The following is a 144,179-nucleotide window of genomic DNA, read 5'->3' as shown; positions in this document are numbered from 1 at the left end:
ACGGTCCCGAAAGGGCCTGGGTCACGGTCCCGAAAGGGCTTGGGTCACGGTCCCGAAAGGGCCTGGGTCACGTGGTAACCGGGTCACGTGGCCTAGGCATGAGTTCCAAAAGGGCCTGGGTCACGGTCCCGAAAGGGCCTCGGTCAGGGTCCCAAAAGGGCCTGGGTCACGTGGTAACTGGGTCACGTGGCCTAGGTATGAGTTCCAAAAGGGCCTGGGTCAGGGTCCCGAAAGGGCCTGAGTCACGGTCCTAAAAGGGCCCGACTTTTAAAGACTTTTTGGTTTTTACACTCGAAAATCTTAACGCGAAAATTTAAAAATTATGCGAAATTACGCGGGAAATGCTAGATTATGCGGAAATATGCAGAAAATTACAAAATGTGCGGAAAACAATAAATTATGTGGAAATGTGCGGAAAACGGTAAATTGTGCGATCCCGCACCCATCGCACCTAATATGTGCCTCTGGGTCACGCCCTGCAAAGTTTCAGATCTCTAACTCAATTTTAACATGATTTTAAGGCACCTGAATATGGCGATTTTGGGTTTTTTACCGAATTTCGTAAAACATGCTGCAGGCGCGTATTTTGCGCAAATTTCTTAAAAACCTTCACATAACTATTTCTTATTCCTGTCATCTTAAACATTGAATTAGAATGTTTTGAACTTAAATATACCTGCTGAACTACTTTCTATGAGTCTTAATGCCTGAAAAACAATAAAGAGGTATAATTATAGTAAAGGGGTATACTAGTAAAGGGGGTATATTAAAAGTACAGGTGGTAAATAGTTAAGGGGGTAAATAATAAAGGGGGTAAAAAGTAAAGGTGGTAAATAGTAAAGGGGGTAAATAGTAAAGGTGGTAAATAGTAAAGGGGGTAAATAGTAAAGGGGGTAAATAGTAAAGGTGGTAAATAGTAAAGGGGGTAAATAGTATTGTGAATATAACTGTTAAGAGGCGCGGTCATGCTTGCCAGCATTGTGATTTTTGTTTAACTGAATACAATAACCCTGCAATACTTAAAACACCTGATCGTCAAAATGCTTAGTCCGATGTAATTTGATATTATAAATTGAATTTAACACTTAAATCAAATTCTTCAGCTTCGAATTTAGCTTCGACAATATGGAGAATTTTGAGATTGAGAACGTGTCAATTCTTCTAAAGCAATGCGTGCCTCACTCGATAACATGTTCTGACGTGCAGGCTGTGTATGACAGCCAGAAGGGAGACGTGGTTATAAAACTGCTGGACGCGGACGACCATTGTGAGTTTTTAATTACTAACAATAGTTCAAATGTCAGTGATAACTATTCTGGGTTGGCCGGTCTGATGGGATCACCAAAAGTAAGAGAACTGTGGTAGATTTTATAATTGTTTCTGAACCATTCTGTAATATAGTAAAACCCCGATTTACTGCAAACCCCGATTTACCGCAAACCCCGAATTACCGCTGCTTTTTCCTTTCTCCCAAACTGTAGTAGTTAGTGCTCCTCAATATTATTATTTCTCAATTTATAACTCTTTCAGGTGATATCAAGTTTGAGTCTGACACTGACACTGACACTGACACTGACACTGACACTGACACTGACACTGACACTGACACTGACACTGAGTCTGACGCTGTCTCGTTCTCCCTTTCACTGGCTGCAGCTCTACCTCTACTCGTCCTACTACTTTAGAGACTATTAGCTAGTCACCGAGTTTTTACCGAGTAACCAGTGACCTAGTAACCAGTAGCATATTTACCAGTAACTAATCTCGTTTAAGATTCGGGATTTTAATTTCGATCTTATTTATATATTATATAGAATAATTTTATAAAATAATTTTATAGAATAATCATATAAAATAACCAAGTTGCGTTGAATGTTTGGGCGATTGTTAACTAGTCGCATAGAATACATTGAATGTTTATTAATTAATTTATCAGCTTGACAGTGTAGTGGGCTGTTAACCGAGTTATTTTCTCGATATTTTGGATGTTACTTCTTATCTGGAGAAGCTGTGGTTACAAAAAATCAGTCAAATTTGTAATATATTATTCCTTTTAATTAATTTTAAGTCGTTGTGTTTATATTTGCCCAGCAAACCCTACCGGCTGGGGTATATCTCCAAAAGTAAAATAAATAGAACCTTCCGGTTTTCAACAAAATTTGCGTCTCGTAAATTTAAAGTTAGCTCCCCAGGAGCAAAATTTGGGACAACTTAGATTCTGAATTAAACCGAAAGTTTGATTTTGGGCTAAATGAAAGATCGCAGCTTTTAAACTTTGCAAAGTAATGTCGTTGTCATGATTACTATGCTGTATGCTAAATGCAGCGTGCGAAAGCTGGTGAACTTGATGTGACGCGCGAGGACAAACGTGCTGTTGAAAATCGATCACCTCTAGCGAGCCCGGCAGGCGGTAAGGTTTTCTGGGTGGGCGAAAAAGCTGAGAGTTCATAGTTCAGCTGCAGAAGAAAGCATAAGGAAGGGGGAAAGGGGGGGAGGTGCAGGGAGGTAGGGGGATGTTTTGCGATATAAGACTTATAATTTCGGCGGAAAGTTTTAAAAGTCGATTTTGAGAGTGAAGATCGCGTTTTTATTACCCCATCCAGGGATCCCCTTTCGTGTTGGCAAAATTCTTTACTTTCTTTTGGTATTTTAAAATTGAAAATTGACTTACTGGGCCGCGCTCAGCCTGTCATTCCGCCGAATCTCTATTCGGCGTATGTTTATGAACATAATAGCCTGAGGTCTCCAGGTAAAAATTGACTTGATTGGTGGAGAGTTATGGTTTGTCAAAGTGAACGTTTTAAAATGAAAGTGCAAATTCTTTTAAACGCGCGTAGGTTAGGCCCAGCAAACCCTACCGGCTGGGGTATATCTCCAAAAGTAAAATAAATAGAACCTTCCGGTTTTCAACAAAATTTACGTTTCGTAAATTTAAAGTTAGCTCCCCAGGAGGCAAATTTGGGACAACTTAGATTTTGAATTATCGCGAAAGGTTTAATTTTGGGCTAAATAAAAGATCGCAGCTCTAGCTTTTAAACTTTGCAAAGTAATGTCGTTGTCATGACTACTTTGCTAAATGCAGCGTGCGAAACTGGTGAATACAATAACTCAATGTATTAACTCCAACGGGGTCCGCGCCGGACTCTCAAGAAAACAACAATTTCAAGAAAACAACAATTTTATTTAGTATCAGTTAAAGCAGACAAAAACATATTTTATATATATAACTAGTGCAAACTTTAGACCATATATCTTAGGGGACTTGGAGTAGCAAGAGAGTGACCAGAAAGTATATGTATACTTTTACCAAAAATACGTCGAAATGAATCCAGGGTGATACAGGATCTGAGAGTGCAGACCATAAAGTTTACGCACCCACCCTTGCCTCCTGAATTCGTGGTTGGAAAGACAATTATGCAAAATTGGTCGTTTATACTCCAAGTCCCTTTGTTAATAGAAGTAGTATTATTTATGTCTGGAATTAGCTTCATTCAATAATAACAATATCAATATAATCAATATTAATATCAATATCAGACTAAACTATCAAATAAATAAATTATCAAATCTCAATTATTAATTCACTCTGATTAAAAAGTTATAAATTAGGATATCTAATATTTAAGAATTACAACTACAAGTTGTTAAAAACGCCCAAAATAGATCTGAGATATTTTCAGTCTGTAGTACAATAATGATAGAAATAGTTTAAATTATGTTATGTGCTGCTGCAATTAGATTAAATTACTGTAACTTAAAATTGTTTGGAGTCCAAGTCTCTTTTAAGTCAGCAGCCTGTGATTGTATTAATAGTGCTTTCGTTCTCAATTTTATCAAGTTAATGGAAGTTTCTAGACAATTGCTTGAAGTTAAAATTTTTTTATGAACAGTGTTCCAAAGCTTGGCTGCATTAAACAAAAAGGTATTTGATTTATTTAGAAGAATAACTGTTAGACTCGTTGCACGGTTTGAAATGTTGATAGCCTCATAAAGGGAGTATGGGCAGTGGTACTTGATAATCTTAGAGAATTCTAAAATACAGTGATATTTGTACAAGTTTTGAGCCGTAAGAATTTTTAACCTATTAAAAATGGGTTTCGTATGCTCCTTTTCAAAATGTTTATGGCCTAGTATTTGCATGCCATATGGTCTAGTTCTTGTACGGTGGCGGGCCGGGCCGGGTGAGGGAATTAGGGTTGACCATTGTTAATGATCTGGCCCAGCGCGCGCTACTTCGCGCGTGGTACTTACCATCGGGCCAACATTTCGAGAAGCAAGCGGCGCACGCTACTTCGAAAAAATTTAGAAGAGTAACATCCGTCAAGGGTTAGGGTAATAGGGTAATAAGGGTTTAGAGTCTTACGCCGTACTATGTAACAAAAGAAACTCGTACTTCCGGACCGGCCAATTGCAACCTAACATGAACAGTAACAAACTACAAACAGAATATTAACCGCAAAATAATTTAAAAACCCTTGCTCTATCCAGAGCCCTTACGCTTGCAGTAGCGCGCCCGAAGTGGCGCGAAAGCACATGGTTAGGTGAATAAAAACCCCTGGTAGAGTATTAATAATATTTGTAGCGCGATGCACTATTGTCTATTGGGCCGTGCCGCGCATCAAATAAGTTTTCTCGCAACCATGATCGACATCGGTAGATCGGCAAAATGCACCAATGGGTTTTGCCTTTTATCACGTCATGACCTCCATTGTCGTTTTATATTAATTTCACTATAGTGGACACGACCACCCCGGCCCTGTAGAGTTTCTACGATACAGGGAAGTTTCTACGATACAGGGGGAGCCGCACACTCGTGCGCGGCGGGTCATACAACGTATGACAAACCTTGCCGAGCAGCGAATGATTGACATCGTTAATCAATTATAATATTACTGTTAGTAATATTGAATATTAAGTAATATTCGCAGTAATATTCAGTAATATTAGTGAAATTAGTTGTCGTGCAATGCGTTAACCATTAATAATGAACCAGGCCATATTTGTTAAAATTTCGTTGTAGGTTTACAACCTACCAGGACGCGCGCCGAGTTGGACTCGTCGACGGTCCAATATATGGGACAGATATTTTACAGATATTTTACGAGTATCACCCGTTAAAAATTTCGGCAAGATGCGCTATAATATTACTGGGCTGTGGGCCTCACCGAGCTGCGAAGAATTGACATCGTCAATTAATGTAGTTACATTATTTATATAAGGGGCCATCTATTTAGGACGTCCGCCAAAATCACAAATTTTCAGACCCCCCTACTCCCCGGGTGTGTCCTAATTTTCAAAACCATGCCTCTCTCCTGGACGTTTGGATTTCCAGCAACTTTTAATATAATACAAATGAAACCAACTCAAATTCATTGTTAATAAAATTCAAAGAGTCCCAGTAAACCTTATATTACTGGCTGGGCGTATTACTATTAATACAGGCGATTTCCTCAATGAACCTGAAGGAGGACTGTCTGTCCTGCATAGGTGCAGATTTCGTTTTGAGGTGAACTTTTAAGTTCCCGAGAAATCTTCTTAAGTTTGCTTTTTTTCTCCTCGGCACATTCGTAACCTACGGGCCAGGTAAACCTAAACTAAATATTGACCGTTATGTACGTCGGTATCTGTTGAGGAGCCAAATCATCTGAAAAGCCCTTAACCTATATTTTGCTCAGGCACGTAGCAAGGATTTTTCTTTGGGGGGGGGGGGCTGTCGGCGAGCGAAGCTGCAAGTTGTGGCAGGGGTCTGGGGGCGCAGCCCCCAGCGGGGTCCAGGGGCGGACCCCATTGGGGGGGCACAGCCCCCCGGAAAATTTTTGCGAAACAGGGTGTTTTAGGCTAAATTGAAAGTTTAATGAATTTACAAAAATGTATGGTTTGGCATAATCATTGCCTACAATCCTGACCTGAGTAATTTCCCCTTTTGAGACTTTATTTTGGGTTGAAAATTGAGTTTATCGAGAGGAAGTGAAAAATCTCTGGTTCAAATTTGGATTGGAAGCCATGTTTAATTTTGTCTGTTGAGGTCAATTTTTTGCGCAGAAAGCGCTCGATTTTAAGGGAAAAAATTTAAGTTTGCTTTTAATTTTTAAGGTCCTGTCGGCACCTGAAATCGACGAAATCTGCAGGGGTGCTGTCCTGTATTGTTACCATGTAACATCGAGCTAACAAATTGAATCCAAAGTTTGTATGTTAAAAGTTGTATGTCCTATTTGCATCCCCGAAGCATTGAATTGTTGTTTATTCCTGGTCCGGTTAGCTTTGCGTCTCAGAACTAAAGAGGTCCGCTATGCTTTAGTGAGCTATGCTGTCCACCAGGGTACTGTAGATCTAAAGGTTCCCTGTGTAATGGGACAGGCTGTGATAAAGCATCTCTGCAGGATGTCCGAGATGAACTGTTTTCGAGCGTTGAGATCTTCAGCTGTAGAAACTGATTAGAACCAGTAAGGGTGCCCGTCAAACTCTGCTGCTACTAGATGATTGTAGAGCGTCAAGTCACATTTTAATGAAGAGTGTGGCAAAGCTAACCCCGTCCCCTAATCCTAAGTTAAATGTGATGGCCTCAAGATGAGCCCTTAGCTGTCTAGCTGAGAAGACCTGAAAAGTGGTTACTGGAGGAAGAAGTGCCAGGAAAATCAGTGTGTCCTCAAAGTCGGAGTGAGAGAGTTGAAATCCCTAACTCACGAGCCTGTGTCAAGCGTGTGTCAGACCTTATGAATTAGCTGTTGTAACTGAAAATACCTGAAAAGACCTGAAAAGTGGTTACTGGAGGGAGAAGTACCAAGACTACTCATTATCAGTGTGTCAGAATGAGCGAATTGGAATCCCTAGCTCTGTGGTGGGTGACTTCGATGGGACCTGAAAGCTGAAAGAGAATTTCCTGGTGATTTAATAGCTCTTAGAGCTAGGTATCTGTGTCTAACGTGCCGTCATTTGTGCGTGTACTATCTTTTAACCTGATATCTGAAAGAGAAATTTCCTGGTGCTTGGTAGCTGTTAGTGTTAACTTCCTGGTTGTGCCCCAAGTGTGCTCCAGCTGGTCCCCAGCTGTATCTGCCCCAAGTGTGCCCCAAGTGTGCCCCAAGTGTGTTTAGTTTACAAAAACTGTGCTTCAGGTCACTTTTTTGCCTCAACTGTGCCCCAAGTGTGCCCCAGCTGTGCCCCAACTGCTTCTGCCCCAAGTGTGCCCCAAGTGTGCCCCAAGTAACTTTGTGCCCCAAGTGTGTTTAGTTTACAATGAAACGAAAAGTTTTCAATGAAACGAAAAGTTTTATTTTACATTCCTTTAATCATAAATAAAATAAGAGCTTAAACCACGAATTAGTTAGCTAGAAGTAACCTTGAGGAAATATTTGATTGTATATAATTATTTAAAAAACTTTATTTGGTTGTTAGTATTTTTATTATGGTAAGTGGTTGAATTTAGTGAGACAAGGTCAGTTTCTCTATTATCTTAGAAAAATTTCTACTTTACAGTAGGCAATGCTGAGTGGCAGGAATGAGGGACCAAAACGCTTGGGGCTAACAATGGCCCATTTACAAACCACTTCAGACATGGCAATGATGTCATTTATGCTTAATTCGTCTGAAACTGACCCTACTGCACTTGTAACATTCTATAAAAATCTCTTCTAAAATAGGTATAAAAATGCATAACACAAAACACACAAACAAAATGTTTATAATCCTTATATAATAATAAATTTCTATAGAACTTTTAAATTTCTATAAAACTAATAAACCTATATATATATTCATTTTGCACCCAGAGAAAGATGTGATCATAGAGGTAGTTTCGATATTATGTTCATGACAAGGTATGGGGCTGCTGCAAGTTATATTTTTACAAAAACTGTGCTTCAAGTCACTTTTTTGCCTCAACTGTGCCCCAAGTGTGCCCCAGCTGTGCCCCAGCTGTGCCCCAACTGCTTCTGCCCCAAGTGTGCCCCAAGTGTGTCCCAAGTAACTTTGTGCCCCAAACTTAAATTCTAACATTTATTACACGCTTCGACATTAAAATATACCCAACAAAGATGTACATTTAAGTCATTCAAGCGAGACTTAATGTTGAAATACCAAGATTATGCACTTTCATATCATGATCAGTTCAGACTTTATGGACAAATATTAGAAATATTATCAAAAGCTAGGTGGAAATAAAACGTCTTGAGCGCATTTTTAAAACATTCTACAGATGATAATGATCTCACTGAGTAGGGTAGTTCATTCCAAATTTTTGGTCCACAAAACATAAATCCAGCATCCGTTCGTCTGAAATGAGGAGCAGGAGATATCCAGTCTTTTTTATTTCCACACTAATTCACACTCAACATTTCTTATCAAACACACTCTCAAGTTGTAAATATATAAAAATATGTACAGTATAGTACGGTGCAGCCGTTATATCGAAATTATGTAATAGATCACAAATAAACTTTCTTTTCGACTAAAATTGTATTATTCTGTCCAACTAACATCTAAAGCATCAGATTGATTTCATTAATCTTTTTCGTAAACCTCAAAAATGCGTAGCTATTTGAGATGATGCTTTTGATTAATTTTAAGAAATTATGTTATTTGAGTCACCCTAATTTGTTATAATAATGTTTTTATAGAAGGCTTGTGATGTATTAAATAGCTGAACGCTGGAAGGAAAAGATAAACATGCTAATCACGTTCAAGAGGAGAAAAAAGTGAAAAGTTCTCCTTTCTATCTTCATACGTCACCAGCAGGTACCTAAAAGCATTATCATTATTGCATAATACATACAGCTTGCATTATTTAAGTATCTCAGTTATAAGTAAAAACATATTTTTAGATTTATTTACTTGCTGTATTTTACATAATGTACCATTATTCAAATTCTTACATTCAATTTTTGCAAATATTTCAGAGTTACCTCAAGTAATGTAAATATTACAGAGTTACCTCAAGTAATGTAAATATTTCAGAGTTACCTCAAGTAATGTAAATATTTCAGAGTTACCTCAAGTAATGTAAATATTTCAGAGTTACCTCAAGTAATGTAAATATTTCAGACTTACCTCAAGTAATGTAAATATTTCAGAGTTACCTCAAGTAATGTAGATATTTCAGAGTTACCTCAAGTAATGTAAATATTTCAGAGTTACCTCAAGTAATGTAAATATTTCAGAGTTACCTCAAGTAATGTAAATATTTCAGAGTTACCCCAAGTAATGTAAATATTTCAGAGTTACCTCAAGTAATGTAAATATTTCAGAGTTACCTCAAGTAATGTAAATATTTCAGAGTTACCCCAAGTAATGTAAATATTTCAGAGTTACCTCAAGTAATGTAAATATTTCAGAGTTACCTCAAGTAATGTAAATATTTCAGAGTTACCTCAAGTAATGTAAATATTTCAGAGTTACCTCAAGTAATGTAAATATTTCAGAGTTACCTCAAGTAATGTAAATATTTCAGAGTTACCTCAAGTAATGTAAATATTTCAGAGTTACCTAAAGTAATGTAAATATTTCAGAGTTACCTCAAGTAATGTAAATATTTCAGAGTTACCTCAATTAATGTAAATATTTCAGAGTTACCTCAAGTAATGTAAATATTTCAGAGTTACCTCAAGTAATGTAAATATTTCAGAGTTACCTCAAGTAATGTAAATATTTCAGAGTTACCTCAAGTAATGTAAATATTCCAGAGTTACCTCAAGTAATGTAAATATTTCAGAGTTACCTCAAGTAATGTAAATATTTCAGAGTTACCTCAAGTAATGTAAATATTTCAGAGTTACCTCAAGTAATGTAAATATTCCAGAGTTACCTCAAGTAATGTAAATATTTCAGAGTTACCTCAAGTAATGTAAATATTTCAGAGTTACCTCAAGTAATGTAAATATTTCAGAGTTACCTCAAGTAATGTAAATATTTCAGAGTTACCTCAAGTAATGTAAATATTTCAGAGTTACCTCAAGTAATGTAAATATTTCAGAGTTACCTCAAGTAATGTAAATATTTCAGAGTTACCTCAAGTAATGTAAATATTTCAGAGTTACCTCAAGTAATGTAAATATTTCAGAGTTACCTCAAGTAATGTAAATATTTCAGAGTTACCTCAAGTAATGTAAATATTTCAGAGTTACCTCAAGTAATGTAAATATTTCAGAGTTACCTCAAGTAATGTAAATATTTCAGAGTTACCTCAAGTAATGTAAATATTTCAGAGTTACCTCAAGGACATCTAACTGCACAAGGTGATCTCCTTAACCAGACTGGACTCATGCCGGACTACAACAAACTATGCAAAGGGAAAATGAAAGAAAACCTCAGCGATTTCTTGACTTCAGTGGAAGGTTTATTTAGGAGCTAACTGTAATATTCAATAATATATATATATATTTTTTTTTGAAAATTCAATTAATTATTATATATATAAATCAAGCGTTACATTTCAGCCATGCAAAATTACCATGACATATTTTGATATACTAATTGATAAATGGTACTGCAATATAAGTTGCTTAATGTTTGGCCGGATGACAACTAACTAAAAGAGAAAAATAAACTTGATTACATAATAATTAATTCGGCTGAACCAACACATAGCAAGAGCCACATTAACGTTGGGGCCGTCAAAGATATAACGCTAACAAACTAATTGATCATCCCTGAGCTGATGCAAGTTTCATTGTTGCTCAGTTAGCTGTCGATAGTAATAGTTAATCATTTTGAGATAGAATTGGTAATACATTTGTTTATCCTTGCCCCCCCTATCAAGATTCTAAAAAAAGTGCGATGATATTGGATTTTGACACTAAAAGTGCGATTTTCACGTGTCACGTGCAGTGGCGAAATGTACTCCCCACCCCCCCCCCCCCCCCCCCCCCCCAGCCTGCAAGATTTCTTGCCCCACAAATTATTTTCTATTTAAAAAGATTTCGCGAGTCCCTTTGTAAGCGAAATTGTAAGTATGTCGCTTTATGTCGCTCGATGTTTATTTCTCAGAATTGTAAGTATGTCACTGTAATTGGATCCATAAATAACGAAAAATTTACGTGCGTATTTTTATGAATTATATAATGTTACATATTGTAATCATGGTAAGCCTGTCGTAGCACGATGGTTTAGGGCGCGATCGTCAAGCAGTAGACTCAGGTTCGAGTCTCGTCAGCGGTCATTCTTTTGGCAATTATTAATTATTTTACTAAAATTATCATTAGAGCACCTTGTAATATACGTTATCCGATAGATTATACTGTTCGTACTTCATCTAGAGAAGACTGGCATTTAAGGATTTGTCCGGGGAAGGCCTCGTTCACACTGGAACATGTCAAATTATTGTAAACGGAGTTATCTGGTAATGTTTGTTTTGTTTATGGCTAGAATTTAGAATGGAATCAATGTGATGAGGATCCAGAGTCAATTACCTGCTAGGATTAATAAGTCAGTTCTCCAGTTGAAGAGACCCTTTCTCAAACTTTTAACGAAGAAATATTCACTATGCCTATGGCAGTATCAAGTATATTCTGAGAAAGATGGAGTAGACTGTAGCCAGGAATAGTAACTTGAGATTTAGACCGTTACCGGACCTCCTTTAATGGTAACCATGGTAACTATAGTAACCACTGTGAATCTTGATCTTATAACAACGTTAGTATCCTTTAAGACTTAGACAGTACAGTGAATAAACACGCTGAAAAGCGATGAAAATGCAAGCGCGCGACCGAATATGTAGTGCTGAAAGAGGGAGCCGAAATCTCGCGGAAAATCTCACGATATCGTGAGCCTAGCTATGAGATTTAAACGAAACTCGCAAAAATCTGGCAAAAATCTCGCGCGCGTTACGTCGAAGTTTTCACGATATAAACAAGTGATAAAATACACGTTAAGACTATAAAATACATGTTAAGTTCCTAATTCCCTCAACTTTTAAGTTAAACTTTTTCTGTTTCCTCATTTATTTACAAATTTTGTGCGATGAGTCTGGCTCGCAATCTCGCATAAATCTTGACCTGGGCCTTGCCCTCTTTGAAAAGATAATAAATGTTCCGAGTCAGTGAGTGAGAATGTTATATATTATATCGTTCTATCGTTGGTAGCTTACCTGATGGGTCCTGATAGTTGAGAACTGAGAAACTTTAACAAATTTTGTCATTTTTCAGGTAAGATCGATGTAAAAACCATAAGCGATGCTGAGGGACTAACTGGATTGTTAAGGAAGCCTCCCTCCATGCAGCGAGACCTGAACCCGCTTTCCTACGAACAGATCTCAGCTTTCAAGTTGCAACCAGGGAGGCTGGGAGATGTAAAAAATTCACTTTCATCCAGTCACCGCAAGAAGAAGAAGAGGAGGGATCATGAAGACGGTGAAGGTTAGTTCAACTAATTATTTTCAGTAAACTTGGTTAAATAATAGTGGGGAGGTACAGGTGTATGTAACTACAGGGTGTACCATAGAAAGTGTGACTTTTTTAAGAAATGATACAAGATATTATGAAGGAGCAGTTGCTAAAAACTATCAAAAAATTTTGTTCCTAGCCGAAGTTATCGCTGGTCAAAGGTCAGCGCTCATAAGTAATTGTATTGTGCGAGCGATTTTCTATCACACGTAGTGAAAATCGAGTTTATCTGGCGTAGTGAAAATCGAGTCTAAAAATATTTTTTCTCCGACTGTTTTCGATTAATCACCCTGAAACTTTCAAAATATGTGTTAGGGATCATTTAGAAGAGATTGTCCAGGCAGAATTTTGAGGAAGGTCTTTAAAACGTTTTTATTATATTTTGAAAATCTTGGACCTCAGCCATGAATAATGTCCATTTCAGACTAAATTATTTAATTTTTGGGAAGGGTGGCTTTTTTTGGAAGGTGCTTCACTATTAACCATATTTTTTATTATTTTTATCAATTCAACTATGTTTCTGACAAAATTTAGTTAAAATTAACCGTGAAGTTAAATTCTGTCAAAAACTATTAAAGTGGAAAAAAGTCACACTTTATACGGTACACCCTGTATATAATATTGCCATGTTTGTTCCTGACAAGTCTGTACCGTATCCAGTAGCTACAATTAAATTCACGAATAAATTCCATTTTAATTATTAATTATTAGTAATTAATTAACCTCTCGATCCCCTCTTTTAAATAATTACGGTATAACTTACTTATTCCATCGTGTTTTTATGATGATTTGTTGTTAGTTGTTAACTGATTGAAGCTTGTAATAAATAGTTCAACTTCAGCAAAGTTTTGATAACATTGCATATTTCCGTATATCTCGCGTTTATTTAAACTGTGTGTAAAAGTACTATATATTGCCTTAAAACGCAATACTATCATATGATTATAATATGTATCAAATGTATTGTATAATAATACATATTCAATACGAATCTTTTTTTGCAGGTAAGAAGCACAGGCGGAAGAAGAAAAAGCGGGAAAATCACGATGTCACCTGAAACGTTACTCCTGAAGCGTTACTCCTGTAGCGCTGGGAGAGAACGCTGATCTGCGTTAAAGCAGTATTGAAATAATTAATAACGAATTTCTAAAGTGAGGTCGGGTCTAATTGCTGTATTATTGCACAGCTTACCTCAAACAATGACATATCGGGTATTTTTGTATTTCAGATGAAAATCCACCTTTTTTTGTTGCAAAATGTCCACATTTATTTTGGCCTAAATGGAGTATTTGGTACTCAGAGTACATCATAATGTTGAGAATGTCATAATCTGACCCATCAGAATGTAATCTTAAATCTTATTGTATTTCAGTATTCAAAGATTTACTGTATCAATAATGTATGGTCAAATTCCTTTTGGCAAAATGCCAAATATATTCTGATTAATTGTAATCCTCTACCAGATTCATCATGAGTCCTTGTTTTGCTGATTAATTGTAATCCTCTACCAGATTCATCATGAGTCCTTGTTTTGCAATATGAGCCAATAATAAACGGGTGTTTGACTGTACAAATTTTATTTATTCCATTATTACACCATTAGTAATTATTACACCATTAGTAATTATTACACCATTAGTAGTGGTCCTCTACACATTGTAATTGATTACATATCGATCTACGGTCGCAGGAAAGAATACCAATGTATTATGTTCTAAGTGTGCTCCTTTATAATCCATACCAATGTGCTGAGCTAAATACATGCACTACTTCCCTGCCCTCTACTAAACTAAAGTGAGGTAACCAACAACAACAACAACATGGCGAACCTAGCAAGCTAGGAACGAGGAGCCGATTTCCTTTTCGTGTATCGCTCGGTCCTTTCGGTACAGATTTCCCTGCAGCATAGTCGGGATGCCGGCCCAGGCATATGATGCACTCTGTTATTTTCGCAGCTCTAACGAAAGCCACTACCATTTACACCATGGTTTGGTGAGTGACGGCTGCCCTTCAGTTTTTGAGATTTTAGCCCAACTGGGATTCAAACTTGCAACCTCCAGGTCAGTAGACAAGCGGATTAACCGACTAAGCCACTGAGCCATGAGGTAACCACTTACCATATAACGTAGGGGGTACCTTAATTAAGTTGGGATCTGGGAGTCTGTAGTTTGGGAAACAGCTGAGGCTACAGTATTCTTTCTTGCGACAATTATTAGACCATTAAAACCTTGTGTTTATTGTCTCGGAACATTACAAACTTCACTATGTTTTTATTGAATATGATAATATAATCCTGCCAGCAATTCTGAGTGATTGTTTTTAAATATTCTGTAATGTTCCACTAACCTGTACAACTCGCAGAATGATAAAAGTAAGGAATGAAGAAGGTGAATACCCGTGCTACATATGCCCTGAAATACTCAACTCGAAGAAAGATCTCCGACAACACACCATTAACGTGCACAAGAAGAATAAAGTGTGTCCCACTTGCAGCGCCTCCTTCAAAGACATCTCTTCCGTTCGACGCCACATTAAAAGTGTTCATGTCAAAGAGAAACAGTTTGTGTGTTCACTGTGCGAACGGCGCTACATGCACAAATATGATCTCGAGAATCATTTCACCAAAAAACACAGTTCAACTTTCAACTGTAACGACAGAAAGGTCTGCCCTGATTGTCAGGCATTTTTCACATCTACCACTCAGCTTATGGAGCACATGCAGAAAACACACAAGAAAACTATTAACTACAGTAAATGTCCGTTTTGCATCAAAACTTTCTTCGACCCGATCTATCTTAAACAGCATTTTAAGCGTGTCCATGGCAACGACCCTTGCTCCCTGTTAATCTGCAAGTTTTGTCCAGTTGTGTCGGATGTTCTAGAAACGTTCACATCTCACATGAGTAGCTGTCACTCCTGGGAGAGCACCCTGATCTGCACTAGAAAGGGGTGTAACAAGTACTTTCAAACAGAGGACGAGCTCCTCTCCCACCTTAAAACCCACCCCAAACAAACGTGGACCCGCAAGAAATCAGAAGCGAGCTCGTTTAAGTGCTGGGAGTGTGGCAGCCAGTGTGAAACACGGGAGATGATGGTCACCCACTTTACAGATCTCCACTCCTGTCTGCCCAGGTTCGAGTGTAAAGCCTGCTCTACCTTCTTCAGAGACAAGGACGATCTCTCCATGCATATTCCCTGTACTAACCAGTCGTACACTGACTTTGTAGAGCTTACAATCCACCAAAACACAGAGTCTTGCTCTTCTTATAATGGAGAGGGCTCTCAGCAACTCTCCAAAAAGAGGAAGATCACGCCTCTTGTCACTGGAATTGTGGATTTTCAGACTTGACTAAATCAAGATCACCCCTCTTGTCACTGGGATTGTGGATTTTCAGACTTGACTAAATCAAGATCACCCCTCTTGTAACTGGAATTGTAGATTTTCAGACTTGACTAAATCAAGATCACGCCTCTTGTCACTGGAATTGTAGATTTTCAGACTTGACTAAATCAAGATCACCCCTCTTGTCACTGGAATTGTAGATTTTCAGACTTGACTAAATCAAGATCACGCCTCTTGTCACTGGTATTGTGGATTTCAGACTTGACTAAATCAAGATCACGCCTCTTGTCACTGGAATTGTAGATTTTCAGACTTGACTAAATCAAGATCACCCCTCTTGTCACTGGAATTGTGGATTTTCAGACTTGACTAAATCAAGATCACGCCTCTTGTCACTGGAATTGTGGATTTTCAGACTTGACTAAATCAAGATCACCCCTCTTGTCACTGGAATTGTAGATTTTCAGACTTGACTAAATCAAGATCACCCCTCTTGTCACTGGAATTGTAGATTTTCAGACTTGACTAAATCAAGATCACGCCTCTTGTCACTAGAATTGTGGATTTTCAGACTTGACTAAATCAAGATCACGCCTTTTGTCACTGGAATTGTAGATTTTCAAACTTGACTAAATCAAGATCACCCCTCTTGTCACTGGAATTGTAGATTTTCAGACTTGACTAAATCAAGATCACGCCTCTTGTCACTGGAATTGTGGATTTTCAGACTTGACTAAATCAAGATCACGCCTCTTGTCACTGGAATTGTGGATTTTCAGACTTGACTAAATCAAGATCACGCCTCTTGTCACAGGAATTGTGGATTTTCAGACTTGACTAAATCAAGATCACGCCTCTTGTCACTGGTATTGTAGATTTTCAGACTTGACTAAATCAAGATCACCCCTCTTGTCACTGGAATTGTAGATTTTCAGACTTGACTAAATCAAGATCACCCCTCTTGTCACAGGAATTGTGGATTTTCAGACTTGACTAAATCAAGATCACGCCTCTTGTCACTGGTATTGTAGATTTTCAGACTTGACTAAATCAAGATCACCCCTCTTGTCACTGGAATTGTAGATTTTCAGACTTGACTAAATCAAGATCACCCCTCTTGTCACAGGAATTGTGGATTTTCAGACTTGACTAAATCAAGATCACCCCTCTTGTCACTGGAATTGTGGATTTTCAGACTTGACTAAATCAAGATCACGCCTCTTGTCACTGGAATTGTAGATTTTCAGACTTGACTAAATCAAGATCACCCCTCAGCTCTTGTCACTGGAATTGTAGATTTTCAGACTTGACTAAATCAAGATCTTGGATTGACGAATTATGGCGAGGGTGGTTAAGGGGGCATACACCAAAAATTTCCAGCCCAAATGAACTCATAGGAAGTTCAGTGCTCATCTAGCGCACCGTTTCCACACCAACAAATGGTTCTTTGAGAATACCGATTTCTGTAATCGAGCATTTCCTGGTTAAAGTGCATTTTTCGGAAAAAGCACAATTTGTTTTGTTTAGAGGCTTTAAGTCAATAATTTGTTGTGATATTGAGCTGAAATTTTGCACGAAGTTTATTCATATCTTGTTCAAGATGTGTGTAAAATCTTGATATCGCATCTGAAAAGGCTGTGTTTTTATACATTTTGAAAGTCAAAAATTGGTAATTTTTCTTTTCAGGATTGTTTTGACCAAAAAGTCCGTCAATGAACAATGGATTGTTTTGTTAGAAAAAATCACATTTTCTACCATAAATTTAAAAGGAAGCATTTTCGGGTGTTTTTTTATTCATAACTCATATAATATAAATATGCTAGTTGCGGTTATTTTCCACTTCCATTTTAATATGAAAAACGAAAAATATGCCTAAATTCGTTGTTTGACTTTGAGGTCCAAAAGGTCAACTTTCCAGTTGAATAAACACATTTTTGAGGTCATTTGGGTTGGCCGACACAAACCTTAATGCTGTCTTATGATTTCAGATTATTTTTAATTGAATGTTTGATATTATTGACAATATAATATCTTTCTTTCGGAACCACTAGGTACCAATATAGGTACCACTAATTGAACCACTAGGTACCAATTATCATTTGAACAATAATTGTTTCAACCTTGTGGCCTAAACTTGAACTGTAGGATTCAGTTGTTATCAGTCATGATCAATATTGCAAGCTTCCCGGTGTATAATTCTTAAGTTTTCAAATTGTTTTTTGTTCGGGCACGAGTCGTTAATTGAGTATGATATTCATTTTTTGTGAAATGAATTTTAAATTATTCACAGAAAAGCTAATCATAATTTGCTTCTTTACAATACAACGGTGGGTTTCAGGAATTTTTTATCTTTTGTCATTGAATAAAATGCTAAACAAAATAAACTTACAACAAAAAATTTATATACAATATATAATATTTGTATTATCAAGCAACTCTGAAATTTAATTTACTGTTCTCTGTTCTCTTGTGACGAATTGTTGTTATAATTTTGTATTAACAAACAGACCTAATTTGGCCAAATACCCTGAACATGTCAAAAACCCAGGTTTTAGGTGCTCTAATTGTAGCTAGTGGTCTCCTGAACTCGTATATGAAATTTCATCAAGATTGGACAACAAATTACTGAGTTATGAGCCAAAAACCATATGCCCATATTTGGGCATACGCAACAAATTTGATAGATTTCGGCCCATAAATTGGTCAAATATCAATATTTTTTATATGAAAGGTAAGCCTAAACTACATATTCTCTGTAAGTTATAGCTTTATATCTGTTTAAATGTGGATACTAAGGCGAAAAGACCGCAAAAAATAAACAAAAGTGCCTGTATCTTGGTTTTCGATATTCGCGGAATTGATCTCATTAAAATTGTAACAACTCAATCAGTTTTTAAAATTTTTGCATGAAATTTTCGGAATCGACTCTTAATCGCATTTCCACCTTATTTTAGGAACGAATTTTTGATTTAGACCTCAAAAAAATTTGGCTGCCAAATTCTGAATTTTGCATGGCAAAATATATCCTAGTTTGTTGGTCAAACTGCTATCTCGAAATCAAGTTTTGCAAAAAAATACCAATTGTCCCCCCCGAATAATTTAATTAAGCAAAACAAAAAAGTTCTAGTAGCTCGGGGTAAGTTCGACAACATGAACATATTACAGCTCAGTCAACTACGATAATGATTGTATGCGAACTAGGAATCTGCCGGGCAATAATCAGGATTACGAAGTAGCGGAAATTGTTGCGGTCTTTAAAACCGCATATTTTTCTGGGTTATTTTCGTGGCACTGATTCTATTAACTATGACGTCAGAACATTTAAATGAGTCATAACTGAACCGAATTCTCACATTACCTCGCATAATTTATCTCTTGTTTCCTTTCCTACCCCTCGGGTATTTCATCTCGTGCCAGTATAAAGTTTATATATCTGTTTTTAACTTGTTAACACTTGTTTTGTGTTTTGTGTTTCTGTAGAAAGTAGAGGGGCCGGGGGGGGGGGGCCGGGGGGGGGGCAAACTATACCTTGTAATGGTGTGGGTGGGGGCCGGGGGGGGGGGGCCGGGGGGGGCCAAAATATAAAATGAAATGAAGACACAGGTAGGAAGTTTTACAATTAACTTAAACGAATATACTATTACTACGTCAAATTGGCGTTATACTCTAATTGTGTATCCCTTCAATATGCCAATTTTCTTAATAACCATCATCAAAAACTGCAACCGTATTTCATTTAAAATTTCATTTAAACTTACCACAGTTGCGTTTCCAAGGTAGGAGGATTAACAGAGGATGAACTGGGCCCGGCAAACTCCGCGAGGCTCACCCCCCGACAAGGGCAGCTTCCCTCTCGATCACTTTGGAGAGTGCAAGGCCCTTATGCAGACCTTCATGTCCTGTTTAAAGGAACATGAGTACAATCAGAGGAAGTGCAGGGTAGAGAGCAGAGAGTATTTGCAGTGTAGAATGGACAATGATCTGATGGTTAGTGAAGATTTAGATGATTTGGGGTTCAATGATAACATTACTAAATCAGATCAGCCCGGGTTCAATGATAACATTACTAAATCAGATCAGCCCGGGTTCAATGATAACATTACTAAATCAGATCAGCCTGATAAAAAAGAAGAAGTTGTATCTTGAGGAAGGTTACTGCACAATAAAGACAGTAGACATCAGGGTGGTGTTTCCTCAGATATCCTGGGAATGTTTGCTTTGCCAGCCTCGTGCAGTGACCCTTGTAATTTTGTTAATAGGTTTTGAATTAATTGGTCTGAAATACTTTTTTGATCACTTTGATTGTTTATCACTGTTTTTTATTCAAAAGTATGAAAAAGTTCCAGGAAAAACATTTCTGAACTTTTGAATATTGATGTCCTTATTTGAAAAGATGAGCAGATTTTGTCCCATAACTTTTATATAACATTTCTGATTATCAAAGTTCCTTGATCAGTGATATCTCCTAGTTAATCATGTCCGAAGTAGAAGAAGCAAAACAAGCAGAAGAGATGAGGTTACAGCGAATAGCCGGACTGGCGGACTCTTTGAAAAACGAGAAGCAGAGGTTAACTTGTGATGAGACACAGAGCTTGGTGAATGTACTAGAGTCCGGGGACTGTTCTAAGTTTAAGATGCAGTTTAGAGAATGCGTGATAGATAAAGGAGATAAAGATAAGTGTCAACACGAGTTCTTGTTGTATGCTATGTGTACTATGAAGCAAGAAAGTGAGTTAGTAACACCCTAGTAACACCTAGTATCACCTTAGTAACACCCTAGTAACACCTAGGTATTTAGAGAATGTGTACTATGAAGCAAGAAAGTGAGGCTGGTAGCAAGGGATGAATATTTTCATAATAACTCTCTCATTTCTGAATCTATACGTGAAAGTTAACGCAGGAGTTAGTGTTTTTAAGTGTGCTTGAAGGCAGATAAGATGAAGTTTTGGCTTTGCTATTTGGTGTCGTGACCCGTTCTGTTCTCATTGATTACGTTTCAGTTTTTAGTTTTTACTTTTGAGTATCATTATATAAACTAAAATATAAACTTCTTTAATTTATTGAAATAATATGGGTATTTTATTATTTGTCAATTATGTTTTCCGGCCAAACTCTTTATACAATTTGGTAATTGCTGAAAGAGTTTTATACTCGAATTGTTAATTCTGGACATACTCTTATTACACTCCGTGGTAATTATATCCCAGAAATCGATTATTTCTAAATTTGGGACAGTTTCTTATGGTAATCCGTGTTACTGTATACATTTTTTATAACGTTTCTTATTCAAACTTTATTTTAACACTAAAATTCCCTTAGTCAATGTTATTGAATCCTGTTCTCAACACAGAAACATTGCAATGCAGTGAAGATATCAAGGTTCTAATTGAGGAGAGTTTAGGTTTCATCACCGAAGCTATCAATAAATATGGACTGGAAAACATCGCTCTGGCGTTCAACGGAGGAAAAGATTGCACCGTCCTTCTCCACCTGTTACATATGACACTCCAGAGACTCAACTTACACAACACTAATGTTATAACCGTTAATATCGAAACTGAGGAGGTTTTTCCTGAACTCAATAACTTTATAGCCCAATCTGCAGATTTGTACAGACTAACGATAGTAAAGAAGAATGGTAAAATAAAAGACGCGCTGTTCGAACTGAAGGCTGACATGCCTCACTTGTCGGCTGTACTAATGGGTACCAGATCCACAGACCCCTACTCAGCCTCTCTTCGCTCCTTCACTCCCTGTGATCCGGGCTGGCCCAGTCTGATGAGGGTTAGCCCCATCTTATCCTGGTCCTATAAACATGTGTGGTGCTTTATTAGGGAGATGAATGTACCTTACTGTACTTTATACAATGAGGGGTACACTTCCTTAGGTAATATCCACAACACTCAGAGGAACCCGGCCTTGCTTTGCGAGGATGGTACAACCTACAAACCCGCATATTGTCTGACAGATGGTGCGAAGGAGCGCGCTGGCAGAACTAAGTGAAGTTTGTGCTCTGTTTTATCTAGCGCGCTGGCAGAACTAAGTGAAGTTTGTGCTCTGTTTTATTTAGCGTGCTGGCAGAACTAAGTGAAGTTTGTGCTCTGTTTTATCTAGCGCGCTGGCAGAACTAAGTGAAGTTTCAAGTGCTCTGTTTTATTTAGTATTTTATGCGTTTTTAAATTTTGGCAACTTCTGTTTCAAACGTCATTTGCATTTGGGCTTCAGTGACATAACTGGCTTTTAAAGATTTGGTAAAATGTGATGTTTTGTTTTATCTCTTAATTATAGTCGTGATATCATTATAGTCATTCAAGTTAACATTCCACCCTCAGTGATTCAAATGATTTTGTTTATATATTGTTTTCATTAATCGATTTCAGTTTTGGTATATGTTTTGATTGTTATTAATAAATACCAAAGTTTAAACCTTGTTTTCCTATATTATGTAGTGTAGCACCTAACGAGTCTCACTCTTGTCTCATACCAAAGAAATTTACAACTAATTTAGGATAATCTTTGTGTAACTATAGTAACTAGTAGTGTTACTATGGTAATCTTTGTGTAAAGTGTACCCAAGAAATTGAGGAAACCTCTTAATCAAGATGGATTTTTAAAGGTAGACGGTTTAGCAGCACCATGGAAACCGAATGAATTGCACAGCTCCTGGACGACATATCAAAGGTAATAATTCATCTGTTTCGTAGATTTTTGCTGACAACATCGATAATGTTTCGTGCATCAAGCAGAAAAGAAATGTGAGGGTCACCGGTCAATGCAATATTTTTTTTTCCAAAATTTCAAATCTCGTCGAATTGTTGCCACTTGCGGTCCTTGCAGGAAAATTAATGTTTGCGTACGGCGCGAAAACATTCGCATGATGAATCTTGCTTTCACGTACGTCACTTCTGAGCATTTTGTAGAATTTAGAATCTTCGCACGCACGATGAAAATTCAGCTGAAACGATAAATTGACAGCTCCCTCCCCCAGTATTTGGTAAAGCTATACTATGTCTCGCGAAGGTTGGAGAGGAGATATACTTTGAGGGTGAAGCTAGTGGGGTAAGTGCTCTCTGTTTCAGAATTTCACAAATCGGGAACTTCCCAACTCCTCTAAACCACTGATTAACTGTTTCATATAATTCAGTATTGATAGTTGATTATATTTCCTACATTTTCAGCTCGCTGTACGTACAGTTAATCTATCCCGCTCTGCCTATGGATCCTTTCTTTTTCAAACTTCCTTTTTCTCAAAATTCTCCCTCCAAAGCCAAAATTCGGGTGAACTTCGCTGCAAAGTCTCAGCAAGGGTAAGGACTTTCTTACTGCTAATTACATGTTGCTTGCATAATTGTTTGGTCATTTAAACCGTAGATAAAACCAATTTTCATGATTTAGGAGCATACTTAAATTATAAGTTTAGAGGTTTTAAAACATTAAAAATAACAGTAAACCCTTTAACGTAGTCACTATTGTGACGGTACCTACATTAGAACTAGACAGAAACAAAGTGAGAAGGGCCTGTATATTTAAGTCACTATTGTGACGGTACCTACATTAGAACTAGACAGAAACAAAGTGAGAAGGGCCTGTATATTAAAGTCACTATTGTGACGGTACCTACATTAGAACTAGACAGAAACAAAGTGAGAAGGGCCTGTATATTAAAGTCACTATTGTGACGGTACCTACATTATAACTAGACAGAAACAAAGTGAGAAGGGCCTGTATATTAAAGTCACTATTGTGACGGTACCTACATTAGAACTAGACAGAAACAAAGTGTGAAGGGCCTGTATATTAAAGTCACTATTGTGACGGTACCTACATTAGAACTAGACAGAAACAAAGTGAGAAGGGTCTGAACGGAACCCCTCGGTTTCAGTTCCTTGTTTAACACTGCCGTACAGCAAGGACATCCACCGGGTTCTCCAAGGATGGGCACTTAGCTCACTCCGCACTATGCTTTGTCAAATGTTGCTTATATACCAAGGATCTACAGGAAATATTTCCTTGTAAGTTTAGAGGGCGATCTGTAAACAGACAACTACCTCATTCCCAACTATAGGAACTGGAATTCCTATACTATCCCAACGAGCTACACCAAGCATAGTATATGAACGATCACTTAATTAATTAGTGGGTAATTAATTAATTGATTAGTGGGTAATAAGAACTTATATATTACACATTCATAGGTTTTAAAACATTGCTGACTACTTTTAACCTTTCTGTGATCTTATAAATGTTTTTCATTTCAGTCGTGCCTGTCCATTTTCAAGAACTTGGCTTCTCTGGAGAAATCGGTGGACACTTTTACCATAGAATTAAAGTTCGTGGAAGGAGAACTTGTCTTCAGTCTCAATCACAGACACGGTTATTATTATTCTGGTGTTATACATTATCTAAATACATTATATACATTTTATACATTTTATACATTATATTCATTATATTCATTATATTCATTATATTCATTATATTCATTATTCATTATATTCATTATATTCATTATATTCATTATATTCATTATATTCATTATATTCATTATATTCATTATATTCATTATATTCATTATATTCATTATATTCATTATATTCATTATATTCATTATATTCATTATATTCATTATATTCATTATATTCATTATATTCATTATATTCATTATATTCATTATATTCATTATATTCATTATATTCATTATATTCATTATATACATTATACACATTATACACATTTTATACATTATATACATTACATACAATATATACATTATATACACTAGCAGGAACCCGTATAATATAACTCTAAACGGTGTCAAGACTCAACAGACCAAAATAATTATTACCTGTTTAATTCGCGTTTTAGACACCACTTGGGGGTCCAAATTTTGGGCTCTAAAATCACTAATTCTTGGCCAATTTTTTATTTTTTCATGCTGAATTGGAGGCCATTAAAGCATTTGACCCAGTCAAAAAAGTTTCAGTTGTATATCTTTTACGGTTTTTGCGGAAATTCGCTTTAAAGTTGATGCCGTGGTGTCAGTAAAATGGCACGGATAAATATATATATATCGTCTCGCTTTATATATAGTAAGATTATATACATTATATTATATATTATATAAATACACGCACCATACAGCTTCTTCTAAACTATAACCTCTTTCCTTTTTAGGTATTAAAATATTCTGTTTCGCTGTTTCACTTTCTATAATGTGATCAGTAATTTTGCGGCGAAAATATGCAAGTCGCTCATCTTTCGTTTGAAATCTAATCGTAGCTAAGTTTGCTGGTCGGGAGATAAGCACTAGTATTACCATCGGTGGGCAGTGGGCTCGCCCTCTACCTAGCAACAGTAACCTAGCAACAGTAACCTAGCAACAGTAACCTAGCAACAGTAACCCAGCAACTGTACCTAGCAACAGTAACCCAGCAACAGTAACCTAGCAACAGTAACCTAGCAACAGTAACCTAACAACAGTAACCCAGCGACAGTAACCTAGCAACAGTAACCTAGCAACAGTAACCTAGCAACTGTAACCTAGCAACAGTAACCCAGCAACAGTACCTAGCAACAGTAACCTAGCAACTGTAACCTAGCAACAGTAACCTAGCAACAGTAACCTAGCAATAGTAACGTAGCAACAGTAATCCAGCAACTGTACCTAGCAACAGTAACCCAGCAACAGTAACCTAGCAACAGTAACCTAGCAACAGTAACCTAGCAACTGTAACCTAGCAACAGTAACCTAGCAACAGTAACCTAGCAACAGTACCTAGCAACAGTAACCTAGCAACAGTAACCCAGCAACAGTAACCCAGCAACAGTAACCTAGCAACAGTAACCTAGCAACAGTAACCCAGCAACTGTAACCTAGCAACAGTAACCTAGCAACAATAACCTAGCAACAGTAACCCAGCAACAGTAACCTAGCAACAGTAACCTAGCAACTGTAACCTAGCAACTGCAACCTAGCAACAGTAACCCAGCAACAGTAACCTAGCAACAGTAACCTAGCAACAATAACCTAGCAACAGTACCTAGCAACAGTAACCCAGCAACAGTAACCTAGCAACAGTAACCTAGCAACAGCAACCCAGCAACAGTACCTAGCAACAATAACCCAGCAACAGTAACCTAGCAACAGTAACCTAGCAACAGTAACCCAGCAATAGTAACCTAGCAACAGTAACCTAGCAACAGTAACCTAGCAACAGTAACCTAGCAACAGTAACCTAGCAACAGTAACCTAGCAACAGTACCTAGCAACAGTAACCCAGCAACAGTAACCTAGCAACAGTAACCTAGCAACAGTAACCTAGCAACAGTAACCTAGCAACAGTAACCTAGCAACAGCAACCCAGCAACAGTACCTAGCAACAGTAACCCAGCAACAGTAACCTAGCAACAGTAACCTAGCAACAGTAACCTAGCAACAGTAACCTAGCAACAGTAACCCAGCAATAGTAACCTAGCAACAGTAACCCAGCAACAGTAACCTAGCAACAGTAACCTAGCAACAGTAACCTAGCAACAGTAACCTAGCAACAGTAACCTAGCAACAGTAACCCAGCAATAGTAACCTAGCAACAGTAACCTAGCAACAGTACCTAGCAACAGTAACCTAGCAACAGTAACCTAGCAACAGTAACCTAGCAACAGTACCTAGCAACAGTAACCTAGCAACAGTAACCTAGCAACAGTAACCTAGCAACAGTACCCAGCAACAGTAACCTATCAACAGTAACCTAGCAACAGTACTATGACTGTTCACTGTAATGTTACAACTCTTCTGATTTCAGGAATAAAGAAGCAGTTCAACTTAACGTTCCAGGAATGCGAGGGACTCAGTGCTATCTTCAATAAAAACTCTTCTGTCATTCACATCGTCTCAGACCAAAAGTAAGTGTTCACATTGAAACTTTCCGTCTATGTTTTTGTAAAAACTCTTGTTTTTATTCTGACAGCAACGTCATTTCTTTAGTTCAGTTTGTTGTGACTAAGGTTCAGTGTTTATGTGACTTGAGTTAACTTGTAATTTATATAAAGACCAATACTGTACTAGCATATACAATACCATTATGCTAGTACCAATACTGTACTAGCATATAATACCATTATGCTAGTACCAATACTGTACTAGCATACAATACTATTATGCTAGTACTAATACTGTACTAGCATATAATACCATTATGCTAGTACCAATACTGTACTAGCATATAATACCATTATGCTAGTACCAATACTGTACTAGCATACAATACCATTATGCTAGTACCAATACTGTACTAGCATATAATACCATTATGCTAGTACCAATACTGTGCTAGCATATACAATACCATTATGCTAGTACCAATACTGTACTAGCATACAATACCATTATGCTAGTACCAATACTGTACACATAATACCATTATGCTAGTACCAATACTGTACACATAATACCGTTCTAATCCCGTTTGTCCCAGGTTTCTAGGAGACTGCGTCGTACATTTCCCTACTAATGTGGCGGAGATAACCCTAAACGCTAAACATGACCACACGATGCTCAGTAACTATGTAGAGGAGGAGAGTCAGTACGGCAAGGTACTGTTACAGAACATAACAGAGCATTACAGAGCGTTACAGAACATTACAGAGCATTACAGAACATTACAGAACATTACAGAGCGTTACAGAGCATTACAGAGCATTACAGAACATTACAGAACATTACAGAACATTACAGAGCGTTACAGAGCATTACAGAGCATTACAGAGCATTACAGAACATAACAGAGCATTACAGAGCATAACAGAACATTACAGAACATTACAGAACATTACAGAATATTACAGAACATTACAGAACATTACAGAACATTACAGAACATTACAGAGCATTACAGAGCGTTACAGAGCATTACAGAGCATTACAGAGCATTACAGAACATTACAGAATATTACAGAACATTACAGAACATTACAGAACATTACAGAGCATAACAGAGCATTACAGAACATTACAGAGCATAACAGAGCATTACAGAACATTACAGAACATTACAGAACATTACAGAGCATTACAGAGCGTTACAGAGCATTACAGAACATTACAGAACATTACAGAGCATAACAGAGCATTACGGAGTATTACAGAGCATTACAGAGCATTACAGAGCATAACAGAACATTACAGAACATTACAGAGCATAACAGAGCATTACAGAACATTACAGAACATTACAGTCACAGAGCATTACAGAACATTACAGAGCGTTACAGAGCATTACAGAACATTACAGAACATTACGGAGTATTACAGAGCATTACAGAGCATTACAGAGCATAACAGAACATTACAGAGCATTACAGCGCATTACGGAGTATTACAGAGCATTACAGAACATTACAGAACATTACAGAGCATTACAGAGCATTACAGAACATTACAGAGCATTACAGAACATTACAGAACATTACAGAGCATTACAGAACATTACAGAACATTACAGAACATTACAGAGCATTACAGAGTATTACAGAGCATTACAGATCATTACAGAGCATTACAGAGCATTACAGAACATTACAGAGCGTTACAGAGCATTACAGAGCATTACAGAGCATTACAGAACATTACAGAGCGTTACAGAACATTACAGATCATTACAGAGCATTACAGAGCATTACAGAGCATTACAGAACATTACAGAGCGTTACAGAACATTACAGAACATTACAGAACATTACAGAACATTACAGAACATTACAGAACATTACAGAACATTACAGAACATTACAGAACATTACAGGACATTACAGAGCATTACGGAGCATTACAGAGCATTACAGGACATTACAGGACATTACAGGACATTACAGGACATTACAGAGCATTACAGGACATTACAGAACATTACAGAACATTACAGAACATTACAGAACATTACAGAACATTGCAGAACATTACAGAACATTACATAACATCAAAGAATAGTATAGAATATTCTGGAATATTCTAGAATTGTTGCCGGAATCACTATCGGGATATTTGTCGGAATTAAAAGAACGTCCCGATTCTTATTAATTGTACTGTGTCTGGAGACTTATAATTGTAGATCATAAATTCTTTGAAATCACGTGTTGATTGCGAAATTGTCTCCCAGACTACAGATCAGTCCATTATTATACAGTGTTTTAACTTGGCACTGTTCCAACTTGGCACTGTTCCAACTTGGTACTGTTCCAACCTGGCACTGTTCCAACTTGGCACTGTTCCAACTTGGCACTGTTCCAACCTGGCACTGTTCCAACTTGGCACTGTTCCAACTTGGTACTGTTCCAACCTGGCACTGTTCCAACCTGGCACTGTTCCAACTTGGCACTGTTCCAACTTGGCACTGTTCCAACTTGGCACTGTTCCAACTTGGCACTGTTCCAACCTGGCACTGTTCCAACCTGGCACTGTTCCAACTTGGCACTGTTCCAACTTGGCACTGTTCCAACCAGGGGTGTAGGAATGATTTTCTTCATGAGGGGGCCAAAATCTTAGAGTTTTTCAAATTTAGCACGCGCTTTGGCCACAGCCTGAAAACGTGTAAAAGGCCTAGCTGAGCAATTTGGCAATAGAGATCATTTTCAAACACAGTTTCAAGAATGATTAAAATAATACGATTTTAAATGCATATTAATTATTAGGGCCTGCAAGCAGCTCTTGCGAAATAAGTGTAGTTCGAAAAAGGGGTGCATATTGCATTCTCTGGAAAAGAATTTCAGGAAATTTGCTTCCAGAATTGAAATCTAGCAATGTGAAATGATAAATCCAGAAAGATTTTGTTGTGCCCATTTAATTAAGGGTCAAAGGAAATGTCCTGCAAATTTTGAAAAATATTCTTACAGTTATAGGTCTCACTCTCAAAGAGGGTACAACATGCAAGGAAGGAGAAACTGGAACAATTCTTGGAAAATTTGTTTTAAGGAACGAATTCTAGCAATGAGGTAATGTAAATTTGGACTACAAGGGGCAAACTGTGTCTTACTAATTTACTCCCACGGCATAAAAAAGTAATCAGTAATGTTATCTGAATTTTATACTCGCTAGGCTTCTGAACTTCTGATGAATCCTGACATGTAATATGTTTTGTTTTAAAGACCTTTAATTCACACACCAAAACTTTAAATTTTATCAAATTACAAATGTCCTAATATATACATTATACGTCTCTTGTTAAGTTAAAAAGTCAGGGGTGCAGCCGTTGTACTTCAATTAAAATAATTGATCACGCCGGATCACGATGTTATTTTATCAAAATCAGCTACCCGTTTAATATCAGAATATGTAATATAAATTAACAGATTTCTGGTTCATTGAAAGATTCTGGTATTGAAAATACTGAACACGGCATAGAAGAGTAACCAGCAATGTTATCTGAATTTTATAATCGCTAGGTTCCTGAACTTCTGATGAATCCTGACATGTAATATCGGAATATGTAATATAAATTATCAGATTTCATGTTCATGCCAGCTCACAGCTGGATTGTATCCTGCTAATTTACTTGAAAAAGTTGGCCCCTTTTCGCCCCTTTTCCAGATTTTATGGGGGGGGGGGGCGGTCGCCCCCCCTGCCCCCACTCTTCCTACACCCCTGGTTCCAACTTGGTACTGTTCCAACCTGGCACTGTTCCAACTTGGCACTGTTCCAACTTGGCACTGTTCCAACCTGGCACTGTTCCAACTTGGCACTGTTCCAACTTGGTACTGTTCCAACCTGGCACTGTTCCAACTTGGCACTGTTCCAACTTGGCACTGTTCCAACTTGGCACTGTTCCAACTTGGCACTGTTCCAACTTGGCACTGTTCCAACTTGGCACTGTTCCAACTTGGCACTGTTCCAACTTGGCACTGTTCCAACTTGGCACTGTTCCAACTTGGTACTGTTCCAGGTGCTGCAGACTGAAATGCGGTTAGCTAGCACTGAGTTCTCCTGCTACGATGTATCAGTAGACAGAGAGATTACCTTTTGTTTGAAGGAGTGGAGAGCTATTCTTCAGTTCCAAGACTCTGTTGCTCAGCAACTACATTTATACTTCGATGATCCTGGCAGGTAAATACTTACATAATACTTACATAATACTTACATAATACTTTCTAGTATTATCTATCAATAATAATAATCTCAAGATGTGTCTGTCTGTCTGTCTGTCTGTCTGTCTGTCTGTCTGTCTGTCTGTCTGTCTGTCTGTCTGTCTGTCTGTCTGTCTGTCTGTCTGTCTGACTGTCTGTCTGTCTGTCTGTCTGTCTGTCTGTCTGTCTGTCTGTCTGTCTGTCTGTAATTTCTGAACGGCTCAATCAAGAAAACGGTAAGTTACGGGGGCTGGAAAACCAAATGATAAAAGGATAAAGGTTTCCTAAATTGGTCGGTGGTAAGTGGTTTAATTGATCATTTTGTGACCCAAATGTGATTAGATACTAAAGTTTGTGTGTACTCCCACACTCTCGCTCCCTCCCTCATAATAGATTTACTTTCGCACCGTTTTAACTACGAAAATGTAAGGCTGGTTTATACTTTTGCATTTCAACTGCGACAGTGAAGTCCCGGCCATAGGGTTACACTAATAACCATGGTAACTAGTGCAACTCTTATTGACAAACTGTTAGCAGCACGTGATGCGTGACATGCAGTGGCGTTACGTTGCCTGGTTACGCCACTGGTCACGTACCGTGGTGTTACGTTGCCTGGTTACGCCACTGGTCACGTACCGTGGCGTTACGTTGCCTGGTTACGCCACTGGTCACTTACCGTGGCGTTACGTTGCCTGGTTACGCCACTGGTCACTTACCGTGGCGTTACGTTGCCTGGTTACGCCACTGGTCACTTACCGTGGCGTTACGTTGCCTGGTTACGCCACTGGTCACGTACCGTCTAGCTTCAGCTCTCCTCGATACTTCACAAATCCTTCTCCATTCAGTCTATTTTGATTTGTCTTTTAATTTTGCAACAATTTGTCTAACATTAACTGACACGCATTAAGTGACACATTGTTCCACTGTCAATACTCTAGTAGCAGTACACTAATTTGGTACAGCAATACTCTAGTAGCAGTACACTAATTTGGTATGCAATACTCTAGTAGCAGTACACTAATTTGGTACAGCAGTACTCTAGTAGCAGTACACTAATTTGGTACAGCAATACTCTAGTAGCAGTACACTAATTTGGTACAGCAATACTCTAGTAGCAGTACACTAATTTGGTACAGCAATACTCTAGTAGCAGTACACTAATTTGGTACAGCAATACTCTAGTAGCAGTACACTAATTTGGTACAGCAATACTCTAGTAGCAGTACACTAATTTGGTATGCAATACTCTAGTAGCAGTACACTAATTTGGTACAGCAATACTCTAGTAGCAGTACACTAATTTGGTACAGCAATACTCTAGTAGCAGTACACTAATTTGGTACAGCAATACTCTAGTAGCAGTACACTAATTTGGTACAGCAATACTCTAGTAGCAGTACACTAATTTGGTATGCAATACTCTAGTAGCAGTACACTAATTTGGTATGCAATACTCTAGTAGCAGTACACTAATTTGGTATGCAATACTCTAGTAGCAGTACACTAATTTGGTACAGCAATACTCTAGTAGCAGTACACTAATTTGGTACAGCAATACTCTAGTAGCAGTACACTAATTTGGTACAGCAATACTCTAGTAGCAGTACACTAATTTGGTACAGCAATACTCTAGTAGCAGTACACTAATTTGGTACAGCAATACTCTAGTAGCAGTACACTAATTTGGTACAGCAATACTCTAGTAGCAGTACACTAATTTGGTACAGCAATACTCTAGTAGCAGTACACTAATTTGGTACAGCAATACTCTAGTAGCAGTACACTAATTTGGTACAGCAATACTCTAGTAGCAGTACACTAATTTGGTACAGCAATACTCTAGTAGCAGTACACTAATTTGGTACAGCAATACTCTAGTAGCAGTACACTAATTTGGTACAGCAATACTCTAGTAGCAGTACACTAATTTGGTACAGCAATACTCTAGTAGCAGTACACTAATTTGGTACAGCAATACTCTAGTAGCAGTACACTAATTTGGTACAGCAATACTCTAGTAGCAGTACACTAATTTGGTACAGCAATACTCTAGTAGCAGTACACTAATTTGGTACAGCAATACTCTAGTAGCAGTACACTAATTTGGTACAGCAATACTCTAGTAGCAGTACACTAATTTGGTACAGCAATACTCTAGTAGCAGTACACTAATTTGGTACAGCAATACTCTAGTAGCAGTACACTAATTTGGTACAGCAATACTCTAGTAGCAGTACACTAATTTGGTATGCAATACTCTAGTAGCAGTACACTAATTTGGTACAGCAATACTCTAGTAGCAGTACACTAATTTGGTATGCAATACTCTAGTAGCAGTACACTAATTTGGTACAGCAATACTCTAGTAGCAGTACACTAATTTGGTACAGCAATACTCTAGTAGCAGTACACTAATTTGGTACAGCAATACTCTAGTAGCAGTACACTAATTTGGTACAGCAATACTCTAGTAGCAGTACACTAATTTGGTACAGCAATACTCTAGTAGCAGTACACTAATTTGGTACTGCAATACTCTAGTAGCAGTACACTAATTTGGTACAGCAATACTCTAGTAGCAGTACACTAATTTGGTACAGCAATACTCTAGTAGCAGTACACTAATTTGGTACAGCAATACTCTAGTAGCAGTACACTAATTTGGTACAGCAATACTCTAGTAGCAGTACACTAATTTGGTACAGCAATACTCTAGTAGCAGTACACTAATTTGGTACAGCAATACTCTAGTAGCAGTACACTAATTTGGTACAGCAATACTCTAGTAGCAGTACACTAATTTGGTACAGCAATACTCTAGTAGCAGTACACTAATTTGGTACAGCAATACTCTAGTAGCAGTACACTAATTTGGTACTGCAATACTCTAGTAGCAGTACACTAATTTGGTACAGCAATACTCTAGTAGCAGTACACTAATTTGGTACAGCAATACTCTAGTAGCAGTACACTAATTTGGTACAGCAATACTCTAGTAGCAGTACACTAATTTGGTACAGCAATACTCTAGTAGCAGTACACTAATTTGGTACAGCAATACTCTAGTAGCAGTACACTAATTTGGTACAGCAATACTCTAGTAGCAGTACACTAATTTGGTACAGCAATACTCTAGTAGCAGTACACTAATTTGGTACAGCAATACTCTAGTAGCAGTACACTAATTTTGGTAATGATGTTGGTGGGGCGTTTATTACTTAACTAAATTCAATTTGAAGTCAATAGATTATTAGTCACAACAAAATTATAGTTTAAGAACATCCATTTTGCATTGTGTTCCATTATTAGAATTTATGATGGTATTGATTGAATTATTGGTAATAATTTAAATTTTGTGTTTATTAAACTTTTGTTAATCTAATTCAGATGTTGTTCAATGAGTTGCCACTAAAATGTTCTAAATTATGTAGGAGGTTAAGGACACAATTGCTAGTAGTGCTTCTTGTGCCCGTTGACTTGACTACAATGAAATTTTGCCGGAGTTTTTCTGTCGGCTTTTATCGGATGTGCGTTGTCTATTTACTTGGTTTTGCCAAAGCAGGCAAATAATTTTGTTTTTGTGGTTAGCCGTGATAACTGGTTTGCAGAGTATTTAAACACTAAACAATGATACACTATACAAATTGCTTATACATTTATCAGGCAGAGTCGATTGGCTGCAAACGTCAGACACCACAGTTCAGCGCCAAAGTAACGTTTTAGGACACCGAACACGTAGGTTATAGGTGTCATTTTGTAAATCACTTTATGGATGGGACTCCTAAAGTCAGTATTTGTTGAAGCATATTAGTGTCAACTGCCATCCTTATAGCGTTATGGTAATGGTCTGATTAACGGCCAAGAATAACGTACGTGCGCGGCTTAAGGAAACCCGAGCAAATGTTTGAGATAGGTGTAGCTGCGGCGCGCTTTTAAACATATATACGTATAAGCGCCGTACGGATGAAACGCAATATTTAAAGTAATTAAGCTAATTTGTTTACTTATATTCACGTTTTTAATCATAATATAGCATGGTCAATATACTGTTAAAGTTGTCATTATGATCTCATTATCGAACCTGCTTTTTTTTGGGCTATAGAAGAGATCGGTTTAGCCTTGATTTGGATTGAGTTACAGGTGTGTTTTCCACAAAGGCAGGTTTATTCTGGGATGGTAAGCTCCTTGAGTTGTTTCCAAAGCCGAGAAGATTTTTTAAATAAAAGTTATGGCTTCGCTTTCGGTGGTATTAGACGGTAATCCCTCTGTTCAGTCCTGTTAAGTAACGAAGTAGTGAGATATGGGTACCCTATATTTCAACTATTTTAAAAGTTCAGTTATAGTACGAAAGTTTGTAAAGATTATACACAGTAAGGAGTTTTTGACTGTTAAATAATGTTTGTTGATTCCTGAGTAGAATTCAGCTCTAGTTTTTGACAAATATGGGCTCTACAAGTTTATTTATGGAACTACCGATTTAGACTCCCTAACTTGGAGGCACGTAAACACGTACTGCTGTGCACGCTTTTCCATGGAATCTGACACCACTATGTGGGATCCACGGAAATTGGTAAGGCATCGGCTATTAGATACGATCGAATCTATACGATGAAAGTGTAAATAGATGCTTTTTTATTCGGCAAATTCTACACCAGCAACCATTAAAGCATGTCGGGAACTTTTGATGCTGCAGTTGATTTCATCAACAATCGAGATTGACTAGATGAAGCTAGACTTTCAGTTCTTGAACCAGAAGTCGCAATCTTCAACAGCAGGAATCAAGTGGGAACAGCTCCCGCCAACTTTGGGACAGCTGAACAACATTCTAATCTTGGTTTACCATCAGCTGCAGGTTAAGTAAATAATAACCTAGATCCGATAAGATGAGGATGAAAGCAAGAATAATGGGGCGCATTGTACCAGTGAACAACTCTTATGGCATTACAGCTCGAAAAGCTCATTTTAAACATCAGTTGCAACTGTGTAAAGTCAGGTTGTGGCAATGCTTGTTCATGCAGAAAAGGCATGAAATACATTGTGGATCAACAGCCTTAACTGTAGGACAATTTGCACAAATGCTTGCAAGCTGAGGACTTCATAAGTAAGATCTTTATATAGTATATAATATGGTATATATAAAGTACTGCTTAGATTTCACGATTTATTTTAGTGAAAAGTTGTTTTATTTTATGTTACGTAATTTTAAAATATTTTTTGATCGAAAAGAATGTTTTATATTTTGAATATTTGTTTATAATTGATTAAATACATTAAGTAATTATCTAATCAAATGGTTGTCAGTTAAAAAGGTTGTTCTTTTCCTGTTTGTGAACACATCAGGTTTAATCTAGAAACTTTCTAAGAATCAGAAGTCGTTTTTTTTGCACTATCCGTCGACGGAGTAGAAGTAAGCGGCGGAGACGCGGACTCGAGCGGACTCCGCGGTTGCTCCGCTAAAATGTATTTTAAATGGACTCGAGGACTTTTTGGCGGACTCCGAGCGGAAAAGCCGAGCGGACTCCGAGCGGTACTCCGTGCGGACTTTAATGTCCGCGCGGATCCGTGCGGCTCGCGGAGGCTCGGCTGAGTGTCCGCGAAGAGTAAGCCTATAGGCGGACTCGGGTCCGCTGCGGACTCCGGCGGATGTCGCAAGGGTAGGCGGGACTCCGACTGACTCTCCGCCCAGACTTGAATCAGCCGAGTCCGCCTGGCTCGGCGGGACTCGCTCGGGTACGGCCGGGACTCCAACAGAGTCCACTGAACTTCACGACCTCGACTTCCGACCCTCGGCTAACTTGTCAGTGACATTAAAAACATAGCATTTTGCAATATTGTGGTCAGATGAAAGGTCGCTAGTGATAATCTTAACCATTACCCCTCACAATGCTTCAATAGTGTACCAACTCGAGTCCTAACTTTGACACATAATGTATTAACGTTGACCTTACCCTCTCACCAACCGTCCGCAGCGAAATATCATTGTCTATTGATATTCTCAGGCTTTACAGTTTCTTCAGTCGCCAAGGATTTATATATGAAAATCATATGGCTTCAGAGAAATCATTCGACAAGCCATGCACTTAATTCTTCTGTCGGACTACATTAAAAACCAACTTAAGAGATAAAAATCATGTACTAGGCATCTTCATTGGATTTAAGTAAAGCTTTTGATACAATATGTTCTGATAACTGCTAAAAAAACTGAATGATTATCGGTATTCGAGGGACTGCCAAATAAATAATAGGCCAGATTACCTCTCTATTAGGCAGAAATAAGTTTCAGTACTTGGAGAAGAATTCGACAAAACTGTCGTATTTTTGGTGTGTGCATCAGGGTCAGTATTTAGGTCCATTGCTTTTCATTATCTACATTCAATGAAATATATAGTGTATCAGACCTAGGTAAGTTTATTACTTTTTGACGATGACTCAACACATATTTGTTGTAGTTAAATGTATAACAAACACTTTACTGCCAAGCTAACAAAATTCTTTAAACTTGTTCATCATATTTGAAAGAGTAACTTGCTGCTATCAACACAAAGAAATGTTGTTATATCCACTTTAGCCGAACTGTTAGAAATGACACAAGTTCAAACACTAATGAATTGAACTAGACACTGAATAATATAATATTTAAAAAAGGTAGAGGAATTAAGTTTCTTGAGTATTTATTGACCAAAAACTGAACTGGGATGCTCACTTGAGGAGCGTTAAATCGTAAATTGAAATGTGAGAATGGTCTAGAATATGTGGTATCTGACGCTGTGTAACCTAAAAAACACTCTATAAGGACCTGTACCACACCCTTTTGAATCACCCTATGTTTTATGGAATATCTGTTTGGGGACGGTGAAACAAATAATAAACTAGAAGCCTATTTAAAACACAAAAGAAATGCATAAGAATTCTCACTTTGGGTGATAATGATGCGTACTTCAATAAGTTCAAAACATGTGCCAGGAGTAAGGCCTATCACTAGGGGATAAGACGGGTAAAGTTATCAAGCAGGATGTTGGCAAAGATTTCTTTGAACTAGAACACCAGTAAACCAATTCTGTAACGAGGTATAACTTCCTGACTGTTCCACAATCTTAATAAGTTGCACTGTTTCAACTGGTAATGTTTAAAATTAATAAGTTCCAATCACCAGTCTCAATGTTCTCTTTATTCACAGGTCACACAAGAACGGACAACTTACCTCATCCCACCCACTCGTCCTCACTATTCATCTACAATCAACCAGTATTTGGAATCACTGCCGTTTAAGTCAACGAGTGAAAATAGAACTTCTCACTCACTATCAGTATATTCAAGTATAATCTTAAGAAAGCTTTGTTGAACTACAATCTAAATATGAAAGACAAACTATGGTGCTGCAGTTACACTTTTGAGCAATTGAATTATCATTGAAATTAGGAAAATTAACTAAACTATAATCATATGAGTAAAATAAAAACCCCCCCCCCACGGTGTTATTGCAAAGAACCATGACAAGGGTATCAAGACCATATATTATCTAAGAGACGAAACAAAACGAATCATCATACAAACAAATTTAAATTCTGCGCAAGGATTCCTGTTGTTTTCTTCTATGCCTCTCCAAAAACCCATTCTCATTCCTTTCTTCAGGTTATTCTTCAATTTTCTTAATTTAGTATAGCAGATATATTTTTACTTTCGAATTAGTTATGGCATTATAATTTTTGGTATCGTTTGTATGTTGTGTTTAGTGTTTGCTAACTAGGTATGTGCTGTATATTTTGAAGAATTTGAGGGCTCACGACGTCTCGTCCCATGGGTTGAGTTGTTAAGCTGGTATATGTTCAATCGCCTTTCTTCGTTATGGTTGAAAAATCGACAGGTTTGCCTTGACCTTTCGACGAGTGTTTGCCCACAGGGGATCAAAAAAATATGAATCACCTTGAAACATAACTTTGACACGTGAACTTATCAAACGACTGTAATGATTCCATTTAATTTTATTAGTATATTAGCTAGTTTATAGTAGTTACACACGATCAAAGAATTGAATAGCACAATTGGGCTCATTTGTTATGCGACCGTGTTTTCCCTCGGTGGGCCAGAAGGTTTTTGTTTGTGTAGTAGTGAGGGGGCGGAAAAACACGCTTTAATATAAATGAATGTTAAATATTGTAATTGACATTAGTGTGCCACAAGTTGATGTGGTTAAAACAAAATTTATGTCTAAACTTTTATCGTAGAAGGGCACTGATTTACCCACATCACTAAGGCATATGGAGGATAATTAGCACAAAAGGATAAAAGCCTTTAAAACATGGACCTCCTGCTATTCAACGTACGTAATCCTAGCTCCAAAATAAATAATTGCTCTAATTAGAAATCATCTGGCTGATACTTTTCAAAATTGTGGTCCCCTTGGGGCTTCGGTTAAAGCCCTTACAGGCAACAGGTCCTTATACAGCTCCCCAATTAATCTTTGTCATGCCCAGCCAGTACTTGTCATAAACCTGTACCAACTATTTTAAAATAAGTATACTTTTGCTAGAATTTTACATTTTAAGCCATAGAGCAATATTCTCAATTTTAAATTTAAAAAACATTTTACCCTAACTATGATGTGGTGGCATTTTCATACTTAACTAAAATTAAACTTTGGCAAAGTCAATAGATTATTAGTCACAACATTAATTATAGTTTAAGGGAATCCATTTTGCAATTGTGTTTCCATTGATTAGAATTTATGATATGTATTGAGTGAATAATTGGTAAATAAATTAACTTTGTTTTATTACTTTTGTTTTATTAATTCAGATGTTGTTCAATGAGTTCGCCACAAATGTTCAAATTATGTAGGTGGGTTAAAGGGACAACAATTGCTAGTAGTGATTTCTTTATTTGGCCGTTGACTACATTGGAAACATTTTGCAGGAGTTTTCCAGACGGCTTTTATCGTGAGTGGTGTTATTTACTTTGTTATGCACAAGCCATGCCAAACATTTTTGTTTTTGTGTTAGCCGTGCTACCAGGTGCAGAGTTTTATATAACACTAAACACTTATTCACTATACAAATTTGCTAATACAATATCAAGCAGTGTCCGATCTTGCTGCAACGTCAGACACACAGTTCAGCCGCCAGTAACGTTAAGTGAACACCGAAACACGAGGTTAGTGTTCATTTTGTAAAATCACTTTATGGATGGATAATTCAGTAATTGTGGAAGAAAATTACAGTCATGCCACCTATAGCGTCTATGTCATGGGTCTGATTAACGGCCAAGAATAAAAAACGTTGTGCGAGCATAAGAAAACACCGAGCTATATGTTGAGGTAGGGAGTAGCTGCGCGCGCGCTTTTAACATTATTACGTTATAGCGCCGTACGGAAACGCAATATTTATAGTATTAACGTATTTGTTTTCATATATTTCCACGTTTTATCAATATCTTAGCATGGTCCAAAACTTGTTTAAAGTTGTCATTATTGCCCACTCATTATAGAACCTGCTTTGGGAATCTAGAAGAGATCGGTTTAGCCTTTGATTTGATTGAGTTTACAGATGTGTTCACAAAGGAGGTTTATTCTGTGGATTGGAGGTCCTTGATTGATTCCAATGCCAGAGTTTTATAATAAGTTATGGCTTGGCTTTGGTGGTATTAGACGGTCATCCCTCAGTTCCAGACATGTTTAAGTAAAGAGTAGAGAGGATATTGGGTACCTTATAATTTTCACTATTTTAAAAAGTTCAGTTATAGTTACGAAGTTTGTAAAAGATTCATGAACAGTAAGGAGTTTTATGGACGTTAATAATGGTTGGTTGATTCCTTGGAATGGATATTCAGCTCCTAGTTTTTGACAACCATAAGGGTCTAACAAAGTTTATTATGATTTTCCGATTTGTCTCCCACCTAACTTTGGAGGCACGTAAAACACGATACTGCTGGTGCCACGCTTTCAATGGATCGACACAACCAGTTGGATACAACCGCGATTTAGGTTAGGATCCGGCTTTTCAGACGATCGGCATCTATGATTGAATGTGTAATAGTGCTTTTTATTCGGCAAATTCTTACACCCAGCAACCATAAAGCATGTCGGAGAACTTTTGATTGATGAAGTGATTTCATAACAATCGAGAATGACTAGATGAAGCTAGACTTTCAGTTCTTGACAGAAGTCGCAATCTTCAACTGCAGGACATTCAAGTTGGGGACAGCTCCCGCCACAATCTGCGGACAGCCTGAACAACATTCTAATCTTGTTTAACCATCAGCTGCAGCGTAAGATAATAATAACCTAGATCGATAAGCTGAGGATGAAAATGAATAATGGGGGATGTACAGTGACCACTCTTATGAATAAAGCTCCGAAAAAGCTCATTAAAACATCAGTTTGCAACTGTTTTAAGTAGTTGGGAATGCTTGTTCATGCAGAAAGCAGGAATACAATTGTGGATCAACCTGCCTTAAATGTCAGGACAATTGCACAATGTGCTGCTGAGGAATTATAAGTAAGGACTCTTATCTAGTATTTAATATGGTCATATCTAAATTACTGCTTCGATTTCACGATAATTTGAGTGAAAGTTGTTTATTATCATGTTACGTAATTTTAAAATATTTTGATCGAAAATAATTTTATAATTTTGAATATTTGTTTTATAATTGATTAAACTAATTATATTAATTATCTAATCAAATGGTTGTCAGATAAAAGTTGTTTATCTTTCCTGTTTGAACACATCTTTTAATCTAGAACTTTCTATGACATCAGAAGTCGTTTTTATTGGCCTATCCGTCGCGGGTGTTAGAGTTCCGAGGCGGAGCCGACGGACCTCCGAGCGGATTCGGCACGGTGCTCCGCTAAAATGTATGTACACTGGACTCGAAGTACATTTTGGCGGAATCCAGCGGAGCACACGAGCGAATCCGAGCGGACTCCGTGCGGACTTTTAATTCCGCCCGCGGACTCCGAGCGGCCTCCGCGGCGGCTCGGCAGAGTGCCGTCCGGCAGAGGCTAAGCCACTGGCGGACTTCCGGACGCTGCGGACTCGGCGGAGTGCTTGCGGGACTACGCCCGGAACCTCTCCGCAAAGAATTGAAATCCGCCGGAGTCCGCCCCAGCTCGGCGGACTCCGCTCGGAGTCCGCCCGGACTCCAACAGAGTCATGACCTTCTAGACCTCCGACTTCGACCCTCGGACTAAATTTTTCACGTGAATTCAACATAGCATTTTGCAATATTGTGGTCAGATAAAGGTCGCGAAGTGTATAACTTAACCATTACCATAACAAATGTCAATTGTGTACAACTCTAGTCCTAACTTTGAACCCTACTAATGTCATAAACGTTGACCCTAACCCTCCACCAAACCGTACCGCAGCGAATTATCATGGCATTGATATTCTCCAGGCTTTACAGTTTCTTTCCCCTGTCGCAAGGAATTATTTTATGATTATCTATAATGGCTTCAGGAAAAATCATTCGACAAGCCATTGCACTTAAACTTCTTCTGTCGATCTAACATTGAAAAATAACTAAGGATAAAAAATCATTGTTCTAGGGGCATATTTCATTGATTTAAGTTAAAGCTTTTGATACAATCTGTAATATAAACTGCTTAAAAAACTGAATGATTATGGATTCGTGGGACTGCAAATAAATGAATAGCCAGTTACCTCATATAATAGGCAGCAATATGTTTTCAGTACTTGGTGACAGAATCCGAAATAAACTGTCTGTAATATTTGGTGTGCCCAGGGTCTGTATTCAGGTCCCGTGCTTTTATTATCTACATCAATGAAAATATATAGAGTATAAGAACCTATGTAAGTTTATTACTTTTGCCGATGCAAATAACATATTTGTTGTCTGATAAAATGTATAAAACACTTTACTGCAAGCTTTACAAAATCTTAAAACTTGTCTCATCAATATATGATAGAGTTTCTTCTGCTGCATATCAACACAAAGAAATGTTGTTATATCCACTTTAAGCCGAACTGTAGAAATGAACAGATTCAATCACTAATGACATTAGAATAACTGACAATGGAATAATATAATAATTAAAAAGGTTAGAGGAAACTAAGTTTCTTGAGTCATTATGGACAAAAAACTGAACAGGGATGCTCATTGGGAGCGTTAAGTCGTAACATTGAAATTGTGATGGTAGACTCTGTGGAATCAGTCGCTGTGTACCTAAAACACTTAATTAAGGACCTGTACCACACCCTTTTTGAATCTCATCTATGTTATGGAATATATGTTTGGGGAGGTGTATCATAATAGTTAAACTAGAAGAAGCCATATTTAAAACACAAAAGAAATGCATAAGAATTCTCTTTGGTGATATTGATGCGTACTGCAATAAGATCAAAACATGTGCCAGAGTAAGGCCTATCATAGGGATAAGACGGTAAAGTTATCAAGCAGATGTTAGGGCAAAGATTTCTTTGAACCTAGAAACACTGTAAACAATACTGTACGAGTATAATTCCTGACTGTACACAATTCTTCATAAGTAGTTGCACTGTTTACTTGAAATGTTTTTAAAATTATAAGTTCCATCACCAGTCTAATGTTCTCTTTATTAATCAGGTCACCAGACGTGCAATCTACCTCATCACACCACTCCGTCAGACTATTCATCTACAATCAAACCAGTATTTGGAATCACTGCCGTAAGTCAACGAGTGAAAATAGTCTTCTCCCACTACTATCAGTATATTCTCAAGTATAATCTAAGAAAGCTGTCGTTAGAACTACAATCTAAATAGACAGACAATACTATGTGCAGTCTACAACTTTGGATGCAAAGTATTATCCATTGAAAATAGGTTAACTAACTAAACTTAATCATATGAGTAAACCACGGTGTTATTGACAAAGTACCATGACAAGGGTTATCAGACCTATATATTAATCTAAGAGACGAAACAATACGGATCCTATAAACAATTTTAAAATCCTGCGGCACAGGATCTGTTGTTTTCCTACTCTGCTCTCCCAAACCCCTTCCTTCCCCTTTTCTTCAGGTTTATTTTCAATTTTTTTCAAATTAGATAGCAGATATATTTTCTTTCGAATTCAGTAATGGCATTATACATATTTGGTATGGTGTGTATGTTGTGTTTAGTGTTTGCAACTAGGTATGTGCTGTATATGTTTGAAGAATTGAGGCTCACGACGTATCGTCCCATGGGTTGAGTTGTAAGCTGTGTATATGTTCAATCGCCTTACTTCGTATGGTGAAAACATCGACAGGTTTGCCTTGGACCTTTCGGACGGAGTGTGTTGCACAACCGGGGATCATAAAAATATGATCACCATGAACATTACTTTGACCGGAACTTATCAAACGACTGTAATCGATTCCATTTAAATGTTTGTCAGTCATTAGTAATATAATTAGCTGTATTAGTAGATACACCACGATCACAGAATTAGAAGAGCACAATTGGGCTATTTGTATCTGCGACCGTGTTTCCTCGTGGGCGACAGGTTTTGTTGTGTAGTAGTGCTGGGAAATAACACGCTTTAAATAACAGAATGAATGCTAAATATTGTTAATTGACATTGTTTTTTTGGCCACAGTTTATGTGTAAAACAAAATTTATGGTCAAACATTATATATCGTAGAAGGCATGATTTACCAACATCACTAAGCATCTGGATGGATAGTTTGCACACAAGGCATAAACTGACCATTTAAAAATGACCACCAGCTATACAAGTAAATATAGCTACAAAAATATATAATTGCTCTACATAGAAACATCTAGGCCTGATCTTATCACATTGTGGTCCCTGGGTTCAGGTATAAGACCATTCACAGGCAACTGGGTCTTTTACCAGCCTCAATAAAACTAGTCATGCCAGTTCTGTCATAACTGTAACCAACATATTTAAAAATATGATATCTTTGCTAGAATTTTCACATTTTGAGCATTGAGCAATTCTTATCAATTTTAAAATTTTAAAATACTAATTTTACCCATAACTATGATGTGTGCATTTCATTATTAAACTAAAATTCATCTTTGAAGTCGATAGATTATTAGTCACACTAAAATTATAGTTTACAGACATCCTTTTTGCTTTGTGTTTCCTTTATTAGAATTTATGATTGTATTGATTGAATAAATTGGTAATTAATTTAATTTTGTTTTATTAACTTTTGTTTTATTATTCAGAAGCAGTAGTTGTTCAATGATTCGCCACAAAAATGTTCAAATTATGTAGGAGGTTAAAGGACCACAATTGCTCGTAGTGCTTCTTTGTGCCCGTTGACTACAATGAACAATTTTGCAGGAGTCTTCTCCAGACGGGCTTTTATCGGAAGTGCGTGTTATTTACTTGGTTTTGCACAAGCCAGGCCAACATTTTTGTTTTTTGTGTTAGCCGTGCTACCAGGTTGCAGAGTATTATAAAAACTAAACAATTTATGCACTATACAAATTTGCTAATACAATATCATGCAGAGTACGATCTAGCTGCAAACGTCAGACACCACAGTTCAGACGAAGTTACGATTTACGTGAAACACCGAAATATAGAGGTTTAGGTGTCATTTTTGTAAATCACTTTTAGGATGGATAATTCAGTAATTGTTGAAGAAAATTACAGTCACTGCCACCTTTAGCGTTATGTCATGCGGTATGATTTAAGGCCTAAGCATAACGTTACGTGGCGCATAAGAAACCAGCGCTATGTTGAAGGAGAGTAGCTGCACGGCGCGCTTTTTAACATATATTACGTAATAGCGCCGTACGGAAACGGCAATATTTAAGTAATTATGTATTTGTTTACATAAATTCCACGTTTTTATCAAATAATCTTGCATGGTCCAAAACTGTTTTAGTTGTCATTATGCCTCTCATATCGAACATGCTTTGGGCATCTAGAGAGATCGGTTTAGCCTTGATTTGATGAGTTACTGGATGTGTTCTCAAAGTCTGGTTTATTTGTGGATTGGAGTCCTTGAATTGATTCCAAAGCACCAAGAAGATTTATAAATATAGTTATGGCTTGGGACTTTGGTGGTATTAGACGGTCATCCTCAGTTCAGACATGTTAAGTAATGAGTAGAGAGATATGGGTTACCATATATTTCCTATTTAAAAAGTTCAGTTATCAGTACGAGTTCGTAATGATTATGAACAGTAGGAGTTTATGGACTGTTTAAAATAATGGGTTTGGTTGATTCATTGGAATAGAATTCAGCTCCTAGTTTTTGACAACATAAGGTCTAACAACGGTTATTATGAACTACCGATTTAGACTCCCCCTAAACTTGGAGGCACGTAAACACGATACTGCTGTCCCCCTGCTGTGCCACGCTTTCCCAGTTCAGACTCCACAGTTGGATCACGGAATTGTAAGGATGGCTATTAAGACCGATCGCACTCTATCGTTGTAAGTAGTAATAGTTGCTTTTTTTTCGGCAAATTCTACAACAGCAACCATTATGAATGTCGGAGAACTTTTGATGCTGAAGTTGATTTAATCTCATAATCGAGATGACTTGATGAAGCTAGACTTTCAGTCTTGAACAGAAGTCGCACAACTTCAACAGCAGGCATCAGTGGGAACAGCTCCCGCCAACCATCTGGGCAGCTGAACACACATTCTAATCTTGTTTACCATAGCTGAGGCGTTAAGATTATAATAACATAGATACGATAAGCTGAGGATGAAAGAAGAATAATGGGGCGCATGTTCCAGTGACCACTCTTATGGAATACAGCTCCGAAAAAGCTCTTTAAAACAAATCCAGTTGCAACTGTTTAAAGTCAGGTTGTGGCAATGCCTTTGTCTACATGCAGAAAGCAGGAATACATTGTGGATAAACCTGCCTTAAATGTCAGGACAATTGCACCAATGTGCCAGCTGAGGACTTTCATATTGTAAGACTCTTATTTAGTATATAATATGGTTAAATATAAAGTACTGCTTCGATTTCCCGATTAATTTAGTTGAAAAAGTTGTTTATTAGTCCTGTCTACGTATTTAATATATTTTGATCAGAAAATAATGTTATAATTTTTGAATGTATGTTTTATAATTGATTAATAATTTATAAATTATCTAATCAAATGGTTGTCAGATAAAAGTTGTTCTCTTTCCTGTTTGAACACATCAGTTTAATCTAGAACTTTCTATGTCATTAGAGAAAGTCGTTTTTATTGGAACTACGTAGCGGAGTAGAGTCCAGCGGCGGAGCCGCCCGGCACTCCGAGAGGACTCCGGCGGTTGCTCCGATAAAATGTATTAACACTGGACTCGAGTACATTTTGGCGGGACTCACGAGCGGAGCCGAGCGGACTCCGAGCGGACTCCGAGCGGACCTTTAAAGTCCGCCGCGGACTAGAGGCGGCTCGCGGCGGCTCGAAGAGGTCCGCGCGCAGAGTAAAGCCACTAGGCGGACTCCGGTCCGCTGAGGACTCCGGCGGAGTGCTTGGCGGACTCCGCGGACCTCTCAGCCAGACTTGAATCCGCCGGAGTCCGCAGTCGGCGGACTCCGCGCGGAGTAAGCCGACTCCAAACAGCGTCCACTGACTTCCGACCTCCGACTTCCGACCCTCGGCTAAAATTTGTCACGTGACATACAACATAGCATTTTGCCAATTATTTGGTCAGATGAAAAAGGTCGCTAGTGATAAACATTAACATTACTCACAGTCAATAGGGTTACAACTCTAGTCCTAACTTTGACCCTTAATTTTATAACTTTGACCTTAACCCTCACCAAAACCGTCCGCAGCGAAATATTCATTGTCATTGATATTCTCCTGGCTTTACAGTTTCTTCAGTCGCAAGGTTATATATGAAAATCATATGGCTTCAGAAAAAATCATTCGACAAGCCATGCACTTACTTCTCTGTCGACTACATGAAAATCATAGAGATAAAAATTCATGTACTAGCTTCTGCATTGATATAATGTAAAAGTTTTTTGATACAATCTGTCATGATAAAATGCTTAAAAAACTGAATGATTATGGAATTCGAGGGAATGAAATAAATTTATAGCCAAGTTACCTTCTATTAGGCAGCATATGTTTTCAGTACTTGGAGAAGATCCGAAAAACTGTCTGTAATATTTGCGTGTTGCCTCAGGAGTCAGTATTAGGTCCCTTGCGTTTCATTATCTACATCAATGAAATATATAGGAGTATTCAGGAAATACGGTAAGTTTTACTTTTTGCCGATGACACCCAACATATTTTGTTTGTTGATAAATGTATAAAAAACAACTTTACTGCAAAGCTAACAAAATTCTTTAAACTTGTTCTTCATATATGAAGTGTAACTTGCTGCATATCAACACATAAGAATGTTGTTATATACACTTTAAGCCGAACTGTAGAGATGAACCAGATTCAAACACTATTGAATTTGAACTGTCAATGGTTATTTATAATATTTAAAAAGTGAGGATTAAGTTTCTTGGAGTCATTATGACCAAAAACCTGAACTTGGGATGCTCACTGAGAGCGTTAAAATAGTTATAATTGAAAAGGTGAGATGGTAGATATGTTGGAATAGACGATGTGTACCTAAAACACTCTATTAAGGACCTGTACCACACCCTTTGAGAATTCACAACCTATGTTATGAATATCGTTTGGGGATGGTGTATCAAATAATAAACTAGAAGCCATATTTTAAATACACAAAAGAAAATGCATAAGGAATTCTCTTTGCGTGATAATGATGCGTACTTCAATATGTTCAAAACATGTGCAGAGTAAGGACTAGCACTAGGGTAAGACGGTATGTTATCAAGCAGTTGTTAGGCAATTGCTTTCTTTGTTCTAGAACACAGTAACCAATCTGTAACGAGTTTAAACTTCCTGACTGTCCCATCAATCTTCATAAGTTGCCCTACTGTTTACTGGAAATGTTTAAAATAATAAGTTCCCAATCCACCAGTCTCAATGTTTCATTTATTCAACAGGTCACCAAGACGAGACAACTACTCATCCCACCACTCCGTTCCTCTTATTCATCTACCTAATCAAACAGTATTTGAATCACTGCCGTAAGTCAACGAATAGTGAATTAGACTTCTCCACTCCTATACAGTATTTCAAAGATAATCTTAGAAAGCTTGTTAGAACTACATTCTAAATATGACAGACAACTATGGTGCAGTTACAACTTTGATGCAAATGATTTCATTGAAATAGGGTAATTAACTAAACTTAATCATATGAGTAAACCACGGTGTATTGCAAAGAACATGACAAGGGTATCAGGGACCTATATATTAATCTAAGGACGAACAAAACGAATCTTCATACAAAAATTTTAAAATCCTGCGGGCACAGATCCTGTTGTTTTCCTACTCTGCCTCTCCCCAAACCCCTCTCCTTCCCTTTCTTTCAGGGTTATTCTTCAATTTTTTTAATTAAGATAGCAGATTATTTTCTTTCGAATTAGTAATGGAATTATACATTATTTGGTATCGTATGTATGTTGTGTTAGTGTTAGTAACTAGTATGTGCTTGAATATTTTGAAGAATTTGGAGGATCACGACGTCTCGTCCCTTGGGTTGAGTTGTAAGTGAGTATATGTTCAAATAGCCTTACTTCGTATGGTGAAACATCGAAAGTTTGCCTTGACCTTTAGGTGGAGTGGTTTGCCCTCGGGGATCAAAAAATATGACTTATCCATGAACACTTACTTTGACACGTGAACCTTATAAAAAACGTCTGTAATGATCCATTAAATTTTCTTAGTATATTTAGCTAGTTTATAGTAGATACACATCGATTCTCAAGAATAGAAAGCACAATTGGGCTCTTTGTCTGCGACCGTGTTTCCTCGGTGGGCCGGACAGGTTTTTGTTGTGTAGTAGTGCTGGGGAAAAATACCACGCTTTAAATATCAATGAATGTAATATTGTTAATTGACATTAGCATGCAAACAGATTTATGTGGTAAATACCAAATTTATGTCAAACATTATTTTCGTAGAAGGCATGATTCTACCAACATCACTAAGCTTATGGCATGGATAATTAGCACACAAGGATAAACTGACCTTTTAATCAAGACCACGAGCTTTACCACGTAATCATAGCTCCCGAATAAAATAAATTGCTCTACATAGAAACATCTGGCCTGATCTTAATCACATTGTGGTCCCCTGGGGTTCGGGTAAAGGCCCTTTACAGGCAACTGGGTCCTTTTACAAGCCACAGAAAATCTAGTCATGACCTGTACTGTCTCATAACTGTAACCAACTATTTAAAAAATAGATATCTTTTGCTAGAAATTTTACATTTTAAAGCCATAGAGCATCTTCTCAATTTTAAAATTTAAAAATAACATTTTTCCCTAACTTGATGTGGTGGGCATTTCATACTTAATAAAATTAAACTTTGAAAGTTCATTAGATTATTAGTCACAACAAAAATTATAGTTTAAGACATACATTTTGCTATTGTAGTTTCCATTTTAGAATTTATGATATGTAATGTTTGAACTAATTGGTAATATATTTATTTTTGTGTTTATTAACTTTTCCTGTTTTATTAATTCAATGTTGTTCAATGAGTTCGCCAAAAAATGTTAAAATAATGTAGTGAGGGTTAAGGACACAATTGCTAGTAGTGCATCTTTGTGCCGTTGACTACAATGAACATTTTGCCGGGAGTTTCTCCAGACGGCTTTTTTATCGGGAGTGCGTGTTATTTACTTGGTTTTGCAAAAGCCAGGCCAACATTTTGTTTTTGTGTTAGCCGTGCTTCCAGGTTGCAGAGTATTCTAAACATAAAAACAATTATAAACTATTCATATTGCTTATACAATATCATCAGAGTCCGATCTAGCTGCAAAAACGTCAGACAACCACAGTTTCAGCCGCAAGTAAACGTTTAAGTGAAACACCGAACACACGAGTTTAGGTGTTCATTTTGTAAATAAATTTTTTTTTTTTATGGGTGGCTAATTCAGTAAATTGTTGAGAAATATTACAGGTCACTGCCACCTTTAGCTGTTTATTGTCAGGGTTCTGATATTAACGGCAAGAATAAACGTATAGTGCGCGCATAAGATACCCGCGCAAATGTTGAGGTAGGGAGTAGATGCGGCGCGGTTCTTAACATATATTACGTTTAGCGCGTACGGAACAGGCAATATTTAAGTAATTAAAGTATTTGTTTACATAAATTCAACGTTTTTATCAATATATAGCATGGTCAACAAAAAACTGTTAAAGTTGGTCATTATGCCCATCCCATTATCGAACACTGCATTTGGGAATCTAGAGAGATACGGTTTAGCCTTGTTTTGATTGAGTAAGGAGGTGTTCACAAGTGTCAGGTTTATTCTGTGGATTGGGAGTCCTTGAATTGTTTCAAAGCCAAGAAGATTTAAAATAAAGTTATGGGCTGGCTTTGGTGGTTTTTGACGGTCTACCCTAAGTTCAGACATGTTCTAAGTAGAGAGTAATAGAGAGATAATGGTGCCCTAATACTTTCACTATTTAAAATGTTCAGTTATAGTACGAAGGTTTGTAAAGATTATGACAGTAAGGTGTTTATGACTGTTAAATAATGGTTTGGTGTTTCCCTTGGAATAGAATTCTGCTCCTAGTTTTTGACAACCTAAGGGTCTAACAAGTTTATTATGAATACCCCGTTTAGGACTACTCCCTTAAACTTGGAGGCACGTAAACACGATACCTGCCTGTGCCTCGCCTTGCAATGCGATCAGACCCACCAGTTGGGACCACGGAATGGTAAGGATAGGCTATTCAGAAACGATCGCATCATCGATGAAAGTGTAATAGATGCTTTTTATTCGGCAAATTATACACAGCAACATAAAGCATGCGGAGAACTTTTGATGCAGCAGTTGATTTCATCACAATCGAGATGAATAGATGAAGATAGACTTTCAGTTCTTGACAGAAGTCGCAATCTTCAACAGCAGACATCATGTGGAACAGATCACGCCAACATATGGGACAGCTGTACAACATTCTAATCTTGATTACCTAGCTGGCAGGGCGTAAGTTAATAATAACTAGATCGATAAGCTGAGGATGTAAGAAGAATAATGGGGCGAACCTGTACCAGTGACCAATCTTATGAATACAGCTCCGAAAAAGCTCATCTTTAAAAAATCAGTTGCAACTGTTCTAAAGTTCAGGTTGTGGCATTGTTGTTCATAGCCAGAAAAGCAGGAATACATTGTGGATCAAACCTGCCTTAAATGTCAGGGACAATTGCACCATTGTGCCAGTGAGGACTTCATAAGTAGACTCTTATCTAGTATATAATATGGTCATATATGAAAGTACTGCTTCTCGAATTTCACGATTATTTAGTGAAAAGTTGTTTTATTTATTCATGTTTACGTATTTTTAAATATTTTGGATCGGAAAATAATTGTATAATTTTGAATATTTGTTTAATAATTGATTACTAATTAATTATTATCCAATAAATGGTTGTCGATAAAAAGCTTGTTCTCTATCCTGTTTTCGAAAACATCAGTTTATTCTAGAACTTCTCTTAAGACATTCAGAAGTCGTTTTTATTGCACTATCCGTCGCGGAGTAGAGTCGCGGCGGAGCCGCCGGACTCCGAGCGGACTCCGGCGGTGTGCTCCGCTAATAAATTGTATTTACACTGGAATCAGAGTACATTTTGGCGGACTTTCCGAGGGAGCGGAGGCGGACTCCGAGCGGACTCGAGCCGGACTTTTAAAGTCCGCCGCGGACTCGAGCGCTCCGAGGCGGGCTAGGCAGAGTCGTCCGCCGCAGAGTAAGGCCACTAGGCGGGACACCGGTTCCGCTCGCGGTCTCCGGCGGAGGGGTGCTTTGGCGGACTCGCCGGACCTCTTCCGCCAAGACTTGAAATCCGCGGAGTCCGCCAGATCGGCGGACTCCGATCGGAGTCGCCGGAACTCCACAGAGTCCACTGACTTCGACCTCAAGACTTCCGACCTCGGCTAAATTTGTCAGTGACATACCAACATAGCATTTTGGGCTAATATCTGTGGTCAGTGAAAAGGTCGCTAGTGATTAAACTTAACCATTACCCTCACAAGTCAATTGTGTACAATATAGTCCTATACTTTGGACCTTAATGTATAAACGTTGACCATAAACCTACCAAACCAGTTTCCGGACAGAGCAATATCAATGTCATGATATTCTACAGGCTTTACAGTTTCTGCAGTGCAAGGATTATTTTATGAAAATCAATATGGGCTTCAGAATAAATCATTCGAAAGCCATGCACTTAACTTTTGTACGAATACTGAAAAATCACTAGAGCTAAAAATAATGTACTAGCATCTCATTGATTTTAAGTAAAGTTTTATACAATTGTCTGATAAACTGCTTAAAAATCTGAATGATTATGGAATTCGTGGGACTGCTAAATAAATAATAGCCAGTTACCTCTCATAATAGGCAGCAATATGGTCAGTATTGGCGGAAGAATCCGAAAAACTGTTCTGTAATATTTGGTGGGCCTTCAGGGGTCAGTTTTAGGTCCCTTGCTTTTTTTATATACATCATATGAAAATATACTGAGTATCAGGACCTAGGTAAGTTTATACTTTTTGCGTGACACAAACATATTTGTTGTAGATAAATGTATAAAAACACTTACTGCAAAGCTAACAAATTCTTAAACTTGTCATCATATATGAGAGTAACTTGATGCATATCAACAACAAAGACATGTTTGTTTTATCCCACTTTTAAGGCCGAACTGTAGAAATGAACCAGATTCAAACCACTAATGAATTAGACTGAAATGAATAATATAATAATTAAAAAGGTAGTGGAAACTAAGTCTTCTTGGGAGTCAATTATTGACAAAAACTGAACTGGGGATGCTCACTTGAGAGCGTTAAATCGTAAAATTGAAATGTGCGATTGGTGACTATGTGATCAGACGCTGAGTCATAAAACACTCTATTAGTGACCTGTACCACACCCTTTTTGAATTAACACCTATGTTATGGACTATTGTTTGGGGGAGGTGTATCAAATAATTAAATAGAGCCATATTTAAAACACAAAAATAATGCATAAGAATTATCTTTGGGTGTAATGAGTGTACTTCCAATAAGTTCAAAACATGTGCCAGAGTAAGGCCTATCACTAGGGATAAGCCGGTAAAGTTATTCAAGCAGATGTTAGGCAAAGATTTCTTTGAACTAGAACACTGTTAACCATTCCTGTAACGAGTATAACTTCCTGGACTGTCCACACATCTTCATATGTTGCACTGTTTACTGGAAATGTTTAAAATTAATAAGTTCCAATCACCAGTCTAATGTTCTTTTATTAACTGGTCACCAAGACGAGACAAATACCTCATCCCAACCACTCCGTCCTCACTATTCATCTCCAATCAAACAGTATTTTGAATACTGCCGTAAGTCAACGAGCTGAAATAGACTTCTCCACTCTATCAGTAATTCAAGAATAATTTAGGAAAGCTTTGTTAGAACTACATTATATTTATGTCAGCCAACTATGGGCAGTTACAACTTTGATGCAAATGAAGTATCATTGATATAGGTTAATTAAACTAAAATTAATCATATGAGTAAACAACGGTGTTATTGCAAAGAACTGACAAGGGTATCAGAAACTATATATTAATCTAAGAGACGAAACAAAACGAATCATCATACACAAATTTTATAAATACTGCGGCACAGGTATCCTGTTGCTTTCCTTCTCTGCCTCTCAAACCCCTCCGCCTTTCCCTTTCTTCAGGTTTATTCTTCAATTTTTTAAATTAGATGCTGATATATTTTCTTTCGAATAGTAAATGGCATTATACATTATTTGGTAATCGTTATGTAGGTTGTGTTTAGTGTTTTGCTAACTAGTTATGTGCCTGTATATTTGAAGAATTTTGAGGCTCACGAGTCTCTCGTACCATGGGTTGTGTTATTGTAAGCTGGTATATGTTCAAATAGCCTTACTTCGTATGGTGAACTTCGACAGGTTTGCCTTGACATTTCGGACGAGTGTTTTGCCCACCGGGGATCAAAAAATATGATCACCATGAACATTACTTTGGACACGTGAAACTTATCAAACGAACTGTAATGATTCCATTAAATTTTCTTGTATATTTAGCTAGTTGTATAGTTTGATACACCTCCGATCACAGAATAGAAGAGCACAATTGGCTCTTTGTTTCTTGAAGACCGTGGTTTCCTCGGTGGCCCGACTAGTTTTTGTTGTGTAGTAGTGCTGGGGAAATAACGCTTTTAAATATCAATGAATGTAAATATTGTTTAATGAACATTAGTGCACAGTTTATGTGTAATAAACAAATTTATGGTCAAACATTATATATCGTAGAAGAGGCATGATTTACCAACATCACTAAGCATCTGGATGGATAATTAGCACACAAGGATAAACTGACCTTTAAAACATGACCACCGCTATACCACGTGAATCATAGGCTCCAAAATAAATTAAATTGCACTTAATTTGAAACATCTGGCCTGATTTATTCAAATTGTGGTCCCCTGGGGTTCGGTAAAGCCCTTACAGGGCAACAGGGTCCTTTTACCAGCCTCAATAAAACTAGTAATGCCAAGTACTGTCATAAATGTAAACCAAACTATTTAAAAAAATAAGATATCTTTGCTAGAATTTTAAATTTTAAGCCATAGAGCAATATTCTCAATATTTTAAAATTTAAAATAACTTTTTACCCTAACTATGAGGTGGTGCATTTAATACTTGAACTAAAATTCAACTTTGAAAGTCAATAGGGTATTACGTCACAACAAAATTATAGTTTAAGACATCCATTTTGCATTGTGTTTCCTTATTAGAATTCTATGATATGTTTTGATTGAATAATTGTAAATAAATTTAACTTTTGTTTTATTATACTTTTGTTTATTAATTCAGATCGTTGTTAATGAGTTCGCCCACAAAAATGTTCTAATTATGTAGGAGGGTAAAGGACAAAATGCTAGTTAGTGCTTCTTTGTGCACCGTTGACTACAAGAACATGTTTTGCGGGTTTCTCAGAAGCTTGTATCGGAGTGCGTGTTATTTACTTGGTATGCACATAGCCAGGCCAACATTTTGTTTTTGTGTTACGACCGTTGACTACACAGGTTGCAGGAGTATTATAAACACTAAAAAATTATACACTATACAAATTTGCTAATACAATATCATGCAGAGTCCGATCTAGCTGCCAAACGTCAGACCACCACAGTTCAGCAGCAAAGTTAAGTTTAAGTGACACCGTAACACGAGGTTTAGGTGTCATTTTGTAAATCACTTTATGGATGGATTAATTCAGTAATTGTTGAATGACAATTACAGTCACTTTGCCATACTTAGCGTTAGGTAATCAGGCTCTGATTACGGCCCAAGAATTAAAAGTACGTCTGAGCGACTAAGAAACACGCGCAAATGTTGAGGACGGAGTAGCTGCGGCGCGATTTTTAACATATATTACGTTATAGCGCCGTAAGGGAAAACGGCAATATTTAAGTATTTAAGTATTTGTTTACATAAATTACACGTTTTTATCAATAAATCTCGCATGGTCCAAAACTGTATAAAGTTGTCTTTATGCCACTCATTATCGAACCTGCATTTGGGAATCTAGAAGAGATCGGTGTTAGCCTTTGTTTTGATGAGTTTACACGGTTGTGTTCACAAAGTCAGGTTTATTCTGTGGATTGGAAGTAATTGATTTGATTCACCCAAAGCACAAGAAGTTTATAATAAAGTTATGGCTTGGCTTTGGTGGTATTTGACGGTCATCTCAGTTCAGGACATCGTTTAAGTAAAGAGTAGAAGAGTTATGGGTAACTATATTTAACTATTTATTAAGTTCAGTTTATAGTAGAATGTTTGTTAAGATTATGAAAAGTAGGAGTTTATGAATGGTAAATAATGGTTTTGTTGATTCCTTGGATTAGTTTCCAGCTCACATGTTTTATTCCATATTATGGGGTTATTACAAGTTTATTATGAATCTACAGATTTAGTATCCCTAAACTTGGAGGCTCGTAAAACGATACTTGCTGTGCCAACGCTTTCACTGGATTCAGACACCACCAGTTGGATCACGGAAATTGGTAAGGTTCGGCTATTAGAACGATCGATCTATCGATGAAAGTGTAATAGATGCTTTTTTATTCGGAAAAATTCTACACCAGCTAACCTTAATGCATGTCGGAGAACTTTTGATGCTGCATGTTTGCATTTCATCACAATCGAGTTGACTAGATGACTGCTAGACTTTCAGTTCTTGAACAGAAGTCGCAATCTTCCAACAGGCAGACATCAATTGGGAACAGCTCCCGCCAAAATTCAGGGTCAGCTGAACAACATTCTTCTCGTGTTTACCATCAGATGCAGGCGTAAGATAATAATACCTAGATCCGATAAGCTGAGGATGAAAGAAGATAATGGGGCGCATGTTACCAGTGAACCACTTTATGGAATAAGCTCCGAAAAAAGATCATTTAAAACATCAGTTGCACTGTTTAGAGTCAAGGTTGTGCAATGCTTGTTCATGCAGAAAACAGGAAAACATTGTGGATCACACACCCCTGCCTTAAATGTCAGGACAATTGCACCATGTGCCAGCTGAGACTTCATAAGTAAGATCTTTCTAGTATATAATATGGTCATATATAAAGTACTGCTTCGATTTCCGTATTAATTTAGTGAAAAGTTGTAAATATTCATGTTACGTAATTTTTATATTATTTTGATCGAAAATAATTTTATTAATTTTTTGAATATTTGTCTTAATAATTGATTAACTAATTAATTAATTTCTAATAAAATGGTTGTCAGATATAAACGTTGTTCTTCTTCCTGTTTTGAACACATCAGTTTAATCTAGAACTTTCTAAGAACTTCAGATGCGTTTTTATTGAACTATCCGTAGCGGAGTAGAGTCCGCGGCGGATGACCGCCGGAATACGAGCGGACTCAGGGCGGTGGCTACGACTACAAATGTATGTACAATGGACTCAGTAATTTTTGGGCGGTTACGAGCGAGCCGTGCGGACTCCGAGCGGACTCGGAGGAAGTAAGTCCGCGCGAATCCGAGCGGCTCCGCGGCGGCTAGGCAGAGTGTCCGCCAGCAGAGTATGCACTAGGCGGACTACGGTACGCATGCGGACTAAGGCGGAGTGCATTGGCGGAATCCGCCGGACATCTACGACCAGACTTGAATCGCCAGGAGTCCGACAGCTCGGCGGACTCCGCTCGGTTTCCGCCGGACTCCAAGCAGAGGTCCACGTACTTACGACTCAACTCTCCGACATCGGCTAAATTTTTGTCACGTGAAATACAAATAGCATTTGCTATTTTGTGGGTCAGATGAAAAGGTCGCTAGTGATTAAACTTAAACATTACCCTACTTCTGTCATAGTGTACAACTCTAGTCCTAACTTTGACCCTTTTATGTTAAAACGTTGACCCTTAACACCTCCACCAAAACGTACCGCAGCGAAATATCATATGTCATTGATATTCGACCAGGTTTACAGTTTTCTTCCAGAAATCGCAAGGTTTATTTTATGAAAATCAATATGGCCTTAAGAATAATCATTCGACAAGACTTGCTACTTAAATTCTCTGTCGCAGATACTACAATTTAAAATTCACTAGAGATTAAAATATTCATGTACTAGGAATCTTCCATTTGTTTTAAGGTAAACGCTTTGATACAATCTGTCATGATAACTGCCTTAAAAATGTATGATTATGGAAATTCGAGGGACTGCAAATAAATTAATAGCCCAGTTACCTCTCTATTAGGAAGCATTATGCTTGCAGTACTTGGAGTAGAATCCGAAAAACTGTCTGTAACTATTTGGTGTGCCTCAGGGGTCAAGTATTTGGTCCATTGCTTTTCATTATCTAAATCAATGAAATAGTAGTAGGTATCAGAACTAGGTAAGTTTATACTTTTGACGATGCACCAAAAGATTTGTTTTGTAGATAATGTTATAAAAACTTTACTGCAAAGCTAACAAAAATTCTTAAACTTGTTAATCATTTGAAGAGTAACTTGCTGCATATCACACACAAAGAAATGTTGTTATATCCACTTTAAGCCAGAACTGTAGATATGAAACCAGATTCAAACACTAATGAATTGAATGACACTGAATAAGATAATATTTAATAGGTAGAGGAAAACTAAGTTTCTTGAGTCATTAATGACCACAATAAACTGAACTGGGATGCTCCACTTGAGAGCGTTTTTAAATCGTATATTGGAAATGTGAGTCTTGTAGACCTATGAGGAATTCAAGACGCTGTGTACCTAAAACACTCTATAAGGAACTTTACCACACCCATTTTTGAATCACACTATGTTTGGAATATCTGTTTGGGTAGGTGTATCAAATAATAATCTAGAGCCATATTTAAAAACACAATAGCAAATGCATAAGAATTCTATTTGGTGTTAACTGTTGCGTACTTCAATAGTTCAAAACGATGTGCCTGAGTAAGGTATCACTAGGGATAAGTCCGGTAGTTTCAAGCAGTTGTTAGGCTAAAAGATTCTTTGAACTAGAACACAGTAAACCAAATCTGTAACGAGTATAAAATTCCTGACTGTCCCACAATCTTCATAAGTTGCAACTGTTTACTGGAAATGTTTAAAATTGAATAAGTTCAATACAGTATCAATGTTCTTTTATTCAAACAGGTGGAGGCCACCAAGACAGACAACTACCTCATCCCACCAACTCGTCCCTCATATTCATCTTCCAATAACCAGTATTTGGAATACTGCCGTAAGTCAACGTGTTGAAATAGACTTCTACACTCCTATCAGTATATTCAAGATTAATCTTAAGGAAGCTTTGTTACGAACTACAATCTAAATATGACAGACAACTATGGTGCAGTTACAATTTGATGCAAAATGAAATTATCATTGAAATAGGTTAATTAACTAACTTAATCATATGAGTAAACCACGGTGTTATTGCAAAGAACCATACAAGGGTATACAGGACCTATATATTAATCTAGAGACGAAACAAAACGAATCAATACAACAAATTTTAAATCCTGCGGGGCACCAGGTTCCTGTTGATTTTCCTACTATGCCTCTCCAAACCCTCTCCTTCCCTTTCTTCAGGTTTATCTTCAATTTTTTAATAATTTGTTAGCAGATTTATTTTCTTTTCAGAATTAAGTATGGATTATAAATTATTGGTATCGTATGTATGTTGTGTTTAGTGTTTTGACCTTAACTTAGGTAGATGCTGTTTATTTTGAAGAAATTTGAGGCTCCACGACGTTCGTCCCAGGGGTGAGTTGTATGCATGTGTATATGTTCAATCGATTACTTCGTTATGGGTGAATCATCGGACAGTTTGCCTTGACCTTTTCGGACGAGTGTTGGCCCACCGGGGATCAATAAAAATTATGTTCACATGATATTACTTTGACACTGTTGACTTATCCAAACGACTGTATTGATTCATTAAATTTTCTTAGTTTTTTAGATAGTTTATAGTAGTTACACACGATCACGAATAGAGAGCACAATTGTATTTGTCTGCGACCGTGTTTCCTCGGTGGGACGACAGGTTTTTTGTTGTGTAGTAGTGTGGGGAAAAAAAACACGCTTTAAATATCAATGAATGTAAACTATGTAATTACATTAGTGCAAAAGTTTATGTGGTAAAAAATATTTATGGTCAAACATTATAACTCGTAGAAGGGCATGATGTACCCACTCACTAGATCTGGATGGATAATTAGCACAAGGATAAAATGACCTTTAAACATGACCACCAGCTATACCCGTAATCATAGCTCCAAAATAAATAATTTGTATACATTGAAACATCTGCCTGATATCTTTCACATTGTGTCCCATGGGCTTCGGTAAAGCCCGTCAGGCAACTGGGTCCTTTAACAGCCACAATAAAAAATAGTATGCCAGTACTGTCATAATTAGTAAACCAACTATTTTAAAAATAAGGATTTCTTTGCTAGAATTTTACATTTTAAGCCATGAGCAAATCTTTCTCAATTAAACATTTAAAAAATAACATTTTACCTAAATATGACTTGTGTGGCATTTTCATACTTACTAAAATACAAACTTTGGAAAGTCAATAGATTATTAGTCACAACAAATTATAGTTTATGACATCCATTTTGCATTGTGTTTCCATTATTAGAATTTCATGATATGTCTTTGATTGAATAATTGGTAATATATTTAACTTTTGTTTTATAACTTTTGTTGTTTTAATTAGATGTGTTCAATGAGTTCGCCAACAAAAATGTTCAAGTTATGTAGGAGGGTAAAGGACACAATTGCTAGTAGTGACTTCTTGTGCCCGTTGGACTACAATGAACATTTTGCGGAGGTTTCTCCAGACGGCTTTTATCGGAGTGCGTGTTATTTACTTGGTTAGGCAAAAGCCAGGCCCAACTTTTTGTTTTTGTGTTAGCCGTGTGCTTGCTACCAGGTTTGCAGAGTATTATAACACTTAAACAATTATACACTATACAAATTTGCTAATTCATATCATGCTGAGTCCGTTCAGCTGCAAACGTCAGACTCACCTGTTCAGCGCCAAGTAACGTTTAACGTGTACACCGAAACACGAGTTTAGGTGTCATTTTGTAAATCACAATTAATGGATGGAAATTCAGTATTGTTGAAGAAAATTTACAGTACACTGGCACCTATTGCGTTCTTTATGTCATGGGTCTGATTAACGGCAAGAATATACGTACGTGCGCGCATAAGAAACCCGCGCAAATGTTGAGGTAGGGAGTAGCTGCGGCGCGCTTTTAACTATATTACGTATAGAATTTAACGCCGTACGAAACAGGCAATATTTAAGTAATTTAAGTATTTGTTTACATAAATTCCACGTTTTCTATCAAGAATCTAGCAGGACCAAACTGTTTAAAGGTAGTAATTATGCACTCATTAGCGAACTGCTTTGGGCATCTAGAAGAGATCGGTTTAGCATTGATTTGATTGAGTTACAGGATCGTGTTCACAAAGTCAGTTTATTCTGTGGATTGGTAAGTCCTTGAATTGATTCCAAAGCCAAGAAGATTTATAAATATAGTTATGCTTGGCTTTGGTGGTATTTGACGCGTCATCCCTCAGTTCAGACATGTTATAAGTGAGAGTAGAGAGATTGGGTACCCTATATTTCCTATTTTTAAAAGTTATCAGTATTATAGTTCGAAGTTTGTAAAGATTATGAAACAGTAAGGAGTTTATGGACTGTTATAATGGTTTGGTTGATTCCTTGGAATAGAATTCAGCTCTAGTTTTTTGACAACATAAGGGTCTAAAATAAAAATAAAAAAAAAAAAAAAAATAACAAGGTTTTCTCTATGGAACTACCGATTTAGATCCCCCTAAACTTGGAGGCACGAGTATAAAACGATACTGCTGTGACACACGCGTTTCACTGGATCAGACACCAACAGTTGGATCCATCGGAATTGGTAAGGATCGGCTATCAGAACAATGCGCATCTATCGATGAAAAGGTGTAATAGATGCTTTTTATGCGGCAAATTCTACACAGCAACTATAAAGCATGTCGGAGAACTTTTGATGCTGACAGTTGATTTCATCACATTCGTAGTTTACTAGATGAGCTAGACTTTCAGTTCTTGAACAGAAGTCGCAAATCTTCAACCCAGCAGACATCAAGTGGGAACAGCTCTACGCCAACATCTGCGGACAGTGAACAACATTCTATATTGTTTACCATCAGCTGCAGGGTAAGATATTAATAACTAGATCCGATAAGCTGAGGAGATGAAAGAAGAATAATGGGGCGCATGTACCAGTGACCACTCTTTTGAATACAACGCACCGAAAATGATCATTTAATACTCTCAGTTGCAATGTTTATATTCAGGTTGTGGCAATGATTGTTCAAGCAGAAACTGAAGGAATACATTGTGGATCAACCTGCCTTAAATGTCAGGTCAATTGCACCAATGTGCCAGCTGAGGGACTTCATTAAGTAAGACTCTTATCTAGTATATAATATGGTCATATATTAAGCGTGGGGAACAATGGCCCATTTACAAACCACTTCAGACATGGCAATGTTGTCATTTATGCTTAATTCGTCTGAAACTGACCCTACTGCACTTCTAACATTCTATAAAAATCTCGTCTAAAATATGTATAAAAATGCATAACACAAAACACACAAAAAAAAAGTTTATTTATAATCCTTCTATAATAAAATTCTATAGAACTTTTAAATTTCTATAAAACTAATAAACCTATAAATTTATATATTCATTTTGCACCCAGAGAAAGATGTGGTTACAGAGGTAGTTTCGATATTATGTTCATGACAAGGTATGGGGCTGCTGCAAGTTATATTTTGCTAAGATATTACCGCTTTTTCAAGCTTAAGTAATCTAGGCAAGGTCAATTTTAAAGTTTTTGAATTTTCGGCACCTTGGAGCTCCCATTCACCCCTCTGTACCCTCCTTCTGTCCTCTTCCGAAAAATACCTGGGCGGGGGAGGTGGCAGCGTTCTGGATCTGGATCTTGGGGGTGGTGATGCCACCCTTACTGTTCTCTCTTGGGAGCATGGTACTACGACCACGCTCCTTACTCTGTCTTCTGCTGTTATCCTCGCTCTAACTCTTCTAATCTCCCTCCTTACTCCTATCCTCTTCATCCTCCTCCACTAACGGCTAACCTCTCACTTGTTCTCCACCAGCTCACCCCTCACCATCTCTAAATCCTTCTCCAATCCTTCTCTACATCTATCGCATCTTCAAACCAGTTTGAGGCACTGGTCCTCCGGGCCATTAGTGACAGGTTCTCCAACTTGTTTGCCATCTCGTCGCCAGTTGATATAACAAGGAACAGTCTATTTGGAACTAGCCATAAGAGGCTAGGGAATTTCATTGATTAGTAAATATAACAATATCAATTATAGTAATAATACAATATATAACAGGTTGGTATCTATATCCCACTGTGGCCTCCAGATGGTGTAAAATAGAAAACTGCTATAATACGGAGACCGTCTTGACTGGTCTCTACGGGGCGCTCCCTGGTCAAAGGAAAGGGCAACAGTAACAAACAAACTACTTCTAAACAACTTATGTACGCTGTTAAATCTCTTTGAGAGGGACAGGACAAGAGATACACTTTATTGGTGAAACATGAAAGGCTAAAATTAAATAGTAGCATTTGGTTAGTAACATAAATCAACAATATAACATACGCGGCTCCCGATAAACAAGGAGATAAAACTAAGAGCACACTGCTGGGGGTAAGTGTTAAGTTGGATAAACCACAGAACCTCTTCTCTAATCAGCAGATTATTATACGCCTTCTTGATATCGACTTTAGAGAATTTCTGGCCTCCACGGACCGAGTTGAAACACTCCTCTATAGTAGGTAGAGGGTACTCTTTAGTGGATAAGCACTTGTTTAAGGTGGATTTATAGTCCCCACAAATTCTCACTGATTCTCCTCCGTCTTTCATTACAGGCACCAGAGGAGTTCCCCATGGACTATCAGCGACCTTAGTCAGAGTTTCACTCTCTACCATGGAATCGATTTCTTGCTCTACCTTGCTACGTAAAGCATATGGTATGGTTCTAGCTTTACACATCACAGGTTTTGCCTCTTCCTTCAAAACAAAACTCGCTTGGACACCTTTCACAAGACCTAACCCTGGTTTGAACACTTCGCTCTGTTTCAATCGAGCGACACTACGACACTGTTCAATCCAGATGCAAGTGTTTTCCAACCGTTCTCAACGGTCATACCATCAGTTTGCATGTCAACACCTTTTTGGACACCACTCCCAGAGCAGCTTTTACAGCTCACTGACACCTGCTGGGATTTGTCCGGGGCTACACTATTCACTAACCGGGTACTGAGCAGCTTTTCAAGCCAGTTTTGCCCACAAAACTTTGCAATCCAGGGTCTCCCAAACAGACTGGGAAAATCCTCTGCTACATAAAGCTGCAAGTCACGAGCTTTCTCTCCATTCAACTCTACTTCAACTACTGCGCAGCCATCTACTGCTTTAATTTGTCCGTTTGCAACGCGCAACGTTTTCCTGCTGGGGGTTAGTGTTAAGTTGGATAAACCACAGACCCTCAACGCACGTTTACTTACAACTGAAACCGCAGACCCAGAATCAAACTCCATACACAGAAGTTTCCCATTGATTCTAACTTCAACATACGGTTTACTCAAATCAGTAACATTTATGTCAGAACACAATTCATCGGATATCAGACTTAACTCAGAGTACAGCAATAGATGCATATAAAATAGAATCGTTCAAAATATCGCCCCCATCTGTAAAATATGATGGGCACCCAAACACGGTAAACACATAGTGAACTATGTCCGCAGTAACTTGGACCCATTACATCGAATTAATCTAAATCCAAAAATTTATGAAAAACTATTTAATAATCCATGGAGAATAACTGTGGATATATAGTCAAAATTGGTATTTCAATACGTCAAATTCCAGATACATTAGATACAGGTCTGATATGGTCAATAATGATTGAGAAGGTGTGCGGGTGAAGTGTGATATGATGTTGAAAGTATAGGAAGGTAGATACAAAATTAATAAAACAAAAATAATAATAATATGGGGAGCAAAGAGACTAGGCTAGACTGTTGTTTCACTATCCAATAAACATTTCCATAGATGCTTAGTGACCTCAGCTTTAAAAAGACTAGTAGACACAATCTGTCTTACCTGTAAGACAGATTATGTGGTAATATGTGGTAATATCAGAATCAGAATCTTTCTTATTGAACACACCAAAATTAGGATTAGTTAAACTTAAATTGTCGGCAACACAATCAAAATTATTCGATATTTCAACAGAAGAATTCGGTGCTTCACTTAAATCAACAGAATTTAACACATCACAAGCAACATGCATAGATTTCATCTCGGTTACATGCACACAATTTGGAATATCAGCACATGGAAAAGAACAATTAGTATGAGATTCACCATTTTCCAGAACGGTCTCCACTAAATTACAATTATCGTAATACTCAGAGTAGAGCTCATCATCTAATACTCTCTTGCAACTCTCATCCATGTCGTACTCTCCCTCAGCTCTCGAATCCTCGGCTCTCGAGCTCTCGACATTGTGCACTCCCTTCAGCCTACATTTCTTTGCTATGTGACCTATCTTGTCACATTTGTGACACCGAACGGTACACTTCTCTGATTTATGTCCACGCAGTCCGCACCGACCACATTCAGTTCCTTTCTGCTTCTGTTTACCAGAGTCTTTGTTTGATGAATCCTCTTTATTATAAGGATTTTTGGACATCGTCCTTCTGAAAACGGTTTGATTTTTGACATAGTTCACAGTTCTGGATGACTCTCCGCCAGACATAAATTGAGCCTCTCTGTTAGCCTGCTCTTTGCTCAAAGCTTCTTTCGCTGCAATAGCCAAAGTCAGGTTTTCTCTCGCCAGTAAATCTGACACAACTCTTTGGTCCTTCAAGCCAGCCAACAGCTGATCCAGCAACGATTCATTATAGTTTGGGAAATCAAATTCGTTTGCAATAGTCCTCAACCAGGAGATGTATGTAGCTGTACCTTCATTTTCTTCCTGTGTACAACTTCTAAGTTTGAATCGCTGCGCAAACTTCGTTGGAGCGGGACAGAGGTGATTTATTATTACAGTCTTGCACTCTTCATAGGTGCACAAGGTGAGATCTCTTGGGCTAACTAGTGATTTCAATAGCTTGTACATGTGTTCGTCTAACTTTGAAATAAACAAAGATAAGTTCTTGTAAATTGCTGCATTTCTGACTGCCGCATTGCTATTGTCCTCCGCTAACACTGGAATCACTGTTGAACGATCTCCTGCTGCTAGGAAAAACTCGTATCGTTCGAACCATGAACAAATACACGAGTTTGCGGTTAAAGGTTCGCACTTACTGCTCGTCGCCATTTGTTAAATCTCTTTGAGAGGGACAGGACAAGAGTTACACTTTATTGGTGAAACATGAAAGGCTAAAATAGTAGCATTTGCTTGGTTAGTAACATAAATCAACAATATAACATACGCGGCTCCCGATAAACAAGGAGATAAAACTAAGAGCTCAAATGGACCTGTATCAAGCAAAGTCTAAAACCTACTGGATGCTCCTGATAAACGAGGAGCTAACAAATAAACGTAACTGTCTGAAACAAGCTACGTATTCGAGAAGAGCATCGAATTTCGACCAATACTGGGTGAAAATTTCAGAAGTGATCTAAATTTCCCCAAAAACCTTATCTCTTAAAATCAAAAAGCTCGTAAAATCAAAAAACGTTACTGGAGGGATAAATATAAAATAGACCGAAGAACTAAAGTTAAGAAGGTAAAATGGTGCGAATATAAAATAGATGCATGAGAAAATATTGAATTTAGGAATATTAAATTTCTTTCTTTAAAGAAAGTTGCAGCCAGGTAGTAGGTACAACTTCAGTGAGTGGTTGTAGTTGCACTTGGTTGCCTTAAAACTAGAGGTTTTAACAACTTCTCCAAGGGCCCCTGAGTGGGTACCTCCTCTGCATTATCTGCTAATTATGCTTTCTCTGCTCTTCTGTATCTATCTTTAGCAGTCTTCTCCTCTTATTCTCGCACAGCCTCCTTAACCCTTTCTCTTTCTGCGGCAGCAACTGGTTCTTTAATTATTTGAAGTTGTCCGAGTCTATCGCTGCTTTCATCGCAATATAGAGCAAAATACAGTTTGTAGAGAACTTTCGATTGATGTATTTTTGTTGAGAGCAATTTTAAAACTAAATTTGAAATGCATCGCATAACATAATTTGTTGCAGATGGATACCATTGATAAACTGATTATTATTAGACACGAGAACAATGGATACACACAATCTACAAATGATAGTAAATAAATAATCAATCAATACAGTCAATCAACAACTGGGAACAACTGAGTTTATCTAGATATTAGTCTGCTTAGGTCACAATGCTAACGCTCTTTCTCACATACACAGCTGACTAACACAGAGATTAACTATTAATAACTGTTAAACAAATTAAAATCTAAAAGCACCATAGTATAGTAGTTTTGACGGCCCCAACGTTAATGTGGCTCTTGCTATGTGTTGGTTCAGCCGAATTAATTATTATATAATCAAGTTTATTTTTCTCGTTAGTTGTCATCCGGCCAAACATTAAGCAACTTATATTGCAGTACCATTTATCATTTAGTATATCAAAATATGTCATTGTAATTTTGCATGGCTGAAATGTAACGCTTGATTTATATATATAATGATTAATTGAATTTTCAAATAAAAAAAAGTGGTCTTATTAATAGAAAAGGAGAAAATGTCAACAAATCTTACACATTTCACCTAATAAATAATTAAACTTGTGCATATTCCTAATATGTGTAAGATTACTTGCCTTTCTAGGAATAAGTGAGAAGAAATTTATATCTTATTCTTAGCAACAGGAAAAACCTGTTTTGTTACCGATTAAAAGATCACTAATATCTTCAAATATACATTTGATATCTGAATCTGGAAGCATATTTTCGACATCATTTCCCCCAACTTGAAGAAAAACAGTTGAGACACTTGAGGTGTTGTACTGTTTGGCAGTCTTTTCAACTTCATTGTATATATATCAGCTCGCAAATGAATTTGAATTTTTTTTTAATTTACCATGATACCCGGTCGTTTGTTGCGAATAGTTTAAACCGTGCCCCAGGCCGGCAGACTACTTTGAAGTTTCTTATACGCTTGGAAAGTGTGTCTATTTTCTGGCTCTTTTTTCATTCTTTACTTCTTTGTCTCCAGCATGTATTTCGTGGTAATATATTTGCTGGAAGCCAGGGAGCATCGTAAATATGCTCCCGGGAGTAAAAGTGAAGTACTTGACGGATTTCGTTTTGTCAAGGGAGGTGTTGATTTTCCGAGCTGCACCAATAGAGAGTGTTGAGATTGGTGTGTAACGCGAGAGTACAGAGTAACGACAGAGGTTAGGTCACGTTAAGTATTAATCATCCTGAAAGGGCAGGCATATTAGTATAAATATAATCCTACAACATTCTCCCCGGCTGAAAAATCAGATCACACCTTATATAGTTTATTAAAATAAATTAAATCTCTCATGACATCACAAAATCCATAAAACAGGGATATAACATTTTCCATCGTCGTCTTCCAGTGCACGAACTTGTTCGCATTTCCTCCATCCGCTGATGTCCCCAGGTCGAGTTCGAGTTTTTCCGGTCTTAATACCTTATCCATTACTCTTTTTGGATGATTAAAGTGTAACGCGAGAGTACAGAGTAACGACAGAGGTTAGGTCACGTTAAGTATTAATCATCCTGAAAGGACAGGTATATTAGTATAAATATAATCCTACAACAGTGCGTCTGAATCAAGGCATGATTCATCATCTTTATGAGGAGGAAGATGACATACATTGGTGCTGTACCTGTTAACTTACATGGAGTTTAGCCCCTGGTGGTGACAAACTTCGGATGATATCATGAACTGTCTGCTAGTCGGATGAACTCAGCCCTACTCCCTAGGAAGTCTCGAGCATTCTCTAGGGAGGCCGTGGGTCCATTAATTTCGTCCATTAGACAGAAGAGTACCATGTCAGGAATTGGAATAGTTGTTGTTGATGATGGCAACTGATAATACTTCAACAAAAACGAACGACTTATATACCACATTTAAATCGTAATCATTTATTTCACTGAGCAATCAATATTATTCGTAACTAATTATATCCGAGAGACCATATTTGAATCGTAATCAATAGTTTGATCCAGTAATTTACTAGGCTACAATTAATAATGCAATTAGTCGTGACTAATTGCATCCAAGATACCATACATACCATTCATATGATCGGGTGGTCGGGCTATCTAGATACTGCCGGAAACCGTACTTTCATGACCTTTAGTGTAAAATCCCGGATGATCACAATCAGCTTCTTGATAAACATATGTGATGACATAATGCTAACCTTAACTTGTGGTATACCTACTAGGCCTAGTAAGGAGCATATGATTATCATCAGGATATCAAGTAACTTTAAATGTTATATTTTATGTTATAGGTTCGAAATCTTCCAATTATACAATGTCTTTTAAATAACCTGGAACGTCATCATGGTAGCAGACTCTTGAGTCTTGACGTCATTTCCCATGAAACCTTGTCTAATGTCTTTGGTAGGACGATTTTGGTGATGACGATGTTTGTGCTGAAATAATGTGGTATTCTAAATTACATATATTATATCGAAGAGGAATGAAATTGAACTACAGTGATCCCAAATTTATTTCTCCCTAATTTCCTGCACACCCAAATTACCACAGCTATTTCTTTTCCCTAAACAGGGCTTCAAATACATTGTGTAAACAATTAAAACCCCGATTAACAACTGCCTTTTTTTTCTCTCAATTTTTGTGATAAATTGAAGCATTCTGCATTACTGTATTAACTTTTGTGAGATTTTTAGAAAGACACTAACAACTTTTTACCATTTATTTTAGACACGCAATTACTGTATAGCACTTGTGCAATTTAAACTACTCCCTTAAATTTCAACATATTTTATAACATGCACTGATTGAGGTTCTCTGCATCTGGTGGGAGCTGTTAAATTTCACAGTTTTATTTGTTATAAATTTGTATTTAAATTTGAATGTTTTACAACTTATTTAAGGTATTATTCACTAATTTTGAGAAGAGTTTCATCTTTTGTGATTACTGTGAATGTACATTGTACTGTTGATATTGCAGCAGGATATATTCCTGGATTATTTTGCCTTATTTTTTGGAGTAGTGTCAGGCTATATATTTCCAGTCCTATATATTACACATTAGTTTATATTATAGGACCTTTGGCTTATATACTGTTACCTTAACTTTGTTATCTCTCAGGATACATTGTTAACTACATGTGCTTGTGCTAATCCTTTGAACACTCTTTAACTATACCCAGTGGAGTATAATTGCCTCGGAACACAGGCCGACAGTAGCTTTAACAAGTTGCAAAATTACAAAATATGAGTAAAGTTGTCACATCTTATTATACTCTAATTGCTTATCTTTAAAATTCAATGCTTAACCTCTTGAATCTGTTTACAGGAAAGATTGCCATGTCCAATTCAGATACTACATCTCCAACCGTAACAGTTAAAGATGAAGTGAAGACTGAGATTCTTGACTATGTTATAAAGAAGGAAATAAAGTGTGAGCTAGAGGAAGCCACCGGGAAGTCACATGGTTTTATTTGTCCTACATGTAAAGCTCATTGCCTTTATGATACGTTCTTCATTGAACATGTTAAAGAACACCATAAGGATATGGCTGATGACAATTTAAATTCTTATGAACCGCCGAGTTCTTCCGAATCATCGGATAAAAAGAACAATTCAAATGATACCCTACACGTAGCTAAACCTTTCAAATGTGAAGTTTGCTCCTATTCTTGCTCATTAAAATCTTCACTTTTGATACATCAGAGAGTTCATACCCAAGAAAAACTTTTTAAATGTGAAGAGTGCTCGTATACATGTTCTCGAAAAGGTCATCTTGTCCTACATCAACGTATTCACACAAGGGAGAAACCCTACAAGTGTAATGAGTGCTCATATACCTCTTCTAATAAAGGTAGCCTTGTCATACATCAGCGTATTCACTCTGGTGAGAAACCCTACAAGTGCAAGGAATGCTCATATAAATGTTCTCATAAAAGTAGCCTTGTCAGACATCAGCGTATTCACTCTGGTGAGAAACCCTACAAGTGCAAGGAATGCTCATATGCCTGTTCTCAAAAATGTAGCCTTCTCAGACATCAGCTAATTCACTCTGGTGAGAAACCCTACAAGTGTAATGAATGGTCATATACATGTTCTCAAAAGGTTCACCTTGTCCACCATGAGCGTGTTCATTCTAGTAAAGAACTCAACCAATGAACATAATGCTCGTCTTCTTTCATTTTATAAATCTACACCTATCAGAAATATATTACGATGATTTATATTGGTGAAAATATCTTTATAGTTAAAATTATGCGGGAAAGTGAATAAACTTGCTCATACCGTATATTATCCAACTATCAACACTTGCTCGTCTAAATTAAATCTAAAATACCAAGGCAAAGAAGTTCATAATGCAAATAGACGTTTACATATCGAAAAGAAATGTCATTGAACTACAGTGATCCCAAATTTATTTCTCCACAATTTCCTGCACACCCGAATTACCACAGCCATTTCCTTTCCCTAAACAGGGCTTCAAATACCTTATGTAAACTATCAAAACCCTGATTTACCACTGCTTTTTCCTTTCTCTCAAACTTTGTGGTAAATTGAGGTATTACTGTATTAACTTTTGCGAGATTTTTAGAAGGACACTAAAAACTTTTTAACATTTACTTGAGGCACGCAATTACTGTATGGCACTTGTGCTATTTAAACTACTCCCTTTAATTTTAACATATTTTATAACATGCACTGATTGAGGTTCTCTGCATCTGGTGTGGGCTGTTTAATTTCGCAGTTTTATTTGTTATAAATTTGCATTTAAATTTGAATGTTTTACAACTTATTTAAGGTATTATTCACTAATTTTGAGAAGAGCTTCATCTTTTGTGATTACTATGAATGTACTGTTCATATTGCATCAGGATATCTATTCCTGGATTATTCTGCCTTATTTTTTGGAGTAGCTTTAACAAGTTGCAAAATTACAAAATACGAGTAAAATTGTCACATCTTATTATACTCTAATTGCTTATCTATGAAATTCAATGCTTAACCTCTTGAATCTGTTCACAGGAAAGATTGCCATGTCAAATTCAGATACTACATCTCCAACCGTAACTGTTAAAGATGAAGTGAAGACTGAGATTCTTGACTATGTTATAAAGAAGGAAATAAAGTGTGAGCTAGAGGAAGCCACCGGGAAGTCACATGGTTTTATTTGTCCCACATGTAAAGCTCATTTCCTTTATGATACGTTCTTCATTGAACATGTTAAAGAACACCATAAGGATATGGCTGATGACAATTTAAATTCTTATGAACCGCCGAGTTCTTTTGAATCATCGGATAAAGAGAACAATTCAAATGATACCCTACACGTAGCTAAACCTTTCAAATGTGAAGTTTGCTCTTATTCTTGCTCATTAAAATCTTCAATTTTGATACATCAGAGAGTTCATACCCAAGAAAAACCTTTTAAATGTGAAGAGTGCTTATATACATGTTCTCGAAGAGGTCATCTCGTCCTACATCAACGTATTCACTCTGGTGAGAAACCTTACAAGTGTAATGAATGCTCATATGCTTGTTCTCAAAAATGTAGCCTTGTCAAACATCAGCTTATTCACTCTGGTGAGAAACCCTACAAGTGTAATGAGTGCTCATATGCTTGTTCTAGTAAAGGTAATCTTGTCATACATCAGCGTATTCACTCTGGTGAGAAACCCTACAAGTGTAATGAGTGCTCATATACCTCTTCTCGTAAAGGTAGCCTTGTCATACATCAGCGTATTCACTCTGGTGAGAAACCCTACAAGTGTAATGAGTGCTCATATAAATGTTCTCACAAGTGTAATCTTGTCCAACATCAACGTATTCACACAGGGGAGAAACTCTACAAGTGCAAGGAATGCTCATATGCTTGTTCTCATAAAAACAGTCTAGTCAGACATCAGCGTATTCACACGGGTGGAAATCCCTTTAAATGCAAGGTATGCTCATATGCTTGTTCTCGTAAAAACAGTCTAGTCATGCATCAGCACATTCACACGGTTGAAAATCCCTTTTAATGCAAGGAATGCTCATATACGTCATGTTCTCAAAAGGTTCACCTTGTCCACCATGAGCTTGTTCGTTCTAGTAAAGAACTCAACCAATGAACACAATGCTCGTTTTCTTTCATTTTATAATCGAAATATATTACGAAGATTAACATGGGTGAAAATATCTTAATAGTTTATATTATGCGGGAAAGTGAATACACTTGCTCTTCTAAATCAAATCTTATAAAATACCAAGGCGAAGAAGTTCATTATGCAAATTATGGACGTTTACATATATCGAAGAGGAATGACATTGAACTACAGTGATCCCAAATTTATTTCTCCCCAATGTCCTGCACACCCGAATTACCACAGCCATTTCCTTTCCCTAAACAGGGCTTCAAATACATTATGTAAACAATCAAAACCCCGATTAACCACTGCCTCTTCCTTTCTCTCAAACTTTGTGGTAAATTGAGGTATTACTGTATTAACTTTAGCGAGATTTTTAGAAAGACACTAAAAACTTTTTACCATTTACTTGAGACACGCAATTACTGTATGGCACTTGCGCTATTTAAACTACTCCCTTTAATTTCAACATATTTTATAACATGCACTGATTGAGGTTCTCTGCATCTGGTGGGGGCTGTTTAATTGCACAGTTTTATTTGTTATAAATTTGTATTTAAATTTGAATGTTTTACAACTTATTTAAGGTATAATTCACTAATTTTGAGAAGAGTTTCATCTTTTGTGATTACTGTGAATGTACTGTTCATATTGCAGCAGGATAATATATATTCCTGGATTATTCTGCTTTATTTTTTGGAGTAGCTTTAACAAGTTGCAAAATTACAAAATACGAGTAAAGTTGTCACATCTTATTATACTCTAATTGCTTATCTTTAAAATCCAATGCTTAACCTCTTGAATCTGTTTACAGGAAAGATTGCCATGTCCAATTCAGATACTACTTCTCCAACCGTAACTGAAGATGAAGTGAAGACTGAGATTCTTGACTATGTTATAAAGAAGGAAATAAAGTGTGAGCTAGAGGAAGCCACCGGGAAGTCACATGGTTTTATTTGTCCTACATGTAAAGCTCATTGCCTTTATGATACGTTCTTCATTGAACATGTTAAAGAACACCATAAGGATATGGCTGATGACAATTTAAATTCTTATGAACCGCCGAGTTCTTCCGAATCATCGGATAAAAAGAACAATTCAAATGATACCCTACACGTAGCTAAACCTTTCAAATGTGAAGTTTGCTCCTATTCTTGCTCATTAAAATCTTCACTTTTGATACATCAGAGAGTTCATACCAAAGAAAAACTTTTTAAATGTGAAGAGTGCTCGTATACATGTTCTCGAAAAGGTCATCTTGTCCTACATCAACGTATTCACACAAGGGAGAAACCCTATAAGTGCAAGGAATGCTCATATATCTGTTCTAGTAAAAGCAGCCTTGTCAGTCATCTGCTAATTCACCCTGGCGAGAAACCCTACAAGTGTAATGAATGCTCATATACCTGTTCTCATAAAAGTAGCCTTGTCAGACATCAGCGTATTCACTCTGGTGAGAAACCCTACAAGTGCAAGGAATGCTCATATAAATGTTCTCAAAAGTGTCATCTTGTCCATGAACGTGTTCATTCTAGTAAAGAACTCAACCAATGGACACAATGCTCGTCTTATTTCATTTTATAAATCTACACCTATCAGAAATATATTACGACGATTTATATTGGTGAAAATATCTTTATATTTTAAATTATGCAGGAAAGTGAATACACTTGCTCATACCGTATATTATCCAACTATCAACACTTGCTCGTCTAAATTAAATCTAAATTACCAAGGCGAAGAAGTTCATAATGCAAATAGACGTTTACATATCGAAAAGAATTGTCATTGAACTACAGTGATCCCAAATTTGTTTCTCCCCAATGTCCTGCACACCTGAATTACCACAGAAATTTCCTTTCCCTAAACAGGGCTTCAAATACATTATGTAAACTATCAAAACCCCGATTAACCACTGCCACTTCCTTTCTCTCAAATTTTGTGGTAAATTGAGGTATTACTGTATTAACTTTTGCGAGATTTTTAGAAAGACACTTACAACTCTTTAACATTTACTTGAGGCACGCAATTACTGTATGGCACTTGTGCTTTTTAAACTACTCCCTTTTATTTAACATATTTTATAGCATGTACTGATTGAAGTTCTCTGCATCTGGTGTGGGCTGTTTAATTTCACAGTTTTATTTGTTATAAATTTGCACTTAAATTTGAATGTTTTACAACTTATTTAAGGTATAATTCACTAATTTTGAGAAGAGTTATCTTTTGTGATTACTGTGAATGTACTGTTCATATTGCAGCAGGATATCTATTCCTGGATTATTCTGCCTTATTTTTTGGAGTAGCTTTAACAAGTTGCTAAGTTACAAAATACGAGTAAAATTGTCACATCTTATTATACTCTAATTGCTTATCTATGAAATTCAATGCTTAACCTCTTGAATCTGTTTACAGGAAAGATTGCCATGTCAAATTCAGATACTACATCTCCAACCGTAACTGTTAAAGATGAAGTGAAGGCTGAGATTCTTGACTATGTTATAAAGAAGGAAATAAAGTGTGAGCTAGAGGAAGCCACCGGGAAGTCACATGGTTTTATTTGTCCCAGATGTAAAGCTCATTTCCCTTATGATACGTTCTTCATTGAACATGTTAAAGAACACCATAAGGATATGGCTGATGACAATTTAAATTCTTATGAACCGCCGAGTTCTTTTGAATCATCGGATAAAGAGAACAATTCAAATGATACCCTACACGTAGCTAAACCTTTCAAATGTGAAGTTTGCTCTTATTCTTGCTCATTAAAATCTTCAATTTTGATACATCAGAGAGTTCATACCCAAGAAAAACCTTTTAAATGTGAAGAGTGCTTATATACATGTTCTCGAAGAGGTCATCTCGTCCTACATCAACGTATTCACTCTGGTGAGAAACCTTACAAGTGTAATGAATGCTCATATGCTTGTTCTCAAAAATGTAGCCTTGTCAAACATCAGCTTATTCACTCTGGTGAGAAACCCTACAAGTGTAATGAGTGCTCATATGCTTGTTCTAGTAAAGGTAATCTTGTCATACATCAGCGTATTCACTCTGGTGAGAAACCCTACAAGTGTAATGAGTGCTCATATACCTCTTCTCGTAAAGGTAGCCTTGTCATACATCAGCGTATTCACTCTGGTGAGAAACCCTACAAGTGTAATGAATGCTCATATGCTTGTTCTCATAAAACCAGTCTAGTCAGACATCAGCGTATTCACACGGGTGGAAATCCCTTTAAATGCAAGGTATGCTCATATGCTTGTTCTCGTGAAAACAGTCTAGTCATGCATCAGCACATTCACACGGTTGAAAATCCCTTTTAATGCAAGGAATGCTCATATACGTCATGTTCTCAAAAGGTTCACCTTGTCCACCATAAGCTTGTTCGTTCTAGTAAAGAACTCAACCAATGAACACAATGCTCGTTTTCTTTCATTTTATAATCGAAATATATTACGAAGATTAACATGGGTGAAAATATCTTAATAGTTTATATTATGCGGGAAAGTGAATACACTTGCTCTTCTAAATCAAATCTTATAAAATACCAAGGCGAAGAAGTTCATTATGCAAATTATGGACGTTTACATATATCGAAGAGGAATGACATTGAACTACAGTGATCCCAAATTTATTTCTCCCCAATGTCCTGCACACCCGAATTACCACAGCCATTTCCTTTCCCTAAACAGGGCTTCAAATACCTTATGTAAACAATCAAAACCCCGATTAACCACTGCCTCTTCCTTTCTCTCAAACTTTGTGGTAAATTGAGGTATTACTGTATTAACTTTAGCGAGATTTTTAGAAAGACACTAAAAACTTTTTACCATTTACTTGAGACACGCAATTACTGTATGGCACTTGCGCTATTTAAACTACTCCCTTTAATTTCAACATATTTTATAACATGCACTGATTGAGGTTCTCTGCATCTGGTGGGGGCTGTTTAATTGCACAGTTTTATTTGTTATAAATTTGTATTTAAATTTGAATGTTTTACAACTTATTTAAGGTATAATTCACTAATTTTGAGAAGAGTTTCATCTTTTGTGATTACTGTGAATGTACTGTTCATATTGCAGCAGGATAATATATATTCCTGGATTATTCTGCTTTATTTTTTGGAGTAGCTTTAACAAGTTGCAAAACTACAAAATACGAGTAAAGTTGTGACATCTTATTATACTCTTATTGCTAATCTATGAAATTCAATGCTTAACCTCTTGAATCTGTTCACAGGAAAGATTGCCATGTCGAATTCAGATACTACATCTCCAACCGTAACTGTTAAAGATGAAGTGAAGACTGAGATTCTTGACTATGTTATAAAGAAGGAAATAAAGTGTGAGCTAGAGGAAGCCACCGGGAAGTCACATGGTTTTATTTGTCCCACATGTAAAGCTCATTTCCTTTATGATACGTTCTTTATTGAACATGTTAGAGAACACCATAAGGAAATGGCTGATGACAATTTAAATTCTTATGAACCGCCGAGTTCTTCGGAATCATCGGATAAAAAGAACAAGTCAAAGATACCCTACACGTAGCTAAACCTTTCAAATGTGAAGGTTGCTCCTATTTTTGCTCATTAAAATCTTCACTTTTGATACATCAGAAAGTTCATACCCAAGAAAAACCTTTTAAATGTGAAGAGTGCTCGTATACATGTTCTCGAAAAGGTCATCTTGTCCTACATCAACGTATTCACACAAGGGAGAAACCCTATAAGTGCAAGGAATGCTCATATACCTGTTCTCATAAAAGTAGCCTTGTCAGACATCAGCTTATTCACTCTGGTGAGAAACCCTACAAGTGTAATGAATGCTCATATAAATGTTCTCAAAAGGTTCATATTGTCCAACATCAACGTGTTCATTCTAGTAAAGAACTCAACCAATGGACACATTGCTCGTCTTATTTCATTTTATAAATCTACACCTATCAGAAATATATTACGACGATTTATATTGGTGAAAATATCTTTATATTTTAAATTATGCAGGAAAGTGAATACACTTGCTCATACCGTATATTATCCAACTATCAACACTTGCTCGTCTAAATTAAATCTAAAATACCAAGGCGAAGAAGTTCATATTAGGGCTTTTTTTTGTGACTTACATTACCGAGATAGCAAATTTTTACCTTTGAGGAGTCATGACTCGGTAACCATGCATGATGAGATGATATTTTGGTATTTATTTCCGTATCCGGAATCTCTTCAGAACAATGCAGGTATAATTTAGTCTGTGTCTTAAGGAAATTTTACACAATCGCCTGCCAAAAAAGTGTGACTTACATTACAGGATAGACTTTGATTTTCGGACTTAGGTGTATTTAAACTGCAATTCTATCTCGAATATGTCAGATAGCAGCTTTCATCTAAAATTTCTGCAAATTTGAGGCCTTAGGCTGCTAAAAAATGCTAAGTTTAAGATTCGTTCATTCGTTTATTACGTACATCACCCTCATACATTTGTGACTTACATTACAGACATTTGTGACTTACATTACTTTATCTCCTGAAACCAAGATAAAAATTCATTTTCGTGTGATATTAATTTGGAATACAAAATTTTTTTGATTCTACTTGCTCATTTGGTAATAACATAACACATAAATGTAATAATCCCCAATTACTTGAAATTATATTTTAATAATATCGACGAAATACATTATTGCCTTTAACTCAAAAAATAAAGGTTGTAGGCATATAGTTGATTGATAAGTTGAATATAAACTTGGCTATTCCGGTTCTTTTAAGCTATAACACAGTTCTCTAAGTGGTATGGTTCTCCAGATATGAATTTAATTGAACAGTAAACGCGACCGCGACAGAATGGTTACCATGGAAACGAAAAATACCACGATATAAGGTTGGAGTTGAACTCTAAATTTTTTTTTCCAAACTCACAATGACCTAATGCAACTTTTTTGAAGGTGCATCAATTATTGGACCATGTTTGTGTTTTTTGATACAGCCTAATCGACAATCTTAGACAGCAACACAACACAGCAAAGACAGTTCACAAATAGGAAGTTTTTTCAACTTCCTAGTTCGCGTTCTTTTACAGGTGAATTTGTATGAAACAGAACAGTCGAACTACATTAAGTCTGAACTGTATTGTTGCTCAGCAGGGATTTTAAGGTGTCGTTTTGGTATGTGTGACATACATTACATTGTGACTTACATTACACTGTGACTTACATTACTACTTTATACACTTAATTACAGGCACATTTAACCCACTAGCAATCATGCAGTAATTGATCTATCGTCCTTGAAGGTAGTAGAGATAGGTCTGAGAATTCGATTGTGGCTAGATTCGATTATTTGTCGGGAAAAAAACTTTGGTGGCAATATTGTGACTTACATTACATACTTTTGAAGGTAGATTTTTTTAATATGAAGTAATACTTGTCACAAGTTTATCACTTGATTAATACTTATACACTAAAAGTACAAACCAAATTGCGGTAAATTTAAATCGATAGTATTATTCCTACTTGTCGAAGTAAGACTTGAGAAAAAGGTAAATAATTGGAGCAAAATTTACAGCAGACTTCAGCTGCACTTTTCATGAACTAAAATTTGCATTTAACGGTAAACCCTTATCGAGTCTGGCATTTGAGACCTTTTTAAACAACAAACAATCATTTTTTGATGCTTTCTATTGATTTAAAAGTTTCACCAAAGTGGAAGTTTTAGAAAAAAATGCCCATTAATGCAAATAGACGTTTACATATCGAAAAGAAATGTCATTGAAAGATTGAACTACAGTGATCCCAAATTTATTTCTCCCAATTTCCTGCACACCCGAATTACCACAGAAATTTCCTTTCCCTAAACAGGGCTTCGAATACATTATGTAAACTATCAAAACCCCGATTAACCACTGCCACTTCCTTTCTCTCAAACTTTGTGGTAAATTGAGGTATTACTGTATTAACTTTAGCGAGATTTTTAGAAAGACACTTACAACTCTTTAACATTTACTTGAGGCACGCAATTACTGTATGGCACTTGTGCTATTTAAACTACTCCCTTTAATTTTAAAATATTTTATAACATGTACTGATTGAGGTTCCCTGCATCTGGTGGGGGCTGTTTAATTTCACAGTTTTATTTGTTATAACAACTTATTTAAGGTATTATTCACAATTTTGTGATTACTGTGAATGTACTGTTCATATTGCAGCAGGATATCTATTCCTGGATTATTCTGCCTTATTTTTTGGAGTAGCTTACGCATCATCTGTACTGTTGCGTCATTGCTCTGCTCGCTCAGGATCTGTTCTCGACTGACAGTTATCGCCTCCTCGCCTCCAGCGGTCATCACGACAAAAACTTCGCTACGGTCTTAGGGCCTGTCGTGATATCATGGATCGCTTAGGTTCCACCAGGATCTGGTAGTCCTCATAATTCTGCGGCCTCTATGTGTCGTCATCTCGCACAACTCCGAAAAACCGTTGTGAGTTTGGCATGTGAAAATTTGCAGCCCTCCAGACATCGATTGGGTTAACGAGTTGTCGTACGTCACCTCAAGATCGGGTGACAGGGGGCTGAACAGGCCAGAACCCAATTGATTGGGTCTGAGGTCACGTGATTATGAGCCTGAGGTCACGTGACTATGACGTCACCAGAGCTCGTTCTCCGTTTCCCGCTCTTTGGACCAGGTGAGCTTGCATGCTTGTGAAAGTGGGTGTAAGTACAGCTGTACTGTAGTTACATCCAATTACCCCTAATAGAATGAAGATTTATTTTCTGACAGAAAGCTAGAAATTTACCAAAGTATCGACTTTGCTCAAAATTTATTTTGATGATCACTCCTAACCTAAAATTGCACGAGAAATCGATTAAACTTGGTTTCAGAACTCAACAATGCTTCCTTATGCCTTAAGGGGGGGGGGGGGGGGGGGGGGGGGTTCACCCTGATTTTTTTTGTGAAACTTAGTTTCGAGATAGTTAACCAACAAACTAGGACCGGTGACCGAACTTTTGAGGGGGTCCCGGACCCCAACCGCCAAACGGTGCCCGCGGGGCAGCCACGCCCATATTTGGTCCAAATCAGGCCCAATTTAGCCAAATACCATGAACATGCCCAAAACCCAAATTTTAGGTGCTCTGTTTGTAGCTAGTGGTCCCCTGAACTCGTATATGAATTTTCATCAAGATTGGACAAAAAATGACTGAGTTATGAGCCAAAAACCATATGACCATATTTGGGCATACGCACCAAATTTGATCGATTTTGGCCCATAAATTGGTCAAATATCCATATTTTTGAATGAAACCAACTTTATATGGAAGGTAAGCCTATACTACACATTCTCTATGATTATCAGCTCAATATCTACCTAACTGTGGATTCTGTGTTCAAATAGTTGCAAAAATGAACAAAATCGCCCATATTATATCAGTTCGCGATATTTGCAAAACTGACTTCGCTCAAAACAATAGAACTCAATAGGGTTTCAATATTTTTTCATGAAATTTTCAGAATCGACGTAGAATCGCCTCATGACCTTAAGTTTTGTATTAGAATTTTAAGTTAGGCCTTTAACAAAATTTGGCGGCCAAATTCTGAAAAATGCCCGATATTCTTCAACGGTTGAAAAATTCCGAATCTTATGGTTAAGTAAGAATTTTCATTGTGTCTTATCGAAAGTGAATGAGAGAAACACTTGTGACAATTTTATTTACTGGTCTTCTTATTTGTAAAGCTATCCTGAAGCTCTGCGCTCTTTTCCTTCTCTCATCCTGCCAGCTCTTCTACACAGCAGTTATTGGGAGAATTACGACGTGGCTGCGTTTGTTGTCCAGCAAGTAAGTTTAAAGTTATGGTTGTTAAATTTCCTTGAACTTCTATGTCCTATGATCTTGCCAAAGGCGTAGATATAGCGCGCATACGCCTACCGTATGATCAGCTGTTTGTCGAGACCTCAAAAAGAAATAACAGTCAACCAAATCTGACTGAGAAAAACTCGACTACATAGAGCAACTGCAAGGGTGGTGTCTAATTGGTGCGCGTTAGTAGTAATGAAGTTTTGACACATGTCCCTAAAGCGATTTCATTTAATGAAGTTTTAATCGAAAGCAAGTCTACCACAAAGAATTACTTAACTCAGGCATGAAGCAATTCGTAACTCAAACTGAGAGATATACCCGCACGTGCCACGTTTGTATACTGACCAGTCCACCACAAATGAACACATAAAAGGTGATCTGAAATTGAAACTAGTTTGATTTGCAATCTCTCGGTTCAACAGAAATGGCGGTCTCGTGATATAAGTTGTTCCGTGCAAAGCACAATTGAACTGCTTCCCGAATCCAACTATAATGAAGTATTTAAACTTGGTCCGTAGTCTTCGTGGAATTTGGATAGATCTTTATAATTCAATTCGTGGTGGTCCCGTGACCTGTCAAAATGGGTTAGACGGGTTCCTGCTAGTAGACTTGAACCTGTCGACCATACGATTCGTTGATTTTTTGTAAAAATTGAACTTACATTTTATAAAATGCCGATATTCTTCAAATGTTGAAAAATTCCGAATCTTATGGTTAAGTAAGAATTTTCATTGTGTCTTATCGAAAGTGAATGAGAGAAACACTTGTGACAATTTTATTTACTGGTCCTCTTATTTGTAAAGCTATCCTCAATACATTCAATGACAAAGTGTGATAACCGTTAAAACAGGGGTCGAATTCACAAAAATAACGTAAACCGTTGATTTAAAGCAATCGCCGCTCCTGTCTCTTGATTGCTGATGATGATCAGGAACGCATGACGTATAAATATCATCACGACGATTATTGGTCACTCGAAATCGACCTGTTAAGAATGCAATGTAAGTGCGATGGTTTTTTTTGTGCATTTGTTACCTGTTACTAATTAATCCACAGGATCAAAATGTTTATTGTATCGATAAAAATGGATTTTAAGGCATAAGGAAGCATTGCTAAGTTCTGAAACCAAGTTTAATCGATTTCTCGTGCAATTTTAGGTCAGGAGTGATCATCAAAATAAATTTTGAACTAAGTCGATATTTTGGTAAATTTCTAGCTTTCTGTCAGAAAATAAATCTTCATTCTATTAGGGGTAATTGGATGTAACTACAGTACAGCTGTACTTACACCCACTTTCATAAGCATGCAAGCTCACCTGGTCCAAAGAGCGGGAAACGCAGAACGAGCTCTGGTGACATCATAGTCACGTGACCTCAGGCTCATAATCACGTGACCTCAGACCCAATCAATTGGGTTCTGGCCTGTTCAGCCCCCTGTCACCCGATCTTGAGGTGACGTACGACAACTCGTTAACCCAATCGATGTCTGGAGGACTGCAAATTTTCACATGCCAAACTCACAACGGTTTTTCGGAGTTGTGCGAGATGACGACACATAGAGGCCGCAGAATTATGAGGACTACCAGATCCTGGTGGAACCTAAGCGATCCATGATATCACGACAGGCCCTACTACGGTCTTTCACAGCTACATTTCCGTCACATTAGACCCGTGAAAGGTAATCAGCTATTCTCATCTCTGGGCTTTTCCCTTTCTTATGAGTGACTTTCATATCAAACTGCTGAATCAGGTCTAGCCAACGTCCCCCTCTCCCCGTGTCATTCTCAGGTTCAAGTGAACGAAGCCAACTCAGTGATAGGTGGTCCGTAATAAGGTTGAGCTGCTTGCCTAGATACACTCTGAACTTCACTACCGCCTTAACCATCGCCAAGAACTCCTTCTCAGTAGCTGAGTATCCCTGTTCTGCTTTGGATAACGCGTGGTGGTAGAATGCCACAGGCTTCAAGGTATCCGGTGCTTCCATGCACTTCTGTGCCAGCATGGCTCCCGCTGCCATCTGACTACAGTCTGTTACTAAGGTGAATGGCTTATCCATGTCGGGCAAACTCAACGACACTGCGTCTGCAATCAATTTATTTATTGTTGAAAATGATTCATCCATTTCCCCCGTCCACTTCAGCCGGGCATACGGCTGGTCCGTGATCGCAATATACATGGCCTAGCAATCTGTGACAATCCTGGTAGCCACAATGCACGTAGCCAAACGCACCTAAAGCCCTTCTAAGCTCTCGTACATTATGAGGGTGCTCTATGCTCCTCGATGCCAAGGCCAGGCCTGTATCCTTCACCTTTTCCTACACCTTCTTGAGCCGTTTCATGAATACCTCCCAAGTTTCCCCCCAAACTAGGATGTCGTCCAAATAGCACAGTGCATCAACGAAGTTTGAACTCCCCAAGATCACTGACATCATCCTTTGGAACGAATATCCCGCACCTTTCAAACCAAACGGGATTCTTCCTGCGAACTCATAATGCCCCCATGGTACTACAAATGCTGTTGTCTCCGAATCCTCCTTCCGGACTACAGAGTGGTAACTGGTGCGGTATCCCGACTTTGCATCAAGGACTGCAAAGTATTTAGCCTTCCCCAGCCTATCCAAAAGATCATCAATGAGCAGTATTGGATGTAATGTCGCTGTATTTGACGTCTCATTGGTCATCCGATAATCAATCGCCATCCTCAGGCTCCCGTCTTTCTTGCGTGCACACACTATGGGTGAAGCCCATTGGCTGTTAGATTCCCTGACTACTCCTTGTTTGAGTAGCTCATCGACTTGTTCACGGACGTCATCGGCCAACTCTTTTGACAACCTCCTTGGCTTGCTCACTACTGATGAGCTGTCCTCCTTTAACCTTATGGTGTGCTCCACACCCACTATAACAATAGGCAGCTCTCCTCCCTTATAGAACACACCTTCATATCTGTTTAGAAGTCCTATAAGCTGACCCTACTTGCTCGGCTCCAGCTCACTGCACACCAACTCATTCAATTCCGTTTCTTTACCTTTCCTTGTAGCCCTGGTAAACGCTTTACCCGCGTTGTGGTTCGATACCCATACGTTCCCAAGTTCAACTGTAGCAATGGGATTCCCTTCTGTCAGGGTCACTTCTTCCTCTCCTACATTTGCTACCCTGATCTGTACCTTACCGCTCTTTGTTCCCAGAACAATCCCGTAAGGCGTGCTCACTAGCTTATCGTCAAACGTTATCGGTTGGACCATATACTCCTTACCCATATACTCCTAGCATCATGTCACTAACGCCTCACTCCTGGTAGGGATCTTACATTCGGCATCCATTACCACTTCCACTAAGTTCTCATCCTCAGTGGTCCCTGCGACACTGCTCCTGCTTGCGGCTGGGTGGCATAGCAACTCTATCTCTTCACTGTTACCATTGATAGTCATCACACTCTTTTTGAAGTCTAATGATATGTTGGCTATCCTAGACCAGAAATCTATCCCCAATATCATCGAGCAACAGGGACAAAAGGATTTCGCGATTATTTTGGCCAAAAATCGCGATACCGCGAGATTTAACAGGCTATACATTAAACTATACATAAAATTTGTCGCAAATAATGGGAAAAATCGCGATTCCGTACATGCCGCGATTTCCTTTTGTCCCTGTCGAGCAAATAATCTCCTCAACCACAATGAATCGCTGGTGGGCGAAAGTCAGTCCACCCACAGAGACAGTTCTTCGTATCTCTCCCGTGACCGGTATTCTTTCGCCGGATACTCCCCTCCCACATAGCGCCGATTTCTCCATTGTAGCCTTCTCCCGTTCTGTTAGTAAGTCTTCAGATATTAATGACCACTGAGCCCCTGTATATATATATGGGTAAACTAGACCTGCAGAAGCCAGGGGAACAGCCAATAGCAGGGTAACCAGGATGGCCCGGTACCCAAAAACCTGATTAACTAGCAAAGATAAGAAATAACAATATGAAATAAATAGATATCAATACTATACCGATATAAGATGCATAGTTCAGAAAGATCAAACTGGGATGTTCCTTCTGTTAGTCTTTTGTAGAGGTCCATGGCTGTCGTATTCTTCTCTCTATTTCTTTTCTTCTTCGTGTTGAATTTACCTTGCTGTACGAGGAGTTAAAGAAATGTCTGGTATGGTATACTATGGTCCTGGGAGGTCTCATGTTAAAGATATAGAGGGCTGGGGAGGTCACTGAATCATGTGAATGAGAAATAAAAGGAAACTGAGTAGGTAACGTGGTTGTCCCTTCCACAATCAACAAAGAAGAAAAAAAGGGGGGGGGGGGGGGAGAGAGAGAGAGAGAAGCATTAGGTCAAGCTAAGAGTGCCGTCTGTCCAGTGGACTATAGAGCCCTTAGAACTGGCTGAGTAGCAGGACCTGATGCAAGTCTGAACACGATCTGGGGAGGGGAGGGTGATTGTGGTAGAGGGACAATTACGTCAACTATGGCTAAGATAAAGAGACTAAGGGGGTTCATAGAAATCTAGATACTTGGTAGCTCTAGCGAACCCCACTATGTTACTGATAGAGAAGGTTTGATGGAAGGCATCCTCTCTGATGGTATAGTTACCAAGGTAGTATTTCCTGTGTATGGAGAATGCTGGACAGCTTGTGAGGTAGTGTGCTGTAGTTTCCTTGTCTTCATCACACTTTTTGCATATGCTGTTGGGGTCGTTGCCAATCTTGTTTTGGAAATATCTGAGATAACTGCATCCTGTGAATAGATGGGTAAGAATTCTGGTATTGTCTCTATTATGCCGTTTAACGTCAAGGTGTCTGTCAAAGAAACTAATAATGTTGGATTGGTGAAAATCAGTGGAGGATCTGAAGAGTACTATTCGTTTATAGTGAAGTCGAGAAAAGTAACTGTCTAAAATATTAGAGAGAGAGGAGTGAGTGTAAGGGGCAAAAGGAGGCGGTCCAATGGGAGGAGAGTCGGATCCTTTGTTTGCCAGAGAATCTGCGAGATCATTGCCTTGTATTCCACTATGCGCCGGTACCCAGTGAAGGGTGACGGATAGCGTCCTGCTAAGTGCGTTGAGGGCTCCTAGAGTGTCTAGGATGAGGTGGGATCGGGTGATAGTGACCGATAAGGCAAGAAGAACTGCTTTGCTGTCGATACATATGTGGAGCTCAGTAGCTTCGTAAAAGGTCTTGGAGAGGTGGATACAGAGGTGGAGTAAAGCCAGTACCTACTAACTCTGCTTGGAAGATGGTTGTGGTGTTTCCGAGTTGGTGGAAATGTTCTGAAATAGTTGATGAGTTTAGATAGAGGACGAACCCCGCTCCTGCGAGGTTGTTCTTCACCGAGCCGTCAGTGTACCCCACTAGAGTGTCTGGTTTATGAAGGAGAGGGATCTGAACTAGGGCAACCGAGCGTTCGAGTATATCCGTTTTGAAGGATTGTGACAGGTTGAGTGAGGCTGGTGCTATGTCTAAAAGGGAAAGAGGTGGAAGAATCTTCTTGAGCTGATCATTGAGAAGGATCGAGTGTGATGTCAGCTTTCCGTCTCTAAGTCCGTTTGAGGCGGACGAAGTGATGTTAAGCCTGAGGAAAGTTTTAAGAGAAATGGAGTGAATCCTGAGGTCAAGAGGGGGGAGTTGGGTGAGGACCTCTAAGTAACAGGTCGGTGAGGAGGAGATGGCTCCTGTGATCAGGACTGAGCCCCTGTATCGAACAGTGCAGTTTCCTCGACCCCATTCGTGCATTCGACACTTAATTCTAATATATGGTGTCGAGTTCAGACCTTCTGAAGCGACTCCCTTTATCTGTTGTAACTGCTTCCGCCGTCCTTTACCGCCCTTCTCAGGAGTAATGACCCGAAACTCTGGCACATGCCCAAGGTTTCACGTCATGCTCATCCCCTTCTCTGCTGCTAGGTTGCTCTCCAGTCTTCTCCTTGCCCCCATCATTCTGCCTGTTTATAAGGGGCTCTACCGAAAATCCGTACCCTTTCCTCTTCCAGCCTTGTCACCTCTCCTTGCCGGCATCCACGTAGGGTCCTCCTTCTTTCGCACTGGGCAGTGAAACCATCCCCCTCGGTGTTTCTTTTTACAGTAGTAGCATGCGAGGAACTCTAGTGGTAGCCCATCTGATGATCCACCACTTCCTCTCGAACTGCTGCTCCTGTTCGACCGGCCTCACTCGCCGGACGATTGCTTCCTCCTGTCTCCTCCAAATGACGATAACTTCTGCTCCCACGCGCTAACCGAATATTCTTGTGCTGCGTTGATGCTGCCGGTATGCTTACCCATGGCTTTCACTGTGTCATCTGTCTTCTTTGCTATCCCCGCTACCTTCAGGAGGTCCTCCAGGGGTTTCGCCTCTTGCTGTGACTTCATCCAGCCACCCTCTAGCAGCTTCCGCTTGATCCTCTCTTCCCCAAGTCCACTTACAAACTTCCATGCCACCCTTCTGTCAAGGTCTAATTGGCTATCTCCGTCGTATGCATCTTTCACCGTCATTTGCAGTCGGGTCATGTAGTCACTGATTGTCTCCCTGGGCTCCTGGATACTCTTATCAAACCCAAAAATGTTCAGTTCGATTGCCTGTGCATCCTTCAACTTACTTACAAGTAATTCCACGGACTTAGCATGGAGCTCGCAAAATTCACGTAGTAAAATGCTTCACCTTGCAGACAAAGCGTCAGCTTCCCAGCCCTGTAGGATGGGGAGTCACACCCTCTCAGTCGTGCCCGTATGGCGTCCCCAGTACTTCTTCCTCTATTGGCTCCTGTTTCACCTTGGTGCTTCCTTGGGCCATTTCTCCGCCATAACTGCACGTCAGCCTCGTACAGGCTATTACTGTATCTGTGCAACTCTTTTGAAAGTATTCAGCCTCGACCTTGTCATTCGCCAAGTCCTCTTGTGCAAATGTCATCCGCTGGAACAACTCTACTGCTCCCTTTCTCATCTCCTCCCACTTCGCTTTATTCTCCTGGATTCGCTCCTGAACATTGCCAGCATTCTTCTTGATCTCCCGGTTCTCTACTTCCAGGGCTGTGATCTTCTCAGACATTTCCTTGTTGTGCTTCAACAACAAAACCAAACTGGCCTGCACTGATTTCATTTGTTCTTCCATAGCCGTCTCCACTCTTTACTCTTCTGGTGCGTAGATCGTAGTCACTTCAGTCAGCAATGAAATATATCTACTCTCACCTTTGTGATAAGAGTAAGCTAAAGCTCCATGCTAAGGTAGGTAACAACGTTAGTAACAATCATAACAATGTTGTATGTGATGCATGTACCTGGTGCTGGTTTTATCCGTTTCCCATTGATGCTGATTTGTGTAACATTATCAATAGACTCACACGTTGCACAGTTCTTCTTTATACACGGCTTTGTTTGACCGTGCTTATTCCCCAGAGCTATGTCTTTCACCTTAACCAACCGGCTTTTGAGGTTGCTTCCTGTTTTCATGACAAACTGGAAGAACTTCTTTTCTTCAAGGGTGTTACTCTGTTGTTTTGAGTCACTCAAGTTACAAAAAAATTGTAGGTCCTCAGTCTCTTCCTTTGACAAGTTCTTCTTTGTGTCGCCTCTTTAATCATACATCATTAATTAATATAGCTGCCGCTATTTAAACCCATTTTGAAAAGGTGTCTTCAAAAAGGGCGATAAGGCCTATCTCGTTAACATCTCTTGTAATGAAAGTCTTTGAAAGGTGCATAAAGACTGCATTATACGCTGCATGTTCTGATCTGTTTGATGACCGACAACACGGTTTTGTTATAAACATTCATGCACAACCCAAATGATACCTTTCACGGACAATCTTGCACTTGCACTGAATAACAGGTCCAGGACTGATATAATATATTTTGATTTTGCGAAAGCTTTTGATAGCGTTTCGCATGACCTCATTTTAAGTAAATTAAAGAATATTTTTAATGTCGATGGACTAATGCTTAAATTTATTAAGTCCTATCTTGAGGGGCGACAGCAACAAGTAGTGATAGGAGGCCAAACGTCTTCTTCTCTACCAGTTCGGTCTGGTGTCCCTCAAGGTTTTATACTTGGCCCTTTATTGTTTGTAATATTTATAAATAACATGTTCTCCTGTGTCTCTGAAGGCACCAATATCGCCCTTTATGCAGATGACACTAAAATTTGGAGGGAGATTCTTGGTTACCCTGACCATCACATAATCCAAAATTACATCAATAGATTGTATGATTGGTCAGTGAGAAATCGAATGAAGTTCCACCCACAAAAGTGCAAAGCCCTCTCTGTGTCCCTGCAAAGAAACGTGCTGGATAACTTGCCATTCAATACCTTCTTCTATAAACTTTCTGGAAGTGATATTGACTTTGTGCCCTCTCAGTCAGATTTAGGAGTCGCAATAAACTCTAGGTTTAATTGGGGTGCACAATGTAAAGCGCTTGTTTCCAAAGCTAACTAAAGACTTGGACTACTTAAGAGAACATGTCATTTCACTACTGATAAAAGGCAGAAAAGATCGTTCTATTTAGCGTTAATTAGGTCTATATTTGAACATTGTTCTGTCATATGGTCCCCTCAATCTGCAACTCATCTTCAACAGTTTGTTGCTATCCAAAAGAGGGCTATTAAATGGATCAATGGTGAACCCTACTCCAGTTATAATGACGATAAACTTGCTACAGAGCAAAAGAAACTAAATATTCTCCCTGTTAAACAGAAGTTTATTTATAACAATCTTCTTCTTTTGATTGGTCGGCGTCGACTGTAAGCCTTCCTTGCGGTGGCTTTCACAACGCGTCCCCATTCTCCAACTCCTGCTGCTAGAGAGAGAGACTCCCAAGTTATATACCATAATTATATTATACATAGATATCGACAACAGACTCCGAGAGTCTTGAAGTTCTGTTACCACCGCCCCTGGTGCAACCCCTTACGGGTTAACGATGAGGAGACAGGGACTTCCAGGGACGGTCATGGCCTGCTACATGCAACTCGTAGGAGTGCAACTCGTAGGAGTATGCAATGTTCCTGTAACGTCACTGTAGACCACTAGCACTCCTCTATCGTTGTTTTGAGTGTCCGATCCAAAAACCAAATCCTAGGGTACACGAGACGTGGAAGCCTGTGAGCGTGTTAGAGTCTGTTAAGTGTTAGAGTCCTAGGGCTACACGAGACGTCGTAGCCTGTGAGCGTGTTAAATCCTAGGGTTACACGAGACATGGTAGCCTGTGAGCGTGTAGACCGCTCCTCTATCGTTGTTTTGAGTGTCCGATCCAAAACAAAATCCTAGGGTACACGAGGCGTGGTAGCCTGTGAACGTGTAAAATCCTGGCCCCTGGGGTTATACGAGACATGGTAGCCTGTGAGCGTGTAGACCGCTCCTCTATCGTTGTTTTGACTGTCCGATCCAAAACCAAATCCTAGGGTACACGAGACGTTGAAGCCTGTGAGCGTGTTAGAGTCTGTTAAGTATTAGAGTCCTAGGGTTACACGAGACGTGGTAGCCTGTGAGCGTGTTAAATCCTAAGGTTACACAAGACTTGGTAGCCTGTGAGCGTGTTAAATCCTGGGGTTACACGAGACGTGGTAGCCTGTGAGCGTGTAGACCGCTCCTCTATCGTTGTTTTGAGTGTCCGATCCAAAACCAAATACTGGGGTTACACGAGACATGGTAGCCTGTGAACGTGTCTAATCCTGGGGTTACACGAGACATGGTAGCCTGTGAGCGTGTAGACCGCTCCTCTATCGTTGTTTTCAGTGTCCGATCCAAAACCAAATCCTGGGGTACACGAGACGTGGAAGCCTGTGAGCGTGTTAGAGTCTGTTAAGTGTTAGAGTCCTAGGGTTACACGAGACGTGGTAGCCTGTGAGCGTGTTTAAATCCTAAGGTTACACGAGACATGGTAGCCTGTGAACGTGTCAAATCGGGTGGGCGACAATTGACCCCCCGACAATTGACCCCCCGACAATTGACCCCCCGACAATTAACCCCCCGACAATTAACCCCCCGACAATTGACCCCCCGACAATTGACCCCCCGACAATTGACCCCCCGACAATTGACCCCCGAAAATATAATTTAATACAATTAACCCTGACCCTGACCCTGACCCTGACCCTGACCCTGACCCTGACCCTGACCCTGACCCTGACCCTGACCCTGACCCTGACCCATGACCCTGACCCAGGAACAGCTGTCCCTGACCCTAACCCTAACCCCAACCCTAACCCTAACCCTAACCCCAGCCCTAACCCTAACCCTAACCCTAACCCGATTAATTTACCCCAGTTTAATTACAATTGTCGGGGGTCAATTGTCGGGGGGTCAATTGTCGGGGGGTCAATTGTCGGGGGGTCAATTGTCGTACTAAGCACTAGATTTCGCGACAATTGACCCCAGTGTAATTACATAGAGGGTCAATTGTCGGGGGGTCAATTGTCGGGGGGTTAATTGTCGGGGGGTCAATTGTAGGGGGGTCAATTGTCGTACTAAACCCTAGATTTCGCGACAATTGACCCCAGTGTAATAACATAGGGGGTCAATTGTCGGGGGGTCAATTGTCGGGGGGTCAATTGTCGGGGGGTCAATTGTCGGGGGGTCAATTGTCGCGGTACCGTCAAATCCTGGGGTTACACGAGACATGGTAGCCTGTGAGCGTGTAGACCGCTCCTCTATCGTTGTTTTCAGTGTCTGATACAAAACCAAATCCTGGGGTTACACGTCATGTGGGGGCCTGTGAGCGTGTTAGTTTCCTGCGGAAGGTGTTATTTGCCTGTGGGAAAAGCGGTTATGCTGCGGTTCTAAGGTTAGTAGAGGCTATTAGAGCCTTTCCTTGTTGTAGAGATGGCTAGTCCCTTCCTTTGCATAGGTTAGAAACACCCATGCACCTCCCGTTCGAGCCACCCACCCCACACCGCGTGGAGGTTCGGTGAGGTTTTTCGTGGGGCTTATAACAATCTTATGACCTTCTATAAAATAGTGAATAGCATAATTCCAGTTTCGCTCCCTACATATATAGTCCTATGCCGTCCAGAGGGCACCCGATACACTAGGCACAATGCTCAAATAATTGATAGGTCGGATACTTCAACTTACATGAGTACCACTGTGCCCTGCTCGGATGCCTTCCGAAATAGCTTCTTTCATAGATCTATGCTGAATTGGAATAGTCTACCAGTATGTATCCGGCAGCCAGAGCGGATTTCTACTTTTTAGGCCAAACTGATCAAGTACCTCTGGGCTGCCGATACAGTCTGGCCAGATTAGCTCATCAGTCTTATGAGTCTGTGTTTTTGTTGGTTACAATTCTGTCCGTCCAATTTCCTATCTGCTTGTCCCTTTCTTTTTTCTTTATCAGTTGTGACGGAATTGTATAGAACAAAATCCTTATAATTATTTATGATATGTTTGATTTCTTGTTAATGTTTGTCATTCAAATTTAGTAGACGGCCCCAACGTTAATGTGGCTCTTGCTATGTGTTAGTTCAGCCGAATTAATTATTATGTAATCAAGTTTATTTTTCTCGTTAGTTGTCATCCGGCCAAACATTAAGCAACTTATATTGCAGTACCATTTATCAATTAGTATATCAAAATATGTCATTGTAATTTTGCATGGCTGAAATGTAACGCTTAATTTATATATATAATGATTAATTAAATTTTCAAATTAAAAAAACAATAATAATAACAAGGCGCTTCACCCCTTGTAACACTAACTATCTTACTATATATAAAGCGAGACGATATATATGGATGTGTTTATCCGTGCCATTTTACTGACACCACGGCATCAACTTTAACGCGACATTCCGCAAAAACCGTAAAAGATATACAACTGAAACTTTTTTGATTGGGTCAAATGCTTTAATGGCCTTCAAATCAGCATGAAAAAATAACCAAGGAATAGGAGTTTTAGAGCCCAAAATTTGGACCCCCAAGTGGTGTCAAAAACGCGAATTAAATAGGTAATAATTATTTTAGTCTCTTGAGTCTTGACACCATTTTAGGGTTATACGGGTTCCTGCTAGTATAGTTAATACTTAAGTCGAAGATAATATGATTATACTTATAGATGAAAAGAGAAGAGCACAGTGCCCATCAATAGTCATGAGGGTAAAGCTCCTAGCAATGGCGACCACTCCAAAACCCAAACAAAACATTCAACAGGAGATATAGAGGCGATCAGGATCTCAGGTATATTTGCCATTTTCATGAAGGGAACCTAGGGACACCTAAGCCACGGTTAAAAAAGAATCCTGGTCAAGTTGGAGAAGTTTATGATTTACAACAGGGCTAGGATTGAAGTCAGAGTCATAGTTAGCCCCGGCCGGGTTATGGTTGGGGATAAGTGTTCGGCCCCCCCCCCCCCCCCCAGTGTTTATTTAAAACCTTTTTTTGAGTCTTTTGGACGATCGAAATAATAATATGAGTTGGCTGATGCGGTCATCGACGTTTCAATATAACCCAACTTTCAGCCGTTTAAGACCCCCTCACCCTCCATCAGACAGTAATCAGTTGCACAGCTACTATACAAGAATTACCTTATTCACAATAGCCATGAAGATATCCACCCACAATGTTAGATCATTTTGCACAAGGCTTTCTCTCCCCCGGTCCCAGTGAACCTCTAGGCTCTGACTCAGCCCCTTAGCATCAAACAATTTTCCGTTTAATGTCTAAATATTATTTCTTGAGACAAATTATATTTAAATAAACAGGATGAATATTATTAGTAGAATAATTACTACATCGTTAGTCCTGCTACATCGCTAGTCGCAAAAGCTTCAAACTGTGAAGATCAAATAGAAATGTATCTGAAACTATTGCCAAAGTAGATTTTTTGTGCGTACCAGGATATCAGCATATTTGTACTACATACACTAGTGTAAAATCCGGATTGGAGTATTATTTATGAGTCGCATTGTTTTAATGTATTCTGTGTAAAATTATCTTTATCCCGCTTGTTGCGACAAGTAAAAATGCTCTTATTAGGGAAAGGAGATTACTCGACGTTTCAATGTAACTACATCGTATTCATGATCTCAAATTATTTGTTATATAGTAGTGTTGAAAGTATTAAAACTCATTAAAACTTTTAATACTTTCAACACTACTATGTAAAAAATAATTTGAGATCATGAATACGATGTAGTTACATTGAAACGTCGAGTAATCTCCTTTCCCTAATAAGAGCATTTTTACTAGTCGCAACAACCGGGATAAAGATAATTTTACACAGAATACATACACAAACACTAGTCATTGTCATTTTTTTTTAAATGTTTAAAATTTGATCGTTGGTATGAACTTCAAGTAATTTGGTGACAAACATCAGTTAGTGCTTGTAAGCATAAAGTAAGCATTAAATATTGGATATGGAACAAAGTCAAAGAGAGCTTGAAAGCTCTGGTGACGTCATAGTCACGTGACCTCAGGCTCATAATCACGTGACCTCAGACCCAATCAATTGGGTTTTGGCCTGGTCAGCCCCCTGTCACCCGATCTTGAGGTGACGTACGACACCTTGCTAACCCAACGTTAATGTGGCTCTTGCTATGTGTTAGTTCAGCCGAATTAATTATTATGTAATCAAGTTTATTTTTCTCGTTAGTTGTCATCCGGCCAAACATTAAGCAACTTATATTGCAGTACCATTTATCAATTAGTATATCAAAATATGTCATTGTAATTTTGCATGGCTGAAATGTGACTCTTAATTTATATATTTAATGATTAATTGAATTTTCAAATAAAAAAAAATAAAAAAAGTAACAAGGCGCTTCACCCCTTGTAACACTAACTATATAGTTAATACTTAAGTCGAAGATAATATGATTATACTTATAGATGAAAAGAGAAGAGCACAGTGCCCATCAATAGTCATGAGGGTAAAGCTCCTAGCAATGGTGACCACTCCAAAACCCAAACAACACATTCAACAGGCGATATAGAGGCGATCAGGATCTCAGGTATATTTGCCATTTTCATGAAGGGAACCTAGGGACACTTAGGCCACGGTTAAAAAAGAATCCTGGTCAAGTTGGAGAAGTTTATGATTTACAACAGGGCTAGGATTGAAGTCAGAGTCATAGTTAGCCCCGGCCGGGTTATGTTGGGGATAAGTGTTCGCCCCCCCCCCCCCCCCCCCCCCCCAGTGTTTATTTAAAACCTTTTTTTGAGTCTTTTGGACGATCGAAATAATAATATGAGTTGGCTGATGCGGTCATCGACGTTTCAATATAACCCAACTTTCAGCCGTTTAAGACCCCCTCACCCTCCATCAGACAGTAATCAGTTGCACAGCTACTATACAAGAATTACCTTATTCACATTAGCCATGAAGATATCCACCCACAGTGTTAGATCATTTTGCACAAGGCTTTCTCTCCCCCGGTCCCAGTGAACCTCTAGGCTCTGACTCAGCCCTTTAGCATCAAAAAATTCTCCGTTTAATGTCTAAATATTATTTCTTGAGACAAATTATATTGAAATAAAGAGGATGAATATTATTAGTAGAATAATTACTACATCGTTAGTCCTGCTACATCGCTAGTCGCAAAAGCTTCAAACTGTGAAGATCAAATAGAAATGTATCTGAAACTATTGCCAAAGTAGATTTTTTGTGCGTACCAGGATATCAGCATCTTTGTACTACATACACTAGTCATTGTCATTTTTTTAAAAATGTTTAAAATTTGATCGTTGGTATGAACTTAAAGTAGATTGGCGACAAACATCAGTTAGTGCTTGTAAGCATAAAGTAAGCATTAAATATTGGATATGGAACAAAGTCAAAGAGAGCTTGAAAGCTCTGGTGACGTCATAGTCACGTGACCTCAGGCTCATAATCACGTGACAGTACAATCAACTGGGTTCTGGCCTGGTCAGCCCCCTGTCACCCGATCTTGAGGTGACGTACGACACCTTGCTAGCCCAATTCATGTCTTGAAGGCTGCTAATTTTCACATGCCAAACTCACAAGGGTCTTAAAGATTTGTGCAAGATGACGATCCATAGAGGCCGCAGAATTATGAGGACTACAAGATCCTCGTGGAACTTAAGCGATCCATGATATCATGACAGGCCCTATAGTACAAGATACATTTTAGGACAGGATATTCTCTTGCAATTATCGACTTAAGAAATTTAGGTGAATTTATATCTGGACGATAACCAAGTAAAACAAGTAAAAAAGGATATGGTAATATAGTGTATTAAATGTGAACAACAACATGAATAAATTATCATAGCGAAAGTTCGCTTACCCTAAGTAAGGCGGCGGCGGTTGTATGAGTATGGAAGGCGATTAATAAGGACTACTGGTTAGGACAGAACTTTGACCTATAGAGCTATATAGTATGAACTAATCTTAACATCATCATATTGGTACGGTTGAAGGGATGAAAATAATACGGTCAAGAATTTTACAAACCTCTTTACAGCAGTAGTTCCGTGGAGATGGCAGTGTTCTTCGCACTTGCATCATTGCAAATGAAAAATAACAGTTTTACATTAAAATACTGGTTTACAATACCGGTTATCAAATTACATTATAGATAATCGTAAAGAACTTATTCATATTAATCAAATCTAAAATCTTAACACAAACGCAACAAATTTTACCGGAGTCTTCCTCCTGGGACCTTGGTCCTCCTCCTGGTTCCTCCTCCGGACCTCCTGGGTCCTCCTCCTCCTGGGTCCTCCTTCTCCTCTTCATCATCCTCCTCTTCCTCCTCAATCATCAGTCCTCCTCCTCAGTCCTCCTCCTCATCCTTCTCGTCAGTCTTGCTCCTCCTCATCAGTCCTCCCCAAGTCCCCCTCCTCCTCAGTCCTCCCCCAGTCCCCATCCTCCTCCTATTCAGTCCTCATCCTCCTCCTCCTCAGTTCTCCTCAGTCCTCCTCCTTGTAAGTCCTCCTCCTCTTCCTGAGTCCTCCTCTTCCTAGGTCCTCCTCCTTCTCCTCCTCCTCCTCAGTCCTTCTCCTCCTCCTCCTCCCTCTCAGTCATCCTCCTCAGTCATCCTCCTCAGCCATCCTCCTCAGCCGTGCTCCTCAACCATCCTCCTCAGCCATCCTCCTCAGCCATCCTCCTCAGCCATCCTCATCAGTCCTCCTCATCAGTACTCCTCCTCCTAGGTCCTCCTCCTTCTCCTCCTCAGTCCTTCTCCTCCTCCTCCTCAGTCCTCCTCCTCCCTCTCAGTCATCCTCCTCAGCCATCCTCCTCAGTCCTCCTCCTCCTCCTCAGTCCTCATCCTCCTCTTCAGTCCTCCTCCTCCTGGGTCCTCTTCATCCTCCTCCTCTTCCTCAGTCCTCCCCAGTCCCCCTCCTCCTCTTCCTATTCAGTCCTCCTCCTCCTCCTCAGTTCTCCTCAGTCCTCCTCCTTCTCATTCCTCCTAAGTCCTCCTCCTGAGTACTTCCCCTCTTCCTCCTGAGTCCTCCTCCTGGTTCATCCTCCTCCTAGTTCCTCCACCTTCTCCTTCTCCTCCTCAGTCCTTCTTTTCCTCCTCCTCCTCCTCAGTCATCCTCATCAGTACTCCTCAGTCCTCCTCCTTCTCAGTCCTCCTCAGTCCTCTTCCTGAGTTCTCCTCCTCCTCCTCAGGACCTCAGTCCTCCTTCTGGGTCCTCCTCCTCCTAGGTCCTCCCCCTCCTTCTTCTATTCACTCCTCCTCCTCCTCAGTTTTCCTGAGTCCTTCTCCTGAGTCCTCATCCTCCTCCTGAGTCCTCCTCCTGAGTCCTCCTCCTGAGTCCTCCTCCTGGGTCCTCCTCCTCCTAGGTCCTCCTCCTTCTCCTCCTCAGTCCTTCTCTTCCTCCTCCTCAGTCCTCCTCCTCCTCCCTCTCAGTCATCCTCCTCAGCCATCCTCCTCAGTCCTCCTCAGTCCTCCTCCTCCTCCTCAGTCCTCATCCTCATCCTCCTCTTCAGTCCTCCTCCTCCTGGGTCTTCTTCCTTCTCTTCATCCTCCTCCTCTTCATCCTCCTCCTCTTCCTCCTCAGTCCTCAGTCCTCCTCCTCATCCTTCTCGTCAGTCCTCCTCCTCCTCAGTCCTCCCCAGTCCCCCTCCTCTTCCTATTCAGTCCTCCTCCTCCTCCTTAGCTCTCCTCAGTCCTCCTCCTTCTCATTCCTCCTAAGTCCTCCTCCTGAGTCCTCTTCTCTTCCTCCTGAGTCCTCCTCCTGGTTCATCCTCCTCTTAGTTCCTCCACCTTCTCCTTCTCCTCCTCAGTCTTTCTCCTTCTCCTCCTCCTCCTCAGTCATCCTCTTCAGTACTCCTGAGTCCTCCTCCCTCTCAGTACTCCTCAGTCCTCCTCCCTCTCAGTCCTCCTCAGTCCTCTTCCTGAGATCTCCTCCTCCTCCTGAGTCCTCCTTCTGGGTCCTCCTTCTCCTAGGTCCTCCTCTTTCTCCTCCTCAGTCCTACTCCTCCTCCTCAGTCCTCTTCCTCCTCCTCCCTCTCAGTCATCCTCCTCAGCCTTCCTCCTGAGCCATCCTCCTCAGTCCTCCTCAGTCCTCATCCCTCCTCCTCCTGGGTCTTCCTCCTCCTCATCCTCCTCAGTCCTCAGTCCTCCTCCTCATCCTTCTCGTCAGTCCTCCTCCTCCTCAGTCCTCCCCAGTCCCCCTCCTCCTCCTATTCAATCCTCCTCCTCCTCCTCATCAGTTCTCCTGAGTCCTCCTCCTTCTCATTCCTCCTGAGTCCTCCTCCTGAGTCCTCCTCCTGGTTCATCCTCCTCTTAGTTCCTCCACCTTCTCCTTCTCCTCCTCAGTCCTTCTCAGTCCTCCTCAGTCCTCTTCCTGAGATCTCCTCCTCCTCCTGAGTCCTCCTTCTGTGTCCACCTCCTCCTAGGTCCTCCTCTTTCTCCTCCTCAGTCCTACTCCTCCTCAGTCCTCTTCCTCCTCCTCCCTCTCAGTCATCCTCCTCAGCCATCCTCCTCAGCCATCCTCCTCAGTCCTCCTCAGTCCTCATCCCTCCTCCTCCTGGGTCTTCCTCCTCTTCATCCTCCTCAGTCCTCAGTCCTCCTCCTCATCCTTCTCGTCAGTCTTCTTCATCCTCAGTCCTCCCCCAGTCCCCCTCCTCCTCCTATTCAGTCCTCCTCCTCCTCAGTTCTCCTCAGTCCTCTTCCCTTTCAGTCCTCCTGAGTCCTCTTCCTCTTCCTCCTGAGTCCTCCTCCTGGGTCCTCATCCTGATCCTCCTAGGTCCTCCTCCTTCTCCTTCTCCTCAGTCCTTCTTCTCTTCCTCCTCCCTCTCAGTCATCCTCCTCAGTCATCCTCCTCAGTCATCCTCCTCAGCCATCCTCCTCAGTACTCCTCAGTCCTCCTCCTTCTCTGTCCTCCTCAGTCCTCTTCCTGAGTCCTCCTCCTGAGTCCTCCTCCTCCTCCTCCTGAGTCCTCCTCCTGGGTCCTCCTCCTCCTGGGTCCTTCTCCTCCTAGATCCTCCTCCTCAGTCATCCTCCTCAGCCATCCTCCTCAGCCATCCTCCACAACCATCCTCAGTCCTCCTCCTTCTCAGTCCTCCTGAGTCCTCTTCCTGAGTCCTCATCCTCCTCCTTCTCCTCCTGAGTCCTCCTCCTGGGTCATCCTCCTCCTAGATCCTCCTCTTTCTCCAATCATACATCTACGTCTCCAGTGTCTCCAATGTCTCCAGTGTCTCCAAAAGCTTTGTCTCCAATGTCTCAAATGTCCCCAATGTCTCCAATGTCTTCAATGTATCCAAAAGCTGTGTCTCCAATGTTTCCAATGTCTCCAGGACATGTCTCTGCACCCTATCTTTTCAAAAAAGACATTGGAGACATGTCACCCCCCCCCCCCCCCCCCCCCCCCCTTAAAATAAAGATCACCAAGTCTGTTCACAGAACGGCTGTTATGGGGGGGGGGGGGGGGGATCATGTTTTTTTGTCCGTTTTTGTCCGTTTGGCAGCTATATTTTAAAAACGGACAAAAAATAAAGCGGACAAAAACGGACAAAAACGGACAAAAACGGACAAAAAATAACAACATTTAGATGCTTCCTCCTCTTCCTCCTCCTCCTCCTCCTCCTCCTCCTCCTCCTCCTCCTCCTCCTCCTCTTCCACCTCCTCAGTCATCCTCCTCATTCCTCCTCCTCCTCCTGAGTCCTCCTCCTGGGTCCTCCTCCTGAGTCCTCCTCCTCCTCCTCTTCATCCTCCTCCTCTTCATCCTCCTCCTCTTCCTCCTCAGTCCTCAGTCCTTCTCCTCAGTCCTCCTCCTCAGTCCTCCTCCTCATCCTTCTCCTCAGTCCTCTTCAGTCCTCCTCCTCAGTCCTCCCCCAGTCCCCCTCCCCCTCCTTCTATTCAGTCCTCCTCCTCATCCTCCTCAGTTCTCCTCAGTCCTCCTCCTTCTCAGTCCTCCTGAGTCCTCCTCCTGAGTCCTCCTCCTGAGTCCTCCTCCTCCTCCTCCCCCTCCCTCTCAGTCATCCTCCTCAGCCATCCTCCTCAGCCATCCTCCTCAGTCCTCCTCAATCCTCCTCCTCTGCAGTCCTCATCTTCCTCCTCAGTCCTCCTCCTCCTGGGTCCTCCTCCTCCTCTTCATCCTCCTCCTCTTCCTCCTCAGTCCTCAGTCCTTCTCCTCAGTCCTCCTCCTCATCCTTCTCGTCAGTCCTCCTCCTCCTCAGTCCTCCCCCAGTCCCCCTCCTCCTCCTATTCAGTCCTCCTCCTCCTCCTCCTCAGTTCTCCTCCTTCTCATTCCTCCTTCTGAGTCCTCCTCATTCCTCCTTCTGAGTCCTCCTCCTCCTCTTTCTCCTGAGTCCTCCTCCTGGGTCCTCTTTCTCCTCCTCCTCCTCAGTCCTCCTCCTCCCTCTCAGTCATCCTCCTCAGTCATCCTCTTCAGCCATTCTCCTCAGCCATCCTCCTCAGCGATCCTCCTCAGCGATCTTCCTCAGTACTCCTCAGTCCTCCTCCTTCTCAGTCCTCCTCAGTCCTCCTCCTCAGTCATCCTTATCCTCCTCCTCCTCCTGGGGGGATCCTGTTTTTTATCCGTTTTTTCCGTTCGGAACCCTATATTATCAAAACGGACAAAAAATAGAGCGGACAAAAACGGACAAAAAATAACAAAAATGGAAATAATATTTAGATGCTTCCTCCTCCTCCTCCTCCTCCTCCTCCTCCTCCTCCTCCTCCTCAGTCTTCCTCAGTCATCCTCCTCCTCCTCCTGAGTCCTCCTCCTGGGTCCTCCTCCTGGGACCTCCTCCTCTTGGGTCCACCTCCTCTTCATCCTCCTCCTCTTCCTCCTCAGTCCTCAGTCCTCCTCCTCAGCTCAGTCCTCCTTCTCAGTCCTCCTCCTCATCCTTTTCCTCAGTCCTCCTCTTCAGTCCTGCCCAGTCCCCCTCCTCCTCCTATTCACTCCTCCTCCTCCTCCTCCTCCTCCTCCTCAGTCCTCCTCCTCTTCAGTCCTCCTCCTTCTCAGTTCTCCTCCTCCTCCTCAGCCCTCCTCCTCCTCAGTCATCCTCCTCAGTCCTCCTCCTCCTCCTCCTGGGTCCTCCTCCTGGGTCCTCCTCCTCCTGGGTCTTCCTGATCCTCCTCAGTCCTCTTCCTCCTCCCCTCCTCAGTCCTTCTTTTACTCCTCCTCGTCCTCAGCAGTCCTCCTTCTCCCCAGTCCTCCTCCTCCTCCTCCTGGGGCCTTTTCCTGGGTCCTCCTCCTGGGTCCTCATCCTCCTGGGTCCTCCTTCTCCTGCTTCTCCTCCTCAGTCCTTCTCCTCCTCAGTCCTTCTCCTCCTCAGTCTTCCTCATATTCCTCAGTCCTCCCCCAGTCACCCTCCTCCTCAGTCCTCCCCCAGTCACCCTCATCCTCATCCTCCTCATCAGTCCTCCTTCGCCTTCTCAGTCCTCCTCTTCAGTCCTCCTCCTCCTCCTTTTCCTGGTTCCTCCTCCTCAGTCCGCATTCTCCTCCTCAGTCCTTCTCAGTCCTTTCCCCAGTCACCCTCCTCCTCATCCTCCTCATCAGTCCTCCTTCTCCTTAGTCCTCCTCCTCAGTCCTCCTCCTCCTCCTCCTGGGTTCTCCTCCTGGATCCCCCTTCTCCTCCTCAGTCCTTCTCCTCCTCCTCAGTTATCCTCCTCCTCCTCCTTCTCCTCCTGGGTCCTCCTCCTTCTCCTCACCAGTCCTCCTCCTCAATCCTCCTCATCCTCTTCATCCACTTACTTCTCCTCCTCATCAGTCCTCCTCAGTCCTCCTCCTCAGTCCTCCTCGTCCTCAGTCCTCGTCATCAGTCCTCATCAGTCCTCCTCCTCCCAAGTCATCCTCCTCCTCCTGGGGCCTTTTCATGTGTCCTCCTCCTCATGGGTCCTCCTCATCAGTCCTCCTCCTCTTCCTTCTCCTCAGTCCTTCTCCTCCTCAGTCCTTCTCCTCCTCAGTCCTTCTCCTCCTCAGTCCTTCTCCTCTTCCTCCTCCTCAGTCTTCCTCCTCCTCCTCAATCCTTTCCCCAGTCACCCTCCTCCTCATCCTCATCCTCCTCATCAGACCATCAGTCCTCCTTCTCCTTCTCAGTCCTCCTTCTCAGTCCTCCTCCTCCTCTTCTTCCTGGTTCCTCCTCCTGGGTCCTCCTTCTCCTCCTCAGTCCTCCTCCTCTTCATCCTGCTCCTGGGTCCTCCTGATCCTCCTCAGTCTTCTTCCTCCTTCTACTCCTCAGTCCTCCTCCTCCTCAATCCTCCTCTTCCTCCTAAGTCCTCCCCTCCTCACTCCTCCCCTTCTCAGTCCTCCTCCTCATCAGTCCTCTTCACCAGTCCTCCTCCTCAGTCCTCCTTATCCTCATCCTTCATCTCCTTCCTTCATCTCCTTTCTCCTCCTCATCCTCCTCATACACCTCCTTCTCCTCATCAGTCCTCCTCCTCACTGCTCACTCCTTCTCCTCCTCCTCCTCTTCCTCGTCCTTAGTCCTCTTTATCAGTCCTCATCAGTCCTCCTCCTCCCCAGTCCTGCTTTTGGGGCCTTTTCCTGGGTCCTCCTCCTGGGTCCTCCTCCTCTTGGATCCTCCTCCTCTTGGGTCCTCCTCCTCATCCTTCTCCTTAGTCCTCCTCCTCCTCAGTCCTCCTCTTGAGTCCTTCTTCTCCTCCTCCTCCTATTCATTCCTCCTCCTCAGTTCTTCTTCTCAGTCTCACTCCTCCTTCCCAGTCCTCCTCCTCCTCTTCTTCCTGGTTCCTCCTCTTGGGTTCTCCTTCTCCTCCTCAGTCCTCCTCCTCTTACTCCTCTTCCTGGGTCCTCCTGATCCTCCTCAGTCTTCTTCCTCCTTCTACTCCTCAGTCCTCCTCCTCCTCAATCCTCCTCTTCCTCCTAAGTCCTCCCCTCCTCAGTCCTCCTAAGTCCTCCCCTTCTCAGTCCTCCTCCTCATCAGTCCTTTTCACCAGTCCTCCTCCTCAGTCCTCCTTATCCTCATCCTTCATCTCCTTTCTCCTCCTCATCCTCTTCATACACCTCCTTCTCCTCATCAGTCCTCCTCCTCACTCCTCAGTCCTTCTCCTCCTCCTCCTCCTCCTCGTCCTTAGTCCTCTTTATCAGTCCTCATCAGTCCTCATCGGTCCTCCTCCTCCCCAGTCCTCCTCATGGGGCCTTTTCCTGGGTCCTCCTCGGTCCTGCTCCTCTTGGGTCCTCCTCCTCTTGAGTCCTTCTTCTCCTCCTCCTCCTATTCATTCCTCCTCCTCAGTTCTCCTTCTCAGTCTCACTCCTCCTCAGCCCCCCTCCTCTCCCTCCTCAGTCCCCCTCCTCAGTCCCCCCTCCTCCTTTTCCTCTCTTTCATCTCTCAATAATTTGTTCAATTTATAATTATTGTTGGTGTTATTGTTAACATAATTTATTGTTATATACTAAAATGGTTTTAAGCGCATTTGAGTCTGACTCAAAATGTGCTCAAGAATCTTTGTGTTTAACAAAGTTTTACTCTCCAGTAATAAAACTTTTCATCCCTTTTTATGTTATTAAAAAATGTGTAGACTATTCTTTGTGCCTAATTGAAGATTAAAAGTTTGAGAAAGGACCATGGTCATTAACCGGGCTACCCATTTCTGCAGATAGCCTGTTACAAATTGTGGAGAAAATTTAAATCAAAAGTTACAATTTTTGTCCGTTTTTGTCCGTTTTTGTCCGTTTTTGTCCGTTTGGCAGCTATATTTTCAAAACGGACAAAAATTAACGGACAAAAACGGACAAAAACGGACAAAAACGGACAAAAAATAACATGATCCCCCCCCCCCCCCCTGTTATAAATACTCATTCACCCATCATCTAACATCTTTAAGTGTATTAGGAGGGTAAGTCGAAGGGTTAATTCATGATTTTTCATTCGATTATAAGATTCAGATAGTTCAGCGAGTCGGCTACTTCTACCTTCACGAGAGCTAAACTTCAATTTACCTCAATCTGAACTGACTTGTACAGTGGTAGAACACATTACAACCGGGCTTATCATTTTACTTTTAAGTCAGATTTATCCTACTCTTATCTTGGACAAAACATCTCGATCGTATCGTTATTAAACTAACTTGGAAACCATAAATAACTGTCAAAAATTCTGGGGACTTATGGGGACAAATGGTGAATTACGTCAACGAGTTGACCTCTAGTCCCCATGATTTTTAGTCCCCATTAGTCCCCAAAAGTCTCCATTGGTAGTCATTGGCCCCCCCCCCTTCATGCCTCTGATAAATCTAATTTAGTGCGCGAGAATTCTGGGTCAGCTGAGTTTATTTGCAAATAATTTACTGTTATCAATAAAAATTCTAGTCGCACACCAGTCTCGTGCACAGATATTATAAATTTAACTTTGATCTGGAAGCTATAAGAATATAATTTTTACTTCCAATTAACTTCTAAATGCTACACGTGTGCTTAACACTAACCACTAGGTCCCATGAGATACGGGGTCTCACGGTGATCTGCAGATCACGTCACCCAATCAGTGACGAATAATATACAGAGTTGGATTGATAAGTAGGTGAGTTGATCAGCTGTCAGTACACAACCATAATGTTGCGAGATAATAAATAACATCACTATCTAACATCCCTGAATAAGAAGAAAAAAAAAGAAGTTGCAATGAGAGTAAATACCTGATGCATGATGCAGCCATCTGAAATCTGAAATCTGAAATCTGAAATCTGAAATCTGAAATCTGAAATCTGATATCTGAAATCTGAAATCTGAAATCTATAAAATCTGAAATCTGAAATCTGAAACCTAAAATCTAAAATCAACAGATGCCAGTAGTACTTGTATTATAGTATGGCCTGTCGTGATATCATGGATCGCTTAAGTTCTAGAAAGTTCCACGAGGATCTGGTAGTCCTCGTAATTCTGCGGCCTCTATGTATCGTTATCTTGCACAACTCCTTAAGAATCTTAAGTGCTGGGAATGTGAAAATTTGCAGCTTTCCAGACATTTATAGAATTAACGAGGTGTCGTTCGTCACCTCAATTAAGGTCAGGTAAGAGGGAGCTTCAAATATCGGAGTAGTTCCCTGTATATTAGTCTCATGATTGAAATACTGATATCTGGATAATATCCGGTTGGAAGAGACAAGGACAAATGAAACAAGGAAGTTAGGAGTAAGGGCAAATTTTCGGCGTCAACGCCATCTTCAGGCTAAAATTGGTATAAATGTTAGTATATAATTATAAATGCTTCTATACTAGTTAAAATGCTAAATTGAAATTACATACACTGAATACAGGTTACATCAAATGGTATTATATAATACATTGAAAATGGTGATGTACACACGTTTTACACTCTGTCCAAGTACATAATATCTACTGAACATAAGGGTCGTGTGCTATTTGTTTAAATTTGTCTCTGAATATGTTGTAAAAGAAATCCCTTAAGCTTCTCGCACTCTTCTTTGTTATTGATACTAGGTTTAAATAAATTAATGTAGTAAGCTTCTGTCACTTTTCGTTTAATGGTGCTATATAAGTTAATTTCTAAAATATCGAAAGAAATGTCTGGTTCTAAGTTATTGTGAAACTCTGAATAATGAGCAGCCAACGCATTATCAGGATAGGTTAAAGGCCTGTTGACTGCTCTTCGATGCTCTGAAAATCTATCGTGTGCTGTTCTACTCGTTTCCCCTATATATAGCTCTTGACATAATTTACACGTGACTTTGTATATGACACATTTTGGTTTGCAGTCGTGATTTGTTGTGATGAGTGGACATATAACACAGTTTGGTATGGTGCAGTGTGGTTTGTCGTGTGGTCGTGATGAACATAAGATATCTGAGAGTTTCTTACCAGGTGTGAATATGAAGCTCCCTTTCTTTGAAACTCCTATTCTAGAAACCGAAGACCACATCTTAACTGAGTGCCCCTACTACCATCAACTCAGGTCCAACCTCTCTGACAACCTCAAAAGCCTGTTGATGCTAAAAGAATATGGAGCAATAATGAACTCACCCCATATAAAAGAGTTCGGGAAGTACCTTACAGACTCCTCAAATCTACGTAATCCTCCTAAAACGTCCCTTAACCCTCGCAAACAGATGTAGTACTCGAACTTTATTTATTGTATTACCTTAAATTATTATAGACGATCTTCTTTTATTTTCGTGAAATTGTAAACGGTTAAATTTTACTATTTTTAAATGATTCAGTTTTGATAATTTTATTTATTCATTTATTCATTCTTGTATAGCCAAGACGAGTCCGTTAGTGTTCTCTCTGGTAATTTTATGTTTAATCCTGTTTAAAAATCCATATCACTCAAGACTCTACCTCCAGAAAATTGGTCTCTTCATGGGGTGCCAACCATCACCAATTGGAGCGATAGTGCGAGTATATATGTTCGAAAGAAGATCGATTTACACTGATTGACACATCTCATTCTACCGGAGATACGTGGATGATGCCGGGAGTCTAGCTAGCTCCAAAGAAGAATCTCTGAGGATAGTGGAGTCCATTTCAAACGAGGACCCAGACCAGTTGCTCAAGTGGGAAATTGACTATCCGGAAAGCCGTCAGGATTTCACCCCATTCCTCGACACCCAGATAAAGATAGACGAGCAGGGAACACTACACCACAAATTCTACAGAAAGAAGCAGAAAAATAATATCACACTGCACGCCAACACGGTGTTATTGCAAAGAACCATGACAAGGGTATCAGACCTATATTAATCTAAGAGACAAAACAAAACGAATCATCATACAACAAATTTTAAAATCCTGCGGCACAGGATCCTGTTGTTTTCCTACTCTGCCTCTCCCAAACCCCTCTCCTTCTACTTTCTTCAGGTTTATTCTTCAATTTTTTAAATTAGATAGCAGATATTTTTCTTTCGAATGTAGTAATGGCATTATACATTATTTGGTATCGTATGTATGTATGTTGTGTTTAGTGTTTGCTAACTAGGTATGTGCTATATATTTTGAAGAATTTTGAGGCTCACGACGTCTCGTCCCATGGGTTGAGTTGTAAGCTGAGTTTATGTTCAAATCGCCTTACTTCGTATGGTGAAACATCGACAGGTTTGCCTTGACCTTTCGGACGAGTGTTTGCCCACCGGGGATCCAAAAATATGATCACCATGAACATTACTTTGACACGTGAACTTATCAAACGACTGTAATGATTCCATTAAATTTTCTTAGTATATTTAGCTAGTTTATAGTAGATACACATGATCACAGAATAGAAGAGCACAATTGGGCTCTTTGTTCTGCGACCGTGTTTCCTCGGTGGGCCGACAGGTTTTTGTTGTGTAGTAGTGCTGGGGAAAAACACGCTTTAAATATCAATGAATGTAAATATTGTTAATTGACATTAGTGCCACAGTTTATGTGGTAAAAACAAATTTATGGTCAAACATTATATATCGTAGAAGGGCATGATTTACCCACATCACTAAGCATCTGGATGGATAATTAGCACACAAGGATAAACTGACCTTTAAACATGACCACCAGCAATATCATATAACCATAGCTCCAAAATAAATAAATTGCTCTACATAGAAACATCTGGCCTGATCTTATCACATTGTGGTCCCCTGGGGTTCAGTAAAGCCCTTACAGGCAACTGGGTCCTTTTACCAGCCACAATAAAACTAGTCATGCCAGTACTGTCATAAAATGTAACCAACTATTTAAAAATAAGATATCTTTTGCTAGAATTTTAAATTTTAAGCCATAGAGCAATCTTCTCAATTTTAAAATTTAAAAATAACATTTTACCCTAACTATGATGTGGTGGCATTTCATACCTAACTAAAATTCAACTTTGAAAGTCAATAGATTATTAGTCACAACGAAATTATAGTTTAAGACATCCATTTTGCATTGTGTTTCCAATATTAGAATTTATGATATGTATTGATTGAATAATTGGTAATAAATTTAACTTTTGTTTTATTAACTTTTGTTTTATTAAACAGCCACCACAATGAGGGAACAAAAGTAGCCACCATCAAGAACTTCTACAAAACGGCTGCTTATTGCTCATCAACACCAGAGTATAAAGAAGAGTCCATGAAGATAGTAGACAACTTGTTGGTCAACAACGGTTACCAAGACCCACGACGTATAAACCAAACAGGACGACTTCACCCTCTCTCACCTTCAACACGACACAACCCTTCATCATCGCACATACAAGATACCGATCACGTAACATGCACTCTACCATTCATCAACGAGCCATTTTCCAAAGAAGTCACTCAATTTTCCCTCTCACCTGGTAAGAAACTCTCAGATATCTTATGTTCATCACGACCACACGACAAACCACACTGCACCATACCAAACTGTGTCATATGTCCACTCATCACAACAAATCACGACTGCAAACCAAAATGTGTCATATACAAAGTCACGTGTAAATTATGTCAAGAGCTATATATAGGGGAAACGAGTAGAACAGCACACGATAGATTTTCAGAGCATCGAAGAGCAGTCAACAGGCCTTTAACCTATCCTGATAATGCGTTGGCTGCTCATTATTCAGAGTTTCACAATAACTTAGAACCAGACATTTCTTTCGATATTTTAGAAATTAACTTATATAGCACCATTAAACGAAAAGTGACAGAAGCTTACTACATTAATATATTTAAACCTAGTATCAATAACAAAGAAGAGTGCGAGAAGCTTAAGGGATTTCTTTTACAACATATTCAGAGACAAATTTAAACAAATAGCACACGACCCTTATGTTCAGTAGATATTATGTACTTGGACAGAGTGTAAAACGTGTGTACATCACCATTTTCAATGTATTATATAATACCATTTGATGTAACCTGTATTCAGTGTATGTAATTTCAATTTAGCATTTTAACTAGTATAGAAGCATTTATAATTATATACTAACATTTATACCAATTTTAGCCTGAAGATGGCGTTGACGCCGAAAATCTGCCCTTACTCCTAACTTCCTTGTTTCATTTGTCCTTGTCTCTTCCAACCGGATATTATCCAGATATCAGTAAGAGGGAGCTGACCAAGACAAAACCCAATTCATCGGGTCGGAGGTCACGTGATTATGAGCCTGAGGTCACGTGACTATAACGTCACCAGAGCTTCATGTTCTCCGTTTCCCGCTCATTTGACCAGGTGATCTCGCATGCTTTTTATTTGAATCTGAGAATGTGAATGTAAGTGTAATTCTAATTACCTCCCATAGAAAGCCAGATTAATTTTCTGAGAGTAAGCTAGAAATTTAACAAAATATAATCGACCTTGTTAAAAACTAATTTTGATGACCGTTCCTGAACTAAAAGTAAAATAAATATTTCAGAATATTCTAGAAGGTTATGGATATTGGATTATTCTATGAGAACAGGGTAGCCAAGCCTGCAGCCTAACAATTATAATGAGTAATTCGTCGCAACTTTATTTTTAGATAAAAATTCCAAGATTTATCGAATTTGCATTTTTATCGTTGCATATATGTTCATTTTCCACTCTATTATTATTATTGACGGCCCTTGCACAAACTAATCATTGAGGTTAAGACCGAGTTTGTTTATCTATTTCTTGCTTCTCCAATTATCAAATTAAATGATGGCGGTGCTTTATTGAAATAATGATCCCTGGAGGTCCAGTATAAATGTCTTGGGTCGCAGACTGACATTAACCATAAAATCGTTTTCGCAAATTCCACCATATAGATCATTTGGCTTGAAAATATGATCTTACACGACATAGACAGGATTTTCTGTAGCTGGGCCTCCTATATTTACATTGTTTTATTTACGCTTTTTTATTTACGTTGTTTTATTTACGTTATTTTATTTACGTTGTTTTATTTGCGTTGTTTTATTTACGTTGTTTTATTTACGTTGTTTTATTTACATTGTTTTATTTACGTTGTTTTATTTACGTTTTTTTATTTACGTTGTTTTATTTATGTTGATTTATTTACGTTGTTTTATTTACGTTGTTTTATTTACGTTGTTTTATTTATGTTGTTTTATTTACGTTGTTTTATTTACGTTGTTTTATTTATGTTGTTTTATTTACGTTGTTTTATTTACGTTGTTTTATTTACGTTATTTTATATACGTTGTTTTATTTATGTTGTTTTATTTACATTGTTTTATTTAGGCTGTTTTATTTATGTTGTTTTATTTACGTTGTTTTATTTACGTTGTTTTATTTACGTTGTTTTATTTACGTTGTTTTATTTACGTTGTTTTATTTACGTTGTTTTATTTACGTTGTTTTATTTACGTTGTTTTATTTACGTCTGCTAAGCTAGGGATGAAATATCAAAATAGGCACACATTTTAAGTATATTTACTTTTTATAAAAAGCACATTCAATTTAATACATAAAAAAATTACTTAACTTGCTTGATTCTGCACTAGTTTGACGATCTTAGACCCGAAATTGAACGGGAGAATCGACTTAAAATATACTAAAATTTCCAGAAATATGTTAAGATTTCCCTGATATAACTTTTTATTATTCTTATACTAGTGTATAAAATAATAAGTACATTATAAATGATAAATAATGATAAAATATTAGTAGGTAGTGTGCCATCGACAGTGAGCCGCGCGTGCCGACTGTAGGATGGTTTTTTAGCGCTAATTTCGGCCAGCACAATTTTCTTCAAACAAATAGATATTAAGTATCCTTCCCGACCTCCGATTGCAACAAAAATTGGTATGCTTACTCATAGACTTACAAGAAAAGTGTCCGAAAAGTTTAAAGCATATCCAACCATCAAACATTATGTTACAGCTAAAAGCAGTGTATTTTGCCCCATTTTGATCACTATATCAACTCCGATATCCACCAAATTTTTTGGACAGTTGTGAAAGCCCTATTGGAAGGTCGTCGCCAATTTTCAGAATGATCTCATTCAAGGAACTGAAGATATATCCAAATAATACGACAAAAATCAACGAATTTGGTCAAATTTGGTCAAATTACGCGACTTTTACAGCTAATTTTGCTCCAAAAGCCGCGCACCATCAAATATGGCACCTAGGCGAAACTCACTGATCTTTCCAAAAAGGTATAACAAATTTGGTATTGTGAAAATTCTCACAGTCTCTAGAAAACAATGGTACAAAAATTTTTAAAATCCGAGCATGTTTATTTTTATGGTGCACCTCCTAATATTAGTTGTTTCATTTTTATCAAGTTGTAAGTGAGTGGTAAAACGTCATGACGATAACGATCATCATTTTGACGATCCTACTGTGGTCATCAGTCAAAGGTAACATTTTATATGGTAAAATCTTTACTAGTCATATTATAATTATGGACACGGGAGGCTAAACGTTACCACCCAAACGTTTCAGTTAACAATTGATTTATTATTTAAATACTTTTTCTGATATGACTTACTAATCGATTACTAAGCAATTGCTATAAAAGTACAACCACTGTACTGATTGAATAATAAGCTAATTGATTAATTTGCTTATTATCCAAGTAGCAACCAATTTTTCGATTATAATAAAAATGAAACCTCCTACCATACTCACAACTGGAGATGTATCAAAATTAGTAATTACTAGTTGGTATTCATGAAAACCAAATTTCCCCACTTTTTATGAAAACGACTTACTGTCATAACTTTATCGGCGTGTACATCAAATTTAATTAAATTATTTCAATTTTTTTCGAATCAACGTTCAATATCGCATATTTTAGTTATTACTTATTCGAAATAATTGGATCAAGTCAAATTATACTCTAATGATTGAGATATTCAAGACGAGTTCGTTAGTGTTCTCTTTGGTCATTTCATGTTTAATTCCTGTTTAATTCCTGTTTAATGGTTAATTCCTGTTTATCAAGTAAACATACTTTGACAATTGGGATAAAATAGTAAAAAGCTTAAAAGTGAGTGCTGTCACGTCGGCCGGGTGGTTTAGTGGTTTTAATACATTTGCTTCTCACGCGGACGACTGGGGTTTGATTCCCAATGGGGACCAATTCGGTATGATGCGGTTCGGCAACCAAACCATGGTCTGAGCTTCAAAAAAACTTATAAAAAAATTATATTTTCAAATTTTCAAAATTTTGTCAAGTCTCAAAAAATTCTCGAGCCAATACGTAAACATTTATATAATTTTTGGTAATTAGATAATTAGCTAATTAGTAATTATCAAATTATCTGATTGTCTGACGTGAACATTTTTCGGACAAAAGTTCTTCTCGTCGATAAGATAAACACCCTCGATTAATTTGTAACCTTCTACGATGTTCATAGCTGAAGATATTTGACAAACAAGAAAGGTGGTAAAAAGTGGCAAAAGTAGCAAAAGTGGCTTTAAGACATGTGGAAAATTTTGGAACAGTTAGTCAGCCTAATAACGTCATAAATCCTTTGGAAGCTTTTTGTGTCCGTAGATCGATTTTTCAGACGATCTGTAGCTGTACTATAGTACTATCTTTGCACTCTGCGCTGCCAATGTCCATATCACGCAAAATATAGACCTTATTAGGTAATCGTGACGTCACGTTATCCATGACAGTTGGCAAGAGTACTGAATAGACTGTGCCTGCAGTCACGTCAGGCACGGATTTTTGGCTAGGCACGGCTTTTGAAAAGCCACGCGTGACGTGCCTGAGGAGTTGTCACGTATCCTTGGCACGCCCTATAAACACACTACGTACCTATGGTCATTACATCTGACCGCACCATGACAACAGTCATGGTGAAAACAGTCATAGTATGGTCGGGCCCTTAAATTCTGAGAAAAAACTATGGGCGACATTCTTACAATTCCTTTATAGTCATGAGTTAAACATACAATTAACAGGTGAGTTACCAGTCGTACGTGACGTGGAAATAGAGTGGGATCTTGAGTCGACACCTTTAGAAATTAGGACTGATAGTGAGCGTGGGAGTCAAGATATCGTGATGGTTAACTTCTACTCTGCTGGGGGAGAGGGAGCAGGAGGAGTCATGATCTACTTCAACGCTGCACGATACTTACTCAACTACTGCAGCTCATCCTACGCTTACTTCTCTGTTAATCCCCACTCTGCAGCTGCTGACAAGGTGTGGCGTATCACTCTAACCAAAACTGCAGATGTCAGAGTAGTGATACACTGTAACGAGGTAGAGGTGCTCAACATACTGCTCTCTGATTCAACGTGTGGTAACGCCAATTACTGGAGCACGTACTGGAACAGAGACGTAGCAAAGATAGAGTTCACCTCCTATGACACAGCATCTGATTACTACGGACCACAACCAGGTGACTAATAACAACAAGCATTGGTTTAACAAAGCAACACTAACTTTAATTCATAAATAAGCCAACTTGCTGATATTCTCTCGTAAGCTCTTGATTACGTGTTTTCTGTCTAAATTTCAAGTGTGCTATTTAACATAACATAAAACATATATAGGATATGGGATATAGGCTAGTTGGCATATTGTTATTTATAACCTAATAAAGTGGTCATAATTTTATCAATTACTGATTTATTTTGCAGAGTTTACACAGTATAAAAGCATGTGCATTGTGCTTCATAGTTTGTTGATAAGGCGTATTTTTAGCGTTAACCCTGGTGACTGAAGGTCTTAAATCATCCATGTCTTTCGGTTAGGCCCATAGTTATCACTCCTGTTCTCTCTCCAATCAGCTCCTCCCTCGACAATCGATATCATGTGTTCCTTTCTGCCTCAGCTCGGTGAATTGTCTCCTTCATCTGGTTGATATTCCTTTTCTCGAACATGAGATAGTAATTCCTGTGATTGCTCTGGTTATTTCTCGACAGTTGTTACCAGAAGGACTTTCAGCATCCATGTTCCTGATAAGGCCTATATATTTATCGTCTCTACACAGTACACTCTATTTTCCGCTTTATGAGTTCCTTCTCTCCTTTTGTCATGATGAAAGCACACCACGTGACCTGTGCCGTAGCTTGTAGGCCGTGAAATAGTTCTATTATTATCTCGTGGACCAGGATATTTATATCGCCTCCACCCTAGCCACACCTGGCTAGTCGTAAATAGGATCGTAACAGACTTGATCTGTTATACTATATAGAATCGTAAAAATCAAATGTCCAATTTCATCTCAGAACAATAAATAAAGAAATGATAATGAGTAAAACACACTGCTCATATTACTACGACAGTTATCATGGATTAATCTAGATGTTTTGATGCATCATGATGATCAATCACGCAAATCGAAATATGTGGTAACCCGGGATTAAACGTAGAAACAGTGCATAAATAATAAAATACGTGCCTTATACCAAGTTATAATTGAGATTGTGGATAATTTTGTTATTACATTTCTCTTGAACTAGAAGCAATTAACGGAGGTTGGAGTTCAGACGGCTCATGGTCTACCTGCTCAAAGACTTGCGAGGGAGGAACACAAACAAGAAGCAGGACTTGTACAAATCCTTCTCCTGCACACGGAGGTGCTAGTTGTTCAGGAGAATCTTCAGAATCTCAGAGTTGCAACACTCAAAGCTGTCCAGGTAATTCGATCAGTTTTCATTTGTTTTAACGAGATCGGGTCTGTTAATAAAATAACAAAAATTATAATGGGTAAAACACACTGCTTAAATTACTACGACAGTTATCATGGATTAATCTAGATGTTCTGATGCGGTTTCTTAGGACTTGGTGGGTATCTATAACTGCCCATAAATGATGCTCTGCTGTTTTAACTTTATATCTAAGATAACTTGCTACATCCTTCTGTTAAAACAAAATTAAACTTATTATAGGATCCAGTGAATTTAGTTTAGAAAGTTCAATCATTCAGTTCCTGTACAATACTAGAACATGTTTCTTTGTTATTATTAATTATTTAATTTACTGTTTGCAACATAATACTATGACATAATGACATCGCTACATCTGACACTGGAAACACGGATCATACTCGCCAAAGACAATTTTTCAGTCGAGTAGATATTATACCAAATAAGTTATGATGTTCATCGACGGATGGAGGGGGGATTGTCGGTAGTTTCGTGCAAAACTGTCGGGTAGCCAGGACTTTCTATTTATATTAATGGACATGTTCATTGGAAGTGGAGATTATTTGTACACATACAAAAATATCAACCAAGCATGTTCAGAAGTTCTCAACACAGAAACTTTATTGTTGTTATGCGCTATAATGTTACAACTACAAGTTTACATTTTTGTGAATCTGTTAACTATAGCTGCCTATAGTTAACAGTATAGTATTCCTTATTCTGAAATGTAGTAGATTACTAATTAGATCAATCTAACAATCATAAAACATCATTGGTTAAAGAGCAGGGATTCGACGGTTATAATATAAGGCGAGATTTGGTAAACTTTGTCGCACACTCAGATTCTGAGTGACTCAGAATAATGATACCTATTTTCTACGTGTGTCCTAAAAACTTTATTATATCAGGCTCCACCTTTGAATAGAAGAATCGTCCATCAGGATGATGAATAATTTTTCAGTGCCAGTATTTTGTCGGTTGCATTCGATTTTATCTTACCCATTTAATTAAATTTTTTAACATTGAAAGAAAAATGAACTGTCTAACGTACGGGAGTCAAGCGAACTAGGATAATCGAATAGTTGTAATTACTTGTTTATAGTTCCTAAAAATAAATATAAGATTTGTGTCTGTTCGTGGTCTTGCAATAATTAGTCAAAGCCATATAAATAGATCATGCCGATATCTTTCCAGAATGAAGGTATCTTTTACTAAATTAAATTTCCCCTTCAGAAGAAGATACAAGTGAAGAAGATGATGAAAGTGAACAGGGAGACAACCAGAACTACTCTGATGCAGCAGCCCTGAAAGTCAGCCTAATTTTCCTCGTCGTTCTCCTGTTTGCTGTTAATATGAGCATCTAAACTTGTTGTGGACTGGAATGGTTCTACGGTACAAAACACTATCTTAACATGGTGTTTTATCGGGATGTGATAGAAAAAATAACAACTCAAAAACCCGGACGAATCTATAAATTTACAATCTATAATTAAACTTTTGATATTTAAAATTTCAATGTTCTAGACAACTTTCAATGTTTTAATAAAAAATAAAAGAAAGAGACTGTGATTCAGTAATTATTGATATTCATTGTATGTTTTTTCAGAATACTTTTTACATTTATTGTAATATACATTTTTTCCCCGATCCATGACTTTTGTGTCAGGACTAGGAACGTGAACGAAGCTTTTTTTTATTTGGACCAAGTTAAATTGTTATGCATTGTTATGAGATGTGTCTCCATCACAGTTATAACAAGTGAAAGGCTTAGTTGAGGTGCACAAACTTCAGATTGTGCATTGGTGACTTAAACTAGTTTTATGCATGCAACTGTCATCTTTCCTCAAGCTTTTTCCTAATAAAAATAATTTAAAGTTAAGTAAAAAGTAAAAATATGAGACGTTAGCTATAACTTTATAGAAACTAAAACAACTGAAATAGCGTACAACCAAACCAATGCCCACTACTAATACAAGGTACAAAATGTAGGGCATAAACATAACAGAGTGAAACAGGCCAAATAAGAATAACAATAAAGCTCTTCACCCCAGCATCTAGCATGATGTAATACCACACCAGTGTAACGTTACACCGGACTTGCCAAAACGAAGGTACCAGCAGTAATCTAATCGTCTTCTTCTACCTCCACATTTTCTTTTACAACTGGTTGTCTGTCCAACTCGTAGTCGTACCGGGCAATGAACGATCCCAACTGCTCTACTAGAGAGATACTTGAATGCCTAAAGTACAGCTTAAGCTTTATCTCTAGCCCCCCCCCCCCCCCACTTGGTATATAGGCGACCTTCGGTGGCTTATGTCAGCTACGATACCTTCTACCATACCACCCATCTCGATAAAGTAGAAGACAAACCGGGATATCTCCCTATAAGGTATGTGACCGACGGTATCTAATCTAGTCCTCTAGGTACCTTCGTACCTTATCTGCACAGCGCAGATAAGCTTACTGTATGAAAAATGGATTTAAAAATCATTTGCTAAAATTAAAAAAACTTCAAAAAAAGATGAAAAAAATTCGGATTTTTGTTGGTTTTGATTGCCTACTTCTTCTACCTCCACATTTTCTTTTACAACTGGTTGTCTGTCCAACTCGTAGTCGTACCGGGCAATGAACGATCCCAACTGCTCTACTAGAGAGATACTTGAATGCCTAAAGTACAGCTTAAGCTTTATCTCTAGCCCCCCCCCCCCCCACTTGGTATATAGGCGACCTTCGGTGGCTTATGTCAGCTACGATACCTTCTACCATACCACCCATCTCGATAAAGTAGAAGACAAACCGGGATATCTCCCTATAAGGTATGTGACCGACGGTATCTAATCTAGTCCTCTAGGTACCTTCGTACCTTATCTGCACAGCGCAGATAAGCTTACTGTATGAAAAATGGATTTAAAAATCATTTGCTAAAATTAAAAAAACTTCAAAAAAAGATGAAAAAAATTCGGATTTTTGATGGTTTTGATTGCCTTCTAGCGTTCATATTAATGTCCGTCCATAATTATGTCCGTTCAAGTAATGTCCGTCCAAATAAGGTCCGATAAGGTATGTCGGTATTTACTACTTAATAATTTCTTTTTAAATCCTAAATTAACGAAAGAACGAGTTGAGAACCAAATACTCCAATGAGTACATCTCTAGACATGTTACTACAATTAGGAGAATACTGAACGATTTTGAACGGAAAATCGTCCCGTTTATCATAAACTCTAACTATAAAGTGCCCCTCTTCTATAGATTTTTTTTGTTGGGGACTGGCCCGTGGTACCAGCCAATGTTTACTCAGAAAAGTATATATAATATCAATGGTAATAAGAAATTCATCCCCGTGGGGCACAAACTATTCAATTTAGACTCTACCGGTAAAGTATGCAAGGAAGGTTTATAACTTAAAGTTTTATTTTCCAATGGTTAATAGGTAAAGATTAAAAAAGTAAAACAAGACTGAGCACTTCAAAATTTGTAGAATTTGTAACTTGATTTGAAATACGCGGCGATAATAAAAAATGTCCAATGTTGGCAGTGTAATTTATGAGATATGCGACGTTTATTGAGTGATGCATAAGTGTGTGCATATAATAAGATGTAGAGACAAGGTTATTATCGGCATTTTGGTTTATGTTACGCTTTGATTTTCTTAGTCCTGTTATACAAAATAACATAAAATTAGGCCATTCGTCTTCGATGTTTTCATTTTGCTGATATATCCAAATCTAAAACATGAGCCTTGGTATCAACCTCATTTTCCTTATTTAATTTCAAACTATCAGGATAAATCGTATTAACGTGTTCCTGGAAAACGCCGTCAGAATTAACAGTAGTGATATCATCTATTAATCTAAACGTATTATTAAGTCGCTTAGCTCTAAAATAATCCGTCTTATACAGCTTATCTAAATATTTATACTCATAATAAAATAGTGTTAAGTTAGCAATGAAGGGCCCAGGGTTCACCCCGATAGGTACTCCAATGATCTGTTTGAATATCTTATTCCCCATACTAAAGTAAGCATTATCTAAAATAAAATCAATACTTTCAATCAATGAATCAACATTAAATCGAAAGGTACTTTCACGAGGATTCTTAACCCACGCAAAGCCACTGTTATATATAGAAATATAGTTACATTTGCTATGTTTATACGCTAATTTAACAACATCTTTAAGAGCAGTCTTAATTTCATCATGTTTAAGATTAGTGTAGAGAGTAGAAAAATCATAAGTCTGAATATTACGAGCCCTATCAGACTCTAGATAATCATTAAAAAATTCTAGTATAGGCTCATTATTATTGATAATCCAATTACGTTTAATACCCGTAACTTTAAATATCATACGTGAATAACTACAAATCTGACTGTAGCTTACAGTTACACCAAATCATTTAACGGGTGATGCTCGTAAAATATTTGTTTCAAATAATAGGGACCGTCGACGAGTCCAACTCGGCGCGCGTCCTGGTAGGTTATAAACCTACAACAAATCATCAACCACTGAGCCATGGACCAATCTGAACCGTCACTAAATTAACCGACACAAAAGATTAAAGTTTCCAACTCGAGGAAAAAATATCGAATGATGATTAATTGATTTGAAGCAAAGTAAAACACTGGTATCATGATTATTGATTAAGAATGATATTAATTGATTTGAATCAACCATATTAGTATTAGTATCAATTCATAACAATTTTACAGAAATTTTTACAGATTTCTTTTTAGAAACAGTGGTTCAAAAGTTCTTCAGGGTTTTTAGTACTCTCCACCTTCTTCTTCACCTTCACCGTCAACAGAGCCGACTCCAACCTCTTCGTAGTCTTTCTCCAGAGCAGCCAGATCCTTACTGGGCCGCGCTCAGCCTGTCATTCCGCCGAATCTCTATGAGTATGATTATGAACATAAATATAATAGCCTGAGGTCCCCAGGTAACCAGATCCTCCCTAACCTCAGAGAACTCCCGCTCTTCCATACCTTCTCCTACGTACCAATGGACGAAGGCTCTCTTGGCATACATAAGATCGAACTTGTGGTCAAGACGAGCTCAAGCCTCAGCGATGGCGGTGGTGTTGGACAACATGCACACAGCCCTCTGTACCTTGGCAAGATCACTTCCGGGAACAATTGTTGGTGGCTGGTACCAAATGGCATGAAATGACATAAAATGGCGTAAAATGGAGACTTTTTCTATGGGGAAAATTGAAAAACCCTTGAGTAATTCTCCATTTATGCCATTTTATGCCACGAATTTTGATCATCGAATTACGTATGTGGTAGCAGTAGCTTACTTGGACACTCCATACTAGAACATGTCTATTTTCGCATACCAGGCTACTCAAATTGCTCATACCAAGCTACTAAAGCTCATACCAGGTTACATGAGACTCATACCAGGCCACTAAAGGCAAAGATCAATTCGGCTATTTTGCAATTCAAATTCAACTCGATTCCACGGATGATAATTAATCACTCTACACTCGACTGTCACGTGACGAAATTGCCGTGATTTCATTGGTTAACCTGATAACGCGCCGCAGATCTCTATCATCTATAAACACAAATTATTCATCGCGCGTGCAGTAAACTCAAATTAAGTCCTAATTCGTTACCGAAATTTGGCAACTATCAACATCATGGCTACTACAAAACCTAACCACAAAACCAGCTCTGAGCACTATTTCTAGGTTCTGAAACGACTAAATGATGCGAATTATAAATCCTCAGAACTCCCACTCTACATTAAAAACACTTTCCAACTACAAAACCAGCTCTGAGCACTATTTCTATAGGTTCTGAAACGACTAGAGAATCGACTGTAAAGTGATTTAGCGCGACCGAGACCGACACGAGAACATAGATAAGGGCCCAAATAGGGCATTGGGCAACCACTAAAACCTGGTTTTTGAAACTTTCTCATGACCATGACGCAGAAATATCGATTAAGGGTGTTACATATGATGATATCAGACCACATCAAATGATTTTTGGGATGATCTGATGACTCTTGATAGTGTTATGATGGGCAAAATTTGTTCACCGCAAATGCTCTCGACCGGATCCAATCGTTTTGAAAGATGGCAAGGTAACTCGGACATCATTGCATTTGCCTTTTTATTTGATGCTATCATATGCAGAATAAAAATTCATTTTCTTTGTTCTTGTCATCATGACGCGTCATCAGATTCTGTCAGTGTTTCAGTAATCAGTCAGGATGGTTAGGTGAAGTTTCATTGCATGAACAGTGTCGAGTTGATTTTACTAAAATACATCCCCAGAGGGCACCCAAATTCATGCTCTCGTGTCGGTCTATCTTGTTCCATTTTTTAAATACGTCTGCAACATGCGCTTATCCACTAATTAGTAACGCGCGAAAACTTAATTAAACGTGACAAGCACGCACATGCGTGCGCGCAAGGCACCTTCTCGTACACACGCCATGTTCGAGAAGGGGCCTTACGAAAAATATATGTTTTAAGCATATATTTTCTTCGTAAGGCCCCTTCTCGTACACCGTAGGCTTGTCCTCGCGCGCGTGACATTAACAATTAAGTGATTTGCACGCGTGCCACATTCCAACTTTCAAGCAGCCAGCACGTAACACAATTCAGCCAATCAGAGGACAAGAATCCGCAAAGTTAAAGTTGCAAACTTCTTTAATTGACGATGTCAACCCATCGAGATCGTTGCTTTGCAAAGCAGAGCAACGATCGAAGCAAGAATGCTGGTTCGCGCGGCACGGCGAAGTCCTCCAACAAACTTCTAATCGGCCTGCAAAATGAGACTTTTCTGGATATTTTGAGATAACTCAACAACTACGTTTATACAAAATTCCCCTGGGGGGAAACGTTATTTTTATAAAACGAACATTTTGCAAAAAACCGGAAGTCTCTAACTCTTTTACTTTGAAAGTAATAATCAATAATAGGCCCCATCCAGTAAGGTTTCTTGGGTTGATGCAAGCATTACTGGGCGGCGCTCAGCCTGCAGCCTGTACGGCGAAAGAGCTGAGAGTTCATAGTTCAGCTGCAGAAGAAAGCAGAATGAAGGGGGAAAGGGGGGGAGGTGCAGGGAGGTAGGTTGTAGCGCGATGCACTACTGGGTCGCGCGCGCATCAAATAATGCTTCTCGCAACCACAGTAGTGTGCAAACCAACATTCGAACCACCAGCAGCTGGTGGTCAATTTCCTACGAACGCGACTTAATTTTGGTTCAGACTGGAGTCGAGCGCTACGTTATAGCTGTATATATAGCTCGTTTCACGACGAAATCTTCATTTATTGAGTTTGTCTGTCGATTATGTTGGAGTTTGTATTTTTAATTTTGTACTCGAATACTGTTAATTTATTTTTATTAAATAGTTGTTTTTCGTAACAGCACACTAGTACGTGATTCCTTTTGTTATTCTTACATAATTAGGAAGATTTTAAACTTCAATACTATAAATAATCAAATATTTACGAACACCGATCATCGGTATGTACCCATTATGCAAGTCTTATGTTGAGCTGGATATCGAAAAATTTCAAAATGTAAGGCTGTAATTTTGTACTTGTTTAGGTGTAGAACTAGGATTAACAACTTGATTGCTAGGAGCTAGGAAGAGATTTTAGTAATGATGACCCTTTAAACTTAAACTATATCTCTAGTGCACTTCGATCGGTTTTCTTTTCAATTTTGATAAAACCTAGTCGTGATCTTTGTTTCAGAACTTCACTAATTTTTTAGTTTTGTAGTTTATATAGACGGAACATGAGCAGATACCATTTGATTAATTATAATATATCCGATTTGAAATATTATTCTGTCGGAGTTTGAGTTCAACATGGACACATTTATTAACATCCCGCATGAATTTGTGTCGTCTTTACAATTTTTTGCGCTGAATTTGTATGCTTATTAATACTGCCGCATGATATCAGTAGCTGCTATAAAACTAGAGTGTATAGCATGTGTATTATACGATGTTTCCCACGTAAAAATCGCAGGTTGTTTTGGTGCGGCTGGGCACTCTACTGGTGATTGACACCAGAGACTGAGAAAAACTTTGACATAATTTTCAAGTTTGATATGACCTAATAACTACCACATTTACAGGAAGTATGGTAATACATTCTTGTCAGCTGTCTGGGCAAATCTTCTCTCGCAGAATTGGATTAAAATTTAATGTATTTTATTTCTCACTTCCAACGATGTCGCAATTATTAGGTAAAATTTGAAGTTATTTTGAGATTCAATTAATAAATTTTAGATTGCAGCTTGATATCACTTAGTATGTACATTGTACTCGGTTGCAAGGGTAGAACTTATGAGAATACTATCATAGTATTATTGCACTATACTATTATGGGTTCATCAAAGTTCGTATCATGATTTGTCACAATTAAACCATCGAGTCACTTGAGGAAACCCGTTAAAGCTCGCAATTGGCGACGAGATAAAGTTTGTGGTACCTCTAGATGTTAAGTTAACTCTTAGGCTCCAATCTTCCTTACTATACCTACCACTCCTTCTTCCTTGATAAGAAGTAGATCCATCTGGAACAGTGAGCTGCTTCTTCCCTTCTATCCCGTACTAGCCTACTCAGCTCTCTCCAAACCGTGAACAACTACTCCCGGTGCTAGAACTTTAACCGCATAATTATAACAGCACAATTCTTTCGCTTGAATCTCAGTCTGCTGTAAGACTGCTGTACCGGTAGAGTTTTTACTTGTATGATTCAGCAATCTGCTCTTTAGATGGTACCGTTACCTCCCGCCATAAGACTGTGCCGTCTTGGTGACCTTGAGAATATCATAAGGTCCGATATATAAAAGCACTATCCAATATCGAGACCCACTCAGGATCCCAAACCACGACTCCTTTCGGTCGTCTGTACTTGCTTTTTTCCTCCCAGCATGGACTAAGTCAATGATACTGTCTTACATCGCTGGCCTTGTTCTTATAAGTGTTCACTCGGCGCTCACAAGATAACATGTTCAGAGATCTGTTGCAGAACCTTGTCGTGCCGTCATTTATATACTCCTTGACTAAGAGCTACTTTACACCTACAGCAAAAATGTGCTAAATGATACCCATCCTCTCCTCACATTACTGTACTTGCACTTACCATCCTCATCTTCGCCATAGAGGTGGTTAAGAGGGTGACGTACACAGCATCTAGCACGAATCCAATAAGTGAGTCTACAGTGCGTGTCGAAATACATTGCATGTACCCTTATATATTAATTGAGACAGAATTTTAATAAATCAACAAATTCTTAAAATTTAAAAAGGTAGAATTTAATTCTATGGCATTTATTGAAACCTGCTTTTTTAAAGTTGAGAATTGGTTTCAATTTCTAGAATATCACGATAATGTTGACTCAAAACTGTTTCAGGCAGCTATCAAGTCTCAAGATATGACATAATTTGATAGAATGTTAGTACCAACGCTATCAGTGCATTGAAGTCGAGTTCTCGATACAGGTATTATAATTAGGTTCTATCGACCGTTTTTGTAGTCTTAACTCATTTTTATTTGTTATTATACGACCAATTAAAACCTAGCAAACCAGACTTCTTTATGTGCTAAATGTTACTTTAACCTTAATAATAGCAGCATTGTGGCAGATATCCAGTTACATTTTTTCCAGCCGTATATTATAAATATACAGGGTGGGCCAAAAGTCAGTGTGCAAACGTTGGCATTAATAGCTCAGTCACTGAGTGCCCAATTGAAATAATTGGTTCTGGTATGACTTACTACCACCACTGGTTCGAGAAATTTGTCAAATCGAAACATATTTGTGTTCATTGTTTTCAAAAGCAAAAAGAAGGTTCATTTTCGCATTTATTTGATAGTTTGGATAATCGGATCGAGCCAAATTTTATTGAATTGTGTTTAGCCATTTAAATTACGTTTGCTCTAAAAAAATGAGAGTATATATATATTACTCATGCAACTAAGATAAATTGAGTATAAATACTCAATTTATCTTAGTTTAAGTTCCAAGTTATATAACTCATTTTCTAAAGGTCTCGTAAACTTTAATCAATTACAGAGGGTGTGGCCTCTTTTTCACTGAAAAGACGCCATCAGATTTCATTGCATTCTGGGACCAATTTTGGTGTGATTTAAAGTATCCTACAAATTGGTGTTTACTGTTTCGACTTTTGTAAAATCACTGTAACAATATAATCTGTATTCTTATAGTTTCAACCATAATAGTGAAATAGAGGGGCTGGCCAATAGCCACACCCTCTGTAATTGATTTAAGTCTACGAAACTTTCAGAAATTTGTGTGTAATTCGGAGATAAATTAAACAAGTTGTTATCGGCCACCATGTGTAAACGGAATGTTCTAGCAGACTGTATAATACTATAACATACATTTTCTTACACACACATAATCTAATCTCTGGAATGTTGCTATGATATCAATGGCAATGTTTTGATACTGTGTATTATCATGATTATGCCTTACAGGCCGATCTTCCGATGGAGTTTCGGTTGCCATGGCAACACATCAATATGATAAAGAATTTGTAAACGCAGTCACAACTCTGTCGTGTACACTGTACGGTGCGAGCGGTTATTTTATGATAGGTAACATCTACTTTTTCAGCATTTGCGGGATGACCAGTTCACACGTATATTTTCGCAGACACAACTTCGCATAAAATTATATCCAATTATTCTATAACCAATTATCTACACGGACTTCTGTCTAAATATGAATGAAATCGAGAAAACCAAATATTATATGTTTCATCCTGAAGTGCTGAGTTCTCAGGCAGTAAAATCATGATCCTGATAGATATCGAAGTCTCCTTAAATGATTGTCTCTGCTGCTTAATATATCTGGATTGTCGTTGGGAGGCGATGCAGATTTGTTTACTTTTAAGGGGGAGGTTCTGCTCAGCAGGAGAAAGAGGTGATGCACATTTTGTATTTGTCTGACATGTAGGACTTGAGCCACGTTTCCGTAAGTGCAATAAACGGTAACGAGTGGTTTTTGGATTTCTCCTGAATAAGAGCTGAGATTTTTGGCACTTCCCATATACTCGCACTTGATGCACAGGATTCATGGACTGGACATTTAAGACGAGGCATGAGGAATAACGGGCACGTGCAGAGTATCCTCTGAGGCGGTAGGAACTGCTGGTAGTGGTATAGTGGGTAGTATATATATATTACTCATGCAACTAAGATAAATTGAGTATAAATACTCAATTTATCTTAGTTTAAGTTCCAAGTTATATAACTCATTTTCTAAAGGTCTCGTAAACTTTAATCAATTACAGAGGGTGTGGCCTCTTTTTCACTGAAAAGACGCCATCAGATTTCATTGCATTCTGGGACCAATTTTGGTGTGATTTAAAGTATCCTACAAATTGGTGTTTACTGTTTCGACTTTTGTAAAATCACTGTAACAATATAATCTGTATTCTTATAGTTTCAACCATAATAGTGAAATAGAGGGGCTGGCCAATAGCCACACCCTCTGTAATTGATTTAAGTCTACGAAACTTTCAGAAATTTGAGTGTAATTCGGAGATAAATTAAACAAGTTGTTATCGGCCACCATGTGTAAACGGAATGTTCTAGCAGACTGTATAATACTATAACATACATTTTCTTACACACACATAATCTAATCTCTGGAATGTTGCTATGATATCAATGGCAATGTTTTGATACTGTGTATTATCATGATTATGCCTTACAGGCCGATCTTCCGATGGAGTTTCGGTTGCCATGGCAACACATCAATATGATAAAGAATTTGTAAACGCAGTCACAACTCTGTCGTGTACACTGTACGGTGCGAGCGGTTATTTTATGATAGGTAACATCTACTTTTTCAGCATTTGCGGGATGACCAGTTCACACGTATATTTTCGCAGACACAACTTCGCATAAAATTATATCCAATTATTCTATAACCAATTATCTACACGGACTTCTGTCTAAATATGAATGAAATCGAGAAAACCAAATATTATATGTTTCATCCTGAAGTGCTGAGTTCTCAGGCAGTATAATCATGATCCTGATAGATATCGAAGTCTCCTTAAATGATTGTCTCTGCTGCTTAATATATCTGGATTGTCGTTGGGAGGCGATGCAGATTTGTTTACTTTTAAGGGGGAGGTTCTGCTCAGCAGGAGAAAGAGGTGATGCACATTTTGTATTTGTCTGACATGTAGGACTTGAGCCACGTTTCCGTAAGTGCAATAAACGGTAACGAGTGGTTTTTGGATTTCTCCTGAATAAGAGCTGAGATTTTTGGCACTTCCCATATACTCGCACTTGATGCACTAGGATTCATGGACTGGACATTTAAGACGAGGCATGAGGAATAACGGGCACGTGCAGTGTATCCTCTGAGGCGGTAGGAACTGCTGGTAGTGGTATAGTGGGAGCGCTGTTCCTGGCTGAAGAGGTGGATGTGGTCTGGGGTAGTGGTAGGGCATTTGAGTTTGAGGGAGGCTGGACCGGTGGTCGACTATTTCTGATAGGAGTCCGATCCTGGTTTGCATCGTTTCCAACAGTCTCCGTAACTATAACAATCCTGTGATCTGGTATTGGTTACTTAAACTTATTTAATTGAACATGGTGTTTGACGTTGGAGCTTATCACTTTACAGTTTACATCACCTTACCTGAATAATTGAATAGGATGAATACTGAATAGCATTTATTAATGCTTTCTTTACCCGGAGAACTCTGTTTTACTTGTCCCTCGGTAACACAAGACCGTGAGCCGTGACACTTAGTCACAATAATTAAGTCATAAGTCAGAAAGAAGTCCATAATTCGTACACCCATGATTATGTTAAATATAGATTGACTCCAGTCTCCATTGTTCAATGACTTCGTCAAAATGTTTTAGGAAAATGTTCACAGATTTGTTAATTTTGGACTCAAATTAACGTTGAGAAAAACTGAATTTATTTTGGAAAAATCCCGGCTAAAACCAAAATCCCGGCCGGTACCGGTACAAAATCGCCAAATACCAGCCGGTATTCCGGCTGCGCCGGTTATATCCCGGTCGAGTTCTGTCTGAGACCTAATTTTCTCTATTTCTCGTGCAATTTTAGATCAGACACAGTCATCTAAATTATTTAATAAGAAGGTTTAAATTATAAGCAATTAAAAACAGTTGGGACTATCATTGTTTGTGAGTACATATTATACGAATATAAGGTGGTTAATATAATTATAACACATTTAATATAAAACATTTAAGACACATTTTTTTATTCCTGCATTGTACTCATTAATTTAACTAGTAATATTATATAAAAACCACATTTCTATTTGTACAGGGAGCTGCTGGTAAACTACCGTCGCTATACATCGACTATGACTACAATCTTACTTTTAAAAACAAACTACATACATATCTCACATTTGCGAGGACTACTTCATCACAAGCAAAAAATCGACATTGGTAAATAAAGGTAGGTTCTTTTCACTGACTTCGTTAAATGAGTTACATATTTTCACACAAATTACGTGCGTGATCATTAAAGGGTTGCTTGTGTGCAGTTACTTCTGGGCCAGCGCCACCCTGTTGGGAGTTTTCACATAAGTAAATTTGCCGATAATACAATTTTACTCATTCTGGACATGTTACCTATATTATCATTATACTAGTATTTCTTCAGGTCTGTCTTCTATAACCACGATGAAAAGAAAAGCTGGGCGAAAACATTTGAGACTGCAGATTGCAGAACTGGAACACTCTATTTGAAGACAGTGGCTGCTGAGTGCTGAGCTGCATCAAATCTATCAGCATCATGTAACTTCGATCAGGAACAGACTCCATTTCATTTCCGACAACTAGCACCTCAGCACCTGTTTTCCCTAGACTTACCAAGTATTAAGTAACTGCATTAGTATTAGGTTAAATTAAAGGCCCTACATCGAACAAGTCTAACAATTAAAACTTAAATGCAAGAGTGCACAATTTATCACTAAATATCTTCCTCTTTTAATTCTAATCAACACACGGTTTCGTCTTTGTTTCACCCAATCGTGCTGATAATCAGTAATCATGCACTCTGCACTCTAACTTCGAGATGTTTCAAAAGGGCTCCCGACGAGTTGAATTAGATCAATATTTTCTTTTGATACATAGATACTGATTGGGAGGTTCATCATACTATTCTTGTCACATGGTAACGATTAACGATTAGCTGATCAGCTTCCAGCATCGACAGGCCGAAATCCATAAATATAATCAGTTGTAATTTAATATTTATCATCGTCCGGATCATCATAATATTTTAATTTAAAGTTACAATTGAACGGTGTTAAGAAAGATAATTTAAGAGAAATGTTTTGAAAGTGCCTGATTTCGAGTATAAGATCTGTACTGATACATTAATTTTCAGATTGTTATTATAGTTTATTTGTATTTTTTATATTATCTTATCCGCACAAGTTCGGAAGCCATCTGAACGCTATTGCCAGACACAGGCATATATTTATTTTGGGGTATCATGCTCTCAGAAATTTCAACTCAGTCCGATATTATAGTTATACTAACCTGCATTGCATAAGGTTAATTGTCTCGCAGTCTAGTGCATAAACCTTTTATTTTGTATAAACCCTTTATTTTGATTGGGAAAACTTTAGTTTAATGTGGTTACCGTCTCTAAAGACTGGCATGATAGTTAATAAACTCTTATCTATTATGTCACTGAAGATGACGCCTTGCAACATGTTTGACGATAGCCTGTAGATTGATAGTTTGATCTTAGTATTTACAACAATTCATCTAGTTTGATTGATTCAAAGGGAAACAAATTCCTCTCTTATCTATTATGACTATATTTAAATTCAATCCTGTAAAGTGATACTCCTTTTTTAGTAATTTAAACATGTGTTTTCTCCTTCTGATTTTTAAACTATTACCGGTCACGCTGAATAATAATGACATCAGTGAATTTAAAGCTATCGTTAACATCACTCAGAAAATGCGCGTCTTTAGCGCGTGTCTTGTTGTTATGCATCAATCCTTCGGTAGATCGGCGAGATGCACCACTGTGCCTCACCGAGCTGCGAAGGATTGACATCGTGAATCAAGGAGGTAGGGGGATGTTTTGCAGTATAATAAGACTTATAATTTCGGGGGAAAATGTATGAAGTTTTAAAAGTCGATTTTGAGAGTGCAGATCGCGTTTTTACTACCCCATCCAGGGAGCCCCTTTCGTGTTGGCAAAATTCTCTATTTTCTTTTGATATTTTAAAATTGAAAATTGACTTGATTGGTGGAGAGTAATGGTTTGTCAAAGTGAACGTTTTAAAATGAAAGTGCAAACGCGCGTAGGTTAGGCCCAGCAAACCCTACCGGCTTGGGTATACCTCCAAAAGTAAAATAAATAGAACCTTCCGGTTTTCAACAAAATTTACGTCTCGTAAATTTAAAGTTAGCTCCCCGGGAGCAAAATTTGGGACAACTTAGATTTTGAATTAAACCGAAAAGTTTGATTTTGAGCTAAATAAAAGATCGCAGCTTTTAAATTTTGCAAAGTAATGTCGTCGCGTTGTCATGACTACTTTGCTCAATGCAGCGTGCGAAAGCTTGTAAACTTGATGTGACGCGCGAGGACAAACGTTTTGATGAAAATCGATCACCTCTAGCGAGCCCGGCAGGCAATAAGGTTTTTTGGGTGTTGATATAATAACTCAATGTATTAACTCGAACGGGGTCCGCGCCGGACTCTACGGTGGCGGGTGAGGGGATTAGGGTTGACCATTGTTAATGATCTGGCCCGGCGCGCGCTACTTCGCGCGTGGTACTTACCATCGGGCCAACATTTCCAGAAGAAAGCGGCGCGCGCTACTTCGAAGAAATTTAGAAGAGTAACATCCGTCAAGGGTTAGGGTAATAGGGTAATAAGGGTTAAGAGTCTTACGCCGTACTAAGTAATAAAATAAACTCCAACCTAATAGTAACAAACTACAAACAGAATATTAACCGCAAAATAATATAAAAACCCCTGGTAGAGTATTAATAATATTTGTAGCGCGATGCACTATTGTCTATTGGGCCGTGCAGCGCATCAAATAATTTTTCTCGCAACCATGATCATTGATCGACATCGGCAATCGGTAGATCGGCAAAATGCACCACTGGGTTTTGCCTTGTATCACGTCGTGACCCCATTGTTGTTTTATATTAATTTCACTATAGTTGAAACGACTACCCCGGCCCTGTAGAGTTTCTACGATTCAGGGGAGTATCTACGATACAGAATAGTTTCTACGATACAGGGGGAGTCGCACACTCTGCACTCGTGCGCGGCGGGTCATACAACGTATGACAAACCTTGCCGAGTAGCGAATGATTTACTGGGCCGCGCTCAGCCTGTCATTCCGCCTAATCTCTATTCTATGTTTGTAAACATGATAGCCTGAGGTCCCCAGGTAAAACTCAAATGTAACCGTCGAGACAAGTTCTGGAACTGGTCCAATTAATGTAAGAGTTTAAGTAATGTAAGCAGTGTGCTGGAGTTTTGCCATCGCCTGCAATTAGACCGATACGTAGATCAAGTGTATTAAATAGTTCTTACGTTAAGCCATAGGTCACGTGACAGTGCGCGGTTGAAATTATCATGTAATATCAAAACAAAACAAATCTAGTTGAGCTAAATTACCGGGGCGGGATTATAGAAGCTGTGTCGGGGTTATTTATTCAGCGGGAAAAAACTAACAGCGGGAGCCGGGATTATCAGAATCTATTTAGCGGGAGCCGGGATTATCAGCATCTTATTCTGACCCGGAGGGGTTTATAATATTACTGTTAGTAATATTGAATATTAAGTAATATTCGTAGTAATATTCAGTAATATTAGTGAAATTAGTTGTCGTGCAATGCGTTCACCATTAACAATGAACCAGGCTACATTTGTTAAAATTTCGGCAAGATGCGCTATAATATTGAAATCAATGAAATCCATAAAAGCTGTAAAAATTATGATCATAAAAGCTTTAAGAACCTCATAAAGCTGTATCATAGAAATGGGCAGAACCTTACTGGTATTTTTAACAATATTGATGGAAATGCTGCAAATTTTGATACATTTGTCACAGAAATCTCACAGTACAGTCATCCACTCTCGTTTATTGGCTTGGCTGAGACAAATATTGATGCAAACCTCAAAGACCTGTATAGGATACCCGGTTATCTCTCTGAATACACCAATAAATTACGTGACAAATCTAAAGGTAGTGGAGTGGGAATTTACATCAATGAGTCACTTACTTACACCCGTATTGATAAACTATGTATGTGTACCCCTAACCTTGAAAAAAAAAAAAAAAAAAAAAGGGGGGACCCCCAACCCATGTAGCTGAGACACCTCACAGCAAGTTGACCAAAGTGGCTCTTGCTTGTGAAAGGTGTATCAACTACCCGCCGAGGCGGTGGGTTGGGAGTCCCCCCTAGTAAGTAAGTAAGTAAGTAAAGATTATGACATAACATCATCACAAGTGATCTACAAAATATCATTGCACTAAATAAAAAAATAATTTAAATAAATATATTTTTCCATCAACATTAATAATTTATCAAATTCAATTTTATTAATTAATAAAATCTAATACATTATCTATAAATAATTCATTAATACTTCCCAGTGGAATTAAGATTTATAAAACGCTTCTTTGCCACAAAAGGATGAAACCAAAGATATTCATTATGTGTCTCCTTATTGCTTAAATAACTGGGTCCTTCAATTTTCCCTAAAACTTCACTCGAAATATTCCAAAAATAAAAATCATTTACACTGTTTTTAGAAATCATTTCTTTCTTAAATCCTTCCAATCTTACTTTAAAGCTTAAAACTGTCGAGCAGTTCTTGACATCCGAAGGGAGTTTGTTCCAGTAAGGAATGACTCGCTCCGGAAGAAAAGAAGACTGGAGATTCTTAACTTTAGTTACACTCTTATTACACCTATTAGTTGAAACTAGATTAAGACCAGATCTGCTCATTCTGAACAAACCCGATCCATATTCAGTCAAACCACTAGTTACTTTAAAAGCTTCGATAAGGTCCCCACGTATTCGCCGCTCTGCCAGCGTTGTCAAATTGAGGATATCCAGTCTGCGGCTGTATGGAAGAGTACCCACCTCATCAATAAGACGGGTAAACCGCCTCTGGACGCTCTCCAGCTCCAAAACAGTCCCCCAACTTCCATGAGCCGCAACTGGATTCCACAATTGGACACAATACTCAAGATGAGGTCTTATCAAAGCTTTATAAATAGCTATCATTACAACCTTTTCTCTAATAACTAAATTTCTTACAATCCAGCAGATCATACGATTTGCTTTAGAAATACATGCTTTTATCTGTTCATTCCAAAGCAAGGAGCTATGGGTAATAACCCCCAAATCTTTTTCCTGTGCAGATACTTCTAGTTCTACTCCATTTACAATATAATTCGAGTTAGGATTATTATTTAGATTAATATGGACTACTTTACACTTGGCAGGATTGAAGTTTAAGTGCCAAATACTCTCCCAAATTTCGAGTTCTAAAATATCATCAGATACACTTCTATGGTTAGCTGCATTTTATTTGAAAATTCAATTAATCATTATATATATAAATCAAGCGTTACATTTCAGCCATGCAAAATTACAATGACATATTTTGATTACTAAATGATAAATGGTACTGCAATATAAGTTGCTTAATGTTTGGCCGGATGACAACTAACGAGAAAAATAAACTTGATTATATAATAATTAATTCGGCTGAACCAACACATAGCAAGAGCCACATTAACGTTGGGGCCGTCTACCAAATTTGAATGACAAACATTAACAAGAAATCAAACATATCATAAATAATTATAAGGATTTTGTTCATTACAATTCCGTCACAACTGATAAAGAAAAAAGAAAAGGAAAAGCAGATAGGAAATTGGACGGACAGAATTGTAACCAACAAAAACAAATTTCTGAGACTCATAAGACTGATGAGCTAATCTGGCCAGACTGTATCGGCAGCCCAGAGGTACTTGATCAGTTTGGCCTTAAAAGTAGAAATCCGCTCTGACTGCCGGATACATACTGGTAGACTATTCCATTTCAGCATAGATCTATGAAAAAAGCTATTTCGGAAGGCATCCGAGCAGGGCACAGTGGTACTCATGTAAGTTGAAGTATCCGACATATCAATTATTTGAGCATTGTGCCTAGTGTATCGGGTGCCCTCTGGACGGCATAGGACTATATATGTAGGGAGCGAAACTGGAATTATGCTATTCACTATTCTATAGAAGGTCATAAGATCGTTATAAATAAACTTCTGTTTAACAGGGAGAATATTTAGTTTCTTTTGCTCTGTAGCAAGTTTATCGTCATTATAACTGGAGTAAGGTTCACCATTGATCCATTTAATAGCCCTCTTTTGGATAGCAACAAACTGTTGAAGATGAGTTGCAGATTGAGGGGACCATATGACAGAACAATGTTCAAATATAGACCTAATTAACGCTAAATAGAACGATCTTTTCTGCCTTTTATCAGTAGTGAAATGACATGTTCTCTTAAGTAGTCCAAGTCTAGATGTAGCTTTGGAAACAAGCGCTTTACATTGTGCACCCCAATTAAACCTGGAGTTTATTGCGACTCCTAAATCTGACTGAGAGGGCACAAAGTCAATATCACTTCCAGAAAGTTTATAAAAGAAGGTATTGAATGGCAAGTTATCCAGCACGTTCCTTTGCAGGGACACAGAGAGGGCTTTGCACTTTTGTGGGTGGAACTTCATTCGATTTCTCACTGACCAATCATATAATCTATTGATGTCATTTTGGATTATGTGATGGTCAGGGTAACCAAGAATCTCCCTCCAAATTTTAGTGTCATCTGCATAAAGGGCGATATTGGTGCCTTCAGAGACACAGGAGAACATGTCATTTATAAATATTACAAACAATAAAGGGCCAAGTATAGAACCTTGAGGGACACCAGACCGAACTGGTAGAGAAGAAGACGTTTGGCCTCCTATCACTACTTGTTGTTGTCGCCCCTCAAGATAGGACTTAATAAATTTAAGCATTAGTCCATCGACATTAAAAATATTCTTTAATTTACTTAAAATGAGGTCATGCGAAACGCTATCAAAGGCTTTCGCAAAATCAAAATATATTATATCAGTCCTGGACCTGTTATTCAATGCAAGTGCAAGATTGTCCGTGAAAGGTATCATTTGGGTTGTGCATGAACGTTCATTAACAAAACCGTGTTGTCGGTCATCCAACAGATCAGAACACGCAGCGTATAATGCAGTCTTTATGCACCTTTCAAAGACTTTCATTACAAGAGATGTTAACGAGATAGGCCTGTAGTTCTCAACCGAAGACTTATCGCCCTTTTTGTGCACTGGTACTACAAGTGCCAGCTTCCAATCAGGGGGTATGCATCCGCTCGAGAAAGACAGGTTAAATAAAACACTAAGTGGGTATGCAAGGCTTTGGGCACAGTTTTTGAGGACTCTCCCATGAATCCCATCAGGGCCAGGGGCCTTGTTAGGATTTAACTTTTTAAGAATCAACAGAACATCTTCTCTACTAAACACAAGACTTGAAAAACAATCATCACGAAAATCTATGTCAATGCCATAATCGCTCTCTTGAGAAAACTGCTCATAAAAATATTCGTTAAAAAGGGCAGCTTGATCAGATGGATTGTTTCGAAAGCGATTATGATATTTGACAGTTTCAGGGATCCTGGTTGACTTTGATTTAGATTTAACGTAGGTCCAGAATTTCTTGGAGATAAGAGCATCATCGGAGTCATCCTCAACACTGAGTCTCATTCTTTCGTCCATCAAATTTTTAAATTTTGTGCGAAATGCACGAAACTTTTGTTTATGAGACTCAGAGTTGCTCCCCTTATGCCTTATTCTCCATTTCTCCTTATTTCGTAGGATACGATCACATTCGGAGTCATACCATGGGGGCTGGAACTGAGACTTAATGGTCTTTTTAGGGATCCATCGGTCACAGGCTGCACCGAGAACTCCTCTGAATCGACTCCAGGCAAGATAAGGATCATTACACTCAAATATACTATCCCAATCGATGCTAAATAACTCAGAATTCAGGCCCCTAAAATTACCTTTACTATAATTAAAGATCTTTCTTTTAGGCTGCTTAATATACTTGGTCTTAATATCAATGTCAAATGTGATACAAAAGTGGTCGGACATACACATTTCGTTTTGATCTAAAACTTTAACATTCTTAATAAGGTTTTGAATGTTAGTGAACACAAGATCTAAGGTGTTGCCTGACTTGTGAGTAGGGGAGCTAATAAGTTGTGTATGTCCGAGGTCATCAGTGAGAAAATTTACAAAGCTAGAATGTAGCTGGCAAGATGACTGACCATCTGGCCAGGAAATCGAAGCCAAATTAAAGTCACCTACCAGAATGTGCCTTTGCAATTTTCTGGCAGATGCTAAAGTAACAAAATGTTTCTTGAAAGATTCAAAATTATCTAAGCCAAGCGTTCCTACTCTATAAAATGTTGATATACAAAAGTTTCTTCCACACTGAGTCTTAATTATGATGGATAATAATTCAGCTTGAACACTAACTTTAGAGAACTTTAGACTCGAGATATCAATGTCTGTTCTATGGGCAATCAGAACACCACCACCGTTTTTTCTGAATTTCTTGGGCTGGGTTGCATCCACTGGATGCGATCTTAAGGATCGGTCAAGCCTAAATACTTTGTATTTGTCAGGGAGCACCTCATTACTGAGAATGGAATTTTTCAGCCATGTCTCGTTTAGAATAATGATGTGAGGCTTATGTTTGTAGATATATCCATGGAATTCATGTATCTTGGTCATATTTAGTGGTGGTGTTCCTGATGCTAAATCGCGTGTATTTAGGAAACCATGGACATTATTGTAAACAACGGATAAATTTGGTCCAGGGTTCAGTAAGGAACAATTACAAATTACTATCAGGGAAATATTAAGGAGAGATAGAAAAACCAGACCACACCTAGACATGACCCCAAGCCAGCTGCTGGTTATACTGAAAAGTAACTTAACAGTCTGTTTCGGTGACATGGTAGGTGACAGTTTGGTTTTTGTGGTAGATAGCAATTTTACAGAAATTGCAGCTAAGGCTGTCCCAATGCCCCCCTCCCCCCTATACACAAGTTTAAAGTGTCTGAGAAAAATGGTACAAAATATTACCATAAAGTAAAGATTTATGGATGACCTCAAACATGGTACAGAGTGTATTTTAGGTTGTAGGGGAGCACCAGGGAGTATATTAGCATCGATAGTCAAAGAAAATATATACAAAATAACATAAAAATAAAATATACCCAATAGAGCACATAACATATGACGAGACAGAAGACAGGACAACAAATTTTCCCCGTTACCTCTATTACTTTTACTGATGATAACATACCTAGAAAACATACCAGTTGCAACACGGTGTTGTTGAGCCGATATTCCCATAGAACTTTAAACTTTTAAAGTATATTATTAACAGAATTGTGTCTCGCCGTTGTGTTTTGTCAGGTATTGTGCTATAATATGAAGTAACATACCTTATGCTATCACTTCGTTTGAATACATATAAATAACATCCAAATGATCAGATCCAATAGGATACTGATGCAGACAATGAAAAATTTAAATATTGAATTGAATTACCACATCAGTATCCCAATGGATTAAACCTCTTTGAGTGTATGATTCTGAGATAGAACTTTGCCAACACTGGCATCCCAGCCTTGGGGCTGGGATGAATATCATAAAAGCCCCTATTGTCACATTTAGGAAATAATCTCTCGTTTCTGTTTCCATAGCGGTCTAAGAAAGCCCAAAAAACATCAAGGTAAAACAGTTTATGCCTAGAGCAGCGATCAAAGATCAAATTATTCATAGCACAAACATTACCAGGGATTTTATCTTGTCCGTTGGGGTGGACTGGTGGAATAGCTTGTACAAAAACACGTGCATTTGGATAAAGTTTTTTTGCTGTCTTCATAAGGTCACTCACAGGGGTCTTGAGATGATTGACACCCTGGGTACAGTACCGGATGTCGTTGGCACCGAAGCTTAAGAACAGTTTCTTTACCTGCACAAGAGGGTTCTTTGAATGAAAGGCCTCAATAGATTTCTGTATAGCTGAGATCTTAAGCCCACCCTTAGCTATGTTGGTGACAGTTTCTTTACCTCTACTGAGGCGATCAGCGTCCAATCGGGCAGCAAAGGAGTCACCAGCAATGAGAATGATAGACTTCTGGTGTTTTTGAGAGTCTGTGATGGGAGCTTTTGGGGATACTTTATTAGGACTGTCGGATGTAGGAGAGGGAAGAATAGGAGATGAAGGGGAAGAGGAAGGTGTGGTTAACTTTCTGAAGGAGAGACTATACCTCCAACAGATTTCATTGTCAGAAGGTGCAACTCCTGGGGCAATCCTGTGCCTCATGACTTGCTGTGCACCAGGCTTCATGATGTTCAGTGTGCCATTGGTGGCAGGAAGGGTGAAGTCTGCGTTAATCAACTCTTGGGCTGGCCTTGACCTAGAGGCCCTAGTTGTGCGTTGTTCTACTTGGGTTGTATCGAGCACAAACTCAAGTGTCCGCGGAGCCCCTATTGAGTAAGTGCAAATGGAGCTGGACTGTGATATTATTAGGTCTTCATCGTCTTTATGGAGGCTTAACTTAGCTTGCTGAGTGTCGTACCTAGTAACAAGGCAAGCATCCATGTTGTTGGTGGTGGAGGGGAGGTCATTAATAAGTCCCATCAACTTAAAGATGCTAGGGAAGTTGTTGATGGGATGTGGCTTGTTAACTATGTTACCAAAGCAGTAGTCTTCTGATGAAGGGCTTAGCCATAGGGTGTGGACTTTATTAGATTTGCCTTCAAGATTCATTGAATCTAATTCTTCTGTGATTTTCTTGAATAGATTTTCATCCATTCCAGGGAGGACTGGAACGTGCTCTACGAGCGCATGTGGGCTATACGAGACATTTTGAACAGTAGTTTCCTTCTTCGTTTTCTTTTCCTTCTTCTTTTCATCTAACCGTTCTATTTTAGAAGCAAGCTTTTCCTCTTTCAGACTGTCCAGGATACTCTGAGTAAGGAGGGTATGCATGTGTTGCTTTACTTCAAGGGATAAGTTTTGCAGTAAGGCGAGGAAGTTGGCGGGCAGTGTTGGCATCTTGTTGTGAAGTGTGGGAGGATCGGGAGGAGACTGGGTGATCCGGATAAGAGATCAACAGCAGGATGTTTCAGTGGCACCGTTGTAAACCCTAGCAATCTGGATCTGAAACAGTTAATAGGCCAGAGATTTATAGTTCAGAGTGAAAAAAAAAATTTGAATTATAATGAACAGAGGTGTTGTAAAGAACTGTATAGCAGAAAAAAGAATGCAATACTTATCTAAAGGAGAAGTAGCTAAAAGGAGTTAATAAATTTCAAACATCACTAGATCTCTAACAATAAAACTAACCTCGTACCAGACCGCAGGAGCCCTGGTAGTACAAGACTACCAGGGCAATAGGAAGAAACGATTACCACCTCCACAACCTGCCATCTAACTCAGATCCATCACACCCAGGACACCGGCAGACTTTACTCCAACGGATTACTCATCGGTAGCCATGCCTAAAATTATTTGTTATATAGTAGTGTTGAAAGTATTAAAACTAGCTTGAGATCATCTGCAAATAATTTAATCTTATTTTTAACATTGTCAGGTAAATCGTTTATATAAAGAATAAATAGCAAAGGACCCAATACTGACCCCTGGGGAACACCAGATAACACGTGTTTCACCTCAGACCATTGTCCTTCTACACAAACCCTCATGGTTCTGTCTGTCAGAAAGTCTTTTATAACATCTAAAACTTTTCCCTTGACCCCAAACCCCTCCAATTTAGATAGAAGTCTAAAGTGGGGGACTGTGTCAAAAGCTTTACTAAAATCAAAATACAAAAGATCGACAGGAGCACCTTCGTCTAAAATATCAAGAATATTATCAAATGTCTCTAAGAGATTAGAAAGACAAGATTTACCCTTCACAAATCCATGCTGATGCTTTGAAATTCGTTCTTCTAAAAATGTTAATAAATGTGCCCTCACCAACTTTTCATACACTTTGCACAAAATACAAGTTAAAGAGACAGGTCTATAATTTAAGGGATCAGATTTAACACCCTTTTTGAACAATGCTACAACAGATGCTGTCTTCCAAATGTCAGGCAGGACTCCTGTTTCTGAACACTTAACAAATAATTCAGTTACAGCTTCAACAAACTTTTCATCGTATGCTAAGGATTTCAACAACTTTGGATGAACGCCATCCGGACCAGAACTCTTAAAAACATTAAGCTTTAAAAGCTGCTTCTTGATATCAGAACTACTAATTTCCATATCATCAATAACCTCTCTGTTATAACTCTCATTTTGGGGAAGAGGGCCAGGTGGTTCACACACAAACACAGAACTAAAGGCACTAGCAAGTACCTCAGCAGACTCAGATGAACTATCTGTGCGTGTACCATCTCCTCTATCTAAAGAAACAACACTTGATTTGACTTGACGTTTATTACGCAAATACGAGTAAAAAGATTTGCAATTCTGTTTTAAATTAGATGTAATCTTCTTTTCATAATTTACTTTAGCTTTAATTTCTGCCACCTCAAAAATATGCTGCTTGCTATTTGCACAGCTAAAGTTAATATCCGAAGGATTAATATCAAATTCAGCCCATGCTTTATCTTTGTTCTTCCTCATTCTTTTAAGTGAAGTTGTACTCCATGGCAACTTGACAGGTCTGTTGTCGAGATAAACCGAAGCAGCTGGGACAGCTGCAGCAACAGACTCCAATTTACCATGTAATTCAACCCACATATCTTGAACATTATTTGTACAACTATAATCCCATTCAATATTATTCTTACTAAAGTTAAATAACTCTTCTGAGGAAATCTTACCCCAAATAGGCTTTAAAATCTTTTGTTTGGGACTTTTGTTAGTATTGGGCGAAACAACCAGTTCAACAAGTATCCCAACATGATCACTTTTGCCAAGCGGAGAAACGATCTTACAACCGTTGACAAGAGCATCATTTGTATACAAAACCTGATCAAGAAGACTCTCCTGGAGAGTATCTTTCACAAGCCGTCTTCTGGTTGTTTCGTTAGTAAAGTACCACGTCAAACCACTGTCATTAAATAAATCAATATACTTTTGTTGAATCATTAAAACCTGATTCTTACTAGAAATACCACTATTTACACTACCAGTTTCCCAAGATACATTAGGTAGGTTAAAATCTCCTATGATAATGGTTTCAAAAACATTCTTTTCACTAGATATGTTCTTGATGCAAGATAATAACATATTATTCTGTTTTAAATTCAAAGAAGTAGACCTATAAATACAACAAATACTAATCAATCCACCAGAGGTATTGACATTAATAGCTAAAGAGTCTGGTGCTTTTAAAAATGAGCTCACTAATGAAGCATTACAACTGTTTTTAATATAAATAATAGAACCTCCACCTCCACTTATGTTGCTAGTGGAATTATCGATTTTAAAATCTCTGTCTTTTCTAAACATACTAAAACCTTCAATAAAAATTTCAGCATCTAAAATATCACTATTAAAATGAGTTTCTGTAATGCAGATTACATGAATGGATTTATAAACTGATAGAATACATTTTAGTTCATCAATTTTATTAAATAGTCCATTAGCATTAGTATAAAATATATTCATGGGCTGACTACATTCTTTGTTACTGCTATTTACTTCTTCTCCACCTTCTTCTCTGTCTTTTCCTTCTCTGCTTCTTCCCGCCTCTTCTTCCTCTCTTCTCTGGCTAAAAAACGGATCTCTCGGTCTGCTCTGCAGAGATCCAGATTTATCCAGTATGATGACTCTTTCCAGCCCTTGCCATGGTTGGAATAATAGTTAACTGACTCCTCGTCAGCTGTCTGGATGATCAATGGCCGACAGGAGTCTGGCTTACCTGGATCCACTTTACCTGCACGATGGCAACTGATAAAGTCACTTTTTTCAATCTTTAGTGTCTCCTTGCAGAACTTCGAGTCCTCTTCCTGGCGTAGCTTGGAGTTAGTTTTCTTGCTCTCTGGTACATTCAAAACACACAGATTGAGCTTTCTTAAATTTCGCTCATATGCATCAGTGTGCATCTTTGACTGAACTTTACTGACAACACTTTGAGAAGCTTGCTGTAGGCTCATTTCTTCAATAACTTTCTTCTGACTATTTGCAGTAACATCTGCCCAGGTTTGGAAAGCCTGGTTCACAATTTTTGTGATTTCTTTTGGTTTTTCAGATGAATCATTAGAAGAACTGGTATGACTCACAGAATCTTCGACAATTCCTCTAATACACGGAGTAAGGGCACCAAGTTCTTCTCTAATAACATTCCGTAGGGTCTTGGTTTCTTCACTGTCTGGATTTGTGGACTGGCTTCTTGTGCCCTTGATGTGGGGAGAGATAAAGCAATTTTGGCAGCGCCAGTTAGTCAAGTGGTTACCTTCTTCCTGCGTTAATCCAGTAAGCCCAACACAGCAGTAGTGCCAGTACATGTCGCAAGTTGCACATGCCAAAGAAAACTCCTCCGCAATATATCTTCTACATTCACAGCTACGATCTTCTTCTTCTTCAAT

General features: G+C 38.7%; 7 protein-coding genes and 1 long non-coding RNA gene across 10 annotated transcripts in view; all 8 read left to right on the top strand.

The window, feature by feature from the left end:
- Positions 1 to 2,067, top strand: part of LOC134811562 (clumping factor B-like) — a 10,037-nt gene extending 7,970 nt beyond the window's left edge. Inside the window, exons 3-4 of the mRNA XM_063818518.1 lie at positions 1,104 to 1,267; positions 1,531 to 2,067. Coding sequence (XP_063674588.1) covers positions 1,104 to 1,267; positions 1,531 to 1,685 — 319 coding nt within the window. The 3' untranslated portion in view covers positions 1,686 to 2,067. The remainder of the gene's footprint in view (positions 1 to 1,103; positions 1,268 to 1,530) is intronic.
- Positions 2,068 to 8,612: 6,545 nt separating this feature from the next.
- LOC134811518 (mediator of RNA polymerase II transcription subunit 19-B-like) lies at positions 8,613 to 14,573 on the top strand. Of its 2 annotated transcripts, XR_010159823.1 has the most exons (5): positions 8,613 to 8,733; positions 10,200 to 10,328; positions 12,138 to 12,347; positions 13,379 to 13,848; positions 13,898 to 14,573. XR_010159823.1 is itself a non-coding variant. In XM_063818365.1 (4 exons), the coding sequence occupies exons 2-4, from the start codon at positions 10,256 to 10,258 to the stop codon at positions 13,429 to 13,431; spliced, it is 336 nt and encodes a 111-aa protein (XP_063674435.1). In that variant the 5' UTR covers positions 8,613 to 8,733; positions 10,200 to 10,255; the 3' UTR covers positions 13,432 to 14,573. The 2 variants fall into 2 exon arrangements, 1 of the variants encoding a protein (XP_063674435.1); XM_063818365.1 differs by having other exon boundaries at positions 13,379 to 14,573.
- A 4,939-nt stretch (positions 14,574 to 19,512) lies between these two features.
- On the top strand, positions 19,513 to 19,863 carry LOC134826200 (cytochrome c oxidase assembly protein COX19-like). The gene has a single exon (XM_063838483.1). The coding sequence runs from the start codon at positions 19,513 to 19,515 to the stop codon at positions 19,861 to 19,863; it is 351 nt and encodes a 116-aa protein (XP_063694553.1).
- A 329-nt stretch (positions 19,864 to 20,192) lies between these two features.
- LOC134826197 (FAD synthase-like) lies at positions 20,193 to 22,143 on the top strand. The gene is made up of 2 exons (XM_063838481.1): positions 20,193 to 20,453; positions 21,037 to 22,143. The coding sequence occupies exons 1-2, from the start codon at positions 20,193 to 20,195 to the stop codon at positions 21,718 to 21,720; spliced, it is 945 nt and encodes a 314-aa protein (XP_063694551.1). The 3' UTR covers positions 21,721 to 22,143.
- A 174-nt stretch (positions 22,144 to 22,317) lies between these two features.
- Positions 22,318 to 30,815, top strand: LOC134812060 (cell cycle checkpoint control protein RAD9A-like). Its single transcript, XM_063819247.1, has 7 exons — positions 22,318 to 22,398; positions 22,706 to 22,776; positions 22,896 to 23,024; positions 23,976 to 24,090; positions 26,520 to 26,619; positions 27,192 to 27,309; positions 30,651 to 30,815. The coding sequence occupies exons 1-7, from the start codon at positions 22,365 to 22,367 to the stop codon at positions 30,813 to 30,815; spliced, it is 732 nt and encodes a 243-aa protein (XP_063675317.1). The 5' UTR covers positions 22,318 to 22,364.
- A 40,166-nt stretch (positions 30,816 to 70,981) lies between these two features.
- Positions 70,982 to 77,090, top strand: LOC134812059 (zinc finger protein 674-like). The gene is made up of 7 exons (XM_063819246.1): positions 70,982 to 71,108; positions 71,496 to 71,612; positions 72,665 to 72,802; positions 74,579 to 74,713; positions 76,180 to 76,309; positions 76,557 to 76,653; positions 76,809 to 77,090. Exons 1-7 carry the CDS (start codon positions 70,982 to 70,984, stop codon positions 77,088 to 77,090), a joined length of 1,026 nt encoding a protein of 341 aa, XP_063675316.1.
- An 18,612-nt stretch (positions 77,091 to 95,702) lies between these two features.
- LOC134811203 (uncharacterized) lies at positions 95,703 to 118,157 on the top strand. Of its 2 annotated transcripts, none has more exons than XM_063817961.1 (5): positions 95,703 to 95,714; positions 113,154 to 113,228; positions 114,784 to 115,224; positions 116,294 to 116,467; positions 117,710 to 118,157. In XM_063817961.1, exons 2-5 carry the CDS (start codon positions 113,177 to 113,179, stop codon positions 117,838 to 117,840), a joined length of 798 nt encoding a protein of 265 aa, XP_063674031.1. In that variant the 5' UTR covers positions 95,703 to 95,714; positions 113,154 to 113,176; the 3' UTR covers positions 117,841 to 118,157. The 2 variants fall into 2 exon arrangements, with proteins under 2 accessions (XP_063674031.1, XP_063674029.1); XM_063817959.1 differs by having other exon boundaries at positions 116,291 to 116,467.
- A 6,149-nt stretch (positions 118,158 to 124,306) lies between these two features.
- LOC134811204 (uncharacterized) lies at positions 124,307 to 130,317 on the top strand. Its single transcript, XR_010159773.1, has 4 exons — positions 124,307 to 124,693; positions 125,866 to 125,953; positions 129,799 to 129,933; positions 130,141 to 130,317. It is a non-coding gene; the product is annotated as an uncharacterized LOC134811204 (long non-coding RNA).
- Positions 130,318 to 144,179: the final 13,862 nt, after the last annotated feature.

Source organism: Bolinopsis microptera, chromosome 2, assembly GCF_026151205.1.
Source record: "Bolinopsis microptera isolate Bmic1 chromosome 2, MBARI_Bmic_1.0, whole genome shotgun sequence".
NCBI classification, from domain to species: domain Eukaryota; kingdom Metazoa; phylum Ctenophora; class Tentaculata; order Lobata; family Bolinopsidae; genus Bolinopsis; species Bolinopsis microptera.
Note: the sequence above shows the minus strand (reverse complement) of the source record. Positions and strands in the feature narration are given on the sequence as shown.

Bases quoted from the DNA above. Each gene is read 5' to 3' on its own strand.
- LOC134811518 (XM_063818365.1), top strand. From the start codon at position 10,256: ATGCCGGACTACAACAAACTATGCAAAGGGAAAATGAAAGAAAACCTC. The intron at 10,329-12,137 runs GTTTATTTAGGA...GTCATTTTTCAG, and splicing joins TTTCTTGACTTCAGTGGAAG to GTAAGATCGATGTAAAAACC. The intron at 12,348-13,378 runs GTTAGTTCAACT...CTTTTTTTGCAG, and splicing joins GGATCATGAAGACGGTGAAG to GTAAGAAGCACAGGCGGAAG.
- LOC134826200 (XM_063838483.1), top strand. From the start codon at position 19,513: ATGAACTGGGCCCGGCAAACTCCGCGAGGCTCACCCCCCGACAAGGGC.
- LOC134826197 (XM_063838481.1), top strand. From the start codon at position 20,193: ATGTCCGAAGTAGAAGAAGCAAAACAAGCAGAAGAGATGAGGTTACAG. The intron at 20,454-21,036 runs GTAACACCCTAG...AAATTCCCTTAG, and splicing joins TGAAGCAAGAAAGTGAGTTA to TCAATGTTATTGAATCCTGT.
- LOC134812060 (XM_063819247.1), top strand. From the start codon at position 22,365: ATGAATTGCACAGCTCCTGGACGACATATCAAAG. The intron at 22,399-22,705 runs GTAATAATTCAT...TCCCTCCCCCAG, and splicing joins TCCTGGACGACATATCAAAG to TATTTGGTAAAGCTATACTA. The intron at 23,025-23,975 runs GTAAGGACTTTC...TTTTCATTTCAG, and splicing joins GCTGCAAAGTCTCAGCAAGG to TCGTGCCTGTCCATTTTCAA.
- LOC134812059 (XM_063819246.1), top strand. From the start codon at position 70,982: ATGTCCAATTCAGATACTACATCTCCAACCGTAACAGTTAAAGATGAA. The intron at 71,109-71,495 runs GTTTTATTTGTC...CTTCTAATAAAG, and splicing joins AGCCACCGGGAAGTCACATG to GTAGCCTTGTCATACATCAG. The intron at 71,613-72,664 runs GTGAGAAACCCT...ATCTGTTCACAG, and splicing joins ACATCAGCGTATTCACTCTG to GAAAGATTGCCATGTCAAAT.
- LOC134811203 (XM_063817959.1), top strand. From the start codon at position 113,177: ATGACGATAACGATCATCATTTTGACGATCCTACTGTGGTCATCAGTC. The intron at 115,225-116,290 runs GTGACTAATAAC...CTCTTGAACTAG, and splicing joins TTACTACGGACCACAACCAG to AAGCAATTAACGGAGGTTGG. The intron at 116,468-117,709 runs GTAATTCGATCA...TTTCCCCTTCAG, and splicing joins CAACACTCAAAGCTGTCCAG to AAGAAGATACAAGTGAAGAA.